Source organism: Strix uralensis, chromosome 20 (assembly GCF_047716275.1).
Source record: "Strix uralensis isolate ZFMK-TIS-50842 chromosome 20, bStrUra1, whole genome shotgun sequence".
Taxonomy (NCBI): domain Eukaryota; kingdom Metazoa; phylum Chordata; class Aves; order Strigiformes; family Strigidae; genus Strix; species Strix uralensis.
In genome coordinates, this window is record NC_133991.1 from 7,409,739 (window position 1) to 7,511,427 (window position 101,689).

The following is a 101,689-nucleotide window of genomic DNA, read 5'->3' on the forward strand; positions in this document are numbered from 1 at the left end:
GATTCAGCCTTTACATATCACTATGTTAATGTTAACAAGTCGAGATCAACCTATTTTCCTGTTTTTTAGGGATAAAAGCTGTCTTTCTGCATAGAGCACTGAGAAGGAGGGGGTTAGGATGGCCTAAGGCCAGTCTTTGTTAGACGTGAGTTAATGTATAGATGTGAGTCTCCTCATACAGCTACACTTCCAGGGGCAAAGTGCTGGTGCAAATCACCCTCGCTCCTTGCCTGGCTGCTTCACCCAGCTGTGGGTCAGAGGAGTTGTGAGATGTGCTGGCAGCCGGCTCGGGCTCGAGCCTATGCTCCAGCCTGGTGCTATTCCAGATGTTTGCACAGCTGCACACCTGGTGAGCACATGGCTTGTGCTTCCCTGCTGCCGCAAAACAGGTGTGGGACACCCGAGGACACCTGAGCTCTGAGCCAGGCGGTGCTCGCTGCTGTCCTGTGCTGTCAGTGCCTCACGTCTATTAAAATGTTTAACTGTAGCTTTTATCAATTTATCTGACAGTTGCAGCGCTTAGAACCTGGACTGTCTGTTTTGGATGGTTTCAACTGCAAGACCGACCTCGGAAACCGAAGCCAGTGGGTGACATTCGGTCAAGAGTTTTCTTGTTGAAACGCTCAGTTCCAGCCTTTACCTTTCTTTTTTCGCCATGCTGGTGTGGTTTGGTGGAGTGAGGTGTGACAAAATCCAGCTGTTCCCAGCTACCAACATCTGTCTGGCACAGCTGTCCAGCCGTTGGTGCACATGGGCTCCTCCAGATGCTCACGTGGCGCCCGCCCGCCCCAGCTGTGCGCTCCAGATGTTTCCCGCCGCGCCAGCAGGGGTTAACGCCCCCCGGACCCGCCCCCTCGGTTGTCAATCTTCAGCGCCGGCCCAACCGCGTCCCGCGACACATCGAGGCCCGCGACCAATCAGGGCGTGGTTGTGATTTCCATGGCAGCCGCAGCCGCGCGGCTGAGGGGAGGCGGCGGTGGCGGTGGCGCAGCCGGTCCCGGTCCCGGTCCCGGTCCCGGTCCCGGTCCCGACGCACTGCGATGGTGCCTGAGGGCAGCCGCGGCGGAGGAGGGGCAGCGGTGCTGCTGCTGCGCGGCTCTCGCCCGGCCCTGGCAGCGGCCGCCGCGGCGCGGGGGCGGCGGCAGCGCAGGTGAGGAGCCGCTGCCCGCCGCGCACCTGAGGCGGGAGGCTGCGGCGGGGCGGAGCGGGCCCCGGGCGCGGCCGTTCCCCCCCGCTCCCGCCTCACCGTTCGCGCAGCCCCGGCGGCAGCCGCTGCGCTCCGCCCTGCCCCGCCCGGCGCCGGGGCGGCTCCGGTGCTGCCAGAGCCGTCGCCTTTGTCGGCCGGGCTGGGGGGCGGCCGCGGCCTGAGGCGGCGGCGGTTGGGAGCAGCTCACGCGCCCCTCAGGCGGCCCCCGCGCCCCTCAGGCGCCGCTGCCGGCCGGGGGGGCCGGGCCGGGCCGGGCCGTGCCGGTCGGGGCACTCGGCTGTGCGGGCATCGCCGCCGGTCCCGTCGCTGCAGCCGGGAGCGCCCGAGGATGCGCGGCGGGGCCCACTCGCTGCTTCCCGCCGGTGCCGTGGCGGGGTGTGCGGCGGATCCGAGCCGGGTAAATCGGAAAGTTTCCGTACGGGCGGGCTGACTTGCTTAAAGAGCTCCCAGCGCTTCTGATGTCTTTGTTCAGCAGCCGAGATGTGTCGGGGGAGGCTGGCCGCGGGTGCTGCGCCGCGACCGGGGAGGCACCCAGAAACAGATTTACAGCGCTGCGTTTACATCTGCAAACACAACGTTTTTCGTAGTATGTGTAAGCATTCTAGCGATAGTTGTATAGCAGTGGACCTAACACGTCTCGTAGCTGGAAGTAGTTTTGCTGGTGGTATTGCTGCAAGAAGTCATTTGCATGTGTTATTGTGAACGTGTTGTGCAAATTTTTGTAGGTCTATATCTTTTTAGTGTTATTAAGCAGTTTTTAAAGTACCTTATGGTATAATGGAGTGCAGAAATCCCTCTTGGGAGGCACAGTACGCATAAAAGTGCATAGAACAGTAGCTCGTTTGCTGTTAGTGTGCCACTGACTTTTTCCTTCTCTTTTTTTAAGTAGAAATGTTGAGCTTAAACCTATGCGCGTTGCCAGTAAAATTCCTTTTGCTGTACTGTTCTCCAGCAGTAACTGTAGTACTTAACAAATGCTGTGTAGTCTTGCGTAACTGGGAGCATGTTGGTAACTGTTTTTTGATCATTCAATATGCAAATCCAAATAACTTGCTCTATGTATTATATAGGTAGGTAGAGCAGAATATATACAGTCCTTTGATTTCATTCGAAGTAGAACATTTTAATTAAATGTACTTTAAACTTATCTTAGAGGTCTTAAATGTTGAAAAACCTAAAAATACTGAATTCTGAGTGCTTTGGTAACCTTATTAGCTGGTTTGGATCTGGTATGTTTTTTCTCTTGCTTGTTAAGAAAGCTTGTAAGTGTTAGATCTAGAGAAGGGACAAATGCTTCTGAATTTCTCTTTATACACACACACATATATATTTGTGTGTGTATATATCTGTTTAGTAGAGGATTATGAAGAAAGTGGGGTTTTGGGAGGGGTTAACTGGTAAAAGGAAAGGGTACAGCTTGCTTCATCTTTTACCTATTGATTATATGAGGGAAGTGCATAAATACGAGCACATCTTTTTTTAATCCTTGTAATGTGATTGTACTAGCAATTGTGGAATTATTACATAATTGTATGCAGTCTTCCCCAATATGGAAACTTTGGATTCAGAAGTGGACTATGGCTGTGAAAGTTAATTGGGCATTTACAATTTTTCAGAGCTTTAGATTAAAAGAAAAAAAAAAAAACAAAAAAAAACCACAACCCAAAAAAACCTAAAAAAAAAAAGTCTAGGTTCAAAGGAATGCAGATGTGTGAACAACATTCCCTCATAGTTCACACTGTAGGAACTGTAAGGGAATGTTGTTCACACATCTGCATTTCCTTATACTAATTTTATCCAACTTTGTCCTATCATTCTACTTGTCAAACCACTCTGCGTGAAGACTGGCTTCGCTAGGTCTAGTTGGCTGTCTTTCATCCCACATGCGTTCTGCCAGGTGACTTACTGCTTATTTCTTTGTAGAGATGAATAAAAATTGCTCATTTTATTCTTATCTTTTTTTGCTGTATAACTAATGGGGGGAGAAAGCTAGAGAAAACAACTGCAGGGCTTGAGAGCCACGAAGACTTAAAAAGCTAAAGATGGACTTGGTACTGAAGGCTTCTTGATTTTTTTATTTCTAGTTTTGCTGAGTATTTTGCTTGGAGTTTGATTGCTTGTGCTGTACTTTGCCATTCCTCTCACATTCTGTTATGTGACTGGTAGTAATACATGATACCTTGTCTTTGGGGAAATCATTAAGGTGATTGTGCAGACGTTGCTTTGAAGGCATAAAAATGCTTCCTGAATACTTAAATGATTTTTGAAACATTCTTTTAAATGATCTTACGGTGGTTTGGGTAGCTTCTTGAAGTGGTATACTCTGAATATTTCAGTCTTGTTCCTTGGTGTTGTGCTATACCATTATCATGTATCTGTCAGCTTTCCTATGCAATCTTCTTTGTGGTGAACAGAGACGAACAACCAGAAACAAACCAGTTCACTGAAGGAAAGGGTTTATGGAATTCCTTTCTTTCAGCATTCCTAAATGAAAGTTAAAGACTAACATTGTATGCAAGGTCTTCTTACTTGGACTGTTTGATGAACTTAATATAGAACTTCCTCTAAGAAATATATTGTCACCAGTTTTCTGTATGTATATTGTTTTGAAGATGATTCTTGAGAATTTTCAGTATCTGCTGCCTTTCTGGTATTTATTTTTACAGAAGAAAAGTGAAGGTGCAAGAAGAGACAAGGAAGATACTGACGTGGTTGACACTTGCTTCTTTAAGTCCTAGCAACATTTTCCTTTCTCCTTCTGCAGTCAAGAGCAGAGAGTGGCAATGGATAACAATAGTGTAGGCTTTTTTTCCCTTCAATTTAGCTACTTTGCCACTGTAAAATGAATTTCCTCTTCAGATTTATACCACAAGCTTCGTGTGTAGTAGTCAGACTGCAGTTGTGCACCTGAACACATCTCTGAACTGTGAGAATCTTTTATTTCTGGCATCTGTATTTTGGAGTCTACTGCAGAAAGCCTAAGGGGGGTGTGTGTGTGTCATGGCCCCACAGACTAAAGGATTGAGTAGACCTCCTAAGTAGGAGAAGAAAATCATAGGAACATGGTAGGAGGTCATGAGGGTAAACTAAAAATGTGAGGGGAAAGACAACTTTCCAGCAGTATGAACTCTAGCATTCTTCCCCTCACCTCTGTCCTGAGTGTGATCTTTCCTCCCAGCAAAGTTCTCCAGAGGCGCTGAGGTCGAACACTGTGATGAACACTTGGACGGATGCAGGAACAAGATGTACTCACAAAAATCTTAAGTAGTGCTACTATACTTGCTCTTCCTAGAAAGAGATTTGGTAATCAGAATCTGAGCCACCAGTTCAGGAGATGGAAGCAGAGGACAAGCTAATCACTGAAAAATGCTTTATATATATGTGGGTTGGGTTTTTTTGAGATGAATAATGCCAGTGTTGCTCTCCTGTCAGCTTAGCCTTGGTAAAAGCTGCCTGGTTGAACATGAGAAGGGAGGTGGTCATCACTCGTTCCAGGCTCCAAAGTGAAAGTCTGAGCTCTGGAGCTTATGAGGATTTCTTATTATTGGGTGGTAATGGATCATCTTTTTTCCCCTGGCAGGGAGTGCTTTAAACAACAACAAAACCCAAACTGTTCTAACATAAAATACAAATGAATGACTTGCTTCTTGACTAAGCTAAAAATCTTCAACATTTTTTGGATGAACTTGAGGAAAAAGGCCTTGACCCGCTGCATGTAGTGGGAGGGGAGGAGGGAGAGAATTAGTGTGTGCAGAAGGAAGAAACAAAGCAGTCATTTTTGCTTTGCTAACATCATCTTGTGGCTGACTCACAGGCCTGACTTTTCTGGGAATAAAATTCAGTTACATATACTTTTGCTTAGCTGCACATTCTCGTACTGAAACTTGTAGATCCTGACTCTGTCTTTTTTTTTTGAGTTACACTTAAATCTTTCTAGGAATTAGTTTTAGTCTGTCATTTGAAACTGTTGCTGCTAAACGCCTTCTCTACGGTTCTAGTCATCTTCAACTTCCTCAACTTATGACTGTGTTGTGTGTGTGAGGGGGTTGTGTTTGTTTTAGGTGGGGTTTTTTATTTAGTGTTTTGTTTTGAAACATTTTTGTTAGGAGTTGTCTGTGCTTTTAGGTGGAGTGGCACTCTGCACTTCTCGGGTCATAGTGGGTAAAAATGCCACAGTTTTTCAAAGCTCTAATTAAAAGATGACAAGGGATTGCTGATTACCTTGTTGTGATTTTTTAAATGCTGTCAATTCAGTTACTGTTAACAGCAGAACATTAATGACTTGTAATGATCCTTCAGGTTGACAGATGTGATCCAGAGTGCTTATTCATGTAGAGGAGGGAGAAGGTGGGGTTTATTTGCAAGCTGCTAGAAGGGCAGTGACTTACATATGTCATGCTTGTCCCAGAGAGCTTTATATGTAACTTTAGGCACAGAAGGGGGGTTGCTGGCTTGTAGAATAGATTAGTTTACTGAGAAGTGCTGTCTCTAACTGCTCCTTGGCTGGTTTCCTGACGTACAAAGTCCAGGTCTTGCCACAGTTTATGGCAGTTGTGTGCTCCAGGTAAAAAAAAAAAAAAACAAAACCAAAATGGTAGCACAGAAGGTTGCAGGAGAGCTTAATACTAGCTCTTTACGGTCTTGCAGCCTTTGGCATCTTTCAATTAGCAAAATTACTGTATCAAATAAAAGCATCTGTCATTCCTTGGTGTGGGATTTTTAGTCACATGGATGAGTTTTTGGTTTTGTAGGTGAGTGGTCAATACTTGCAGCAGTTTAGGAAACCTACTCACAGACTGCAACCCTTATTTGCATTCACAGCTGAAACTGCGCAGAGAGGGCGTCGTCATTCTGCTTTACCCAACCTGTGAATTGAGGATTTCAGCCTTCAGTCAACGGGCTTTCCTCCCATACTGCTGGTATCTGGGTTTGTTTTGGTTTGATTTTCTTAAATTGTATTCTCTTTTAATTATATTCTAATATAAACAATCAGTGCAAAACAGTTAATGCACTTGGTCTTGAGATGTTTTTCTCTAGTGATCAGCTACCTAACTTCTGCATTTGGGGGATGTTAGTGTCTTCAAAGAGTAGTTTTTAGTTTGGAAGATTAAGATTTTTGGGGAGGGCTTTTTTTTTTTTTTTTTCCGGAAATGAGTTTTGTGGAATTTGCTCAAACTGAATAATGTTAGGGATTGTATGAAGTGTAAATATTTGCAGGTCTTATGTGCTCTGTGGCAAAATACTGTTTCTGTTGCGTTAACTCTTCTCTTGAACGAGTGCTGATTTTTAACTAAATCTTTACTGTATCTAAAGCATTTAAAGAGATTCTATGTACTACTTGCTAGTTTTAAGCTGAACAGTGACCTCTTTCCTAATTAAAAGTTAGGTCTGCATGCTGAATCTGTTCAGGAGAGAGACTTTCTTTGGTGCTATGGAAGTATAGACTGTGTGATTTTTTTTTTTTTTCTTTCTTTTTGAGCACTGTTCAGACCACCTCCACTTAAATTTCTGCAACTTTGTTTCTTTTAATGGCCAGTTATTTAAAGTGCAGTTAAAGCCAGCTCTTCAGCAGGGAGGGATATGTAAGTAGAATGAAACTTGTTACAGAGAATGGATTGGTTATGATAGTGGTGATCTGGCAAGAGAGTGTGGGAGAGCTCTTTGCCCATTTCATGTAAAAAAAAGTGAATTAATCATTAAGTTATGATTCCAGTTTAATTTTGGTAACAAAGACTAAAAGCTGAACTTTGAATGTAGTATTGTGACAACTGTTGATTGGAATAAGCTTTGTTAGTGTGAAGGGGCAAGACCTGCTCACAGCTCAGCAACTGGCTCTATTGGATGCACGGCAAGAGAAAAATACTGCCATGACAGATGCCTGCATGAGGAATTCCCTTCCTCCGTTTTCTGTCCCTGCAGTGCCAGGGAGCTAAGTGGGAATTCTGCCCTCTGCCTGTCTGCTGCTGTCTGGTTGCACAGCTTCATAAAACAGGGACTGTGAAGCGCAGGGCTCTTGGCTGCTGAGAGTTGCAGCAGAATCAGCAGGGCAGCCTGACTCCTATGGCCAACCAGTTTGGGAAGGCCAGTGTCCGGTGAGGGACAGGTTCTGGAGAGTCTCGCTCAGATGGTGACTTGAAAACTTCTGAGTCAATGACTACATTTGTGTGAAGGAAAAGGTTAAGTGGATAATGTTTTGGAGAGAGGGTAGAGAGTAGGCATAAGCATGTTCTTCATTCAGGGATGTGTTGTGCTTTGCTGACAAAGATGGAACAGCTTTGAAGAAGCCGGTCATTTAAAATGTTGGTGGTACCTCAGTACTTGGAGCTCCTCACAATTAGAAGCATCTGTGATTCATACTGTTCAGGGAGTTATTTCAGCCCTGAAAAGCAAGCTCTTATTTAAAATTTCAATTAGAGTACTAATTTCATTTGAATTTTGAGAGACAGAGTCAGTTTTCAGCCTACCTCATATGAAAATCCAAAGCTGTTGAACTAACTACAGAATACAGGTAGAACAACTGTCTATTCCATTTGTAACAGTTAATGTAAAAGTAAAGATACAGTGTGCAGGTTGGTGTGAACAGATCAAGTCATCCAGGCAGCAGAGCTGAAGATTTATCTAAGCCAGTGTTGGGTACAGCCCACTGGTATTCACCGTAAGACATGGCATATTATTAGTCCCCCTTGTAAGTGTCTACATTGGAATTCAACAGACAGATTTTTAAACCTTTTGTTTTTATCTGAAGGTTTTGTTCAGACTCATATGCATGTCCAGAAATCATCAATACAGTCTTTGTTTTTCTTCTCATCTGTAAAAATGAAAATAGCTTTGAAATAATGTAATTTGCAGAATCCTAAATGAAAAAAAAATAATGAAAAACCTTGGTTTTATTTTGTGTATCTTGGTTTCAGACTTAATCTCCTTTCATTACAGCTTGGAGAAATAACTTTTAGAATTAAAAAAAAGGGTTATAGAAAATAATTGGTAATAGGCGTGTTAGCTGTGCGAACCCTTAATTCTAATACATTTCTAATTTGTTTTTAAATACTGAGTTATTGTAGAAAATAGTATCATACTTATTTGGGAAAAACTTACAGGAGAAAAGCGTTGGCTTTTGATGTGGTAAAATTCACTTTATTCAAATATTAGTCATACAGAAAAATTGTTCTGTCGCATAGTAATCACGACTGCTTAAATTGTAGATTAGAAAGCAGAATGAAAGCCATGTTATTGATACCTCACAAAATCGATGAGTGGTCTGATTTGCCTCATTTTCTTTTTTGTAATAGTTGTAAGGGTTCAAAATTAAATGATTAATTTAAATGTGATATGGTACAACCAGGAAGAAGATTATACTATGACATAAGTGAAACTTTTTTATGGTATATTTTTCTATTCTATGCTATAAATATAACCATAAACTTCATTAATATGGGCTCCCATAATGCTTTATAAAGCATAGTTGTCTTACTGTTATTGTTACTTTAGATTTGCTACATGGGTTCTTGCCATAAACCTTTTGGTGTAGTAATCATATTTTCAATTTCTTAACTCTGAAGTGTTACCTTTTATCTTGGAGGGAGAAGACTCTTGCTGTCAGACCAGCACAAATAGTTATCTAGATGAAGTAGAAGAGACTATAAGAAAGAGCAAGCTTACTAGCACTACTTAAAAGGAATCCAAACCTTATTTGAAGGTAGAATGCAGTATATACTTTATTCTGACAGTGCTTTATACATGACTTAAAATTTTGCAGTGCTTTAACTCTTGTTTTTTTTCCCTGGGGTGCTGATTGAGAACAGGGTCTATTTTTCTTTCTTCCTAATTTATTCAGTTTTTCAGTATTTCAGCTAACATTTCGCTGGAGTTCAAAACACTGCGTAAAATGTGGGGGGGAGGGTTGGTGGGTTTTTGTGGGTTTTTTTTAATCAATGGAATAATTAATGATTATGGTTATGTTGGGTTTGGGGTTTTTTGAGAGAAATATCTCTAATGGCCAAATTTTAGGTAAAGAAATAAAGAAAAGTTAGGGTAAAATAATTAGTTTTCTTTTGTGTATTGTGCTTTCTATTATCTGGATACTGGGATGGATGACAATTTTTAAGTCAGCATGGCTTGATTCTTTTGTTGTTGTTGCTCTTATTTAAATCAAGACTGATCTTAGTTTTGATCTTAGTCAACTTTAATCCTGGATTGTGTTTGTACTTTTTAATGACTATACACTTCTTTAATCAAAGCTTCCCTTGAAGTAAAAATTGAAGTTTCCCTTACTTGCAAACTATTTTTCTTCATTGCTTAAAGGCCTTGATCAAAAATTGGACACCGTCAGTGTTGATATGTAACTGTGAAACATCTTTTACTATGATCTTGTATCCTGTGAAGCAAAGAAAGCATTTCAAGCCAAGCAGGAAATAATGTAGTTATGTGAAAATGTGACAATGAGCAGGATACTGCTACCATCTATTCAGCAAGCCAGAGTCATTCTAATACTGAAATTCTTCCGTGATTTCTAACATGGTTTGTGTGGGGTGTCTTGTTCATTTGTTTTATCTGGGTGACTGGCTCAGAGAGGTCATTTTTTTTGATCTCTTTTTTTTCTGTAAAACCTCAAGTAAAGAAGAGTGGTTTTGTAATTACTTTTTTAATGTGTAGTCCCCCATATAAATGATGTCTTTGCTTGACCATAAAGTTTAACAGCAGCTATCCAGAATTCTTTCAGAGTTGTTCAAATTGAATTCTTTCAAATATGTTGTTAAAATGTACTAGCAAACTTCTATGTAAGTAGTAATTGTAGTTATGAATCTTGTTCTGTTTTGTGTTGCTTCTGTGGGTAAACAAAGAGGCTTTTTATTATGGGATGATCATGTTTAGACTTTGCATTTACTGGTCTTAATGCAACACCAGGAGATAATTGTCCTACTGAACGCTGTCAGGTATTTCTCTTGATTTATCGTAGTAGTTCTTCACAAAGTTCTAATTTTTTTTTTTTTTCCCCCTGCCTCGCCAGACCTTAATTTATTTTGGATTAGGCTTCCCATGGCATGTGAATTAGAAGATAATTTGAAGTAGAAGGCCTCTTTATTTTGAAGTGACAGTCTTTATCAAAATGGTTGGAAAACTCAAACAGAACTTGCTATTAGCATGTCTGGTGATCAGTTCAGTGACAGTGTTTTATTTGGGCCAACACGCTATGGAGTGTCACCATCGAATAGAAGAACGCAGCCAGCCTGTGAGGATGGAAAGTGTGAGAAGCACAGTAAGAACTGCTTCCAATGTAAATGCGAACAGAACCTTTGCTTACAACAAGGACATGCCTTTAATATTTATTGGAGGAGTACCTCGAAGTGGCACTACCTTAATGCGTGCCATGCTTGATGCCCATCCGGATATTCGATGTGGAGAAGAGACAAGGGTAATCCCACGAATTCTAGCAGTTAAGCAGATGTGGGCTAGATCAAGCAAAGAGAAGATCCGCCTGGATGAAGCTGGAGTCACAGATGAGGTTCTGGACTCAGCCATGCAAGCGTTTTTATTGGAAATCATTGTGAAACATGGGGAGCCTGCTCCATATTTGTGTAACAAAGATCCTTTTGCTTTAAAATCCTTAACTTATCTTGCTAGAATTTTCCCCAATGCCAGATTTCTTCTAATGGTACGGGATGGTCGTGCATCTGTGCATTCCATGATATCTAGAAAAGTCACAATAGCTGGATTTGACCTGAACAGCTACAGAGACTGCTTGACCAAGTGGAATCGTGCTATAGAAACTATGTATAACCAGTGTATGGAGGTTGGTTTTGAAAGGTGTATGCTGGTACATTACGAACAACTTGTATTGCATCCTGAAAGATGGATGAGAACTCTCTTAAAGTTTCTTCGCATCCCATGGAACCAAGCAGTGCTGCACCATGAAGAAATGATTGGAAAAGCAGGGGGTGTTTCTCTTTCAAAGTGAGTATGAGCCTTCCTCCTTTACCTTGTATTGTTCTAAGAGGTAAAATGGTACATTTTTGCATATAAAAGACTACTCATAACTTGGTTTCAGTTTCTAAGTAGCTAATGATGTCTCGGGAAGCTGATTTACGATGCATATTATCTGGAAAATAAGAATAATCTTAACGATTTTCAATCTCGGATTGCTCCCACTAAGCAGCTGTCCCGCTAACATATGTGTATGGAGCATATGAATGAATTTTTAATGGTCAATCAAGCTTGAGTTTTGTTGTCTAGTATCAGCCTTACTTACAGTATAGCTTTGCTTTTCTTTGTGCCCCAAAATAAAGCTGGTCTGTTTTATCTAGACTGGTGTTATTCATCCTAGCAAGATCACCCATTTGATTCAGGCACTTAAGTATTGTTGTCAATGCAAGAATGGCCTTCGAGTTATATTTGCCAAGAACATCCTCTTCCAGGAAACTTGAGAAGCTGTTCCAACAAAATAGAAAGCAGAATTGGCATGCTTTTCTGTTGGCATGTGCTCCTAAAAGGACAAGCATTTCGAATAAAATTAACCTTGTTGTAAGCAAATCTCTCACTATCCTGTTGTGCCATCTGTGCACCTGATTTAGCTACGTTCAGAAACCAAAATCTGCTCTGCTTAGAAAGGCTAGATAGGTATTGTGAAAAGAATAAGTTAATTCTCCAGTTAAACTACTCTGGTTTCTTTGCCACTATTTGCAGCTGAAATACAGAAGCTGTCTAGTCTTTACTTGAGGGGAAAAAGTGTGAATGTTTGAACCTCTTTCCATTTTTGCTATGGCAGATAACATCCAGCAGATTGTCTTGTTTAAGTTTCTAAAATACTGATTAAAAAGCCCTATTCCAGCAACAAGGTATGCCCAGTTAAATTTCTTGGCTTCTGTTTTTTGAATATTTGTCACTGGTCAAGGGCTTCTGAGTAACACAGGAATCTTGCACAGCAAGCTCTGTGGGCTGGGTAGAGACGTGTCAAACTGTTAAATATAGAGTGATTCCATTTTTTTAAAACTACAGTTTTAAGAAATTGTGAGATTTTGTTTATTTAATGCCTAGGGAAGTGACTGGATTTTCTAGTATAGTGAAGGGGAATATGAATTAAAGCAAATCATAGAATTGTTAGTCAGTGGGTACAAAGAGAACTTAAAACTCAGATAATGGTTATATGTTTACCATCTGGAGGTTTTGCATCACCATTCCCCCTGAAGAAACACAGCTGCTACCACTGTGTTCACAGAGCCATCAAGAAGGCATCTCAACCCTTTTTTTTTTTCAGTATTATTCGTTTGCAGATTGAAGCCTTCTGATAACATTAACCTGAAGCAGTGTACTGTTTTATGTCTCTGCAAGCTGTACCTGCATGTGGACTTGTCTTTACTTACCTGTATCATGTTACTGCTTCTCAGGGGCAGCTGAGGGGGGGGGAGTAAACTCACTTTTACTGATCTAAATAGGTGGTTGCCAAGTTCTGTTAAGCATCCTGTAAAAATAACAATGCATAATGCCATTTCCAATAAAATACTACTACTTACAGCTTCCAGATTAGCATTTTTAAAAATTAATGGACGTCTATATTCTAAAAGTCAGTAGCCTTACTGAATTCATACAGTTTCAAGTAATATTTCTTGCTAAATCTGGTGGAATGGGATGTGAGGAGTTGAGAATACTTGTTCATGTTTCTAAAAATTAGGAAAATGGATTGTTGAAAGTAAAATGTGGCTTCATGTTTATTTTTGATTCAGAGTTTCAAATTTAAGACAAACGAGTATGAAAGTGTTCTTGTGACCTTCAATCTGTTCACAGAATTCTTTATGCTTTTATTATCTCTCATGAGATGATACATGAAACTAATTATTTCAGAAGGCTCTGGCAATAGTGGAAAAAGAATGGGTTATTAGTGTTATGTCTGTGGTGGTTTTTATCTAATCAAATGCCCTTGAAATAGGTGGTGAGATTTGTTTTTCAGTGGCAAGAGACCTTTATAAATTTATAATGATTTCGGTGACTCAGTCTTTCAAGCGCTGCAGAAAAAACAGTGAATATGAAATTCTCTTAGATGTCCATTTTGTGTATTTATATGATACTAATTGAAATTGTGCAGGGGGAGCTTGAGATTTCCCAATTTGATTTCCTTGTACCAGTTAAAACCTCCCGCTTTTGGCATCCCCAGCTCCTCACTGCCCTCTCGTGTGCAAGCATGCCGTGGACGAGGACAGCTGCCTGTCTAGGGGGTCCTTGTCCAGAGCAGGGGGTAACTGCCCAGAAAAATTACTCTTTGAAAAGGTGCTTGTGCCCAGTGGCTTGCAGAATTCTTCAGGCAGTGAGCTGATTCCATTTTTCTTTTTATTCCAGACTCAGAAACTCTTATGCAATAGTCTGTTAATAGCAATGTTAGATACTAGACCGTCTGTATTTAAGATCCTGACTTTGTCTGTTCTCCTGGCCGCTTGATTTGAAGAAACTGTTGGCTGCCTTACTCTCTTCTGCATTTGCTTAGTAATCCCTGCTTTTTCTGTTGTTCATGGAGCCCTGGCCTTACTGTTGTTCTGTTTTACTTGGTGTTTTTGCCTCTTATTTTGGTTTTTATCCAGCTGCAAGGAGGAACACTGCAAGGGTTTTAAGGATGTGCACCACAGCATTTGTAGTAGCGGGAAACCTTCTGTGGTTTGAAGTAATTGCCAACGTGGCTGTTCAAGGAATGTATTATGGCTGGACTACATGCTATAACTAGTATTGTTAATATATCTCTGGCATTTGCCTCCTAACTAGAAACAGCTGCAGTGACCACTGATGCAAAGAAATGTCAACCCTTTTATAGCAATTTTTATTAGGCTTATTATGAAAATAGCTGTCTAGGCAGAATTGCTTCAGAATATGCTATTTTTAATACATACGTTTCATTTGATTCTAGTACAGATGTAGAAGTATTTGGGGTTAGTCCTGTGTTCCATGCTACCAGCTGCTTTCAAAGCTGAAACTGTTCCTGTGGTTTTGTAGTGGAGCCTGGAAGCACTGACCAGGCAGCATTTGCCATGTGCATACATAACCAAATTTGCCAAGACTTGGTACATTTTCATGTTTTGCTCTGGTTTTTTGGTTGTTTCTTTCCTCCCGTCCCCAGTCTGCCTTCCCCCATATTCCTCAGATGTTCTTTGATCTGAAGAATCTTTCCCGCAAACTGTATTTTACTTCCCCCCTTAACTGAAAGGACAGAAAAAGATTTAAACAGAAGACCAAATGTGGTATAGCATATTTTTGAACTGGTGCCCAGGAGCAGCTAAATGTAGTTCCCTGCTTACCTCTTGCCAACTATTAATCACCAGGAAATGTTTCATGCTGAGCTTATTGTTACCAAAGACTAAAATGACAGTGGAGCAAAACATACACATTTTAAATGTGCTTTTACTTCAGGATGAGATATCCGTATGCGTACGAATTTAGGTCCTAATTGGTGTATAGCACCCGTTGTTTTGGGGTTCCAGTAAGTAATTAGCTAAGCCTATTACCTAGTTCTCACAGTATCACCCTTATTTTAAATGGTCAAATTAATCTGCAGTTTTGGTGAAGGGATTTTGGGCTTGACTGGCTCTGAGAGGGAGAGAACTGTAAATCTTACACTTCTGAAACACCTAGTGATAAATTTTTCTTGAGGGTCCCAGGCAGCGTGGTTCCGAGGATTCCTCCTGACTGTTCTAGTGCTTTGTCCTCTGCCTTGCCACTTTGAACTTCTGAAAGTCAACTCTTTAACAGTTATTTTCTTGTTAATTTGATGTGAAGTCAGATGCTTATCTTCTAATTAGAAGGATCAAAAAGGCAATGCCCAGACTTTTTAGTTTGCTGTACAGACTTAGGATCTCAGGCCAATAGCCTTCAGGAAGGCTGAAATTTGGTTGCAACTCCCTAGTCTCAAAATCCCACTCTGAGTTCCTGCCTTCAGTTTGAGCTACTGAAAATGGTTGAAGAGAGTAAGGATGAAAGACCTGGGGGTTGTTTTACAGTTTTTTGTTTGTTAGGTGCTTACTCATCAGCTTCCGTTAATCATCTTTTGCAGCAATCTGTGAAGGCCCCGCTTGCCAAGACAATTTCCCCATGGGTGACTCTTTCTCTTTCTGGTTTGTTCTTTGTTGATTGTGTTTAAAGTACTTAAATTACTGACCTTCCAGCGTTGTATGACTAACTTCCTTCCTCTGTCCTGGAAGAATCTGAGCTATGATGAGTAAAGAAGAGTAACAAGGTAAAGCCTGGTGTTAAGATCAAATTGAGTTAATGACTGGCAGACATGTATAGTTTGTAATTTAAGGCTTTCATTGCACAGTACAGCGTGCATCTGAGTGGGGTGCCTCTTGCTGTTGATTTAATGTTTGTCTGCTGTGCAACAATTCTTCAGCCTCTTCTTGAACTCATGAAGTTAATTAGGTAATTGTAATCAAACATGTTCCTCTTGTAAGTTGACTGGTGTCAGTCTTGAGAGCAATTTGACTTCAGGCTTCTGGACTCAGAAAGGGAGTACTTCTGGAAACTTCTATTTATTTTCCTCAAGATGTTTTCTCATATTCTGCCTGCTGTATTACTGAAGAATTAGCCGCTTGAGAATTAACTTGTATCTCAGTGTTCTCATTCTTTACCTTGTGTAGATGAGGTATTGGTGTTATACTTTGTACCGTTACTTTCAAGTATAACGATTTCATTTTCAGGGTGGTAGAGCTTTTTGAGATCAAAATTCTTCATGATGTAACGAAGGTCTGGGAAGGATGATAGCTGCAAGTGGATGTGGCAGTTGTGTGCTTAGCATCAGACTTGAGGCAGGTATAGTCAGCCAGCAGGAACCACTGATATAGTGACATACCTTACAGTATTACTTGCAATGCAGATGCAAATACTTCTTTAGGCAACTTGTATATACAGACCTAATTTTCATCTCTTTTAAAAGAAAGATAAACCTTGACATCCAAAATGCATGTGCATTCTTTCTGAGTTCAGAAAAAAAGTTTTAAATTACTCAGAGTAAAAATTCTTGAGTTATAAATTACTGAGCCTGATCTGAGCCCTGCTGGCCTGTTTCAGAAATAAACGCAGTAAAGAAGTTGTATGCCTTCTAATCCAGAAAGAAACAAGGAATGTGGGAAAACAAAGTGATGCCAAATTTCTTCCCTTTGAAAAAAAACCTCAACAAAAACACACAACAAAGCTGGGTGCAAGAATGAGAATTACTTTAGGACTGTTGATTAAATGAGCAACAAACCAACTATTTTGTAAACACAGTACATACCACACTGCTACGATTATGCACTTGCCCTTAAGAACTGTGTAATGACCAAACAATCAGTAAAAGGAATGGTTATGAAAAATATTATTGCAGTCTATAGCTTTCTGTCATTTCCATAGGTATCTATTATTAAAAAAAAAGTTTAGTCACAGTATGGAGGGGAATAAATGGCACATGAATTTTAACTTAGAGTACAACTTTCAAGAGCATTTAAGACAATGAAACAGCAAATGTGGGAATAGGCCTGTGGGAAAACAGCTTTATATGTAGGTGTGTGCATACTTTTCACTTAACAGCTCTTTGGCTTTCACTGCTGTCTTTACATAAAGAACTTGCTTCAATACATTCTGTGTGAAAGCCTAAACCAGAAAGCATGCATGAATGTTTTGCTAGTTATTTTCATTTTAGCCTTGTGTAGTAAAACTTCACTTCCCATTGGGTCTGTAGAAACATGAAATTTTGAGAAGGAAGAGGAAGGGGAAAAAACCCCAAACGAGCTAAAGGTCTTCATGCTAGTGAAAAAGCAAGTGTTGATTGGAATGCAAAATAAAACCTTTCTTTCTCCCTCCACAGGGTTGAAAGATCTACTGACCAAGTAATCAAGCCAGTCAATGTGGAAGCACTGTCAAAGTGGGTTGGGAAGATACCTGCTGATGTTCTGCAGGATATGCCTGTGATTGCACCCATGCTAGCAAAACTGGGCTATGATCCGTATGCCAATCCACCAAATTATGGAAAGCCAGATCAAAAAGTTGTGGAAAACACAAGGAGGGTAAGGCATTTTTGTGTGTTTAATTATTGATCAAATGGATGTGAGCTATAGAGCAGAAGTCTATGTTTTGTTTGGATTTTTTAAAGTCTGTTTCTAATACCTGTTGATACTTAGCAATAAGTTTTCCTTGCCATGGGGGGAAGAAGGAAGAATTCTGTAGGACCTTGAGCACTGAAAGTCTGGCTCCTGCTGTTTGTCTTCAATTTGGTTCATCTTCCTTTATCCCAACCCCAGACTTGAACTGTGTTCTTTAGTGTGTGTAGCTGAACCTCTAGAGAATTGCCCAGATAGTTGGGGAACTAGTTAGTGGTAGAAAAAAGCTAGCTTTCTTCCCTGGGCATCAAACTGGATTGATGAGCTCAGCTTTTTATACATGAGAGTTGGCAGAAGCTCTGTCACAAAATTATACCCCAGATACTTGGTAGAATTTGAAAAGTGACCCATGGAAAGCGGCCCAAGATGATCAATATATCAGATTTTTCCAATTCTTTGCTGTCCTTTGTAGAACAAACAAGAGATGGAAGAAGGTCTGGTGCTGATTAACCTAAATTTAGGATTTTAATCTGAATTTAATGTTTTGGAATTTGAGTAGTTAGGCTATACAGCTGTTTATCCCTGGAGGTATCCATTGAAAAGCTCATTACCATTGTTTGAAATAAGAATAATAAACCCTTTACTTCCGTTCTTTTGATAATGTATACTTTATTAAAAGAAGCTGACTTTTGCTGCTGCAACAAAGTAATCATTGGAAAAATTGAATTAATCAATTTAAAAGAACTGTCTTTCGCTAGCCTTCCGATATTAAAAAAAAAACAAAAAACAAACAAAAAAAAACCACAAAAAAAACCCAAACAAAAAAACTCAACAAACTGGTTGGTATGTTGATGGGCTAGATACTAACAAAAAAATCTTTTTGTGAAGTCTAAACATTTTTGCATTGTTTCTTTTTAGAAGCCCTTCCTTGGAAACTGTCATTAAACAATCAATGTATTAAAGGATGGCAAATTGACTATTTTAATAGTTGTTAGCTTGGCATGGAAAAGGTAACCCACCTTTTGTGGTAGGGGTAGTGGTTAGCATTTTATAGGTTTCCTGGTAATTACTGTTTTAAAAGGTTCACAAACAAACTTCTCTGCACTCAGTTCAACCCCTTTAAAAAAAAGGTGTTTGATGCCACTTCACAGAGCCTTGAAAACAAAATCCTCATGCACCTACCCATATATACTATAAAACAGTGACTTGGATCCAAATTTGTATTGTAGAGCAATAATTTAAGGTTGGTTATCTCTTACTCATACTGTAAAAATTTATTTAAATTGTATGGTGACCTTTCTGAGGCCTCTACCAGTGTATGGCAAGCTCAGTCCCAGTTGTAAAAATTGTATGGATTTCAGTTGCTTACTATTGTGTGGCTTCTTGAAATGTATTTCATTTCAAAATGCGAGAGAGATTCAGGTAGTAAACAAAGCCACAAGCATACCTTTAAAACAATTAAAGCCTAATTTTGAAGGCTTACGTGTATTGAGGCTTTTCCACAAGATTCCTTTGAAGCATAATTAGTTTGTTTACCAACGTTAAAAACAGCCGTGAAAAACTGGAGGTTACTGTTATAATACCCAATCCAAATATTGCAAGCATATGGAATGCTTGTTAATATTTTGACTGCTTTTTTAATTTAAGTTTTACTTACAGCCCAAGATATCATTTTAATTTTGTTATTTATTATAGTACCCAGTATATATTTTCCTAGTCACTTATTCTTTAACAAAATTACTTCTACATACATGGTTTGTATAGATAAAATGAGGGAGGTGTCCTGAGAGACTAAAAGCCAAAAAAAGCAAAAGAAATAAAGATGGCTAATCTTCAAAACTTACAATATTCCTTTTGAAAATGGAGAAACTTGAGGCTTTCAAAATGTCGCATACCCCAAGGAGCCATTTAGAACGATGGCTCACATCAGTGTTGGAGTTTGCATTTGGACACTTGAATTCCTCCCCAGTCACTTTGCTTTGTTTCCTCCCAGCTGGTTCCCAGCAAATCCCCGCTCAGACCACTGGGTCCTCTGTCCTCTGTGACTATGGAAACATTGATGTCCTGACTTCCTCGGATTTCACTATTTAAGGATTCCCAACTCCCAGACCAGTTTGCTGCTTAGGTGACCTAATTCTCAGGACAGCAGGCTTGTCACCTTCTCTAGAAGTGCCAGGTGTCCTGGCCACTGTGCATCTTGCATATAGATTGCCAAAATGCTGGCCACTGAGCTTGGCCTTAAACCAAGTAAGCTTTGAAATCACTAATATTCTCGTTGGTGATCAGCAGGAGCTGACTCACTTCTGAAGAACGTTTTGTTTTCCCCACAGCTTTATTTTGTTTTTGTTTGGGGATGGGGACAAATATTTCAAAATACTTTAAGGTGTTTGGGGAAAGGGAGGGGAGGACACGCAGCAAGGGGTGAGAGGGGGGGAACTGTGATGTGTTGGTTTTGCCCATCAGGGATAGCATATGCTGTCCTGTGGGTTTCCCCTTCTCTTCCATAAACCTATGCTAATTTTTTTGCTGCTGCAGCTTGGAGAAGAGGGCATTTATACTAAAAAAAAAAAAAAATAAAATTTTTTTCTAGCCTTTAGGAGCTGGCACTTGGCAAGTTAAGTGTGTTATTGCATACCCTTAGCTGGTGAATTGTAAATTATTGTAGCACTACTTGCTCTCTTTTTAAATTTTTTCACCTGGGATAGTCTTTCACAGAGTTTTGTACTGGGTATATTGTTGGAGATGAAGCTGTCCAAATAAAATCTTTCCAAAGTGACTCTTCGGTACATAATAAGTATATAAATCTTGCATGTAACAGTTTATTGTGTCACTTTGTGCTTGAAAACTGTTCTATTATATTTGTGTTCTCTTGAGAACTTTAAACTGAATACAGAACTTGAATTTTATTCATTGAAAACAGATAAAGTTTAGACTTTTAAAGACGAACTGTCTTGTGTTAGCGTAGTAACCCCTTAGAGTGACTAACTTGAAATAATGATGAATTATCTGACACTTGCTACTCCTATACTGTCATAGTTTCTTAGTCCATTTAAAATGGTGTGAGCTGGCACTTCAGGTGAAGGAAGTTGCCCTTGTCTGGCAAACAGAAAGCAATGGTAAGTGGGGAGAACTGATTTTTTTTTTTTGTGGGATGGGGGTTGGTTTTGAGGGGGGGAGTTTTTCAGTTTTGTGGGGGTTATATAATGCTGGCTTAAATTGACTGTGGAAGTTGCAATAACAGGGTGGAAGCCCAACACCACTGAAATTGCTGGTAGGGGAGATTCTGGCTCCACCTAAAGATGGAACAACACTGTGCCATCTAGTTCATTGCTATCAGATATGTTAAAAAACAAACAAATCGATTCTTGTTACGGAGAGTTCTTGTTTTATATGGTTAAAAACATTTTTATATTGTACATAAGGAATCATAAAGATAAGTGGAGTGAAACATTAAAATTGGTCAGGATGCAAAACACACTCAGAGCTAGAAAGCCTCTTTTGAATGCAGACAGGTCAGTATTTTAACACTAAAGTCTGTGTTGCCCCTTTGTAGAAGATAACTTTAAAAGATTCCAAACTTTAAACTGCACGATGTCTGTGTTCTAAAACATGCTTAAATGCTGCTTGTAGAACTGCTTTTATACTACACTGCACTAACTGCACTGAGCAAATTCTATCACTTCTTGGAAAAGGCTCCAAATTAGACTTAACAGTGAAAATACTGTTCAGCAATTTCAGAGCTGCTGCTGTTAGTCCCGAAGGTAAGAACCAACAGTGTAAGGGTGCCTTAAAACAAGGGCTTATACTGGAGAAAAATGGAAAGGAATGGCTAATGCGGTGCAAAATATTCGCTTCCCCTAAGCTTTCTAAGTAGTTAAGTCCTGTTCTTGGTTTTGGTTTGGTTTTTTTTTTTTTTTTCCCCCTCTTTTCTCCTTTTCTGTCCCCCTGCCGGTGACTTGCATATGTACAGGTTAAATATTTTTCTTCTTCAGTCTGGAAACAAAATGATGATTCTCACCAGCTAAAGTACAGTGCTTGAATTAGAATTTCTGTGTGCTTGTAGGTCATGCAAGGAAAACAGTGTTCTCTGCTAAATTTGGATTTTTCACTTTAATGTTACCTGCCTAGGACACTGAAATGGTTGGGTTGGTTTTCCATGCTCCTGTAGCACAGCACAAAAATGATAAGATGCAACCAGTACTTTGTTACCTTAGTTCTGGTTTTGTTTTAAGAAGTAACAAGGTGAAGCTAACTTCACCTCTTACGTTGGTCTTCAAGTGCTATTGGCGTTACGAAGAGAGACATCTCTGACAGTATCTGCACTAGTAGAGTACCAGTCTTACACAACAAGTATAACAGACTTTTCTGATGTTTTCAATAACAAAGCCATTAACTTTTTGCTTATCTGTTTTATGTTAGGCCTGATAATATTATCTTTATTTTGTCGGTTAAGGAACACAGAGCAGAGAGAACAAGGTCTGAGTAGGGTTGCGTTATTCAGCAGGTCTCTGCATGTGACCTCCTCAAGAGGCAACCTTTAGTTATTCAGTGACTGCAGAATTGTGCTATCTTGTGTTTTTCTTGTAAGTCTGTTGCTGGTCTGTTAATTTTATTATAATGGTTGCAGTGGTCCCTTCCTTACAGATACATAACTATTTTGCCCTGCCAAGAGTTTTAACAAATTCTAGATCCTAAACATAAAGGAAAATAACATCCTGTAACCGAAAGGAGTTTTAGTCTGCAAATGATGCAGAAAATGTAAATAATTAAGCTGTCTGAACTGGTAGTCCAGTCACTCTATGATGAATTACAGAAGTAGAATCACTCCTTGTTACAGGAGTATCTGATATGGACATACCAATACTGCGAGTTTGCCTGAAACTCCGTCAGCAGTTTAACAGACTATACCGCGAGTGGAGGACAGCTCTAAGTGCAGGACTCTGACTTATGCCCAGTAGAAACTGGCTTATTGTTATGTTATGATTGGCTAAGTGGGTTCCTCTCACATCTGTAACATATTACATCAGATTTTCTTTGGCACGTACTTCCCGCTAAATGAATTTGTATGCTTGGAATACATATTCCAGTCATTTCTTTTAACTTCTTCATGAAGTTCTATTCCTTGCCCTGGAGAGATCAAGAGATGGAAGTGTACAGAACTCTATAGAAAAAGCTATGGTTTTCATCATGACTGTTTAAATACGTGTGGCTTCTTCTAATCACATCTGAAAGCTGTTATCTGTCTCTGTTTTATGTTCTGTTGATGGTATTTTTTGCAGTAACATCTAGAGGAAAAAACAGTTCTATTAACTCCTGTTCCACGCCTGTTTTAAATTGTGAGGAAATGTCTCCTGCTGTTAAGAGTCAAGACATCCATGACAATCATGATTTCAAGACTTTTAAAACCTCAAATACAAAGGCAGAAACAATCTATGATAAAGGGTGCAAAGTATATTTATATACTAATGCATGAGAATAATTATTTGACCTGTCAAAGATGTGTAATTGTGGAGGTATAGTGTAATGACAGGCAGCTCAAGGCTGTACGTCTCTATTTACGCTGGCTAACTTAAGCATAAAGGCATCTGGCTTTGTGGCCATTTTTCAGATATTTAAAACAAAAATAGGAGTTTTTATTTCATCTGTATTGTGATCACCAACAGCACAGACTTTCTCAGTGTCCTTTAAATGTTTAATTGCCCTCTTTAGTGGGTGTTTCTTTCAGTATGTGGATTCCCAACTGCATCTGTTTCTCCAGAGGTGCTGATACCCTCTTTTCTTTTTTTTCAAACCAATTATGCATATATATGATTAGTAAGGTGTACAGAGCTATTAACAAACAAAATACAAAATTAGGCATGGTTGCAAGCTGCCTTTTGGCAGACATTCATATGCCTGTCTAAAATCTTGCTCTCTGTGTTGTTCCTACTGGGTAAATATTTACATCTCAGATGTCCCCTTTCTTGACAGTTCCAACAAAGAGGTGAAGAATTGTGTAAGCCTTGTAAGCTGCCTTAAAAGTTAAGGGAAGTCTAAAAGGGCAAGATGAGGGTGCCTCCATGTACTGTGCACTAAAGGATTGTTTCTAGAAAGGGGCTCTGTTCTGGTTTTGCCAGTGTTACTTTTTTTTTTTGACAATTAAACATCGAAAGCCTTGTACTCTGCAACTTTGATGTTTTGAAAATCTACCAAGCCCAAGTACACTTAGTCGCAGGCTAACTTTTAGGCAAAAAGACCCATTATATCTGTGTACTGGAACTGACCAAATATAATGTGACTCTTCCTAAACCAGACTTGAAAATGGGTGAAAGGAGTGCTTTAATCTTCTATAAAGATGAATTATAGGTTACACTTCTGTTCTTAAGTTTCTCTTGTGTATTTATAAGGGTTTTCTCAGACAACTGGATGCGAAACTTGTTTTCTGATCTCTTTTTGAGAATAATACGCATTTAGGCTGGCTATAAAAATGTGTTGGTTTTTTTTTTTTAATAGAACAGCTTGAATACTGCCAACACTGAACAGAAAACTGACATAGACTCCAGATTTCTCTTCCTCCCTCCTTTGGAAATCCAGTTGGACTTGCAAAATAATTCCCTTAGAAATTATAAACACCATTTCTGCTCAATTTTACTGAATTCTTGCTTAGACTGGAAATCATTCCAATGTCCTGCTTCTGCGCCTCTGCTGCCACTCTGAATAATGTGTTTTAGACTTAGAAATTGGTCAGAAATGGATTTTGAATCTGAAACTTCTTAATTTCTTTGGCTGCAGATGGAGTAATTGTTTTTAGGGTTTCTGGATTGCCATTGATCCCTGGGTTTTGACTCAAAAGGGACCACTTACTGGTTCTGGAACTACTTTAAACCAGTTTCTGTGCAGTCTCACTCTTGACAAAACCAGCATTCTAGATAATGTCAGTTCTGAACCAAAATTAGGCATGCTTGTCTGTTAAACCTACTCTTCTTGGGCCTGTCATTGGTTAGATTTGCCTGTGTAAATTGTAGTGTGTAAATCATGATATTTCATGTGAATATAATATCAAATGCCCCTGAAACATTTTCTTATCTTTCCAGGCTATGACATTAGTGTCATTATTTTTCTTAATATTGCTGATGGATGAGTAGCCTTGACTATCCACTGTTGGATGCTTATTAGGAGTAAATGCTGTTCCTATAAAGGGCATTACAATGATAAAGTTTTTAGAGCAGACATATATATGTAGATACAAAATATAAAAATTAGACCAAGTCATAATTTCAGGAGAAGGAAAGAAGGAGGCTTCCAGAGACAGACATGGTTTTGATCACTGTGGTGATCAGTCACAATATACCATTGTCATCATCAGTATTAACTGGTTTTAAGAATTCCCAGATAATGACTGTAGTGGTTTGCCAGAAAAGGTGAAGAAGTTTGTTTCTTCCAACATCAGCACTAGTCTAGTAAAAGATACTGTTTTTTCTTGTTCCTGTGTTGTTCTGTAGCATTTTTTGATGTGATAATATTGTTGATTTGTAACTTCCATTTCTGCTCTCTAGAACACAGCCTGCATTTTAATGGCTTGGTTACAAGCTGAAAAAATGAAATATTCTCCTTCATTTATAAATATTTATAGTATATCTAGGCTCCAGTAAGCCACACGCTGAATTTTTGACCAGTGTGGCTTTCATTAAGGTTTCCATGGGAATGACAGTACCCCCTGGCTGAATATAAATGAGAGCTGTGCCTGTCATTTTGAATCGGCCTTTCTATTTTATCTAAACCATGGAATATCGGAAGGAACAGAGTTCCGCAATGTATGTGTATAGTAATTCCTACTCTCATGTTGGGACTTAGTGAAGCCTTGTTCTTTGGATATGTTTAGCCTAGCAATAAAGAGTGATAAGAACTGCCAGCTCCTAAGTCCGTTCCATATGAGTCATATGGTGTAATGCTGCAGGCCTGTTGTGGGCTGAGGCGTCTTACGGACAGGAAATTCTGAGCTGACTCAGCTGCAGTCCAGGCCACTGCAGCATATTGACAAAATGAGTATGTCTTTATAACTCTGGTCATCTATTCATAGGAAAGCAGAGAAAATGGATATTGTTAATAAGCATCCCTTGACTTCCTGAATCTTCTTCCTCTGATGCAATTTGCAAACCAGGGAATACAACTCTTGAGTGAGGCTTTAGACTAGCCCCATTTCCATTTTATGGCTTTATAGAATTCTTCTAAATAGGTTTGTGGCTTTTGATTTTTGTATGATTACAGCTACACAAGACTACAAAGAACTCATGACATCAGGGTGTTTGGTCTTTTTGGTTCAGTATAAAGGATGGTAAAACTCTTCCAGTATACTTCTGAAAAAAAAAACCCCAACAAACTAATACAGAATACCTTTTTCCCCCTTTGGAATGTATTCCAGCTTAATCTCAGAAGCAAACAGCTTTTAAGAAGTATCCTCTAGAGAGAAGACAATACGTTGCCAATTTATTTCCTAACTAGTCAGATAGTGGAAACACTTGTTTGGTGTGGCTCTTGGTATGTTTGAGGATATTTATTGCTTGCTCTTTCTCCAAACAGCGTTGTTTCAGAATTAATATTATGCTCTAAAAGATTGGAAATTGTGGTAAGGACAAACTCTCATGAAGTCAAGCTGGTAATGAGGCTACAGTTGTAGAAATTCATAATCGTAAGAGCTACTGACTGTGACAGCCCTACTAGTAAGTGGAGATCTTCTGTACTTGTATATGAAGCTATTAAATCTATATGTCTATTAGTATAGAATAGACTATTCCAGTTGGAAGGGACCTATAATGATAATCTACTCTGAATAGGAAAGGATTATCCCACTGATTTTTAGTTTTTTTTCATTTCTGTAGATGAAAAGCAAATTAATGACTAAATGTTATGAAAATAATAAAGGCAAACTTAAGCTTTATCCAAGTCTGTGTTCGCCCTCCAGGAACTGGGGATTTTAGACATGTGGTTACGGCCTGTGGGGGAAGGAGTTAGGTGTCTGATCTCACACAGTATGTTTGCTGAGGTCTGACACAGAGTACTTGGGGAAAATTGCTAGTAATATATCTGTATCTGTGTATCTTTAAGGATTAAAGCAAATGTATAAACTTTCTGTTACCTGAAAATTACACCAGGTAGATATGTAGAATAAGGGGACAGATATGTGTAAAATAGCGTAGAAGGACATGCTGACACTCCTTGAGTGTTGGCCATTTTAATAGCATTGAAACTTAAGTTGTTGGCATTTTCAGACTTCGGCTGTAGTCGCATTGTCTCCATGTATTCTATCAAAACTAACAGAACTTTCCTTTGACAGCATAGTAAGATGGGATTGGGTGTCCAAGTGTGATACTTACGTTTGTGTGAATGATACATATTTTGCACATAATGAATGCTGTGACACATCAGAAAATGGTGTGTTACATGACATTTGTTGAGCTTCTTAACTGTAAAATATAAATGTTTGAGAACTGAATGTTGTTTGTTGCCTGGCTGGTATATCTGTTCTGACACAGTCCATGAGATCGTGACAGGTAGCTCTTTCGAACAGAGAATCTTTCAATTGTGAATTGTATTTAAGCTCAAAGGGAACTTAAGTTGTTGAAGGTACTAAAATGTGAAGCAACAGATCTGATATATGTAAACTTTAAAAAAGTATGTATTGTAGCAACTCACTCCTAGTGTAATCATCCTGTTAAAAAATAGTTTTCTAAAAGTGTAATGAATGGATTACACAGGATTTAATAATTTGAGCAAACTTGAAATATGAATCACGTAGTTTTGCCATTTTCATGCAAACAAGGTCAGTGTTGAGTACAGAGCAAGCCTGGGACTGAGCGTACAGCTGTAGAACTGCTTTGGACGACCAAGCTTCATGAATAAAACTTGCTTTTACAAATAGATTGTGTTCAGTTTAGGTAGATCTGTTTTAGCATTATTGGATGCTAGTAACCCAGAAGAATCCCTCTTTCCCCCCCCCCCCCCCCCCTTAACAAGCTCTTTAGCATTTCACACAGTAGTGAATGCTAGCTTTGAGTAGTATATTGTTTTTTGTTTTTCCAGGTCTATAAAGGTGAATTTCAGCTTCCTGACTTTCTTAAAGAAGTGCCACAGGTACAGTATTGGATTAATTTCCTTTTTGCTGTTGTAGCAGCAAGTTAGTATGCAACAAGTCTTTAAAAACCACTTCACAAATTTGATTTTCTGTTTGATCATAAGAGAACAGGTGACTAGAGATTATAAGAGAATAGCTTGTCCATGAAATTTAATCTCCAGTGCTCTTGCACTCAGCAGTCCCAAGCCTCTTCTGAGTGTGTGTGTAACTCCAGTGTTAATAGTATGGTGCTTGTAAACCTGAGCTGACTGAATGTTGCTTTGAAACTCAAGGAAAGTTTGACGCTCTTTTGTGTAGACCAAACTGCAAAGTTTGTTATTTGTAGAGAAGCTTAATCTTTTGTTGCCTTGCATGGAAAGGTTTAAAGCAACTATAGTATGGAGAGCAGAGATAAGTAATGAGAGATTTTGAAAAAGAAATACTACTGTATCAGACAAACAAAACCACTTCAGCCATGGGTAGTGATGATGTGTTGATTTAATAATCAAGTGAGCTATTGAACTTCATATTTTACTGAGAATTCATAATCTGGTACCCTTCAAGTGCCTTTAATTGTCCTCAGCTACCTAAGGGACCTAACCTTTGCAATAGTGGTTGAAAAAGCAAAATCCTTATCATGGAGCTCTCTTAAACTGCAGGAGCTGTTGATGCCTTCCCCCCCAGCTATGTGAATGTGCAGGAGACATGCTACCCACCTCATGGCCTTTCCTCACGTAGATGTGATGGAAAGGTTTGGGGCTGTAACCACCAGCCCGTTTATGGACATAGGAGTTCAGTTTGGAAGATGGCATCCTTGCTGCTGGGCAGCTCTTCTGTGTCTCCTGAAGGTAACAGAGCAGACAAGATGGACATGTTCCATGGAGCTGCCTGCTGGAGTGCTCCTTTTCAATAGCTTGAAGGGATTCTCTGTGTGCATGTTTTTTCACTTTTTTTTTTTCCTCTCCAATGTGTAGTGAAATGAATTCTCCCTCCCATAACCTTGCAGATTTAAACTCTGCTAATCTAGCCATGAAAAATCAGAGCAGACAATCTAGACAAGGAGCAAATAATTTAATTCACCTTTATCACAGAAATAACAAAAATACTCTTATTGCTTAAATGAAATATTTTATATGAAACAAGTAGAACATGTAGCCATTGGTTTTGTTTTCTTGGGTAAGAGCTGCTAAACTAGGCTTATAAAAAAATCCATTTTTGTAGGCTGTATAATTGATAGTAAATGTCTAAATGCCATCTGAAGTGCTCTCTACACTGTGCTTTGATAGAAAAAACAGGAAGTGTCTCATCACTGTTACTGTCTCAGGGTGTGTTCAAGTAAAGCCTAAGTAGAAAAATACTTGGTGGGGTTTTTTTTTCCAATTCCTCCTGCATGTACAGGAGTATAGTGTTGCAGAATTGGGAGAGAAAGCATTTTTAGGGGCACTTTGCCTCCAGAATTGTGTATGTCTGCTTGCATTACTTTATATTTCTACTTGATTTCCCATCCTTAATGATACACACAGTACAGAAATTTATTTAGAATGTAAGTAGCCTATAAAAAGTAAAATAATTTGCAGTGTCATTAGTTTTAAAGGAAAAAAAAAAAAAAAAAACAAACAACCAAACATAATGGCACAAGTTTTTTTTGACTTTGGATCCCCAGTATTAGGAAAAGACACTTTGATTATAACTTCTGTTAGATGTAGAGATTGAAGAATACACAGGAGAATGTACCACCTGCAAACAAAGCATTTTGACTTACTCCGTTCATTCAAACGAAAACTAATTGATTAAAAAAGAAAATTGGTTTCTTTTGTTCCAGCCAAAGAAGACAGTAGAAAGGAAGTCTCGTGGCAAGATAAAATGAACATGGATCAGTAAAGTCGAATAGCTGTAGTGTCTGTTTCATGTTTTCAGAATATAACTTTTTGTTGTGGACACCAAATCTTTCTGATAAATCTTTGTGTGATCTCTAATGTGGGCTTTGCTCTTTTACTGGATGTTTGCCTGCTCTCACCCTTTGAACAGTTAGTGCTCATGCTTTGCAAGTTGTGCTCAGCTAATAGAAAACCATTAAGAACTTGGCACCACGCAGCTAAATGTGCTGTTGCTCACAGCGTTGTTCACTCTCAACTGCTGGCCAAAATGTCTATGCAGCTTAACGGCAAGACAACTATTTAAATGTGTGCTGCTTAAAAGTTATTGTCAGCAAATTGTGGTGAGAAGGTGTGCTGTAGTTATTTCTAATGCTTTCAAATGCAATTATTGTGGTTATTTCAAGATTATCTACAACCCTACAGATAAAGTTGCAGCATACATGGCTGCAAGCATAGGCTCTGTCAGAACAGGAGAGAAAATATTGATGATAAGGATTTCTGGAAAATGCAGGGAGATGAGCTATCTTTAAAACATAGCACACCGTGTATAGAAAGTGTGCTAGCAAAGTAAATGATCCTTGATCTGCCTGCAGTATCTGTTAGTTAAATTGGGCTGTTTGTATTTTCCAAATAGCTTGTGATACATCAAACGAACTTGGTCCACTGTTGGTAGTAAATGTCCTCTTTCAATCCATATGATAGGGAGATTTCAAAATGGGACTCTGCTAAATTTCAGGAGGTGGATTTATACAGTTGGCTTGGTGTGATTACAGTATTTACCAAACTCTGAGCAGATTTATCCAAAGTAAAGAAAGATAATCTAAAAAGCAGAAATAAGCTTTGTGAAATAGTAAGAGAATATGCTTAAAACATAAAAACTGACTCTGGAGTTGAAATTGATGGTGTTCTCCTTTAGTATTATACTAAAGATAAAATGAATGTAACTAGACATTGAGGTTTTGGGTACGGAGACTGGTGCTGATAATGATGTTTGTTCCTCTAATGTAAAATAGCTAATTTCATTTTAATTATTTACTTGACAGACTGAACCTATGGAATAGAAGATACAATGGATATTTCTTGCACAGAAGGTAATAAAAGAGCATGCAGTCCTGCTCACTTGCTCTTCTTTATTTAGTTAAGGTGATTTTTTTTTTTTTTAAACTTACATAATTCCATGTAAGATTCTGGGTAAGAAAAATATGAAGATATGGATCTTGATTCAGAATCTGTAAAAATCACATTGAGGTAAGTCCTAGTGGTGAGAGCTACAAAAGCATAGTTCAGGTGCTTTAAGAGTCACAGTGCAGTTCTAGATGGCTCATCACAATTTGCAGTATTTGCTATGCTATTGGATTGTCAGCACTATTTTAGAGCCTGAAATTGAAAGGAGTACATAAAACTACACCACTGCTTGTCCAGGCATTCTTTAGCAGAGATTTTTATTCATTTTAGAGTCTGTGTCTTTCGGTACTCTGGCACACTTGCACAACAGAGGTCTCCATTTTAATGAAATAGGGAAGCTTTAAAGATGGTTCTTAATTGTCTTTCATTTTGAAATCAGTTGCCCTTTCTAGATAGAGGAAACTGCTAAAGATGAGCTGATTTGTGTAATTTGCTTTTAATATGTCCCATAGCCAGTATTTTCAATAAACTGCATTTAAGTTGTTGAATTAACAATGGTAAGACTGTGCAGGGAGCTCAGTAAATTCCAGACTAGTTAATGAATGAATGGTGCAAGATTTACTATATTAATCCAGGATTTCTACTTGTCAGCTGTGTTATCAAATGTTCTAGCTTGACAACAAAAGGAGGCAAAATGCATCCAGTTTAAATATAGCCAAAAGCAACATGCCACACAAATATACCCAGCATAGGCATTTATTATGTGGCTATAGGTGCTATAGAGGCTACCTACGTAGCCCTAAATATAGCCAAAAGCATCATACCAATTAGAGATAACGGATATAAAAAATTTTCCAAAGATTAATTGCAGACCTTAATTCTGAAATTGATAGAGAGACAATAGTCTTTTCATGTAGTCATTGTTAAAATGGCTAAAACATCTACTTCATTTTGCCACTTACCTCTTGGAAATATTGTATCTTTAAATACATTTTTCAGTGTAAAGCCTGATGTTGAGTTTGAGAAACCAAATTGTTGACTTCCCAGCAGTAACTACCACTGGTACATTGTAACAAAAGAGACACTTTCAGCATGTAAATGCAGCCCACTTCCACAAGTATTTTGAATGTAGGTGTAAATTCAGATATATATATATATGTATATATATTTTTTTTTTTTCACATGTAAATGTGCTCCAAGAAGTAACTCTAATGATAAAGGATGGAAAAGGCAGCCACGTTCCTTACAGGAAAGTTTTTAGTGGCTGTGGTTAGTCTTGACAGTGACTTTTCACCTACTGAGATAAACAGAGATTACTTTTAATTATGCATTATTTGTAACTAGGAAGTGTTGTCAAGGATGAGGACAGAATATTGCATTGAAGACTCAAACATAACTTTATTTTTCTTTTTCTTTAGAAAAAAAAGACTGCTGCCTTTTCAGTGGAAGTGATCTTACAAGGAGTGTCCCACTGAGATCAGTGAGGTGTACTGCTCATGGCCTGCTTTTTTCAGAATTTTCTTCCCCATTTCTTTCATACTGTTTTTGTTCAAAATTTTGCTGTTGTGAGAGCATGTAAACCTGTTTAAAAAAAAAACACTGTTAATGTAGAACTGTATTACATTCGCACAACTATTTTTTTTAAGGTTTTAAAAAAAGCAAAGCAGTGCTTGTCTCCAAAATTGCTATTCTGTCGTAATTACAAAACTCCATGTTCAAAGATTATTTTTTTTTTTTTCCCCTGTAGCAGTTTGGTTTTAAATGTATGATGCTTTCAAAAGAGTGGTCTGTGCTTGTCCTAAAAGATTTTTGGTGGAACAGTTGTTTTATTCACATGTGGAAATCGTTAAATATCTTATTTAAAAAAAGTTGGTAAATTACATGTACAATTAAAATTCAATGATCTTTTGTATTTTATTTTTCAAAATAAATGCTTTAAATGTGATTATTTTTTTAATGTGTTTGCCTGCGTTAAGATTTAAATAATTCAAGATATTGATGTATTACTCGGATGGAAAATATGATCTAATGTCCTGGGTTTGGATTTCTTTTTAAGGTTTGCGATTTCAATGCATTTTGTTTTCTTTTAATAGCTGGGTGATGAGGAAGAAAGAGTACCCTACTGAGAGGTGAAAAAGAGTAATGTGAGAGTTGTTCACCTCAGGAAAAAGTATGTAATTTTTAGCCTATTGAATTTGTTCATCAAAAGCAATTGTGTTCAGACAGGTGAAACGGCTTCTGAAAACCCTGCTGTGAAATTTGTATCCTAAAGCTTTGAGCATCTGTCAGTGTGGAATGTGATTATTCAAGTAAGGTTTTCTTGGGCTGGTTTTTGTGTCTCATTTTCCGCTCTAGGTATACTGAAGGTGGCCTCAGCCTCCTCCACCCCTTTTAAGCAAAGAGTTCTTTCCGAAATGCTTGTTTCCACAAACTCTGCCTCTCAGGATTTGAAACGGTTTTGGTTTCCCTCTGTTTTGTTGCGACAACTCCATTTTGAGAGCGTTAACGTATTTGTAAAGCCACCAGTGAACGAACGACGAAAAGTGCCTTCAGGAAATGTTAATTTTACAGTTGGGTACAGATTTACCAAATCCTTACCACATTTTTTTTTTTTTTTTTTTCCAAAAGTAAGCCGGGAGCCCCCCCTAGTGCCAAGACAGGGCCCTGCTGCCCCTCGTTTCTCCCTGGAAAACGCTGGCAGCTCCGCCGGTGCCACCCGCGGTTTGTCACAGCGGAGCCGCGGCTGCCCGGGGCGGCGGGGACCGGTCGCGACCCCGGCGCTGCCTTTCCCGGTGGCGGGGAGCCAGGTGCCGGCACAAGCGTTTCACTCACGGAAGGATAATTAATTGATGAGTTAGGGGATGTTTTCCCTCATCGATGAGCAGAAATGAGGAGAAAAAAAAAAACAAAACACGACGCAGCCGTGGCTGTGTGAGCGGTGCGGGGGGGGGGGGGAGTGGTGGTGTCTCCCGCCGCCCCCCGTGCGGGGACAGCCCCGGTCCCCGTCCCCGCCTCGGCGGCCCCGCCCGCGCGGGACCCGGATGGGCCCTACGTGACGCGGGGGCGCGGCGGCCGCTCTCGCTCCCCCCTCCGGAGCCGCCGCGGGCGGGCAGCGGGGGAGGGCGGGCGGCGCCGCTCCTCGGCGGGGCGGTGGGTGCCGGGACGGGCGCGGGAGAGGCGGCGTTGCCCACCCCCACCCCCACCTTTCCGTGACGGCCCGTCTCCCTCCTGCGGAAGACGCGGCGGCAGGTGGTGCCCCGGCGGCCCGGCAGGGGGCGTGAGCGCGGCGGTGGCGGCCCCGTTAACCGGCCACCGGCACGGCGGGAGCCGCCCGTCAGGTGAGGGGCGGGAAAACACCCCGCGGCGCCGGGCTGAGGCGCTGCCCGGGCCCGGCCGCGGGACGGGAGGGTGCGGCCGAGCGCTGCGAGAACGGCGGTTCCCAGTGACCGCCGAGGGAGCGGGGCGCTGCCGCCCCGCCGGGGGCCGCCGCCAGACCGCCGGGGGCCGCGGCTGGACCCGGGCCTGGGCCGGTCACACCACGGACAGTCACCTCCCGCATCTGCAGGCGCTGTCTGGTGAACTCCGTTAACGTTTAGGCTGTTTAGAAAGACCTAGCAAGGCGGTAAGCGACAGTTAATATTTAAGTGCCGAATTAATACTTAATTCGCTGGAGCCCTGGCTTACCCACACGGTTGCTGAGCTCGCTTGGGACTGTGCTGCCCCGTCCGCGAGTGGGATGGTGCCTCCGCACCTCACGGCGGTGAAACTGGGAAGCTGCTTCAAGCTCATAAAAGCTTCTCCGTGCTGTGAAATTCTGCGTAAGGCGGTAGTTGGTGCAACCAGTGAGTACAGCCTGAGTAGCCTTTATCCACTGGTCGTTTGGCCTCCCCGCTGTCCTGTTCCTACCCAGGAAGGTCACTGGTGATGAAGTGTCCCGTCGTATCCTCCAATACCGTGTGTCTTTGCTCTCTAATGCAGAAGTTAAGTTACAGCATCCCTTCATCATACCCTGTGTTGTCTTTTGCTAAGGACTAGAGATGCTGAGAACGTCCAGGATTTTACAGTCAAATGTATAATACAGTTTACTGCAGCTCAGGGATCCCTGTCCTTTTTCAGGATGTTTCTTTGCTATTCTGACGCAGATTCATTAGAATTAACTAGATGTCGCATCTTTTACCACTTTGTTCACACAAACCTTTGATCATCAGAGTCTCTTGAAGTATGCTGTGGAGACTGCTAAGTCACGTCTCATTCTGCGTCCTCACAGGGACCCAGTTTCTATTGAAAAAGGGAGAACCTTCCTAACAATCTGATTGGTATCTCCTCAAAACAAGCACATTCCAACGAGTTAGCTTTGAATAGCAGTTTGTGTAGGTCTCCTATGATGGATTCATACATCAGTACATTGATGAAAAAGACTTTGACCCTGTAATCATTATGTCACTTTTTTGTAAGTATGTAACTTTGCCAACACCGCTGTAACCTCAAAAGGTATTTAAGAGAAAGTTGTTTTGAAATGATACGGAAAAGTTGGAACAGCAGACCCTTGAAAAGCTTCTTTGAATCTTAGCATCAAGTAAAACTCGATGCAGCTTTAGGGTTGCTATCATTCCCTAGGGAATGAAGTAAAACTTGCAAGTCCAGTTCATTTAGTAAAGCTTGCTTTGGTGTGAGTATGTGAGACAGCAGCTGAGCTGTGGATAACAAACCTCCAGGAAGTCATCTCTGCCGTTTAAATGACAGGTAGCTTGTAAACTGGAAGGAGGTACTTCTGGTAGAGTTGGATGGTGCTGATGTATGGTTCAGTTAAACATTTGATTTAGTGATAGTTTTGTTTATTGATGATGTTTTCTCATTAATTATCTGTTGATCTGGACCTGGACGTATTGGAAAGTGAAAAGGATGCATTTTACTTAGTTTAAATAAGCAAAACAAACTCTGTAACTTTAATGAGAGATTTAAAAAAGAAATGGTTTTGTGCATAGTTAATAATAATTAGTGCGTATGCTTTGAGTGGCAAGAAGAGAATATGCAGATGGATGCATATTCCTCGTGAAATGAAGAGAACCGAAATGCAGAAGATTATATGTCAGAAGACTGGCCAGTGATTAGCTTATGTTTTTCTTTTAGGAAGCTTTCTGTTCCAGTCAGCAAACTGCTGTCTCACTGCTCCGTGTCTGTGGATGAACAGGAAGTGAAGCAAACCTAGAGAGGAACTTCATTTACCCTTTAATGAACATCAAAAAACAGGTTAAACTTGTCAATGATCAATCTCTTCATTTTACTACCACTAATCTTATTCTTGAAATCCTGGACTAATTATGGGCTGAGATCTTGTATGCTAAACCTCACTATGTAGGAGAGTGTTTTGTGTAAATGTTCCAAGGGCAAAGAAGGTTATTACTCATGAGCGTAACATAATTAACATATGCTCTCTCATGGCTTTTTCCTAAACCTTAGTGTCGTGTCGAAGGAGGATTATGAAAGAGGAAGAAGAATTCCTTTTTCTCAAACCTCTACCTCTCTTGGGCAAGAGGACCTTTTTGGTGTAGTGCCAAATGGATGAACTTACCCAAAACACATTATGTGGTCCATGATTCCAATACACTTAATGGAACTGAATTTTGTACGCTCCACTTATGTGAAATCTATGGGATGTTCTTGAAAAGTGTAGACAAAGATCAAATTTTTGGTCACTCTTGAGTTCTTTTAAATAGCCTTAAGAGAACTGGAAATACAGGAGCCAAAGCACTGGTGTCAAGTAACAGCATTATAAATAATACATTCACAGTAAATAGAGGCTCACACTCAATTTTGACTTTGCATCTTATAAATTAAGCTTCTGCAAGCTGCTTCTTGTTGATAATTTGCTTACCTCCTTAAAGGAGCCCCCACCAAAATAATCATTCATTTATGTTGTATATGTTCTTTATCTTTGAGGCATAGTTTACTTGTTTTGATAACTGATGATGTCAGAATAAATGTTGTTTCCAGACAAATATTAAAATTGTTAATAGGGTGTGGACATTGACAAGGCCTTCCATCCTTGTTTATCTGCCTGTGCATTGTACTGTAGTGGAAAAATGATTATGAAGTCAAAGTCTGTTTTTTGAACTGTAGAGAAGAGAAATTAAATACCCATCTTGAGTTGAGACAAACCTCTTAACAGGCTGCAGTTTAAAAAGAAATTTTTAAAACTTCACAGTACCTACTTATCTAGGTTTATTAGGTTGTTAAACAGGATCTAGAATTCACCTCCAAATTTTGGTGAAAGAAGGCCACGGATACTCCCACAGAACGTGGACGTTTTGATCTGATCAGCTCTCTAAAGAGTATCTGTTTTGACCAGGAGCATCCCGGTTCTGTCTGGGCTCATTTTGAACTTGCAGCGTTTCCTTTAAGAGCTAAGATCTACAGACAGCCTGGCGATGTGCATAATGACTGTACTAGCAGAATTAGTAAGGCAGAATAATTAATCATGGCTGTTAAAATTTTATGTCATTTCTGCTTGTTGATTTTGAGTGGAAGCAACCTTTATGAAACATTTATTTAGTCAATAAGTAAATGTACCAGATGTGGTTGTGCAAATATTCCTTCTCTTTTTATATGTTATGGTGATTTGAGAGAAGGAGCTTAGAGGATTAGAGAGCTAGATAAAGCCTCCAGTAGTATAATGGCTTTGTTAGGCTGTTGTGATGCCACTGGAGACACCACAGCAATCCTGTAAACAGAGGTACTTTTTACATAATGCAGCGTAAAGAGAACAGCAGGGTTTCCAGTCTTTCCTACTCTGCTCTTTCAATTACTGTTTTTATAATGCAGCTTATTGTTAGTCCGTCCCGTCCTCTGGTTGAAGATGCACTGTGAAAGCATTGTAGTTGGTGTTGCTGTGCATTTTTTTTCTGCATAGGAAATTGTTAGTTAGCAGTAAGTGCACAGTATAACACGCGGAGTTAAATACACGCGGATCAGACGCGTGCGTTTGCGTACAGTACGATGTGATGCAGCGGGCAGGAAAACATCCGTTTTCTCTGGTTAGAAAACTCAATTTTCTCATTTCACAGGAAATGCTAGACCTGAACCGAGAGCCTTTGCAGTGCCTGTCGTTGTGCAGCGCGGGGTCTGATCCGCTTTCGCGGCTGAAGGTGACGGCCGGGGAGCTGGGTGGGAGCAGGAGCCCGTTGCCCGGCGCACATGGCCAATGGCAGCGTGCATCTCGAGCCGTGCCGCTGCGGATGGCCTATTGCGATGGATGCGTGGAACGGCGGCCACCCAAATTCACCCAGCAAATGACATTTTGCTGCAAAAGCGTGACGGAGCCAATCACACCCAGCACCGCACAGCCAATGGACGCCGGTCTCTTACCCAGGCACTGGCAGGGGCTCTGTGACTGTAGGACCTTGGTACAGCTCTGCAAACTGCATTCCTGCAGAGACAGCCCTCTCCGAGTTTGTTTCCCAGCACAATAGTTGTCCTTGCTGTGATTCATTTCCCAGTAATAGCAATGCCATTGTAAATGATCGCTGTAAAGCCGCGGAGCGACGTGCCTTGCCTGCCACGTGATCTGCAGCTGGTGGGGACAGTGCCTGAGTAATTTGGGTCTTGTTTCCCATTTAGCATTGCCACGGCTGCCTACCCAGCAGACCTGCTTACGAGAGCCAGAGGGATGGTGGTAGTTACGGGGCAGAACAAAGTGAGTGGAAACCCGGATGATGCCATGTCGAGCTCAGATGCAGAGGATGATTTCCAAGAGCCAGCCACTCCTACTGCAACCCAGGCAGGACAAGCACTACCTCTGCTGCCTCAGCAGGTAAGAGCTCTCTGGGACTGTTCCTGATAAGGTCCAGTTATTGCAGCACATACTGCTCAGGTGCCAGAGAATTCAGGATTTCTTTGTTGGAGTATTTAGGGATATCCAGTTCAGTTTCCATTAGTAGTTAAATAAAACTAATTAAATAAATAAAGAATAAAAACTAGAATAAAAACAGAATGGAATAGAAAGAATAAAAAGAATAAAAACTTGGAATAAAAAACTAAGTCTTTTGAATTTCACTTCATTAGCTTGACAGCATTGCTCAGAATTCCCATCAATGTTTGGGCTTGACAAACACAAGTATGTGTTTATTCTAGTACCGAGGCATCTGAAGGTGTGATATTAAGATTTTATGCCTGCTGTAAACCTAACATAAATACAGAATCACTGTTTTTTTCCAGTGTATGGTATACCATAGAATAGTAGTGTAAAGTAACCAGTAGAGTAGCAACTGAGTACAAGTCCCAAGGTTGGCCTGAGATTTCCTACCTTTGCAGGGGGGCATGGGTGTGTGTGTAAGGGTGGGGAGGGTTTTTTGTTTTGTTTTTTCTTTTCCCCAAAAGAGCCAACAGGAGTCATTCATGCTTTTAATGAATATCTGGTATTAAGGCTGAGTGATTACTGCTGTTTCACATTTCCAACTAAAATTAAAACATTCTGATTACACCCAGAAGCCAGCCAAAGTATTCAAATTGTTAACCCCTGAACCTCACTGTTTTGTGGCGACAGGCCAGGAAGGAAACATTTGTTGAACCAAATTGTGTCACAGTGGCAAAGACTGTATGCTATGTCTTCTCGCAGTGGTAACCCTTTTGGCCTGAACATGTCTGCGAAGGACTGGAGGCTCATTTCTGATGATGTGATTGCTTTTGCAGTTTCCAGAAGTTGTTCCACTAAACGTAGGAGGCATGTATTTTACAACAAGACTGTCAACACTGAGACGTTATGAGGACACAATGTTGGCAGCTATGTTCAGTGGAAGACACTATATTCCAACAGATGCTGAAGGCAGATATTTTATTGACAGAGATGGAACCTACTTTGGGTATGTACAGTGTCCTCAGCAGTATACTTTAAAAGTTGTTACTGAAGAAAATTCTTTTTAAACAAAAAGAAGTTTTAATATTTTTTTTCCCTCCTAGTTTATTTGTGGGGTAGGTAACTGTGACTTGCTGGCATCCACACCTTCAAACCATCTCAAGGGAAGAGTATATTGCAGTTAAAAAACTACTTGTTTTAGTCCTAAGAGCTTAAGTTTTAATTTGGGGAAAGAAAAACAAGCAATGTTTTGAATTTATGCATTGTCTTGTCTAGAGTATCTCCTTTCAAGGTATCAGGTTGTTTTGATGTTTTAAAAAAGTATGTATTTGGCATTGCTTTTCATAGGAAGCTTTTTTGTACAACACTGGTTTTTAACTGATATTACAGTATTTATGATAAAGAGGGAATGGAAGGAATTCATCTAGATTTCTTAAACAGTTGCAAGTATGATGTTTTCAGTGATTAACAGGATATAACTGGTTAAAAAAGCACAAGCCTCAAAGAATTTTTTAAAAAAATTATAGTGCCATATTCCTTCGCTTTCAAGATTCCTTCTTATGTGTTTAGCTCTCATTTTACTTTTAATTAAACTAACCATAACCTTACTAATACTCTGAATTGGTGTGAGATTGCTAGAAAAGGTAAGCAGTGTTCGTGGGTTAATGTTCATGGGTTAAGGTCTTTGCCCAAAGCACAATTCGCAATTTAACTTGTATTTCTTGTTTCTCCTTCGTAGACATTTCCTTAATCTCTTCAACTGAGAAGGGTTGAATTATTTTCAAAGCACATTTGGATTGTACTATAATCTGGGACAGAAATAAGTTAAGACACTATATTTATTGGGAAATAATTGTTTCTTTACATTTGGCACTTTGGAAGTGCCTGCCACCTTGTTGGGAAATCAATTTATTTGTGATGTTATCAATCTGAATTCAAAGTATAGCTGGAACAGAGAGCCAAGTTAGCACTTGCTGTATTTGTTGACATTCTAATGAAGATTGTAGTAATGCTTGTTTTATTCGATATGGGCAATAATAGTTTTGTGGTTAATGCTTTTAAAGTGATTTCTTACCCTGTTAAAGATCTTGTAGCTTAACAGTGTTTCAGAACTACGAGGAAATGTTCTCTCTCGCTCTCCCTTATTATTATTATTACATATACTACAAGTGTATATGGCTCTGATCCCACGAAGAGAACACCTCCTATGCAAATGCACCATTCATTCAGTTAGAATACTGGTTCTGTGTGGGATAAAATGTCCATGCATATGATTCTCCAGGAAAATGGAAAAGATTATTATGTCACAGACCTAAATTTGAAATACAGTGACTACTATCTCTTTCTCATGAAATACTGTGTCCTCTTTTACTTGAAGTGGTTACTCCACCTTGAACTTTTTGTTTAAAATATGATGGTATTTTTTTGAGTGAGTTTTGACATTAACAGAGGCAAAATGGGAAATGATGACTTGGAAACTTGAATGCAACACATCGTTTTAAAAACATATGTTGGAAATACAACTCAATATTTCAGTTACTGTCTAAGTGTAAGGATTTCTGTCTCAATAGAATAAACAATGAATACGCAGTGTTTCCTCTCCTTTCCCACCTGCAACAGTTTTGGCAGAAACGTGTTACTTAATAATATTTTTGCCCTTTTTCTAGAGACATACTTAACTTTCTACGATCTGGTGACCTGCCACCCAGAGAACGAGTGAGGTCAGTTTACAAGGAAGCTCAGTATTATTCTATAGGACCATTGCTAGACAATCTAGAGGATATCCAGCCTCTTAAAGGAGAAAAAGTTAGACAAGCTTTCCTGGGCCTGATGCCATATTACAAAGGTAAATAAACAAAGTAGTATTGACTGTTTCTTCTAGTGTGATTCAAGTAGTATACACAGTGCTTTCAGGTCTGCTTTCAGCTTTCAAACTAATTGCATTGTTTTTGAGAAGTTTATTATGTACTTTTCATGCTCTTTAGATCTTTAAGGTCTCCACGTCAGGCTTGTTCCTGCTGCATCCCAGGATGTGGATTTTTATGCTGTCTTAAAAGGGAGCAAGATCTAGGCCATAACATGCAAGGCTTATTAAATGAGAAGGTTTCCCTGCCTCTGCATTTGTTCTGTTATTACCTGCAACTGAATAAACTTGGGCAAATAGTAAGGACACCAAGTTCACAAGATAACTGAGATTGATTTAATTACTATATATCTAGCTACATGCAGCTTCCTGTTGCTGCTAATGATAAGAATAACTTGTTAAACACTGCAGTAATATATTTCACAGGAAATAATTGCATTTGTTTTCTTTTACTAGGTGCTTCATTGTTATTTTCAACATTTTTTTTTTTTTTTAGATCATTTGGAACGGATAATCGAAATTGCAAAGCTTAGAGCTATGCAAAGAAAAGCAAGATTTGCAAAATTGAAGGTCTGTGTCTTCAAAGAAGAGATGCCCATCACTCCCTATGAATGCCCACATTTCAATTCGTTACGTTTTGAAAGGAGTGAAAGTGAGACAAAGCTATTCGAACATCATTGCGAAGTAGATGTATCTTTTGGCCCCTGGGAGGCTGTGGCTGATGTATATGATCTCCTGCACTGTATTGTGACAGACCTGTCTGATAGAGGGATAACTGTGGATCATCAGTGTATTGGCGTGTGTGATAAACACCTGATAAATCACTATTACTGCAAGCGTCCTATCTATGAATTCAAGATTACTTGGTGGTGAGTTATTTTGTCCAGAACGGTGCACGGGATAAAAGGACTTCTAGACGACAATTGCTTTTAATATTTTTGCAACGTGTCTCTGGAAATGCATTGCTGCTAACATATGTTGGAATCAGTCTGCTGAAATGTTGGCTAATGCTTAGCTGCTCAGCAAAAGGGAACCTGTTACAGAGGCTGAAAAACCTCTGAAATCTTGAAAAACCAGCCTGAAACAAGACTGTTGGCTCAGGTACCTTAACGAGGCACAAAACAGAATCACCTCATGGAAATTATGGAGAGGAGCGTCTAACATCTTTTAAAAGAAGGTGCCACCTACCATGTGGCTTTAGTATCATAGTCTGCAAAATGGATATTGCAGACATCACCTGCATTATTATAAAGCCGGGGTGCTAATAATGCTGACATAAACGTGGTTGAATTTTACCCACTTAGAAATGTTTTAGTCACTTACTGCTTTATAAATTACTTACCACTTTATAAATTTGAGTAACACCCAGCACAGATATTCTGGAAATGTAATGTTGATATAATAGATCATTTTAAAAAAAAAAAAAGGAGTATTCCCTACACATTATTAACTGTTGTCACAATTAAGCTATATATTTTTTTTTAATTAAGAATCTGTGTTGTGAATTCTTATATTTCAATTATTTCCAGTGTTATAAAAAGGAATAGCAGATTTGGAATATATTCCTTAATGCTTTTAGGAATAATAACTGTTCATGGAAGACTTGTGCCTGTTTTTAGCCTTAGAAATTCTAAATGTTTACAGTATCTACAAAAAAAGAAGCTCTATAGAATCAGGTCATTTACAAAGGCTTTTGGTAAATGAGAAAAACCTATTATGTATGTTCCTATTAGCAGAAGCAAGAGGAATATTTAATGTGTATTATTTTATTACTGACTCTTTTTACATTCTGTGATATTAAACTTTGTTCTAGAGTTAGAGTCAAATGATGATATTAGACCAATGCTTCCTTCACCTCACCTTCTTCAGACAATTAAGTCTCAGTTTTAACATTCTTGTTGACCCTTTCTGGTGTAATATCAGGAAAAAAAATTTCAACCTTCATATTCAAATCTCTCTCCAATTATAAACCAGTATATCTGGGTAGTAAATTTCTTTCCACACTGAAAGAGGCAGCCATTGCAGAATGATATTCTTTTAAAAAGGTAACCGTTGCACTTCTAACATTAGTAACCACAGCCTGAAGTTGAATTACTTTATGTCCAAAACTGAAAGGTAGAGCTAAACATTTGAAGATATTACTGGTTTGTGAGGTACAGACAACTCAAGTGTTTTTCTAAAAGACCCCACTTGAAGTGACCTCAAAATAAAGAGAGAGGGAAAGTAAATGTTTGCAGTTTGCATTCCGTTGGATTAGTTAATCCAAGAATATTGCTTGATTAAACTTTTGACCAAAACACTTAAGAAATGTGTTAATTACAATGATAAAAATTCTCAGTTACCTGAGGTAATTTTTAGGATAATTCTAAGACTTTATGATCAAATTGTCTTGCAAAAAAAGAGGCAAATTGTTTGAATTGTCACACTTTTATGTATTTGACTTAGGAAATTTTAGTAAATTGTCTCTCTGAGGTGGGGGCATACAGCTCTAATGATCTCTTTTCAAATGTTTACTTACAGAGGATCATTGTCAAGTGCTGAGTTTCAAGTCCAGAGTTTAAATTTTGAAATGGAGGGAAAGAGGAAATTACATGTATTTGAATCTCATTTTAAGTTTGTTTAAATTGTTTTCTTAAATATTGGCCTTTGTGTTACAAGTTGTTGTAATTGTGTTTGACAACCCAAAATTAAAAGTCAAACTGAGACTAGTAAAGTTTCCCTAAAATGAGAGGAAGCTTGCATGGTTTCTTCACTACTGTGCTGTCTTCTTTTGGGTTGTTTTTTCTTTTTTCCAGGGAATCTTAAACTGCAAACCACAATTTCTAATAAAATAATACAAGATCTTAAAGCTGAGCCTTACAGAGTTTTGGCTGCTTGTACACTTCAGACATTTAAGTTCAGGATTTTTAGCATCAGTTTATTTAGAGACTACAATGAGGATTGTAGTTTTACTGGGTTATTCGGTGGTTTTTGCCACTTCCCATATATGTATTTACATGGGACATAACTCTGGTTTGAATTTCAGCACTACTTGCAGAAGTGGAACACAGTCTGATTTAACAGTATGTTTTTTGGTTTGGCTTTAAGAATTTTTCCACTGTTATTCTAGAGAAGCTATGATGGCAAAACTCCTGTTTCAATCATGTTTGCTATTTCTTCATATGCACACACTGCTATTTTATAACATCTTCCTGTTTATTGCTTAAATAAGTAAGGAACCCTACCTAACCAAAATGATAAAATTAAAATCTTGATCTGTATCAGTTGCATCTTAATTGAAGCTTTCATCCTTCCAGATCCTCCAGAAGGCAGCAAACATTAAGTGCAATATTGAAAAAGAAAACATGGATTTGAGCCAACGTGCTTTCATACATCCATTCTGTATTGTGATTTGTGCAAGTTAACAATATTGTTATTGACTACACTTGTTCTAAGCAGTCGTTGTTTACAATGATTTAGATGATATTGCCTAATATGTATTCATTTTTTGACAGAAACAGAAGAGTTGTGCAGGTGGATGTCAGGGGAGTATAATCTAATAACTGGTTTATATAACATTATTGACTTATCTTTTCTTGGCGTATAGCGTAATTTTTGAAATTCTGCGTTTGCAACAAAAATGTGAGTAGCTGATTTACTAAATCCATGTTTAAGATGATTGATGTTTTTGTATATCATGAATGCTTTATAATTGTCTAATTAAACTAAATGCCTATGTAATACTGCCTTTTTTTCTTTAGGACTTTTCTTTAGATCTGGCTAGGCCAGAGGTTTGCTAGAACATATTTACCTATTTCTCTGTGCTTCTCCTACTTAGCTTCTTTGCCACTTCATCATCTACACTGCTACTTTTGCACCCCCACACTCACGAATACCCTGTGTTTGCAAGCTGACACCACAGACAAATTGGCCATGCAGTACAGGGTCTCATGTCATCATACAACGTTGCTATGAATATCATGTTTGCAGATCATTAGAAGGACAGTGCATGTCAGGCCATTTAGCTCATTCAATTTGAAGGAAAGACATTTTTTTGCTTCATGTTCTGAGACAGGAATCATGCCATTTTTGGTTCCAAATTGATATATGGGAACATATGTGTTAGTCAACTCTTCTCTTTTTTTGCCCCCCTGCCTAAATAAGAAGTCTCAAATATTTTCAAAGCACAGACTACATATCTGGATTGCAGGGATTACACTGGTTTTATGAATACTGGGGGTAATGGTGGGACAGTTGAGGGATAGTTATTTAAAAAGTAGAATTGTTAGCTATTAGGTTGCTGTGTGCCTGAACAAAAACTTAATGAGTAATCTTTTTAACATCCCCTCTATATATGCATTGTCTAGTGGTTTTTAACAGGGAGCAAAGGGAGATCTTACTGTCAGGTCTCATATGAAGTGACTTGGCCAATTTCACAGCCCGTTAAATGCTTCTGCATCTGTTTTACACTTGTAAAATAGGAAGGATATCTACTTGTCTTTATAAAGCACTCAAAAATGACATGAAAAGGTATTTACGTTTATGTGCAGCATCCACTTAATGACTGTTGATTTCAAGAGTTTAAAAAAAAAATTTAAAATATCATAACTTTTCAACTTGCTGTGAGCTTCTTAACTTGAATACCACAATACTCTATGTAGTAATCTGAAATACTCATTTGTTGAACTTCCATCCTCCTTGGAGGAAAGTGAAGGTGCTAGCATCTTTCATCTGGGAAGCCTTTGAGCCATTAGCAGATTCTCTTTTGTTCTCGTGGTGCATGTTTTCTCCTGAGACTGCTGGATTTTATTTTTTTTTTTAAAGCTGATTTTAACCAAAACCTATAATGAGGGATCAGCTTCTGCACTGATGAGGGTTCTTTGGTTTGTTTTGGGGGGTTTCAAGTCTTGGTTATCTGAATAGCAAAGGCAGTAAGTTATTGCAGCAGAAAGTTCTGCATACCACCCTTTTGATGGATTTTTTTTTAAGTTTTAGGAAATCTGCCTCATGATGCAATACGTGCAAATACCTGAATTTGTTAATGGGAATATTTTTGAGATTTTGTTGTTGTAGTTCAGTTGTGTAATACTCTTCCCTGAAACTAGCATGAGAGTTAAGGGTTGAGTTAAACACTGGTTTTCTGATAAGCCTGCTTATGCCTCAGATGTCTCCTGCCTCCATTTTGTAAAATCACTCATCCCAGAGGTGTTCAATGTATGAAAAAGTAAAGGCTATTATAGTTACAGGAAAATCAAGAATCTTCCTTGATTCTCAACAATGAGTCCATTAAGAGAATTGGTACTTGTCAGTCCAATTGCAGTCTCCATTCTCCTGCTCCGCTTAGATGCCTGTGGCTTCAGCAGTGAAACAAAGTAGTCACAGGGTTGGGTCTGGCTAGCACAAGTCCTTGAAGGCAAAAGTCAAAGACTTCTGTTACAGAGAAGTGTACTGATCTGCATTAGCACATAATCTGGCCTTTAGTGGAGCGATTGTTAAAATTCCAGCAAGCCCTGAAGGATGTTGATATTTTAAGCTGTTGTAAATGATAGCTTTGTTAAACCCTAATCTGTTTTGAGCCAGATTGTTCCAATGTATGTATTGTGAAAGACATAAAGGCTGGTCAGTCCTTTTATTTATGGTTCTCGGTATATCTGTTTACCTAGTGAAATCTGAAGCCAGTGAGGTTGCTGATCACTGCCCCTCAGAACTGAATACAGCCTGTTTCAAAAGGATCCTGTGCATTGAGTGTGTGCTGTTTTTTGCAAATATGAAAGTGGGAGGGAATTAGTTCTGCAGTGTGTTTCCCCAGGGACAATCCTCACTAGCTCTGAAGGAGGGCTTTGGTGAGATCCTGATCCACGCTCCCCCACATCTCCATTTGTTAGATGATGTGTAAGAGGCATAAGGAGATGAGGTGTCTAGCCTGAAGATTCACAGTGAGATAATGACTCTGACTGGATTCCCCCTTGGTTCTCACCCCTTTCTCTAACCTTTAAGATGTACAACTCTGTGCAGGAAATGTGTTACTTCTGTCTGCTGCACCCTCAAATTTCATAGCAAGGTGAATACTTAGACTGTTTTAAACTAAAGGGATTTTAATATTACGATATGGTGACTGATAGCTACTAAAGAATCAGTAAAAATCTTATTACTGACGAAAATAGCTGAATAAATTAATTTAAAAACCTTATTTATAGCATAATCACTTTAATTTCACTCTTCTGCTCTAATTTTTTCTAAAGACTGTTAAGAAATGTAAACTCTTCTTTTAAGGGCTTACATCTGTTTTATAGTAATACATATTCAGGGTAAGTACCTGTATTTTGGGCTTTGAGGACTTTGTGTTTTGCTTGCTATGAGCTGAAGGATAAGTGCATGATCGCTCATCTACTTGCTTTTTTTCTTAAAAAAATAATTGCTGATCTAATTAAATCATGATTTTCTAGCTTCATTTGGCATTTGCAGCCCCTGGGAACCTTCCTTCCCAACTTTATTCTCACTGCTCATTCTTGTTTATAGATGACCTGGGACAGGTGACATGATGAGGAAGATGATGGAAGTACCAACAGGGAAGGTCTCATGTCAGAGCTGATTGTTTGCATTGCAGAGTATTCTTTCCATTTTATTTCAACTCTTGTGCTGTGTGAGGCAGAGGAACATTCATCACCACTTACGTGAGGTCAGGCAGAGGATCCAGGCTGGAAGCCCAGCTAACCTCTCCACTATTCATCCATTTTCTGTGTAAGTTCATTGTATTGTGATGTATCGAGTTAAGTGGGTGGGAAAATCCAGTGGCTGTGGATTGCACTGGGAAATACAGCAGTGACGGGTGAAGCGGCTGCGGGGTCACACTACTTGAATTTCAGCATCGTTGTTCAGGGATCTGAGGACCTTTATGCCACAGCTTATGCACTGGATCTTTCTTTTTGGCATGGCAAAGCAGAGTAATCAAGTTTGGGATGCAACTGTCTGACAGGTAAGAGAAGACTTCAGAGCAAAGACTGTAGTAAGATGATCTCTTAACTCATCATGAATCTCTGGGACATGATATTTCTTTCACTTTCTTCATTTAATAACTGCTTTACTCTGGACAATTTATAGACCCCCAATGGCTTTAAGTTATGTCTGGTATTACTGAACCCTGGAGTTGTACTGATATCTGGTTATTTATAGGTAAACAGTTGTAAATGTTTTCAGGTTGTTCACGCACAGCAGAGAGGACCCAGGGTAGTTCTGAGTTTTGGGCTATAGAAACATAATTTCATTTAACAAACAGAAAAAAACCCCTTCAGTCTTTTATTATCTTTCTGCAAATAAGCTAGGTTTCAGGGGGTAATTAGGTTCTGTTGTTGTCTTCTGTATATAGTCCTCTAACTGGAAATTTCTTTCAAGAACAGCAGTTCTTAGGCATTTTACATACACAAGCTTAGTGTAAGTTTACCTCCACTTTCACTGTGACTTTTATAAATGGATTTTGTTTTGCTGAATTATAAATTGTATGTGTCTATGCATTGTAACCCGTAATGCCTTTGAAAATCCAGCCTGGATGCTAACGATCAGGGTTTGGAATTATCTCCAAATGTGTTTTGTTTTTTTAAGTAAGTTGATGTGTGATGTTTGATACTGTGGATACTGTAGTGTATTATTTCTTACTATGTTAGACATTTCAGTTCAGGTAATATATAGCCTATGTTTTTTATTTACAGTACATGGAAGAAAATGTGGATATAAAGTTTGTGTTGTGCAATAAAAGTGTGTTACTCTGAAAATTGTTGGAATCTGGCTAATTTGGTCTGCAGCCACTGCAGTCCCCCTCCTCACATTCCCTATGATTTGAGTTTGCTTTGCACGACTGCAAACAAAAAGACACCAGTCTCCGTCCCAGGCTTAGTCTAGACACCAGCCACTAACTGGTCCATCAGCACTTCCTTAACAGATGGCACTTACGCAATGTCTGCAGGCTCCTCGGGGACACCGGCTGGTATCAGATCCTTTTAGTTCTACTTCCTTCCCTCTGTACCCACCCGTTCATGTGAAACAGCCCAGAGGAGGTCTGTACTGTCCCTGCTTGGGCAATGCTCAAAAAGAAAGTTCTGGATTTGCTTAGCTGGCTCTGTTTAGAAGTATTTCCCCCTTGTTTCTGAACTAAAATACCATTTTCCTTGCTGTCCATTTGCGTTGCTAAAACGATCCCAGCTTTCACATCTGGATGTTTGTGCTGAGCTGTGGGAGGGGAAAAAAAAAAAAAGAAACCAGCGCGTGACAGCACTGTGTAAATGAGAAAGGGAAGGTTTAAATAGCAGTAGCTATTTCTGCTGCCGTCAGCATAAACACACTCCCAAGCGCTCATGTGGGCTGCCTGATCTGGACAGTGCCTGGGTTTGAGGTAAAAACAAAGCAGCTGGTGGGAGTTGGTGGGGTGTGTCTGAAGGGAGAGGGGGGATGCTGCTGTGTGGTGGGCTGGAAGGGGCAGAAAATGAGAATCTGGAGAGAAAGACACCCCAACAGACCGGATCTGTCCCTGTCACACACAGGGAGTGTGAAACAGCCCTGACGAGGCCGTGCCCAGCCGGACGGGTGGCAGCTCCTCAGCCGCCCGGGCAGTCACCCCTGCTCTGCCCGCGCTCGCTGTCCCCAGCCCCCGCCGTTGTGGCAGCGCGAACAGCCGCCGCAGGCCCCGAGCACCGCCGGCTCCAATCCCCGCCCCGCTTCCTTCCGGGAAAGGCCCCGCCCCGGAAGTGACGACACGCGCTTCCGCCGCCGCCGCGGAGGGGAGGCAGCGCCGGGCCGCCGTGAGGGGAGCGCCGCCGCGGGAGGAGCGCAGCGCAGCGCGGAGCAGCGCGGAGCGGAGCGGAGCGGCGGGTTCCCCCCCCCGCCCGCCGCCGCCCGGGGCAACCGGTGAGGCGCAGCTCTGACCCGCTTCGCTTCTGGCTGAGGGGCCGCGGGCCTGGCGGGCCCCTGTCGGCGGCACTCTCGGGGGCTGCCCGGTGCCTGCGCTCTGGGCCCGGCTGCGGGACGGGCTTCCCCCGCTGAGGGAGCCCCCGCGCCTGGCAGCTGCGCGGTGACAGTTGGTGGCAGTTGGGTGGCTGCCAGCGTCCCCCCCCCCGCGCCCCGTCGTCTCCGCCGCCGGTCGTTATAATTCGATCTGAGTCTCGGTGATACCCGCGCCGGGGCGGGCCCCGCTGAGGGGGGGGAGGGGGGGTCACAGCCGGCCCCTCGCCTCGGGGTTGCGGCTGTGCGAAGGGTTCACCGGGCTCCAGGAGGTGAACTGTAACGGGCTAAGCACACCGGGATACAGAGAAACTTAGTGAAGCAGTTTCTGCCATGTGCAGTTCTTAAAACGAAGTTGGTTTTATAATACATATTTTTGTTATTATTATTTAATTCCAGGCGTATGTATCAATAGTTGATCAGGGTGAAGGTGTCACGTAACTTTGCAAATCTGCCCCCTCAGCCAGTTTTCCTGCTAAGTTCCTTGTGGTTTGAGGGGTTTTTGACTCTTTGCTTGTAAGTGTTACTGCTGCACAGCTTCTTAGTGTAAGACTGGGAATCAAAGTCCTTCAAACTCGAGCCAAGTGAAGTTTGGAGTGTATTTGAGATGCTGAGCAGTGCATTTTGGATGCTTTTGTGGGTGTTTGTGGCTGTATGAGCACCTTGGGTAGCGTTCAGGTCGTTCCTCTGAAGTAGGGAGTGGCTGTATTTTCAGAGAGGGTGTGAGGTACTGAAAGATGAATGATGCACTCCAAGTAACAAAAAAAACTCTCCGAGGGAGTGGTTCGACACTGGTTTAAATCCTGCTGGGCTGCTCTGATCTTTGGCAGGGGGACAGGCTTGTGTGGTGGCTGGGGTGCTGGATTAATTGAGGGGGTTGTTACAGGCAAAATTCAAATGAGGTTTTCGGTTGTGAGTGGGGCCCTAATCTGGACCAGTGCTGGGAATTAGTGGCACTGCACAGTTTTGGAGAAAGGGTGGCATTATGGAGGTTATGATTTAAACCCATTATTGACACAACTTGCCATACTTTCCTTGTTTGGTCTCATAGTCCCACAACTATTTTGGAAGCAGCGCTTTGTATTGGCAGTTCCTCATGCCAGTACTCTGGCATGTGTACTGAGCAGCTCTTGGTTTTCCAGTTACCTGAGACTCTTTTGAGACTAATGACCTATCAGCATAGAAGGATGTAGTGTTTTCCAGGAACAGTACTTTACTCAGGAATTGGATGTGTTGGCCTTCTCGACGTGGTTATGTGAGTGTTTTGCAGGGGAGAGGATTAGGAAAAGAATTGTAACGCAATGGAATGCTTGGCTGACAAAAAAACCCAAACCAACACGTAGTAGAAGGGAAGAATAGGATAGAAAGCCAATTATTCATAAGATCGCTTTATGCAACAAACTATGATTATAAGCTTGAAGATAGTCCACGATTCTGGTATTTAAGTTTGTTTTGCAGTCTAGAACAGTCCTTCTCAGCTCCCTCCTTCCCCTCCTGATGTTTGCTATATAATTCCCAATTATGGTGGTTTTGGGGTTTTTTCATTACTGATGATGGACTACTTGTGACCTAAAATTCATGCTTGTGAAGACCTTTTAAAATGCTGTCAGTGACAAGTCGGGTACAAAGTGCATAAGATGTTTTGAAGTTTTTCTCTGAGGCTGTAGCAAATTCAGTTTTAATGTGTATCCAGGTGAGTGTGGTTGACAGCTTGGCAAAAAACAGAGCGTGTAGGAGCCGACTGCTGCTGTTTCTGAGGAGATTTTAGAAGTTTTAGCTAATCCTCTTCATATTGTTACTTCAATTCCCATTCAAACAGGACAAAGCACTTTTTAGATGTTTCTTGTGATTTCATTTAAAAGTGCAATTATGAGTCACATGTAGATGGTGAGACATAGTCTGTTAATTCATGCAAGTGTGCTGCTTGTAGCTGAGTGGTCAGTGCTACGGGCGGTAGTTATGCGGACAAACAACTGTAGCATAAGGTCTGTCCCCCTGTTGGAGGGGGAAGATGCATTTTCAAGTTGAAATAAATTGTGAGCTCTGTGGGTAGAGTGATGAAGCCTTATGGCCATGAGGTTTCAGAGGTTTTAAGTAGTGGCTGCAATTTCCCCTGCCAAATTACAGTACCAAACAGTGAGGTTATTTTCAGGTGGCTGATCACACTGCGTGTCTGTCATCACACTTAACGACTGTTTCTTTTCTCAAGATCATCAGTGAGCTACCTGTACTGTTTATACTAGGAAACAACTTCTATAGCTGAAATTTCTTAGTTGCAAGAAAAATGCACGTTAAAACTGTGAAGACTCATACGGACTATTCTGCAAAGGTAGCTACCATGATTCTTTCCTAATTCGTAAGTTGTCTAATGGCTTTCATATTTTCTCTTTGTGAGTCTCTTAGATCATGTTGCTCCACCCTTTCCTTTAGAGGAAATTAACTCATGTTTAATTACCTTCCTGCTAATTACATGCCTGAGTGTTTAGGGTTACAAATGAATCATGATTGTTTCAACACTTACATGGCTCTTAAGAATTTTGTGGCATTTGGGTCAGTGGTTGCTCTTTGCAATACGTACATGTTGTTTTAAGGATGTTTTTCCATAGGCAAAATTCATAGTTGTTAGAGACTTTCACCTGATCCTATCTGTCCACTCCCTCAGTTTTGAAGCACTTTATAATCTACCTTGTAAATTTATTTTCAGTAACTGAAGTTGTACGCATTCAGATGTCAGGAGACTTTTTTTTTTTTGTTGTTGTTTGGTCAGAAGTGTAGAAGGCTGAAATAGGATTCCCAGAAGTCAAAGGCAGTTTCATACCGTTGTGTCAATCTGCTTGTTTTGTCTGTTATGTGAAGTCTTTTCCTGTTTTTATATGTGTTTAATGAACTTTGGTACCAAGATCGAAACTTGTCTACAGAACAGTCTTACAAAGCCACTGCTTTCATTTCCAGAGTTAGCATGCAGATTTATTTAGAAACTGGTTTTCACAGCTTGTAATAATTATAAATTGGCTTGCAATTACCTTTTACTAAAGACATCTACAGATTGATTGAGACCCCTTTCTACTCAGCTTTGATATGTGAGCTGTTTCAACCAGCTCTTCCATCCTGAACAATCCAGAACTAATAAATAGTTTATGAAAAAGTCAATATCTTGTCGTTGTGGCAGTGATGCAATCTGCACTGACAATAAAGGTATCTGCCTACTCAGTCCCTGGGAAGTAAGGTAGGTACGTGTTAGAAAGGAACAAGAAAAACAAGCTGGTGGTGTCTGAATAATTGATAAATCTATACTACTTCTAAACCTTATTTCACACACAGTGCTTTTCCTGAAGCCAAAGCTGTGTCTGCAGTCTTTGGAAACCCCAGCATGTTATGAAAATTATCTTGGGCTTATCGCTGAAAAGAACAACTTATGTAAGTGTAGTTTCTTTCATGTGTGCATTAAATCAGCCCTTAGTGACAGATCTGGTTTTGATGAAAGGAGAGCTTTTTTCATATCACATAAAAGGAAGAATGCATTTGCTCTTTGTTGTGACTATGATACCTGCTTTAATAAGTTTAGTATGATTTTTTTCCAGCTATTTCGTAATCTGGCCTGTGTGAAAATTAGAATATAGTCTTTTGCTGTTGTTGAGAGCTTTGAGTCTGATACCAGAGGTATGATGTCCTGGAGCAATAATTGCTGCTACTTCAGTCCCCATTATGGGATACTGACAAAAATGGCCCAAAGATTTGTGTCCTAGTAACTGGAGGAGGGAGTGCCTTTTGGAAACGTAGAGCTAGTTTTCTGCTTTATGTAACTGGCCTGCATATCAAGATACCACATGTGATCATCAGGTGTTGGCAAAATTTTGAGCTCTCTTCATATCCCATCATTTTTAATTGTGAAATAGCACTGATGATGAAGGTTTTATCTTTACTCCCATGGGAATGTAATGAAAGATCATCAGAGAAGAAAAGTAGTAACATAGTATCTGGTTGCCTAATTCTGTGTCAGTGCAACCTGGTTAGTTCTGCGCTCATGTTGGTGAACTTCACCAACATCATTTACATGAGCAGTCCGGATGCCAGAGGTTGGACATCCAGCCTGATGTACTCGGGGCTAGACCCATACCAGAATGTAGGCATCTGAGGTGGGATGTAAGCAAGGTCTAGCTGCCTGAGCTTTCGTGACTGTCGTAGGTTGTGTTCTGGTGTCTGTAGCTGTTTTCCAGCAGTGTGTTGGGAATTAAGATTGTAGATTGCAGTCTGCAAATGCTGTCTGAAGACTAAATGCTTTGATGGAATCCCTTTATAGATTTAGATGTATCCTTATTGCTTCCCCTGAGAAACTTGGTCTCCTGAGACCTGAAACTGAAAATTCTTGAAAACTAGAATGTAGGTTTTATTAAGCATCTGCATTCAATGAATACTGTTGCACTTCAGGTCCATGGAAAACATTTCTTAAAAAAACCCCTTTCCTCTTTCCTCCACTCTCTCCCAACCCTCCCCTGGCTGACCTTGGCTGACCTTAATGCGTTGGTTCTTTTTCTTTGATAATACTTGTACCAAAATGCATGTTTCCTGTGCCTTAACCCTTTCTGTGTTTTCTTTAGTAAATCTTCAAAGACGGATTGAAGTATGTGACTCGGGGAAAGTGATGTGGCTGTTGGCCAGCAGTATTTTGCAGAAAAGTTGCTTTTTCTGGTTTTGGCTGAGATGTCTGCTTCCATGACTGTGGTAACAGAAACCCTGTACTGTATGCACATATGTTTTCAGTTGCAGCTTTGACAGAGTCACAGAGGAGCTGTTGGGCAGACAGCTGGTTTATTCTTTCTAAAAAAAAATTTATGTGAATTTCAATTTTCTGAAGTAAGAGCTATGGTTTATTGGGTATTCTTCTTGGATGACAAATGACGGGAAAAATCTAGGGGTGTGAGCAAGGGATGAGAAACCTCTGAGTTGGTATTGCACTTTTAAAAAAGTAAAACGGATGCTCAAAATACTACTGAATAAAAAGAAAAATTTTAAATGAGTCAAGGTACAACAAGAAAAATATGTTGATAGGAAGATGTATTGAGAGCTTCAGAATAAATTGCGTGAAAGCAAGTAAAAAGCTAATTTTGAATTAAATCACAGTGGGGTTTTTTTGACATGCTAGACATTGTAACAAAACTAAATTTTGTAAGATTCTTATGAAAAAGGTACAGAAGGAGATCTGATCTGTCACTAGAGACCTTTGATGTGCACCCCTTCAAATATATCTAACATATGTATTGTATGCCTCATCTACCAATGGTGCACAAGTTTTCATCTGCTCTTGATATCGCTACAGTTTGGAAAAATAAAGCTCAACACCTAGAACAGCGCGGAAAGACGTATCCATGGGCAGCTGATGCTGTGGCTCGGAGTTAGGATGCTGTCAGGCCGGGTGGGGACTGGCCTGGGAACGTGTGTGGCAGTGAGACAAGGAGCTCTTTGGTGTCCATACAGTCTAGTGCTCTGGTAGCTGTGGTACAGATACACTGGCTGCCAGCAATGGGACAGCTTTCCATGTTGTAATTGTTCAGAATAAATCCACTCTTGCAGCCCTGATGTAACACTACATGTTAGCAGTGATCCTCTAAGGAACCACATACAGGGTGTGTTAGGTGGAGTTCAAAGATCGTGGCCATAGAAAGGGGCTGGGTGTTTTCCATTTCAGAGGAAAATGGGAGGGAAGAAGCTTTTACTTGCAAATAAGTGACAAGGGGAAAGAGATTTTTATAAAACAATAACTAAGTCTAAGAGCCTGTTCTTTTTCTAAACTTTTCTAAGGGTTGTGTCTAACTAACATAGATACTAACCTTTGAGGTCTAGAACTGGTACAGAAATGCTTAAAAGAAGATTCTGTATCATGGTATTTGTGAGGAAATGTGTAAGGAAGTGTCATTTCTGCTTTCCCTGACAATATTCACAGCAGAACTATTTGAAGCAGTTATTGAGCAAAGCAATGTATGAGTATACTTCATATTACAGGTGTTTGCTCCTGTGAGGGAGACGTGGTGCTTCTTGAAGTTGTTGAGAAGTGTTTTAATTGGAGTACAGGAGATATAAAAAGGGTGTTTGGTGCAGTGCACCTCTCCAAATGGTACTAGTTAATTTTATTTATGATCTTCTGTTACTTTATTATCCTTCCTGATTCGATTTTTTTTTTTTTTTTTTAAATGTGAAAGTCTGTTACCTTCCATACTGTTGTTTTCCTGACTTCTCAGTGGTCAGGCAGTATGAAAGCTGTTCAGAGTTGCCCACCTCTCTGACTCCAGGAAAACATCAAATTTGTTCTTTGTTTTGGATTATGTGACTCGGAAGTGAGCTTTGAACAGGTCATGCATTCAGGGCGTGAATGGAAATAAGAGGTCTGACCATGCAAAATAAATGGTGTGACTGTTCAAATACACTGAGGAGTTGATCTTTGAATAAAGAATGATACACCTTTAACTGTAGTGGAAGGGAAAGAAGGAAATAAAGAAAAACAAAAGCAATTTGGACACTCAAAAGTTCCAACAAAACATTTTTAGGAATGGAAGATCAAAAAGTACACAGTGATTTAGTTGCAGAAAATTGACTTGGGATGGATTTTTCATATTCAGTTTATTAAAACTTGTTGCATTGTTCTGTTCATTAAAATGTAAATGCTGACCTGCAAAAATTGGCTGTGTAACTTTTTTGTAATGGCCGTATGTGTTTAAAGGAAGCAGAAAGCCTCTGCTTTAAGTGCAGCGTGTGATTTCTTCATATTGATTCAAGGTGACCTCTTTTGTCCCTGGATCTGAAACTGATGTAACTGCAATCAAAAATACTTGAAGGGGAGGAAACAGAACAACTTGCTTTCTAGTGGCTTGGCTTTGCAGCTGTTTGCAAACCTCTCCTGAAAGAGTGCAAAAAAAATAAAAATCTTTCTACAGAGACCTGCTTTGCTTACTTCAGGGAAAGCTGCTGAACTTTGACACTAAACAGAACGTTATTTTTAGTTCTGTTGCACACAAAGGGCTAGCAGGATGCCAAAGGTAACTGTGGCACTAGTATGTGGTTAAAGCTCTGTGGGTACAGAAAGCTCATTTTTGTGCATCCGTATGGAGATAGTGAAAGTGCACAATTGGCACAGAAGCAGAGTGTGCTGTTAAAGCTTTCAGACAGCAAGATGGTGGTGGAAATAGAAGCAAAGTCGTGTATTTCATTCTACTCCTTTAGTTTTCAAAAAGTCTGAGTGTCTGAAGCACGGTGCTTTTGAATAAGAACAACAGACACCTGAATTCATGAAATTGGCCTACAGACTGCAATTGCAAAACTGCTGTAACTTACTCCATTGTAGTGGGTGATAGATCAGGGATGGTATTTCCTTGGGTGATAGAGATCAGTGTAAAATTTCTCTGAAGATTTTGTTATGAAAATGTTTTTATCTGTTGTGTCTTTGTAGCTCCCTGTAGTTTACAATGAAAACATTCAAACTGATCAGCTTTACTGTTAATGGCAATATTATTGAAAATTTTATGCATGATGGTTTTTCTAGTACAGGCACCTGCAATAGAAGTCTCTAATCAAAATGCTGCTGCAGTTTCTGTTTTTAGGAAGTGGTCTTTAAACTGGATCAGGAGCAACTGAAGAGTTTCAAGCTTTCACTTCCCCGTTCTTTTCAGAATTGGGGATAAAGGGCACATAAGATGCTCTGAGAATGGGCCATGTTTCCAAATACTGCCAACGTGCAATTTCCATCCTATGCTGTGCAGTTGACAAACATTTGATGTTTAATTTCTGATCTGCGAGATAGATTGTTAGTCAGCAGATCTGTGTACCATTATAGTCGACATAAAGACCTTACTTGAGGAATCAGAAAATGAACATAGTACAGAAACCAAAAGATTTTTGTGAAGGCAATGTACTTATTGTCCTCTCTTAATTTGCCCATATGGGAATGAAGTAAAGCTCTCTTAAATATTTAAAAATCTAGTTGTTTTTTTCATTTTGCTTTGCAGAACCATATTAATGTCTGTCAGACATTTCTATGGGAAAGAAAAGAGTATTCAGCTGCTCTCTGTCTATATAAATGAGAAAATGTGTCTTTATAAATGATGCCATTAAGAAACCAATTCCTTAACATACAGGTCTCTACAGTGAAACTATTTTTAGATTATATTTAGAAACTCATTACTTCTTTGAAAGATAGAAAAGATGTTAGTGGAAGGAGCCTTAATACTCACATAAGTAAGATGGAATATTTAATTTGTTCCCCCCTCAGAGAAAATCATATGTGTTTCCCATTACTTTACTTAAAATAGCTGGTTTGGATTAATGGGAAATCACCAGTCTTTTAAAGTAGTTGATCTTATATAATTCAGCTTGGAAGAAAATAGCTGTTACTTCCTATAGTAGAAAACTATCTTTGATCATGACAGTTGTGCATATCACATCTATGATGACCCAGATAACCCAGAGAAGAGTTTGAGGCTTTTTCTGAGACTGTTGAGTGCAAGAGCTTCCAGGGGTGAGTAACTGTTGCTTGGGCAGACACATGAACCACCAGAGATCCAGATTCCTCAAACATATGAATTTAATGGTCATTATGAATCTCGGGAAAAATAAGATTACTCTGACAGTTACTGACATTCTTCAATTTATGAAAATTGCTTTTCATACATTGTGTTTCTATGTGTGTTCTGTTTTCCTTGTGTGATCTTAAGTAATGTGCTGGAGGGAAGGGCAGGGTCTTCAGACTGTGAGGCAGCGTTGGTTTAAAAATCTTCTGGTTTTCCTGTTAGAGGAAGGAAGTCCTAGGGGGCACCTTTGGTTATGAATGTGAGAGCAGGGAACCAAATTGCTAAGATGCTTGCTCAGCTTACGCGAAGCACTCTGCAGAGGATCGTAGGAATAAAAAGGGGCTGGATTTGGTGACCATGATCTGCTTTCCAGTGCCTTGCTGTGGTATTTCTGGTGTCTGTGTATGTCGATATTGCGATCCAAATGTCAATATGCAGACCTTAAACTTGCTAATGCAGGTGATCCAGTGCTGCTTGTCTCCTAAAATGAATGCAACATTTAGAATTAGAACGAAGTAGTTGAAATGCCCTTGGGAGCAAGCTGGCATGTGGGATGGTTTCTGTCAAGTGAGAAAAGAAAGGGGAGGGCTGGATTGTTGGAAGACAGGCTTTGCACAGTGGCGGTGTAGGCATGAGAATAAATCTTTTTGTTGCAGTCACTATATATAAAGTCTAGAGAGCTGAGCTGTATACAGATGCCCAACTTAACTCTGAAGTAACTCGAGTACTTAAGCAAATGGAGATACACCTCATCCATCTTAATGTACCCTGCTGGGTTAGCTGTGATACTTCACTGTGCTGTGAAGGCATTCTTGGAGGCCAAAGATATGTTACCTAAAGTCTCACCAATGTCATTCTTTGCAGACACAGTCTCAGCCTGAATACGCATGTATTTACATTTTATCTCTTACTTTGCTTCCTTCATTGGTGATTATAACTTTTCTATATTTCTTTTTTCTTCTGTTGCTCTGTGCCTGCTAGAACAATGTGCTGGTGAGATCAGAGACTCGTTCCTTTTTCCACGTGTGTACGTAGCTGTGTGACTGGTACCACTGGCTGGCTTTCCAGGCCAGCTGTCTAGTACTGTTTGCAGGTCAAAGCTATGCAAACACATGCTAATGCTGCAGTTGGCTTTCGGGGCTGTATGGTTATATAACTGTGCCCTTCTGTGGCCTTTATTTTGTTGCTATGGAACTATTAAATAATTAAAACAGGTGACTTCTTTCTAAAAGGCAAGCCTGCAGAAGGAGTTATTTCTAGCAGGTTGTTATCATGTTTCTGTCTTTAACCCTTTTCTCTTTAACCAGGAAGAAAATGAACCTGAAATCTGAACGCAGAGGAATTCATGTTGATCAGTCAGAGCTACTGTGCAAGAAGGGATGTGGTTACTATGGCAATCCTGCTTGGCAGGGATTTTGCTCCAAGTGCTGGAGAGAGGAGTACCATAAGGCCAGGCAGAAACAGATTCAAGAGGATTGGGAGCTGGCAGAGCGGTAAAGAGCCCTCTTTATTCCTTCATCTTTTACAGTAGGGTGGCTTCACTAAATACTATTCCTGTCCCCTATTTTCTAGTCCTATTTGCTCTAGCTCAGTTTCATCATAAGTTCTCAAATTTGACCTTTTCAGCAGGAATTAAAATCTTCCTTTTGATGCAAAGATGAATATTTATGACATTCTAATTTAAGAGGCTTCAAAAGAAAGTCTGAAGTAACAAATGTAAACACCCCCCAACCTCTCAACAAATACTTTGACCTAATTTGCATACTGAAATCTGTAATTCTAACTAGCAGTTGAAAGGGTGAAAGTGACAATTTTGATTAAAATACCTCTGCCTCTGGAGACTGCAGTTATTGTCTTTAATATAGCCAGCACAATGGTTTTACATTTCAGCTACTCATTAAAAAATTGGTTTTAGTCTTGTCTGTGGTCATTCTTTTAAACTGCAGCGTTAAGCCCGAAAGCATCAAAGCTCTAGATTTAATAATTTAGGTAATTTTTTAAAGCACATATTTTCTGCAAAATAGTCTAGTTTTCCTAGTGTGATAAATGCTTGACCCTGAAAATTGGTAAAAATCTATGCTTGAGTGAGAAAATAAGAGCAGCTGCAACTGCTTTTTGTTGGGTTTGGGTAGAAAGCAAAAGCATTATCCACTGCCTGAGGAACTGCAAAGCATCTTCTTTTGTACTGCAGCTGTCCTTTGTGTCACTTCCAGGTGTGAGTTACATGACATCCACTCAGAATTAACTGTTTCAGGGTTATCCTCAAGATGGAGGAGCATCTAACTATGTATTAAGAGTGCATTGACAGTTGACTTGAGCTGTCCAAGATGTTTGTTCATATTGACACAGATTCTCTACATACGCTTACCTTGATGTATTAGTGATATATGCCAGAACTATAGGAAGAAGTACAAATGCCCAAAAGACATGTCTACACTTGAGTTTAGAACCCTTCAGTGAACTTGAGTTACCCAGTGATACATTAACCAAGGTCACTGGAGGGGAGGGGGGGGAAGGAAGAAAAAAAAAAAAAGGCATTAAGTGCACTGTTCAAGTCAGCCTGCCTGAAGAAGGTGACATCTGTGGAAGCTCTCTGAACTTGAGTTGGGCCCAAATTGATGGTTATATTTTGGAAGCCCTAAGTTTTCTGGTATCTAACTACACTAGACCCTTATACCTTAGGCCTTGAAGTAGTTTGTTTTTAAAGTTCTCTTTACTGTCTGGCACTGTAACAGATTAATCAGAGAATCATAGAATACCAGGTGGGAAGGTACCTCAAGGATCATCTGATCCAACCCTTCTTGGCAAAAGTACAATCTTGACAAGATGGCCCAGCACCTTGTCCAGTGGAATCATAGTATCGAGTGTCGGGGAATCCACTGCTTCCCTGGGGAGATTATTCCAGTGGCTGATTATTGTCATTGTGAAAAACTTTTGTGTCCAATCAGAATCTCCCCAGGAGTAACTTGTACGTGTTACCCCTCACCTTTTCCATGTGACTCGTTGTAAAAAAGGAGTCTCCATCTTCTTTGTAGCCACCCTTTAAATACTGCCACATGATAAGTTCTCCCCTGACCCTTCTCTTCTCAAGGCTGAACAGACCCATTTCTCTCAGCCTTTCCTCATATGGCAGGTTTTCCAGTCCCTTGATCATCTTTGTGGCCCTTCTCTGGACCCTCTCCAGCCTGTCCACATCTTTTTTATATAGTGGGGACCAAAACCAAACACAGTATTCCAGGTGTGGGCAGACAAGAGCTGAGTAGAGTGCGATAATGACTTCTGTATCTCTGCTGGTGATGCCCTTGTTGATGCAGCCCAGTATCCTGTTGGCTTTCTTTGCCACTGCAGCTCACTGTTCACTCCTATTGAGCTTGTTGCCCCCCAGGCCCCTTTCCACAGAGCTGCTCCCCAGCCATGTAGATCCCAGGTGTGCTGCACTCCTGGATTGTTTTCTCAGGTGTAAGACCTTACACTTGTCCTTGGTGAACTTCATGAGGTTCTTGTTAGCCCACTCTTCCAGCCTCTTCCTGCAGCGTGGCTCTCCCTTCCAAAGTGTCCGCTTCCCCACTCAGTTTGGTATCGTCAGCAAACTTCATCAGGGTACACTTGATTCCATCGTCCAGATCACTTATGAAGATATTAAACAGCAAGATATTAAATGTACTAACTGCAAAGAAAGGTAGAAAGAAGTGCTTGAAACTTTTTCTATCCTCATCAGAAGGTGCCAGGTAAGCTATTGAGTACAGTACAGAGGACATGCCACTTTTTTCCTCTGCCATAAATTTGGCTTAAACAATTTATAAAAACTTAAGTGTTATTAGAGCAGGTAGTTATGCTGTCAGTCTTACAACATCTATGTACAATAAAGTGGGGCATTTAAGGAATTCTTTAATAACTGTTCAGTAGGGAGATGCTAAAGAAACAGATAAGCTGTGATTGTTGTAGTGAACAGACAGGCTTGTCAGCACAGATAAGACACCATTCCTGCCTCAAGACATTAGAAATGCAAGACCATTTGTGGTCCATCCTGAGCTGGATGGATGTTTAAAGAAAATTGCTCAACCTTTTAGCATCTTGAAGGGCAATATAATTTAACCTATTTTAATCTTTCTGCATAGCAAGAAAAGTAACAGTTGAAGGATTAGCATGTTTGCCCTCCCCTACTTTTTACATATAGATGAAAAGATGGGCTTGGTCTTTGCAAAGCACCCATCAGTGTTGCAGTGAAGTGGTTCACCTCATTCATTCAAGCAGGCGTGTGCATTACCAAGATTTGAAAACGAATTATGACAGCAATGATCTGTTTCCCAGAATATTTCTGAGATTGTGACAGGGTATTTCACTTGCTCAGCTGCGAGCCAGTTTTTATCTTTAGTAAGATGGTAAAGGATTGCCTGTGGTAATAGGTTGTGAAACTCACAACGTGATGCAACTGAATTGATTATTGGAAGTCCTCCCACAGTCTTTCCCTTCACCTCTACCTTTGTAGAATTCAGGGCTGTGACCTGAGGGGACAGTGACCATGATTATGCTCCTGTCTCCTTCCTTTTGACCTTACTATTTAATCCTCCCTGGCCCTCTTAGGCTTTCCCTCACTTTCACCGTTGCAACATGGAAAGAGTGGATTTAATGTAGTGAAGGAAGATGTGGTAGGAAGCAAGAAATGAAGATGGGCATAGAGGACAATTAGCATGTCAAATACATGATTAATTTATTGCACAGGAATTTAGTTTATATGTGCTCGTTTTAAGCACTTAAATTAGACCTACATTTTTATAATTCCAGGCTTCAGCGTGAGGAGGAAGAAGCATATGCCAGTAGTCAGAGTACCCAAGGGGCACAGTCACTGACCTTTTCAAAATTTGAAGAAAAGAAAACCAATGAGAAAACACGAAAGGTCACTACTGTGAAGAAGTTCTTCACTGCTTCTTCCAGAACAGGAGCTAAGAAGGGTAACTTTCTCCTTTGCTTTTAATGGTTCTGTACAACATGTTAAGTTGAAAAGTAATTGTGATAGATGTATTGTACTAAAAGGCAGAGTAGTGCTCTGTGACTTGAATTGTAAATTTGGAATAATGATGCTTCTGGAGAATGATTGCTATATGTGAAACCTTACTGAAAACAGAGAAAAACATGAGCTTTTGGGTGATGCCAAACAATCTTTTAAATAGAACAAGTGCACTTCTAAACCTGTGGCCATGATTGTGTTAGTTATACAGGAGCTCTTCCACTAAAGTGTAGTATAAATGTATTCCTGGTGGTGGTCTACCACTGCGCTGCTGAGTGGAAGTATCTTGTTTGTATGACAAACGCTCTTGCTAGATTTATGAGTCAACCACAGTGTGATACTGTGGTTTAGGACTTGAAGGGGAACTCTTCCTGAAGAAAGCAGGAGAAAAGGTACTGGCTGTCAGTCACTGCTAACAAACTGGTACGTCTAAGTGTGATAGAAATGCTGATACAGAATATCAGATGATGCTGTCATAATGGATCACTTCAACAGAAAAACCAGCATGTGTAAACAGGGTGCCTTTAAATGAAAATAAATGTGAAAGGAAACTTGTAGTGTTTATGTGTATGTGGGTTGTGAATATCAAGTTTGTGGTTGGCTGAATGTTTATTCTACAGCATGTGTTACAAGTAAGAATGATTAATGGCAGGGATGTCTTTGCATAGCAATAGCTTACATGGGCAAAAACCAGAAAATGCTAGACTCTGGAGGAGGCATTCCAGAAGAAAAAGCAACATTAGTGTATCTTAGCCTTATAGACAATGTATTGCCTTAATAAGAAGTTCTGTGTCTGGATTTCATCTTAGAATTTGTCTTGGTGCATGGGCAGCAGCTGGCTAAATGAAGCATTCAGCTATGTATTAAGAACTTTTTTTATGTGCATTCTTCTCACTTTCCATTTTTTCTTTTTATATCCCATTCACCGTTTCTCCTGACATGCTCCTGCTCTCGGTGTCTTGCTTGCTTTTGCATTTATTTCAGTGGCTCAAGAGAAAATCGTTAAGCAAGGACAGCTTGGGAGGGAGCGAAATGCTGATAACATTCTCAGGGATTTGAAGGAGATTTTTACTCCCTCCTGGGAACTGGCTTCCCCTACTGAAGGTAATGCAGTACAGCTTGAGCAAGCTGTCTGCTTGATTTTAGTAAGCTTATTTCTTAGCTGGGCTTTGCAAAATACAAACTAGGGTTGTGCCAGTTATAACTTGTGCTGTTGAATATGAAGATGGCAAAAAAAGCAAGTCTAGCATCTTGAAGTGAACTTGAATTTCTAAACCAATTCTTTGCTTTTTGGTAGGGAGACTATAGGAATAAAGCTGAAGCTTCTTTGAGCTCTACCTTAGTCTGACATTTGAAGGATTATGCAGTTTCAAAAAACTAAGAATTTTGTAAGAAGTAGCTAGATCTTGTGCTGCTTCATATTTTTATAAAAAAATAATTCCAGGTTGCCATTATAAATCTGATTAGAAGTTGAAACCACTTCAGTTTAATAGTTCACACTCCAAGAACTTTTGCATTCCCAAAACATCTCCAGATGTTTGTTATATTTATCAAGAAGACAGTTTCATATCAAGAGAAGATATACTGGTTTCATTTAAACCAAAAGGACGCCAAAACCCTTGATGCAAACAGCTTTAGGATCTTGTCCTATGTTATTTGTTTGCAATTCTGATGTGTTCTGCTGACTGAAGAAATTTGAAGATGTACCATGCTTTATTTTGCAAATTATATGAAGATGACAAATGGGTGTGTGCAGTAGAGCTAATGACAACACTATTTTTATATTCTTTACTTGGATTCAGATCCATGACCATGGCACAACCATAGTGAATCACTGGAGTGCTAATGTTCTGCTGTGACAACTAGCATTTTTTGTAGAATGCCTTGAGAAAGATTTTAACATTAATAGTGTTTATTCTTTGTAAAGGTGATCCTTTCTTAATTCTTCCCATATTCTTTTAATTTTGGCATATCTCCTCTACTAGGTTCTCTTTAACTTGTTCAAATGGAATTTCTTCCCTGTAATCAGCTTCTTTTTAGTTAGACTAAATTCTTCTAGAGTACATGACAAAGCTGTAAATATTTTGTTGCTGAAAGTACATTTCTTCCTGCAGTCCTTAGTAATCAGTGCATATTGTACAGGTTCATTTTCCTTAAATCAGGATTTCAACACAGAGATTAATGAAGGTGCAACATTTCTGAGTGACTACATGTAGTTCTTGGTGTGACTCATTAAAAAGATGGTTCATTCTAACATTCAGATTTTTTTTAATGCCTACATTAACAGTAATCTGACTCAATTGTCTACATCTCTCTAATAACTAAAAAAATTACCTATTTTGAATCTATGACTTAAAAAATCATATTCATTTTCCTTAAGGTCAAATAGTGGAATAAGGTTCATGATTTTTCTCATACAGTGAGCTCAGTGTTGAAATAAGTAAATAAATCTTTGGCAGTTCTTTGAAATGAAGTCAGTAATTAACTGTGGAAAAATATCTTTTAATTTTACCCTTTCGAAAGTGGACCTGCTTTCTTTGTTTATTATTGCAAAGCTATGCTCTCTACTTAGTGATCATGTAATACGAACTGTGACAAATGTAGATCAACATATAGTGATGGTTGCTGTTCAGCTTGAATACTGTACAGGCATTCTACTTTGAATCTTAGGTATAAAGAAGATTGGAAGAAATCCCCTCTGGAAAAAGTGTTCTTGTTTAACTAGAAAGGAGATTGATTTGCACTTTCTATCTTAATTGCTGCAGCTGGAATTTAAATATTTGCAAAACCTTTTCCATTCTTATCGCTTAAATACCATAAATATCCTAATGGTATCAGACCAAATTATTATCCTGAGAAGGTTATGCTGAAGTGTAGTCTTGTGCTTGGGTCAGATGATCAGTGGTGTTAGTCACTGGATCATACAGCTTTGAATTCACTATAGTGCTCTATCTCTTTAAAAGCAAATAAGAAACCAAAAAACCCCCTGATAAGCTACCTCAAGTCTAAAACATGCCAACTTAAATATACTGATCCCATTTATTTTCTTTATTTTGGAGTTCTGCATGTATGCTTGTTGAAACAAGGATTTTTTGTTGTGCATGTTAGTATTTTCTGATTGAAAGATATGTTTGTATCATGTTGACCATGAATGTTTTCATGTTTTCTGTCTCTTTGCTGCTTGCTTTTCATCATGTTCATTTACATCATCTCTATTCAATCCTTCATTTTGAACAGTGTTGGCTGGCAAGTTGAAAGGTGGGTGAACTAAACTTGGGTAGTGGAGGTATTGGATCACTACAATTAACTTACAACCTTGGAAAATCAGATGTGTTTATGTGGAAAACCCTGTGGTTGCAGCTATGTAAACCTGCATTCAGTGCTGTGTGCCGTCTGTGTTCCTACATCCTTCTTGAGTGCCAAGCAAATTCCTCCTTGAACAGGCGTGGTGCTTGGGCTCTTGCTGAAACACAAACGGCCAGGTTCTCATTTACACTGCGGGTGCGATTCTGTGGCATCTGCTGCCTGGCCAAAGAAGGGCATTTGCACCAACTTCATGCTTCCAGTCCTTGTCTTGTGCTGCTGCTACTGCTGCTCCTGTGACCTGGTGGGAAGCCAGCTTGGGGAGTTGATCGATTTGAAAAATAACCCCATAAGAAACGCTGATTTTTGACTAGGACTGCCCCGAACTACAGCTCCCTGAGCTAGTTCATGAGCCAGTTGACTGAATGCTTGTGTTGGTGCAAGCAAAGGAGCAGGAAAGTGAAGGTAAGGAAGAACGGAAAAGGGGACCACTCCATTGCAGAATCCCATCTGGAAGCCTCAGTCTTACGTGGAGATATCTTACCTAGGAAAGCATATGTAAGAAACCCAAAAGCGAACCCATGTTACAGTAACTTGCTAATATGAAAAGGCCATTAGTGTAAATGGGTATGTGGCTATAAATGTTTCACTTCAGTGGAATACTCAGTTTCCTAGACTTTTGTTTAATAATATCCAGCATTTCACTCATAAAGCTTGAGAAATAAATGCTCATTCATCTGCACAGTTGAAAAGAACAACCTGAAATTTTAAGATGCATTAAACACTTACTGAGTTCATCCATCAGTGTAAAAAAGCTAATCTGATGTGCCCAAATTTTCCCAGCAGAGATCCAAGAAGCCAAGGCTCCCAGCCCTTCTATAAACAGGCAGGCTAGCATTGAGACAGATCGAGTATCCAAGGAATTCATAGAATTTCTCAAGACATATCATAAGCCTGGACAAGACATCTATAAGCAATGTAAACTATTTTTGGACACAATGAATCATAAAAGGGTAAGTTTTGCATGCCTTCTACATAAATAAAATGGGGATATGAGGGAGAGGTGGAGAAGTTGCTGCACTTTTTCCAGCCATTTGGGTTTTACATATTGTATACAGGAGTCTTCAGCTGATACGCTTAGTCAAATGAAGATCTAGTGGCAGCCTTAAATTCTGCATGCCTTGCTTTTTGGTGTGGCTTGTGACCAAAGAAACCCTCCAACCCCAGTATCTCCGGTATCTTGAGAGAACTTTCCTTTGCATCCCAAATAAGTTAGTTACAAATAAATCCCACATAAATTAGTCTGTTGAACAAACAATTTTCTAGGTAAATATGACTTGTGGAAATTACAGTATTTTACATAATGAGCTTTTAGATATCTTAAGTCTAAAAAGTTATATAGATAATATAGTATTAACCCACATGTCTCCTTTTCTTTCTGGAAGGAGAACTTGACTGTGCTTTTTTTTAATATGGAAAAAGGCTTACATCTTCATTCTCCATAAAAAAAATAATTTAACGTTCTTGAAATATTAATGTGTCTGTAGTGCCACCTACGGTTGAAATGAGTCAGTATTCAGCACACCTTTTTTTAATTATTTTTTTCTTCCCTTTTTCTATTTAGTATTTAGTTACTCAAATTATATCCTCATATTGGACTGGAAATTAAAGGGAGTTCTGATGGAATCTTACCTGCCCTCCACTTTGAAAACGTCTTGATTTTTTTTCTTTTACAACCGATTCATTCTGAGCATAGAGTTTGTGAAAATAGTGTTGTTATTGTTTATAAACACTGAAGCTGCTCTCATTTCCTAGTTCTTTGATAATTGTGCTAGTCAGAAGGAAGTCTTTCTCAAAGCATACAGTTTGCTATTACACGTAAACCAGGTCTAACATGCGGTACTGCAGTCAGAACTGAGACTTTGTCTTCAGGGTTTGTCTGTTTTTGGCCTTAGAGAATTCAGAAACTAAACTCTTAATTTTTTTAAAATGTATGGTTTTATGCTGCCATTTAATGGTGAAAAGTGACTTGATCAGTGAAGTTAATTTTAACCCTTCAAACCTCTGTTATGTTCTTCAGTAGCTCAGTTAGTTAATGTCCAGAAGACAATGTGGTTTCACAAATAACGTTGTGAACATATTTCATAGTAACTTTATCATTAGAATTGCTTACTGTATAGATAGTCTTTCAAATGATGATTTATGTTCTTGTTTTTTGATATACTGTATATCATCTTTTAAAAGTTAGAGACAAAATTGGGAGCAAACCTTCTGCTTAATAGTCTATATTATTTTGTCACCATTACTCAGGGATGTGTCTGGGGAAAATGGCATTGCACCTGTCCAATTCGGTTGCTAATACACATCTGTTCAGCACATAAATGTGAGTCTTTCACATGTTAAAGGACCAGTATGTCTTGGTTTCTCATATTTTTAAATATAATTTAGCCAACATAAACACCTCTGACGATACATTTGCATTCTTAGACTGTTATGCAGCTGGACGCTTTCCTTAAACAAATACAAAATATCAGAGGCATTGCTGCCATTTCTTCCACACATGCACACTTAATCAGTTTTCTGTTACAGGACTTAAGTATTGAGGAGCAATCTGAATGTGCCCAGGATTTCTATCAAAATGTAGCAGAGAAATTACAGACACGTTGGAAAGGTATCGTGTTCCTCTTCCTCGTATCTTACTGCTGAAAAAGTAATGATTTGAGGATAAAGCCTCTTGTATTTTCAAGTAAAAATGAAGCATTCCCAACCAGCTTTCAGAAATGCTGTTAACAAATTCTAGTCCCATAGTTAGAACTATTCCCAGCAGCACCAGTTCTATAAACTTTTGCAGTCTAAATTATTTGTTTTTACAGGTTTTTCTTAAACTCTCAATTAAATGTGGTTCTATTGTTTTCATTTCTTGTTTTAAATTCAATACTACTTGTTTAAAACTGAAGTTGACTGTGTAGCCTCCACCCAATTAATAGGCTGTGAGCCTTACGTTACGCTGTAACGCACAAGAAGCCGGTGAGAGGGGAGCGTTTCTCTTGCAGGCTGCTTTTATGTGCCTGGTGTATAAGTGGCACAGCTTAAACATACCCAGGGATTTTTTTAGACATAAACAGGAACAGAGGACTTGGAAGACCTCACTGGATTTATTCTCAAAGACTATTTTCGAGAAATATTCTTGTAAGCTGCAAGCAGCTGAACCTAATTTGTGTGTTGAATGTGCTAAATGAATGTGCTTCATTGTGAACCTATGCATGTACTTACTTTGGCATGTCACTATGGTGTTCTCACCATTATATTTTTACTTCTGCTGTAGAGTGTGAAAATACTCCAAGTATATCCATTCTTTATTAACTGAGGTTGGCTCAAGTCAGTAGTACTGATCTGGTAATAAGAGGACCAAACTGTATTAAATCTTCAAAAGAACCATGGAATACTCTATTTACTGTATTGGGGGTGGGATTTGTACCTTTCAGTGCCCCCTGAAAAAGTTGAGAAAGCAATGGATCAGATTGAAAAGTACATTATGACTCGACAGTATAAATATGTCTTTTGCCCTGAAACAACTGATGATGAGAAGAAAGATCTTGCTGTCCAAAAGAGAATCAGGTAAGTCTTTAAAAGAAAAATAGTTGAATAATTCACAGTCCTGTAAATGAGCTCTGAATCAAGCACGTTAAAAATCTGCTGTGCACACAAAAATGGCAAACTTTTTAACCAGAAAGGGTTAAAAACACCTTATTTAAGAATTAGAAGGAATGAATAGAATGAATAATGAAAGCTACTGCACTAGGAAAACTAACTGGTTTCCTTTTGTTAAATTATAGCAAAAAAAGACAATATTTTCTCTAGAAATAAATTACTTCAGTGGAATAAACTAGCTTATGAGTGGACTAGTGCCTCGTTTACACAAAGCACTCCTTGTGCCTTGAGTTCAAGAAGCAGCTGGTTTCAAACACCTGAATGTTACTGGCACAGAACAGTTTAACATTTTTTTTTTTCTTGTCACAGGGCTTTGCACTGGGTAACGCCACAAATGCTGTGTGTTCCTGTCAATGAAGAAATTCCAGAAGTCTCTGATATGGTTGTAAAAGCAATTACAGGTTTGTGAATGATGAAGTTTACATTTACAGCTTTAAATTTCGTATCTCTTGCTCATAGAGATTATTTTCTGCTGTCATCAGAGGGGCGTCCAGGCTTTTAGATTTGCAGTAGTCTTTGTGGTATTGACTAGTGTATTGTCTGTGAAGCAAGAATAATTTTTCTATCACAGAAGTGTTTAGGCTTACCTGATCTATCTGAAATACTTATATGGAACCAAGAAAAGGTTGAATAAACGGATACTTTTATGGAACAGCAAGCACAACAAATAAAAATTATGCAATATTAGTATTGTCTAGTAAGCGTCCTACTCATTCAGGTGTCTGATTAATATGGTTTTAATGATTTTGAGAACTTTTTTATCTTACAGATATTATCGAAATGGATTCAAAGCGTGTCCCTCGTGATAAATTAGCATGCATCACCAAGTGCAGCAAGCATATATTTAATGCTATTAAAATCACAAAAAATGAACCAGCTTCTGCTGATGACTTTCTTCCAACACTTATATACATTGTTTTGAAGGGAAACCCACCCCGTCTGCAGTCTAACATCCAGTATATAACACGCTTCTGTAATCCAAGCAGGTTAATGACAGGAGAAGACGGCTACTATTTTACCAATCTGGTAAGTGCAGGAACAGTGTTGATGTTTTAGACAACAGCATTGTCTTTTACTTGGATGTAGGAATTTCTAGGAAAGGCAAAGACAGTATAACATAGAAGGAAAATTAAAACTAATGTTCAAATACTGGTTGAGGTTATTTAGAGTACAGCAACCTCTTCTGCTTTATCTCTTCTCTCTTCCTTCTCTGCCTTCCAAACCAGACAGTGCTATGCATTCTTTATAATATCAAGCCCTTTATTTGACCAGTCTGATGCTAAGACTTGGGTACATTTTTATTCTGTAAGGAGAGAAGTACTTTCTGTTCCTAAAATCCTGAGTTTGGGCTGTGCAGGTGCTACGGATACAAAGTTCCCCATTTAAGCCCATGAGAGTTTCTTGAAGAGACTGCAGAACTAGGCCATTAATGTGTGGAGGTAAACAGGCTTTTTAAAGCTTCTGCAGGAGGCATTTATTGGTGTGCTTGTTTATGTTAGAAGAAATTATGATTAAGAACTTGGCTTCTCTGCATTTCATCGTAGAGCAATTCTCAAGGTAAAATATGTAGTTGAATGAAATACTTGGAATGTTAAAAATTCCTTTGAATAGGAGGAGAGCATCCACAAGGTAAGATGGGCGTTTGACATTCCTTCCTTCAGAAAACGAATAGAGAGCATAGCAGATCTCTGATGATCAGATTATTAAATATTAATTAAGTGCTTTTGTTTAGTTATCGTGTTCTTTCTGTTCTCTCACCTTCAAAATGCAGTGACCCTGAGGTTTGTAATTATCTAGTGAGTCAGTACTATTCAGCTGAAGTGCTTGTCTTCCTGTATATGTTCTCCAGTTTTTTGTCTTCAAACTTTGGGGAAAGAGGCATATGAACTATCTGATATAGTTAGCTTCTGGAAAAGCTCTTCAGGAGCCATCTGTTGAGGCATTAACTAATCGATTACTGGTCTAACAGCAGGATAAAGAATAGAACACATACATTCCAATCTGCAGCTTGCAGTGATACTTGCTCTCTGTTTTGTTTGTAGTGCTGTGCTGTGGCCTTCATTGAAAAACTGGATGCTCAGTCTTTAAATCTAAGCCAAGAAGATTTTGATCGTTTTATGACTGGTCAGACATCCCCGAAGAAGCAAGAATCTGACAGTTTTTCACCTGATGTGTGCCTGGGTGTTAAGCAAATGTATAAAAACTTAGACCTCCTATCTCAGTTGAATGAGAGACAGGAAAGAATTGTCAATGAAGCCAAGAAGCTTGAGGAAGACCTAATAGATTGGACTGATGGAATTACAAAGGAAGTCCAAGATATTGTTGAGAAATATCCGTTAGACATAAAACCAAAAAATCAAGCCTTAGCAGCTATTGACTCTGAAAACGTGGAGAATGACAAGCTGCCCCCACCACTGCAGCCTCAGGTTTATGCAGGATAATTATCAGTGTTAACTTTGAAAAGCATCATTATCCTCACCTACTACTATCTGCTACTTGGGAAGGGAAGTAAATTTAAGGCTAAAAATGAGATAAGCTTAAATCAGTACATTTTTAAAGGTACTTTTTTTTTTTGTTAAGTGTAATGAATTGTATTTATTTTAGTCAAGTAGATTTCTATTAGGCTTTTGTGGGTTTTTGAACTGAATTTAAATTTTTCTACACAAACCGGTGTAATTTTTAAGCAACACTAGTCCATTGACATCTTTCCTGAAAGCTTCCTTCTAGGCATGCACTTACTTGTTTTTAATAATTAGTTTAACTTAAAGAATTCAAGTTCCAGCAGAAACTCGAAAGGTACCAATGTTAGTCTGAATTTATTCTGTAGCTGTAAAGATGAAATATATATTGTAAAATATGTAAAATTGTAAATAGATTTAAAATCTAATGTCTCAACTGTGCATGACATTTTGTGTATGAGTGAAAATGATATAAAAGTGTTCATTTTGGCACCTTTCAGTTAAATCACATTGCAGTATAAAGGCAAGTACACTTAATGTTTCAGTAAGCTAGATGGTATAACTGATGAATGGCAGTCAGAGAGGATATTGTTGTAATGATTTTAAAACTTGACATTCATCTCATAATCTGCTCTGTAAAAAAAAAAGTACTATTTAAAATATGACACTTCTTCATGTAAACGTTCTCTCTGCTTTGTCAGTACACCTGGTAGCCTTCAGTGGTGCATGTGAGTGCTGATATTACTACTTCTGAAAAGAATGTTGAGCCAGGCTTCAGAAATAGGAAGAAATATTTGTGTTAAAAATTGCATAATGTGGAACAAAAAGGGGGAGGGGAGGACATAGTGCAAGAATTGCACCAAAAGTGGCTTTCTTTTCTGGCATTGCCTAGTAATTTCCATCAGTGGGCTAGGTCCTGATTGCTTTTTTGACAATCCTGGTAGATAAGTAAGTTCATATAATTAGAGGCTGCTTTTTAGAAGAAGCACGAGTCATTGCTCAGAGCAGAAGAGTGCACTTTATTTTCACAAAACGTCAGTCTTCTGGTCTTTATTTGACCCCCCCCTTTAGCAAAGGGACTTACCTTGCTAAAGCATTGAACATCAAGGTCTGTTAATACAGCTTTATGTCACTAGAAGTTCAGATTGGTATACTTCAAGTTAAAAATAATAGCTCAGTCTGCAAAAAGTAACCTCTTGCAATATAACTTTTCTATACCAGTGAAACATTTTGTATATAATTTTAAATATCTTTCAGTTAATCCAGTCTGCCATGACTTGTTTGTGTACCTGAGATATCTAACATAAAGCTACTTAGCTTGAACTACTTCTAAGCAATGTTAAATTCTTACCATCAAGGAGGAAAAGTACCTACCTCTTTATTATGTTCCACTGCTTTAAAAACACTGGTGTTTTAAATTTGCACTGCAATAATTTCAGACCACAACTGTGATTTCGTCCCGTTTTGTCAAATGTATTTAGCCTTATGAACTATGCGTTCCTAGTGTTTCAGAGGTAACCAGTTACCCAAAACTCCACTGCTGAGGTGAAGCAATGAACTAATTGGATGATCACATTTATTTATTACATTATTTAATGTATCATGTGTCACTGCGGCCAAATTGCTTAGGATCTGACCAGTGCTTGTAGTAAACAATACTGTAAAGTCTTTATTTTCTTTATAAACACTAGGTGCTAATTCTGATATCCAGGTACACAGGTTTTCCGGGGGCAGGGTGGGGGGGGGGGAGGAGGAAGCAAACTTTTAGCTATTGTGTAAATTACCATGTTTAAATAAAAGTGTGTACATTATGGCCTTGTTAATGAGTTCCTAAAGATCTCGTCACTGGGTTTAGTTATGCTGTTAATGATTAATGTGAATATAATTGTGACGGCTTCTGCATTCTCTTGTGTTTCAGGAGACACAGTTCTTAGCCATTCAAGTGCAAATGTAGGTTACAATGTCTTTTTTCTTTGTAGAAAGGTCATTGTAGTGATTAAGTACTTAAGAACGACTTGCTGGTGCATTTGTACTAAAGTATCTCTTATTCATATGCCATCTTGTTATCAAACCACTAAAGTGGGAGTGTTTTCAGGAAACAAAGCCTCCTTAAAGGCAGGTAAAATGGATTTCCATACCCCATCTAAAAGCAAGCAGGAGTGGTTTGCTCCTTGGGTGGTAGCAACGCTGGGAGCAGCTCTCACAGGAACTTGCGTTCTAATGTTTGAGTAACTAGACTGCTTTAAGACCTTGTCAGTATTTCATTAGGCAGATGACCTGTCTGTAGGTGAAAGAGAAATAGTTTTGTCTTGCTGAAAAGTAAGGTCGCTCAGTTGCCCTAGTAATAACTGCAGAGTATCTTTCTTTAAAAATTCAGACTGGGCAAGCTGTCACGCACAGAGCGCTGTGAGGTGCTGCTCACCAAGCCGGGGAGATACTGTGTCAGTTCTGGACACACTGAGATACTGTCTTAAAGTGAACTGGAATACAGGCTGCTGTGCTTTGGTGACAGGCACAGTATCAGAAATTATTTGTTTTTTCAACAGCCCACTACTAGTTCAGTATTACTGAAAATGAAGGCTACAGCTCGTTACTAGGAATTGGAACTTACATTGTAAACTACTTCTTTGCATGTGAACTCCCTATTTATTTTGCTGCAGTAAAGAAGGTATTTTACAGAAAGTACTAGTTAATTAAACTGTATGTCTGGTTTTATATAACTGAATTCTGAAATTAAATTGATTCTTCTGCCCAGTTATCAATACTCACACATTCTCTGGTGTATATTCTCATGTGGCTGGGTATCTCATCCTTAAGGTAGGGAGGCACAGATAGGTGCTGATATGTACAGCCAGTGCTATTTAACTGCAATTTGGAAAAAAAAAGGTTAAAAACGGTTGGGGGGAGAAGCAGCGGTGTTCCATCTGATGAAGGAACTGAACCTTGGAGGCTCATATGCTATAGTGGCTGCAACACAAGACAAAAGAGTTTGATACTTCATCTGGGTATCCAGTAGGAGATTAATGTGTCCTTTTCCTTTATCTACAGCCACCCTCCTTTTGTCAGAGATGTGTGCAGAACTAGTGTATTATTCTGTTTTGAGAGGCTTGCCAAGTGTGCATTGGCAATACTACCTCCTGCCTTCCACAAGCCTCAGTCAAAAGTCATTAACCAAGGCAAGTAATCAGTACTGTCCTTCGACATCTCTGAAGACAGGGTCATTTCTCACCTTTCTAATCTTAAGGAAAATAGGGTAGTGTTTTTTCTTTCTGAAGTACCATAACTATTGCAAATACTTAGAGATGTTTTCCTTCCAGCTTGTCAGACTGCTGCTGCTGGAGTCAGGGGTAGGTTAGGAAGGTGGAGGCCCTGGCTGTAAATTCCAGGACGTTGGAGCTGGCCTTGCTCTGAACAGCAAAGTTACGATGGAATAATGGGCTACGCCAGCTCGGTAATGCTGGAGGCTGGGGAGTGCTGATATCTGCCACTGGGTCGTGGTCCTTCACCGGGTGCCACAGCGAAGAGCCTGGCTCTGTCCTCCTCACCCACCCTCCACCCTCTCCATGGCGCTTCGCTGCACTCGTTCCCGTGTGTTACACCTCCCAGGTGCAAGACCTTACATTCTCCTCTTATGAACATCATCACAATTAAAATGTTAATTCTTCTGCTTTGTTCAGGATTTAATCTTGAACACTTTAAAGTAGGGGACACCTTTTTTAAAAAAAAAAAAAAAAGTTGTTTTGTATCATTTTTAATGGAGAAGGGGGTGGAAGGAAGAGGGGCGAGGGGGTGGCAGGAATTGGGGCTCGGACGCGTCGGCACCGCCCGTGCAAGAGAAGCGGGAGGAGGTGCCGGAGCTGCGCTGCGGCCTGAGGAGACAACGGGGAGGAGGCGGGCGGGCGGTACGAGCTGAGCCCTCAGCGCTTCGCAGACCCCGAGCTGCCGCCTACGAGCCGTTCCCCGGGGCGGCAGCGGGCGGCACCGCCCGGCGCTGCCCGCTCGGCCGGGGATGGGCCCGGGGCCCGCTGGGGCCCCGCCCGCCTCCTGGCTCCGCCCGCGCGTTGCCGGCGCCGCAGCAATCTTGTCCCCCCCGCGCCACCGTCCGCGCGGCCGGCCGGGGTGAGAGGTCACGGCTGCGTCCCCGGAAGCAGCGGGAAGGCGGCGGCGGAGGAGGCGGGTGTCCGGGCAGCGGCGGCGGTGGCAGCGGCCTCCGCCCGGCCCCCTCCCCGTAGCCCCCGTCAGGGCAGGAGAGGATGGTGCAGAGCCCGCCCGTACAGCAGCTCCGCCGCCTCTGAGCCCCGCCGCTGCCTCCGGGCCCCGACCCGCCCGGCCCGGGGGCCTCTTCCCCCCCTTGGGCGCCGGTAAGATGGGGACGGGGGTGGCTCCGGCTGGTGGGGCCCGCGGGCCTCCCGTGCCGTGCGGGGCGCGGGGATCCCGGCCATCGCCAACCTGGCGGGCCCGGTGGATGTGGGGCCGCCTTCGTCCTGCTCCGCCCGGGGGGTGGGGTGGGGGGGTCCTGCCGGTGTGTGGCGGGGGCTCCTCCGGGCCTCGACGCCGAGATCCCGCTGGCGGGCCGGTGGCAGGAGCGGGGCGTTCGGTTGCTCCGGTGAGGGTTGTGTGACGGCGGGAGCGGCCGCCGGCCCCTCGGCCCCGTGTCCGGGGACAGAGCGGGTGGGCTGGGCACATCCCTCCCCTCCGCCGCCCCCCCGAGCCAGGTAGTTTGTGTTCAGAGCTGCACGGCGGTGGGATACACGGCGGTGCTTTGGCCTGGCTGATACGCTATAGCGTTAGTTTCACTTTATTATCTACTTTAAAAAATCTTTTTTAAAGCGTGTTAGCTTGAACTCTGCATGTGTGGCGTCGTACCAGGAAAAAACAGTGAGAAAGTGTAATTCCGGTAGCAGTAAAAATATTTCCGTTTCAAAATAGCTTTTGAATAGTGATTCTTTCATTGTTTTTTTGCTGTTCACTACGTATCCACATTTCGTTTACTTTTTGGATTTAACTTGTCTAAAGGTGTCGTGATGTTTTTAATAATAAAATTTCTGGTGCATCATGCCTAGAACATGGCTGCTAGATACCTAACGTTAAATTCGAACCGTGTATCATAATCACAGGTATGGACACCCTGGGAAACGTTTCTGCCTGACAAGGGAAAGAACAGATTACAGCACAGCTTTTTTTTTATTTTCCCTTTCCCTTTGTTTGCTTTTTAAGGGCTTGTCTTCTCTGGGGAAATTTATTTGCCTGATTAGCTCTAGCGGCATAATTATACGGGTAAATTTGCTCTGTTAGACAAACCTTGAGCCTAGATAAGAATTCATTAAGGATTACTCTCACATCCTCTTGGAACTTCTGGGAAGTTTTGCAATGAGCAGCGTGTCGTGGAGTGAAAGCCTGTTGTGGCTGGGCCTATCTTTTGTGGTAAATAATCATCGCGGTTTTATAAACGGTTGAGTGACAGCAAATGGATACTCATCCTTTTGCTTCTAGGTTGACATACGAAATGGTTCTAGGTTCACCTAGTGAGCTGCTGCTGCTTCATCTACCTGCTTTTCCTCTGGTCTGTGGGAATAAGCCGATGGCTGCAATCCAGTTTCTGGTCAGCAGGTGTCTGCAGGACAGGGGATAACTTTTGTAGGTAGGCTGAGCAGAGATAATACTGAATTGTGCCTGCGAGACAGAATGCTCTTTGACCCTAGATTCAGTCACATCAAAGAGGATTAAGACCTTGGTCGCTTTGTTACTTCCCGTGATTTGAGGAGTGGCTCAGGGCCGGTGGAATGCGATTCTTCTTTCCTACTTGAAGGACGAGAACTTGAGATGTCACCTGGTAATACAAAATAGACACTGTGCTCTGTCAGTGGAGAGGAGCATCTGAGGGCACGAACCAACAGACCTCCGTGTCCTCTGTGGGAGCTGCATGGATCCAGCAAGAGACAGGAGGCTGGTGTGTCCATCGCCCCTGGACAGGTGGAGAGCCACAGGAGTGGAAATTAGGAAAAAATTTTTCACAGCAAGAGTGGTCAGACAGTGGAATAGGCTGCCCAGGGAGGGGGTGGAGTCGCCATCCCTGGGTGTGTTTAAGGGTCGTTTGGATGAGCTGTTGGGGGACCTGGTGTAGGGGAGAACTTTGTAGAGTGGGGCTGAGGGTTGGACTCGATGGTCCCAAGGGGCTTTTCCCACCTGAATGATTCTGTGATTCTGTGAGTGTGGCTCCCTCCTTAAACACTGCCGATCTGTTAGCTGTGATCGTCTTAATTTTTCTTTTAATTAAATAGCACAACATTTTTTGTAGAAATTAAGCTCTTTTATCAAGTAAGCCCTAAACTAAGAATTTAATGAAACTCGTTGGTGTCAGAATTTTGTTGCTTTTCCCAAATCTCCCCTTGCCAAAAGCATGTCTGTCTTGGGAGTTTCATTTTTTTGAGCAGATGGTTCTGACCTGTGAATAAAGCTGGTTCCCAGGACCCAGAACTCCTGGGTTTTGTTTTGCAAGAAAACTTGCGTATGTCCTGGCATGTCGAGTTTTCTCAATTATCTATTTGTAAAATGGAGACTGTACTTACCTCTGAGTTTGGGGTAAGCAAATTAAAGTCCTGTTTCTTTTGACCAGTGGAGACAAAGTGTTCAGACATGGTAATATTACTGCCATATTCTTGATATTTCAGCTATTGCCTAAGTCCCTTATTTCAGTCGTTTTTTGCTGCTGTTTGTAGTTTCTCCTTCACTAGTGGCTGCTGGCTGTTTTCCTGCTTCTCTTACGCAGCTGGTGTTAGCTTCTTTCCACATCCAGAACTCTTACTTTGCCATTCCCACTAAAGCTGCCATTTCCTCAACTTGTCAGTCATTTTCTGCTTGTGATTCAAGCTGTGTATCTGTCTGCATCTCTGTCTCCTTACTCTCCTGACTTAGGATAAGCACTACTTAGCAACAACTAAAACATCAGTGTGTTATCAACATTATTCTCAAAACACAGCACTGTACCACCTTCTAGGAAGAAAATTAACTCAATCCCAGCCGAAACCAGGACAAGTTCTCATCACAAGCAGCAGTTCTTGTTACAAACAGTCTGAAGAGCCTTTTCCTGGCATTTTTCTGTACTTACACTGCTGAGTTCTGTACTGCGTTCCGGAATGGGTAGCCTTAATGAAGTCAATGATTAACCTCTGAAGTTGGTCACTAAACCAGTTTCTGATAATTAAACTGTTACTGAGACTTTTCATACTTTTTGGGTAAAGCCCTTCTGTGAACTGCATTTGCTTGGCTGTTGACAGTATGGTATATGCAGAATTTGATTTCTCATGGAACTTTGACAGATCCTATAGAACTGAAATACTACACCTTTGCCTTCCTCTCCCAGGTTCTCATGCTAAGCAGCAGTAACCGGAATAGCATTTTTTTTTAATACAACTTCAAAGTCCTTGAGTCTAATATGGTTTGTTTTATTGCAGTCCGTATGATTTAGATTATGATAGGTCACGCTGTAAGTCATGACATTGACTTGTAGAAGAAGTTGGAAGGTTTCAAAAATGCCCAAGCCAGAACTCTTGTGTATGAAAGTGTACTCTTTCCCATGGCACAGGCTCACTTGACAAATGGAGCTGCCTTTTTAAAGTTTGGCAGCAAAATGTCTATTTTCAACCAGAGCTTAGGTTTACTTTTATTTACAGCTGGGTATATTTTAAATTGTTTTTTCACTTTTAACAAAAGTCAGAATTTGGGGCTCATTGAACCAGTGATAAAAGGCTTTCCTCGCATCATTTATATTTCCTGGCTTAAAACTTTTCTACCTTTTTCTGGTTCTTCATTTTTTTAAAAACTCAGCATTTGAAAAAGGTATTTGGAACTTGTTTGCATATGTCTGTTTCTGCATAAATTTTTCTTTAAGTGGTAAATTAAAATCAACTTTGCTGTCTCAGGAACATCAGCTGACACACTGTTCAGGGACTCCTGTTAAATCCACCACAGACATTTTTGAACTACAACACGTATTTGTTGGAAAGGGCTGTTAAGTCTCTGGAAACGTTGGGTACACAGATTGAGTAATGTCTGATCCACGTATTTTCCTTTTTGTTTTTTTTTTTTTTAACTCATCTACTTTTTATTCTAAGTTTTCTGTCTTTAACAAGACTTATAGTCAGGAGCTTGGGTGTTTGAAACTCACTGTCAATTTGATCCTTACATTTTACTATAATTCTGACCAAATTACTTCCCTTCCTTGGCATTGTTTTATGGGTTGAACTGAAATGTTTGCTGTTTATGTAGCTCTTGGGGATGTTGAAATGCTTAATTATGCCTTGAAAAGTGTTTTGAGAGGTGAAAAGAAACATTTCATGCAAGCATGAAGCCTTTTGCTTTGTTCTGTTCTTGCAAGTCCGGGGGCTCTCAGGCTTTCATTAATAATCTGCTTCCTGACTGACTCGTTACCAGAATAACACGGGGGAAGAATCTCCGTTTCTCCTTTTCAACATCTTGCTCTTGTTCTGTGCTGTACAGTGTCTTCTGTCTGTGCTTTTTGCATGTGCAGAGGGTCAGGCCATCTTCCTGCCATGCTTTCTGCTTCCAGGCTCTAGGAACAAGTTTTTTTTATCAGTAAACATATTTATAGAATAAAATAGCTCAGAAAACTGTGATGAGCCACCGACTGGTTTGAGCCGATTCACTGATCTCCCACTTGGGTGCTTTCTCCTGGAGCAGTCTTGGGGGGAGTGGATGTGTGTTTGCACATCTGACTGCTGATCTTGTTATATTTGGTTGCAGTGGATTGAAGGTGATGTTTTCATCAGCTTTCTTCCTCCACAAGCCTTGATTACTTCTCTTCCTCTACTTCATGAAGAAAACTGATGGCATTTACTATGAGTCTGTTTACTTCGTTTTATTTTTTTAACACTGAAGGACAGGGGAAGAGGATCAGCCAGATACAAGAAGTGCTGTGCTCTGGAGGATTCCCCTCAGAGTCAGCCCTGCCTGCCCTTCTGCTGCTGACAGAGGTTTCAGGCTGTACAACTTCATCCTGCAGGGTTTTGGTATGCTTCCTAAAAAAATGAACTGAAGCAGCTGCAGATACTGTCACCTCTTTGTTTTTCCATAGATACCAGTATGGTAAAGTAAGTCTTTCTGTAAAATAAGTAGGAAACTCCACTTTTTCTCCCAACCGCATGTTTTATGATAAAAATATTATGTTGTGAAATTCTAATGAAGATTTAAGGAAAAAAACAAACTTTATTATCCTTCCCCAATTCCTGAAAGAAACTGACTATAAAAGTTCTTGATAGTTTACCTAGTAGAAATTAATAGTTCATTTCAGGACATAAAAAGGCAGCCTTCTGGTGCATTTCAAAGCTTCTGTTTAATTTTAATCCTGTTTTCTATCCCTTAAAAAATGGAGAGGAGGATAATTGCTGCTGCTCTGAGAACCAACAGAGGCTTTATTTTCAGTTATAAAATCAGCTGAGGTTACTTTTGCTAGTTCTGTTCAACAGGCTGGTGATATTAGATTAGAGATACGGACATTCTTGTTAATTAGGCTTTATAAAGCTTTGACAGATCATTTTGAATATTTTGAACTTTAATAGGCAGCTTCACAGTTAACACAAGTGTAATCTATTTTGCTTTACTGTTTTAGTGGTTTAGGTGTTAGACCTCAAGTTTGGTTTGAAGAAAACCAAATTAAAGATGTTTTTGGCACCTGCTACTGTTTACTGTTCTTAAATGAGAGGCATTTTAGTTTGAGATCAGCACCATTTCTTTGTTTGCATATTATTTATGGATCATTTGCTAGGAAAATCACAGTTCGGTTGATTTGTGTTTATGAGTGTTTTTCTGGCATGCAACATTATTTTCATTCAAAGGGGTTAACCCTGATGTGACCCATTTCCTAACCCTCATTGTACTACTAGTAATGGGGCATCTTTGAAAACATAATTGATTTATAAATAAACTGAGCAGCACAGTTAAGATTAAACGCTATTATGTGCAATAAGATGTTCAGGCTTAGAAAACATGCGAGGTCTTAATGGAGTGCTGTTGGGATGGGTTAGTGCTGGCCTGCTGCCCTTCTCTTCCACTTACAGTTTTCTTCCTTAAGGTATTTCAGTGGTGGTTTATTATTTAAACCCCTCCAAATGTTTTTCTGCTCTCAAATGACTTATATGCACAATGAGAAGGGGAAATATTTGTAAGGAAATTACATGATTTTAAGCTTTCTGGTGGAAAGATGGTGGTTGACATTATGGCAAGATATATGTAAGAGTTGTCAGACGTTTACTCTGATCTCTTTAAAATTCATGTTTTGTTTTTTTTCCTTTTGACATTTGCGATTTTGCTTTTAATACCTGCTTTAGTACAGCATGCATTTTTTTTTTATCGTCGTTAGGAATTCAGTTCCTTTGGGAATTTAATACTTCTGCTATGACTCATTTCATTGACTTTTTGGTCTTTGCAATAAACTTGAAGATTTTCCTTATTTGTAATTTTTTTCTTGAAAAACTCATAGGTCTATTTCAGAAATTACCTTTTATGTTCTTTTTCATATGAAAATAAGGAGGAATTTAAAATGTTCGTCTTTGGTCTTGAGCTGTACTGGAGAAGGACTCCTAAACTGTAGAATAAGTGACTATTTCCTCGTTTTTTAGATGGCTACCCAATTCTGTGTTTGTCTGGGACTCTGACATATTAACTGCTGTGTATTTCCATCCTTTACCATTTTTATCTTTTTAACTGTATAACAGAATTTCCGGGGTTTGTAGGGCCTGATTTAAGAGCACAGTATCTCTCCAGTGCGTGTCAGGTGTTTCCTGATGAGTACAGTCAGCTGTAACTCTGCCTGAATGTGGCATTTGGTCTTGATGTATACACCTCAATACCGAGCAATTACTTCGGAGTTGGTGGCCAATGTTCCAGGCTGGCAGTTTTCATTCTTCCCGTCGCGCTTGAGTTACTTGTTAGGCTGACTGTGGAGATTTTTATTGCACAAGTATTAAAAGGCTTAGCCGGAGTGGAGAGAGGCAGGCAGCAGTTATTAGAGCCACTTTCTAAATTATTTATTTAGCTAAAAACTGAAATCTGATCTTGCTTTCCTGACCTGCCAGGAGGTAATAGCGTTCGGTTTCTTCTTTTAACTGTGTGAAAAAGAAATAAAAGTCTAAAGTATTTTCTTTCGGTTACTCATTTACACAGAGGAAGTTGTTAGTTGCAAACTAGAGCTAGTAGAAGAATAGCCATTTGTGTTGTGTTTCTAACAGGTCCGAACAGAAAGGAGGAATTTAAGTGTGTGAACCATTAACCGAACCCCTAGAATCTAGTGGGAATATACATCTTGATTTATGTGCACTGATCTGTTTCACAAGTTCTTCCATAATTAGTGTTACTTAAGCACTTTATGTCATAAAAAAAATTGGTAGTTCTTCAGGCAGCAGTATGGAAACATTATTCTTGGTTCTGGTTTGCACTAACAGTGTCCAATTGCTATTTTCATGTCAGCTCTAGTATTGAAATCCACAGTTGTTCCCTTTTCTCTCACAAATGCTCCAAAGGCATATTACGCTTCAGATATTGCAGCTTATAGCTTTTTCTAATTGCTTTCAAAGCCGTTGAGTTATGGGAGCATATTAAGCAACCGGCACTTAAAAGCTGGTGATCCCTTACATAAAAATATTATCCCAAATATTTTTATATGTATGCTTTTCAGCACATCCAATTTTATGGCTGATTTTAGACCCTGTGGTAAACAAGCATGCTAATGGAGCTGTTGGAAGCCCCTTTAAAAAGGGATCACAGTACTCTATATGCTGTGGGTGACATTCAGCTTTGATTAAATGCTGTAATAAAGCCTACATCTGTGTTGTTGTTTTCAAAAGGAAATTCAGAAGGGAACACTGAATACAACTCTGCTTTTAGTTTATCTTTTGGTCTTTTTCCATCTCAACATGTGTCTCCAATGCTTCTAGATGGAGCGTTTGGGATTTTTTAACTAGGGTTCGTTTAAGAAATTTGCTGCCAGTGACAAAATAGGAGGCAGAACGTAGTACAGAAGTGCAGATCGTACCCAGCATGATCCTTGCCAACACCAGCTCTGCCTTTCCCCCTCACTCCTGCCTTCTGCCACCTCCACTGGCCTGTTTGGCCATAGCACAGCTGGTCTTGGACAAAGATAGAAGTTCTGGTAAGGTGCACATTTAGTGTTGCCTTTTCTTTCCTCTCTTCTCTCTCCATCCTTTCTCTGCACTGTGCTTTCCACTCTCAGACATTCCCCTTATTTTTGTGAAGGGATATTTGCAGCACCTAGTCATTCTTGTCGATAAAAAGTTGCTAGCTTTTCTGGTCTTTGCAGAGTGGATGAAAATGGGTTGAGGGTGCAAAATAGTAAACCCAGGACATGATCTTGTGCTCTGGAATGAGCACTGTTTCAGCAGATTTCACCGGGGAGAGCAAGAAGGTGTGCGGGGAGGAGACTGGCAAAGTACGCATGCACAACTCAGTGTTGTGTTATTGCCACAGGATCTCGGGTCTATTCTCAGTGAGTTGAATTTTCCCCTCTCTGGGGCAATTTTTCAGGTTTTGTCAATATTCCTCTGTTAAGAGTAACAGAAACATTTCCAGCAGTAAAATCTCGAGTATACACAAGAAATTTGGGGTTATTGTGGGATCTGAAAAAGACTTTGAAAGCTTGTCCTTTTTCCTTCACTTGCTTTCTTTTAAATCAATAGATAGATCAAAGATCACCCTCTCCCTTGCCCTCTTTCTCAAAACTCATCCTCAGACTTGCCACTCTTCAGCCATGCTACATCTGGGTTGTAAATGAGGTGTGCTTCTAGTCAATAAGAATCACCCAGACCTGCAGGGAGCAGAGTCCCTGACTTAATTAAATGTTATCAGATCTGTATGAATGCTCAAACATTAACCACTGCAGTGCTGAATTCTTCAGATGCTAGTCCTGAAATCTGCCTTTTCCGATGAGTTTTGGGGATAAGCAACACATTGCTAGGAACAGTTACTGCCTTTCTAGTTTAGTTGCGGTTAAAAGCCTTTTCAGCCAGGATTTTAGATAGGACAAAGATAAGAAATTTGCTTGAAGTTCATTCCTTGCAGAGCTTCTGAAGTAGGTGCTGCAAGGGCCGCTCTTTAACATAGGACTGCTTGCTTTTTGTTGTGAGTGGAGGTGGGAAAACCGATACAGTGAAATTAGTTTGGATCTTTCTTCTCTGCAAATGAAAATTCAGAAGGGGAATTGGACAAAATACTGTATTTTGGACAAAAATGAATGGTTTAGTATGTTTTCTCAGCATGTATAAGGTCCTCTCGTTGTTTACAGATTAGCAAAAGTTCTCTAGATCCTGCAAGAATCAAATAAAGGAAGGAGTCTTCCAGCCTCCACCCTCATGCGGTTGTCAGGTGTTTCTGACCACAGGATTCTTGAGGCAGAAGCCTAAAGTGACGTAGGCAGCTTCTTAGATCCCATTTTGAAGGTAGAGGCATTTGGGACTAGGGATGGGGTAAAAGGGGATCTTCAAGGCTTCAGCCTCAGTTTTGAAAATATATGCAAGGATGTACAAAGTTTGATCTGTGGGCTGCACTACAACTCCATCCGCACTGTAATTTGATGAATTCAGATATTACTGGAATTAAAATGTAGCAGTGTATATTCTGCCCAAGTATGTGGGGAAAGAAAATAACTGGGTTTATGGCTTATCAATGATATTCGGCTGTGCTAGAAGTTGTCCTCATTTCTTAAAATCTGTTCCCAGCTGGCAGTTTCAGGTGCTGAGAAGGTGATGTTGAGCATGTTTTTGATTTGTGTTTTATTTAAAGCATACTGAGTCTGTGTTCAGTGAACAGTACAGTCATAGAATTTAATCTCATTTTAGTTGTTATTCCATTTTTTTATTCTCAAACTTTTGTCTTATGTGATCTACCAACCTGTACCCTGCCCAGTCACTCTGTTGTAATCTTTGTTTTCAGGTGAACAATCAGAATAATGTTCAACATAAACCTGTTGGAGAACCTGAAGGTTTACATCAGCAGTCGACCTCCGCTTGTGGTCTTTATGATCAGTGTAAGCGCTATGGCAATAGCTTTTCTGACACTGGGTTATTTCTTCAAAATCAAGGAGATCAAGTCGCCAGAAATGACAGAGGTAGGTACAAGTTCCTGAGCTGAACAGTGGGAATGCTAATTTGAAAAACATGCCCAAAGCTAAGGAGTTACATTTTTTTCCCCCCTCAAGAACCCTGTCATGGGAGTGCGTAGTTTTACAGGAGATTGTCTTCACTTATACTTACCTCTAATTTCATAAAGAAAGGGGCTATTGGTATGAATGTTTGAATAGTCTTGTTTTATTTTGGGGATGAGGCTGAATCATGTGACGTGGATCTTCCCTACTATGACTAGAAGATGTTCTTTTTCTTACTCTGTTGTGTCAGCTAGCTGCTTTGTGAAACTTCTTACCTAGTGGTACTATTCTGTAATGAGGGAACCCTTGCTAGAAACTGCTCATACCCTGAGTGTGGTGAGAACAGACCAAGTTAGTATATTCCTTTTGTAGCTTAAAGGAGGATATTCTGCTGCCGCACTGAGCAGCAGTCAGACGGTGGCTGGGATTGAACATGTCTAACTTCTGTAAACAACTTGTCCTGTTGTTGAGATAGCCATGGTGGTACTTGTGCTTGCTTTGTGAGCCATGTAATTTTTGTTAAATGGCTTGGAACCGCAGGCGTGATGGTACGTATCAAGGTCTGCACTGCTCTTTGAAGTGGCAGCCAACAGTTAATTTGCTAATCTGATTGAAATCTTCACATTTGTTTTAAGGACTGGAATACTTTCCTCCTGAGGTTTAATGATTTGGACTTCTGTATATCTGAGAATGAAACCTTAAAGCATCTCATCAATGATACCACAACTCCAGAAAGTACCGTGACCAGTGGACAGGCGAGATCTTCTACACAGTCTCCACAGACTCTTGAGGACTCAGGTCCAATAAACATCTCTGTTACAATTACATTGACGCTGGACCCACTCAGACCATTTGGTGGATATTCTCGCAATGTCACACATCTAAGTTCCACAATTTTTGGACACCAGATTGGACTCTCAGGTATGCAAGACTCTATAAATTTGAATGATAAACTACATAATCAAATAAAAATTCACCAGCTGCTTATTGGTGAGATGAGTCTTTTGCTTGGAACATACATGTGTTTCCAGATCTGCTGTGATCGTATTCCTATATAGACCCACTCGCTTGTTTGCTAGAAAAACCTTTCCCTGCATTCAGAATGGAAAAGAACCTGCAGGTTTTCCAAGATGAGGCTTTGCAGTTTTAAATGATTAACCTAATGCCAATGGAAGGTAATTTTTAAGCCAACAAAATTCCGAGCAGCAAAAGCTTCTACAGTGACTATCTTCAGTTCTATCTTGATACATCTGCAAGTCCTAAACTCACGTTTTAAAGGCATTAATGTATATACATTAGAGATATCAAGTAGCATGTTGCCTAAAAAAAAAAAAGTTATCTAAAATGCATGCATGAATAAGCTTTAATATTGCAAACATTAACAAATAAGACGGTAGCAATTTCTGTGGTGTGAAGAGACTGATCTGCTATGTGGCTGCCCTGCCAGTAAGTTTTGACAGGAGACTGTAGAAATTGATAGTAGGATCTCATGGAATTTTAGCTTTTAGCCTGGGTTGCATTTTATAATAATGCCTGAAGGTGTTTCGCACCTCAGAGAGCTGTGAAGAGACATTTACCATAGCTGTAAATCTGTATTACTGTATTTTATGTTATTATTTTGTTACTGCTTTAAGAGCTATCAGATGCAAAGTTCCATTTGCAGTAGCCTGGATTTAGTTTCAGTATGAATATATCCATGTGGAGTTAATGTACACTACTTAATCTGCAGTTCAATATCTGCTGGCACCTTTTTGTCTACACAAATATCTCCAATTTGAAAAGTAAGCACCAGAAAAAGCAAATGTGGAACAAAGTCTTTGGGAGGAGAAAGGCTAAAGATCAGTGATTTTTTTTCTTTCTAATAAAGTTCTCTGAACATGCATGAATTCACTTATAGTGAGTTTTTCACTTCTGAATAGAGCCTAATGACTCCGTTTCTTCTGGGGGCAGGAGAGATTAGAAAGACCAGAAGCTGGGGGTTTTGTAGTTTGGTTTGATTTGTTTTTTAACTTTCTTTTTGCTCTCTTTGTTGATAGTAAAGATCCTGGATGACTTCAAAGGTACAGATTCAGGGTGATGGTTGCTGCCTTAGTTATTTGCATGTTGTCCTTATCCTAGTGATTGTTGCTCCGATACTTTTGTGAACGCAAACCAGCTTTTCTTCTCTCTTTCTCAAAGGCAGAGAATCCCATGAGGAGATAAATATTACATTCACCCTGCCTGCTGCCTGGAACTCAGATGACTGTGTTCTTCATGGCCACTGCGAGCAGGTTGTGTTCACAACTTGCATGACTGTGACAGCAGCCAGCAATGTATTTCCTGTCACAGTGTAAGTGTATTTTAAACACTCCTTCATAGACTGGTTACTGGGTGACTAATTCCTCCGCTGGTCCTCTGAGGTTGTTACTTTCTGATGAACGTTATTGTTGACTGTAGAAATTATGTACTCGCCTGCCTTCCCCCACAGTAAAAACCCTGCCTTGAGACTTTTGCAGTCTTTTAGCAGCCCTATATTTTTTCTGTAGATGTTTTGAACTATAGCCCCTACCTGCCTTTCAACGTGCTACCTGCGATTTAAACTTCACCAGGAACAAAGGAATCTGTGAATTTTTAAGAAAGATACTCTGTAATTTAATTCCACTACCTTGCATGAGAGCTAAGGCTTGACACTAAGGTTCTTACCCTCTTCCCTGCTGAGAGATCAGTGTAAGCTGAATGCTGTTTTGCTACCATACCCCAGCAGGTACACACTTTCATCAAAATAGCTTCCCTTTGTCTTCTGCAGACTCTGACACTATTCAGTATACCCTGGAGAACCACCAGATAGATTCACATGTCTGTGAAGCCTTATGAAAACCAGTGTTCTTCTAATTAAGCTGTGGGGTGTTGACTTACTGGAACAACATGCAGTTAAATTCTAATCTTAGTATAGGAATGATATGGGGTTTTTTATACACCCTTTCAGTTAAGCTTTGTTTTTTGATGTTGTTTTGGAAGGTCCAAAATAAAACTGTGGTTTATGCTGTTGTTGAGGAGACTGGCCTTGACTCAGTTCTAAAAGCCTTAACAAAAATGAAGAATGGCAATTGCAGTGCTAATTATTTCTGTTTTTCTGCAGTCAGCCACCACATTGTGTTCCTGAAACCTACAGCAATGCTACACTTTGGTACAAGATCTTCACCACAGCAAGGGACTCTAATACAAAATATGCACAAGATTATAACCCTTTCTGGTGTTACAAAGGAGCAATCGGAAAAGTGTATCATGCTTTAAATCCCAAACTAACTGTTATAGTTCCAGATGTAAGTGCCATGGTGATTTTATACGTTATGTTGAATAAATGTTTAGCTCTGGTTTAATGGAATATGGTTCTGTTCATGTCCTAAAATCACCGTATTCAGTGCTGGTTTATTGTGTAGTGCAAGGGTTGAGACAGAGTTGGGTATGCTTTACCCATGCTGGGCTTAATGGTCTTTATGTAATCTCCATGTGCCTCACAGCTTTTAATGTCTAACATGAATATTTTGAAATCATTTGACAAAAGACACTGCCAGTATATGGGAAGAGATCTCTAGTACAGATTTTTAACATGAGGACCATTTTGGCTCTTTGTGCCACAGTTAGGAATCACTTTCATTACTATGCCAGCTGGGTAAAGGGGAGAAAGTTGATTCATTAAGTAATTTCTGTGCTGATCTGATAATTATTGCTTTAATATAAAATGCCAGCTATTGGTGCATTGTCAGTAAATGGTTTTAATTCTCTGTGCAGGATGATCGTTCTCTAATAAACCTGCATCTCATGCATACCAGTTACTTTCTTTTTGTGATGGTGATTACAATGTTCTGCTATGCAGTTATTAAAGGCAGACCAAGCAAACTGAGGCAAAGCAATACAGAATTCTGCTCTGAAAAGGTGAGTCTGTGTAATAACAAAATATTGACTCTGATAAGAAAACATAGAAAACCTCCTTTTTTACATAGTACAGACTGGTTTTTCTTATCTCTGGAGATGTAGATTTAATCCCCTTTCAAAGAGACATGGGTGTTTCATTGTGGACAGTACAGATGGGTGCTACAAAATAAATACATGTGCTTTGTAGATCCTCAGAGTTAGATTTCTCTCAGATTTCTCTCCTACAGAAGTGGATTCTTGCAGCTCAGTAGGTGCTGTAATGCAACTGTTCTGCCATAATTCTGACGTTGCACCGTTTTGTATGAAGTATTGAATAGATGGCATTGAGTAGTTTTATTTATCTTTTATCACAACAGACTGAAAAATTTGAATAAAACATGATACATAATTCTAATGGTTGTTAATCAGAATTAAATTAAAACCATGAGAAAGCTATTGAAACAGTCATTATTCAGTGCTGCATTGGAGACCTGCACTTTGCTTGAAGGATTAAATGTTAATATATTTAATTGTGAAGTAGGAAGCTAATGTTGGCACCTTTAGATCATAATGATGTTTTGTAGTGTAAGCTGGTTTGGGTTTTTTGGTTTTTTGTTGTGTTTTGTTTTGGTTTTTTTTTAAATTGATAATGCTAAGTACAAAACACCTTCAGACTTTGATTTTCTTTCCAAGTTAGATTTTTTCAAGGTTCTTTGAAAAGGCAAGGACAGATAGGCCAGCTGCATGGAGATAAGTAATATCACTGTTACAGGATTAAGAATTTGGCTTTAATTAAATGTTTTCTTTTTCTTTTGTTTAGGTTGCTTTGTCAGAAGCATAATCCATCCTCTACTTTTACTGAGAATGACTGAGAACCGTAATCATTGCCTGCTGAACCCAGAATGGGTCTTAACACTCTGTGAATACATTATCTTGCAATGTTGGTTTATTCCAACCAAAGACATTTCAAGTGCCTGTAATTGATTTGTACATATTTATAAAAGTATATTCAGAATAGGTCAGATGATGCACTTGTTCCGCATTGTAGTGCGGCCGGAAACTTTCAGTCTTTACCTGTGGACATAGCCGAATGTTTGTGTAGATATGTTTAGTGATATGGCTACATATAGTCAGAGCAAGATATTTTTGTCTAGCTGCATCTGGGCAGGTTAAGATGCCTTTGCAAGTGTCTCAAACAAACCAACAGATCTTTGTTTTTTTGCCCAATGATATGTACAGTGTGTTTGAAACAGTATGCACCTTTGATATAATACTGCATTTCCAAAGCCACCAATCTACTACATGAATTAAATGTGTATTTGTGTGGCCTAATACTTTCTTCCATTTGCTCCTTGCTTGCAAGAAAAGGTATCAACATTTTAGGGTTTTTTTGAAAAAAGAAATACATATTCACATTTTCATAGTGCTGTATTTAGGGCAAAGTTGTGCTTTTATTCATAGTAAAAAAATGAAGAAGTGAAGTCCCATTTTAAAATGTTTCTTACTGAAAAGTGCTAAGTTTGATTTATTTTTTTTTCCTCCTTTATTTTTTCATTTGGCTTGCTGAATGCTGAGAACCAGTCAGCATAGAGACTATCTGGAAAGCTTTCCACTTGGCCTCCCATCTGCAGCCCTCAAACCAGGATTGTGCATCTCTGCTGCAGAGCAGCTTTCTGTGCTTTTTTTTTTCCTAGAGAGTGAAACTTAATAAAAAGATGTATTGTATGAACAGTCCGGGGCTCTGCACAGCCTTGGGCAAGTGCAAACAATGAAAGGAAAAGAAATCCCATAGTCTGGTATAAAGCTTCACTTTGGGACTCTCCATCCGTCTCTGAAGGGCAGCTGAAAATAACACTTTTATTAGCTTTGTCCCATTTCCATTTAATGCTGTCCACTCAGGGGAAAATGACAAGGAGAGCACTAGGGCTGTTGTGATTCAGGTCAAAGAAACCACACAGTAGAACACATACTGTTCTCTCTGTCCATTCTTAAATCAGAGGTTTTATTCTGTGTATTTCTCCCTTTCCCATTCTGGCTTTTGCTGTTTCTTTCTAGCTTCTTATTGAGCAGCCTCCTTAATTTTCATGAGTCAGGGTTTTCCTGCAGACATTTCCACCACTGCTTTTAAAATCTCACTGGTTGCCTTAATTGACCTTTCATCTTGTCTTTCAGCTTTCTTGTTAGATAGTATAACTGTAGGTCTGCATACATAAACATGTACTTTTTTCCCTTCTACTTTTGCTCTAAACTACACAAAAGAAGAAACTCAAGTCAAAATCTCACAGTCTCAATTATGCTGGCATAAGATTCTTAGTTTATTACCTATAGACTTAGTTTATTACCTGTGAGTAATACCTATAGGTATTAGCTAATACCATACTATTGAATGGGACCCTGCTGGTCTGTATGTGTGGGACTTCAGTAAGTTCATGAGTCTTCAGAGTGTTTGAAGTGAAATAGTCACACTTTTTTTCAGAACGTGTTTTCTTTATAGAATTTCAGTTACTTAAGTGGTATTAACTAACGTGTGTTTTTCTCCAGGGATGTTAAGGTAAAGCTTTAGAGATGGCCTAGTTTGAAGTCTAGGGATAAAATGAAGCTTCCAGTTTTCTCCTGATGCTGCTATGGGCTAATACTACTTCACTGAAATGAATCGGTGAAGTCAAAACAGGTAGACAGCTTCTCATGAAAACTGTCTGAGCTGTTCCTAATTCATGCATACCCAGCCTTCTGCATTAATACTGACTTCTAGAGTTGCCTACGAGGGTGGCTTGATCTGGGGACCAAAGGCAGGAATAGGAAACAGATTGGGGTGGTGTAGCAAATTCTGGAAATACCTAGAAAACACCCAATATAACACGACTCCTTAAAAAAAGCAAAGCCAAGTCCTTTCTGTTTCAGCAAATTAAAAATCATACTCCAAATATCCAAACTGGAATTTGGGCTGGTTTTTTTAATCTGGTTTTGCTGTTTGGTAATTAGAGGAGCCTGCTTTGCAGTTTATTACCCACTGTATTGAAGTACCCAGAAATATTAAGATTGTGACCCACAAACACAAAAGGGAAAATGTTAGAGTTGTATTTTTTGGCCTTAGTTTATCCCTTTGCACCCCTGTATTGCAGCAGAGAGGTAAGGGTGTCCGTTGAGTTGAAATGCTGTAATACTGAGGAATATTGGATTGTTCTAGGCGCAATGTACAAAAGTTAATGCAGCCAAACAGAAGAGTAAAAACTTTAATATTAAAGTTCAGATCATATTGATCTTTCCTTTTTTGTTTTCTTTTTCTTTTTAACTATGACTTGAATCAGTTTTGATTCTATTTGTACGTGTTTTCTTGTTCTTAGAAAGCTGCCATTTTCTTTTGCATTTTTCTTTGGCATTACATAGAAAATCTGAGCCTTGGTTTTCAACCCTCTGCAGGTGATTGTAGGGTTAAGATGGCTTTTTTGTTTTGTTCTTACATTTCACTTGTCTTGTTGCATGATGGTCAATAGCCAATTTGGAAATGACATTTCTCTCCTAGATTAATTTTGTGTTTGTAAGATGTGCATATTGCTTTGCAGAATAAAAACGATGAAGTTTATTCTGTTGTCTTTATTTCTACTACCCAGTTGCTGTGGAGGTTTCATAAATCACCTATGTTATAGGGACCATCAGAGGAAATTAGTAGTGAAAGTCCTCAATAGATTGGAATTTCAGACCCTTTGTGTACCCGTGGTGCAGTGAGCACCTTAGGTAGACTTTTTTTTTCTTTACATATTATGGTGTAGGGAATGTAGCTGGTGCCCAGCATGAGAAATGCAGAATTTGTGACCTAGACCTTGATGATGATCGTGCCTTCCACTGCCTCCTCCCTACAAATGCTGTGTAACTTACTCAGCTGAACCAAGACTAGATGCTGAGTGTTTCAAAGTGCCTGCAGGTGGCTGTTGAAATGAAGATAATGTAACTTGTTAAATTCTAGCTCCAGTTACTGTGCAGCTGGAACAAGTTGCACCTGCATGTTTTCAGTGCTTGAGAGAGTAGGGAAAACATACTTTGTTTTGCTCTTGGACGCTTGTTAAAAGCTAAACACACTATTTGACAAGTGCAAGAAGGCCAGCCTGTCTTGCTTCTCTGAAGTACAGAGTTCAAAGCATCCAAATGGTGCCTATTCAAATCTGGTGGCAAATGGGAGCATTGTTTCATAATTTTTACTGGGGAGAGGGACTCCGCGAATTAGTAGAAAAAAGTTATTGGAGTTTTTTTACATGCCCTTGGTATGGCTCTAGGAAACCTGCCTAGTTCTGAAATGTCTGCCCTGAATGAGCATTATTGCCCTGTGTTAGCATGGTCTCAACTTTGAGTGAGTCTGTCACTACTTTAGTTAGCAAAGCAGTCATCTTTGGTCTCCACTGAATTCTGTCTCTCAGCCAGCAAAGAGGAAGAGAAAGGCAGTCGGACACGTATTCACTTGTTTTCTGTTAAACAAACTCTCTTTCATAACTCAAGCAGCCACTATTTGGCGAGTGCACAGCTTTGTTCAATGAGGTTTATAGAAGTGCAACTTCCTTGAAGAAAACCCTGTTTTCTTACTGCATAGAGTTACACTTGAGTAAACTTAAAGGAGGATCTGCCATGAGTTCCCACTGGGGTAAAAGTACTTGGCAAATCAATGTGTGATTAGAACAAAATTCAAAGTAAAGGTGAGCAACCTGCAGCCTGGAATATTTCCCAAGCCTCTTGCATAGGGAAAGTCTTGCTGTAATTTAGTGCCATAGCCTTAAGTCAGGTTCTTTCAAGGCTCCCTCCTGGCTCTTGATAGTATGAGCAGCTTAAAACTAGGTGTTACAAGCAGGTAGTACAAGCGTGGGTGGGGGGGGAGGGCTGTTTTTGCTGATATTTCCAGGTGCTGGAAGGTTGGAAGGGTGGGGTGAGCAGAAGGGATTCATTTGATAACACTGTAATCAGGTTGTTTGCTCATAATGATGATGTTTGTTAACAAACTAAAATAAGAGCAATGAAAAATTATGTAAAGCTTGCTCATCTGGAAAAAATGCATGCACTGTGTTTGCAATCAGATTACATCTAACGTTAGCAGGCTGCTACAGATTGGGATGAGAAGTACCATCTGCCATCAGCAATGGCATTTCTTTAATCGGGTGCTTCGTGCCAAATATTTTGGTATTACATGAAATTATTGCTGAAAATTAGGAACAGCATCTGTCTTCTTGCAGCAGTGCCTTCTTTTTGCAACCAAATTGCTTTAGCCTTCTTTTTAAAATAGAGAGTTCCAAAGAAACGTTCTCAAAAGTTCATATGAATGAGTATGCTGGCAGCTGCTGAAATTTGGATTGTAAATTCTCCTTTTCTTGTCCTTCCAGCCCTAATCAAAACTTTGCTAGTGATGAATTGTCTGGCAGAGTGAGAGAATAAATCTAGCTAAAGGTAGAAATCCGTGTTTCTGTTAACCTCTTGTGACTTGTTTGTCTTCTGTTAACAGGCTAACTCAGTGACTTTCAAACCTTTGATTTCTGACCCCCACAGACTGGCTCCTGGAAGATCCCTGAGAAGCTGCACACAAAGGTTCCTTTGTGGCATCCATCCTTTCTGTTAAGCTTTTGCCAACTTTTCAGATGTAGCCTGGAGACTGACCTTGAGGTGTTTGTTGAAAACAACTCAGCTAAATAAATAGCAGCAGTGCTGAGAAGCAAGGTGCTGGATTTGGATCTTCCTTCCTTCAGCAGTGATGCTAAGCAGTGTCCCTGGCTCTCAGGAGATCTGGGTTCCTTGCTGAGTGACTGAGGCAGCTTGCTTTGTGTTTGTAGGTCTCTGCTGCTCCTTTATAAAAGGCTTTTACAGCTCTGCTAAGTGCTGTGACCTTTACTGATAGAAGTAAACTTATCCTTGGCTAGAAAATGCATCTGACTGACCATGCTGCTACAGGGAGGGGGAGGCTATGTCCTAACCTGCAAGGCTTCCTAGCAGAACCGATATTCCCTATTTACCTTCTGAAGGTGTTTCTTTACAGGATGTTGAAGAAACAGTTGGGACCTAAGCATAGATTTCCTTGTGCTATCTCTATTGTTAGCTCCTTGCAACATGATTCTTGCACCTTGATGAAATAAATAACAACACAAGATTTAATCTGTAGCTACAAAATAAAAAGGGACAATCCATAGACCAGCTTTTTCGTAGACCTTATTAATGTCTGTGAATAAGACTTTTCAGAAATGATCTGTTCTGGTAATGACCTCTATCTTCTAGCAAGAGGGTGCTCTCCAGCAGGGAGGATGGTACTGTCTTCTCTATGGACTTGGTATAAATCACACCATGGAGTTGTTGTGTCTGTGGGGAATGGGTGAGAGCCCAGGAGCAACTTGGGTAAGGTAAGTAACTGAAAAGCGTGGGTAAACCCATTATATCCTTGCACCCGTTTCACCCCAGAGTCCTGTATGAACAAAACTCTCATCTTGTAGCAGGCACAAATGGGTAAGAAATGTGATTTTGTGGCCCATAGTGGAGGCTGTGCTGCATGCATCTCCTCCCAACAGCACTCACCACAGCTCAACACCTCAGGCAGGATTTTCACCCTGGAGTTTAATTGTTTCCTCTGGACTCTTACCCTCTCCTTTCTTTGGCAGCAGTGTTTGCTGAGGAGCTGGGACCAGGTTACTGCCTGCTCTGTTGTGGAGGGTCTCAGATGGGTGTAATCACCATTTTGCAGAGCTACAAGGAAGAACCATCTTATGCATACCACCAAGGGAGAGCTGGTCTGGCATTTATCTAGAACCAGGCAGGCTGGGAGCCCTGGCCCAACACAGCTGGAGAAGGTTGTGAGATGGAGCCTGGTCTACCCACAGGAGTTGCCAATTACCCCTGATTGCCCCTCAGCTGGGCAGTGGCTGTGGTTGAGTTGGGGCAGTCACCACCTAGCACTCTCTGTTGTTCCCTGGCCAGCGAGGTGACTTGTCTCCACAGGGAACCCTGGAGGTATTTCAGCCAGTAAATTGCTGGTTTGGGTGCAATGGCTTAGCACAATACCGATAACTGCTTGGAAGTGAACTGGCTGCACTGGAGTTACTGGATTCCTCCGGCTCTGTGAGTCCCTGCCCGCGGGGAGGGTTGTGGTGTGGGGGGCTGTAGGGGTGTCTCCACGGGTGCCTTTGCTGTTGTAGGGCAAAACTGGGCTTCAGAGTGAGCAAAAAAGGGTTTAGGAGACTGTGGCCACTGGGCTAAGGGCTTGCTACAGGGCTTAGAGCAAAGTGGGTGGCTGAACGCGCTCCTCATCTTTGAGCGTTGCTCTCCTGAAAACCCGCTGTGTTCGCTAAGGCTCGGGGAGGGAGCAAACTGCTTGAAAATGAAGATTCCCAAGGAAATCCTTGGTGAGATCAGAGCTAACGTAGGTGACCTAGAGCCTGGAAACAAGGAGAAACCAAGAGCTGACCTGGGTCAGGAAAAGAAGTTGGAAACTCCTGCGAGCAAATAATTTGTAGCACTGAGACAAACTGAAAACTGTCCCTTGGGCGAGGAGGGGGGGCTGCAACCTGCGGGGGCTTTGCAGGGTGAGCTGGAGGCCGAGAGCAAGGCGGTGGCACTCGGGCAGGGCTGAGGGGCGGCTGCCGCTGGGTGGCAGCTCTCCCCGGGCACCACCACTAGATGGTGGCAAGAGCTCGGCCTTAAACTTTTTAAGGCTTTGCTGGGCAGGGAACGGGTCTGCAGCCTTTGGGGAGCAGCCTTACCCCAAAGCTGGGCAGAGCAGGCACCTGAGCGGGGCTGGGAGTGGGTGTTTGTCCTGCGAGGGTGGGGGGTGTCGGATACACGAACCCCTTTCTGCCTCAGATCCTGCGGGGAAAGGGCAGGAAGGGGAAAATCAGCTCTGGCAAAGCTACACAAGAAATCAGCAGCAGAGAGGAGGGTGTAAGGTGTCCTGAGTCCTGCTTAGGCTGGTAGGAGCTGTGTGTCTGTCTGTCCGTGGTGCCGCCCTACCCACTAGGAGCAGACTAAGCCAGAGCCCTTCGGGGACTCGGGTCAGCAGCTGGTGCTCCTGGCACTGCCTGGTGCTCCAAGGGCCCTTTCCTTGGTGAAATGCTCCATCCCGGGGACCCCACAGCCTCCTGGGGTGTCTGTGACCCCAAAGGGAGGTGGGAACATCCCTTGTTGGGGCTGCTGGGGAGTCGGGGTCTGCATCTGTTGGGTGTCGTGGCTGCATCTCCTGAACGAGCGTAAGGAGCAGTAGCGCAAAGGTAGGCTGCTTGTCTCCTTCCTGAGAAATATTTCCTTGTCAGATGTTGTGGACTCCCTAAAATAGGGCGGGTTTTATTTAGGAAGGGATGAAAAGTTGTTTGAACAGCAGCAGTTTTCCAGCCTTTTCCCCTGATGTTCCCAGGTGTTCATTTGGACTTGGTCAGTGCCCAGGTTTTGTGCAGCGAGCTCAGGTGTAGGGGCGAAGATGGGGATTTTTCAGAGCGCTTGACTTCATCTGTAGCTTCTAGCTGAGGCTGAGCCCCTTGGTATCTCCTCTTGCACTGGACCCAGCTGAGGTGCCGATGGGGAAAGGGAGAGCTGAGATCTCCCCATGGGAGAGGTGTTCCCAGCCAGCGCACAGAGACCTGCTGGGTTTAGGGGGGCTCTGGGTGCCAGCCAGGGGCGTGCCCGTGCTGGTCCCCTCCTGCAGTCCTGCTCTCCACCACATCCCCCGGCAGCACAGCAGGAGACCATAGCGTGCTGAAACACCATCTTCCTGACAAAATGCCTTGTCTCTTTGCGTCCATCTGTATTTTCAATGAACAATGCATCCAGCCTTAGCATTCACTTAGTAGGCACATAGTATCCCCCGAGTAGCTTCTCAAGCCACAGATGCACTCTTAATTGGAAAAAAATCTTTCATGCGACAGAGGCCCTGTAGCATTCCCAGGACTGCTTTGTAGGGCTTCTAGACTGACTCAAAGCTGGTCCTACAAACTCCAGGTGAGTGTCAGAGAGAAGCAGCTCCTTGATACGTTCAGTGCAGCAGAGACAGCCCGATACTTCCGCTTGGTTCTGTTCCCACAGGTCCTTCCACATCTGCAGTTGCGTGGGAGAAGTCTGGGGAATTAGTTAATTTTTCCTGGGTCTTGCTCCCACGCAGGGAAAGGGAACAGCAGAAAATTTAATGTAGGGAATAAATTTGGCTTGCAGATCTCCTCTGTTGAAGCCTAGTCTGGTCAGCAGAAGGCTTACAGAGCAAAGGGCAAAGCAATTAGACAAGCCTGTTCCTGCTATTGATTAAAGGAGGGGTTGTGGAGGATTTGCCTTTCTCCATTGTGCCAGTCGTAAACCTCAGCCCACCAGGTCTGACATTGGTGCTGGCTAACAGGCACAGGGTTTGTTTTAATTCAGAACTGATATGAACAGCAATTTCAGGAGGAGAGAGGTGGTGTTTTCAGGAAATTGGCTCAAACCCTGCCTTCAGTAAGACATTAGTATCTCTTGACCAGGTCCCAGGTCCTGTGCCTGACTTTGCTCTGAAGGCAATGGGAATTAGCCACCTAATTGTTTTTTGGAGGATTTGAGCTTTCCCCCATCTCCTATTTTAAATAAAGCCACAGTTCCTGTGTTTTCCAGCCGTGGTGGATGAGGGAACTCTTTTCCTTTCTCCCCTTGCTTTGGATCTTGCTTGAATGAAGATGCGTGCATGGTTCCTGCTGGCTGTTAGCAAGTGAGGAAAACTCCCAGCAACCTGCACTGCACACAGTGCTACAGGAGCACAGCTCGCTTATAATTATTTATGACACTCCATCGTGCATGAATAAAATGGTTTATAGGAATAGAGGAAGCCTTCATTACAGGAGATCTCCCAGCAGCACCTGCCCTGGCCACGCCACTTGCACGAGGATGCTCTGCCGTCACTGGAGCACCGCGATCTGCCTGGTGTCAACGCAGCCCTTCTGCAGGGGTTACTGTCTCCCCAGCATTTTGTGTGCAGAAGGGACGGAGACTGACACAAAGCAGTTTTTCAGTAGAAAAGCTCTCTCCTCCAAGCTGTTGCCCGGGCATGACTGTACATGCACGCAAAACAAAGAAGTGACTGTAGCGCAGGGGGAAGCCCACAGCCTGGCACACAAGGCGGCCGTCATCTTCTCAAAGCCTGGGCACAGCTGGAGGCTGGCATGGACCCTAGTGTCAATTAGAGCAGCTTGAAAGCTGCTGTATTTGAGCTGACTGGCTGGAGGAAGGAGTCCCCCAGGGTCCAGGGCTTATTGGAGCCCAGCACTGCTGGGACTTTCCTGCTATTGCTTGGCTGGGGTGGCTGAATGTGCTGGGGCAGATAATGGAGCCCTGGAAAGGTCGCCCTGACAAAGTCAGAATACTTAGAGAAACATTTCCCTGTCATTGAGAATTGGGATCTAAGCAGATCCGCTGAAAACTGGAGAGCTAAGTGTGAGCATGCACTGAATAATACAACCTCGGGTTGATGTGCCAGCATCAAGAGCTCCCCTTGAGTCATTCATGGCATCACAGCAGCAGATAGAGCTAAAATTCATAGCTGCCCAATAATGAAGTCCTGGCTACCGTTCCTGGATGGGATGGGG

The 101,689-nt window shown here is 40.4% G+C and overlaps 4 protein-coding genes across 20 annotated transcripts; all 4 read left to right on the top strand.

Moving 5' to 3' along the window:
* Window positions 1–1,012: 1,012 nt before the first annotated feature.
* Window positions 1,013–32,290, top strand: TPST1 (tyrosylprotein sulfotransferase 1). 11 transcript variants are annotated; one of them, XM_074890445.1, is made up of 9 exons: window positions 1,013–1,150; window positions 6,029–6,126; window positions 8,787–8,903; window positions 10,215–11,158; window positions 17,022–17,220; window positions 27,313–27,363; window positions 29,166–29,241; window positions 30,264–30,311; window positions 31,764–32,290. In XM_074890445.1, exons 4-7 carry the CDS (start codon window positions 10,314–10,316, stop codon window positions 29,208–29,210), a joined length of 1,140 nt encoding a protein of 379 aa, XP_074746546.1. In that variant the 5' UTR covers window positions 1,013–1,150; window positions 6,029–6,126; window positions 8,787–8,903; window positions 10,215–10,313; the 3' UTR covers window positions 29,211–29,241; window positions 30,264–30,311; window positions 31,764–32,290. The 11 variants fall into 11 exon arrangements, with proteins under 11 accessions (XP_074746546.1, XP_074746553.1, XP_074746554.1 ...); XM_074890452.1 differs by having other exon boundaries at window positions 29,166–29,236; XM_074890453.1 differs by having other exon boundaries at window positions 29,166–29,233.
* A 560-nt stretch (window positions 32,291–32,850) lies between these two features.
* Window positions 32,851–48,808, top strand: KCTD7 (potassium channel tetramerization domain containing 7). Its single transcript, XM_074890463.1, has 6 exons — window positions 32,851–33,683; window positions 35,476–35,595; window positions 37,963–38,155; window positions 39,034–39,203; window positions 40,864–41,042; window positions 41,557–48,808. Exons 3-6 carry the CDS (start codon window positions 38,012–38,014, stop codon window positions 41,931–41,933), a joined length of 870 nt encoding a protein of 289 aa, XP_074746564.1. The 5' UTR covers window positions 32,851–33,683; window positions 35,476–35,595; window positions 37,963–38,011; the 3' UTR covers window positions 41,934–48,808.
* Window positions 48,809–49,806: 998 nt separating this feature from the next.
* RABGEF1 (RAB guanine nucleotide exchange factor 1) lies at window positions 49,807–75,833 on the top strand. Of its 7 annotated transcripts, none has more exons than XM_074890456.1 (11): window positions 49,807–49,937; window positions 59,896–60,081; window positions 63,374–63,540; window positions 64,581–64,700; window positions 66,834–66,854; window positions 67,743–67,912; window positions 69,489–69,570; window positions 70,385–70,517; window positions 70,920–71,011; window positions 71,380–71,636; window positions 72,653–75,833. In XM_074890456.1, exons 2-11 carry the CDS (start codon window positions 59,903–59,905, stop codon window positions 73,049–73,051), a joined length of 1,620 nt encoding a protein of 539 aa, XP_074746557.1. In that variant the 5' UTR covers window positions 49,807–49,937; window positions 59,896–59,902; the 3' UTR covers window positions 73,052–75,833. The 7 variants fall into 7 exon arrangements, with proteins under 7 accessions (XP_074746557.1, XP_074746558.1, XP_074746559.1 ...); XM_074890457.1 differs by having other exon boundaries at window positions 67,746–67,912; XM_074890458.1 differs by lacking the exon at window positions 66,834–66,854.
* A 1,342-nt stretch (window positions 75,834–77,175) lies between these two features.
* Window positions 77,176–94,719, top strand: TMEM248 (transmembrane protein 248). The gene is made up of 7 exons (XM_074890134.1): window positions 77,176–77,430; window positions 87,032–87,206; window positions 87,878–88,163; window positions 89,421–89,571; window positions 90,361–90,544; window positions 91,014–91,157; window positions 91,957–94,719. Exons 2-7 carry the CDS (start codon window positions 87,048–87,050, stop codon window positions 91,975–91,977), a joined length of 945 nt encoding a protein of 314 aa, XP_074746235.1. The 5' UTR covers window positions 77,176–77,430; window positions 87,032–87,047; the 3' UTR covers window positions 91,978–94,719.
* Window positions 94,720–101,689: the final 6,970 nt, after the last annotated feature.

Bases quoted from the DNA above. Each gene is read 5' to 3' on its own strand.
- KCTD7 (XM_074890463.1), top strand. From the start codon at position 38,012: ATGGTGGTAGTTACGGGGCAGAACAAAGTGAGTGGAAACCCGGATGAT. The intron at 38,156-39,033 runs GTAAGAGCTCTC...TTGCTTTTGCAG, and splicing joins TACCTCTGCTGCCTCAGCAG to TTTCCAGAAGTTGTTCCACT. The intron at 41,043-41,556 runs GTAAATAAACAA...TTTTTTTTTTAG, and splicing joins CCTGATGCCATATTACAAAG to ATCATTTGGAACGGATAATC.
- RABGEF1 (XM_074890456.1), top strand. From the start codon at position 59,903: ATGAACCTGAAATCTGAACGCAGAGGAATTCATGTTGATCAGTCAGAG. The intron at 60,082-63,373 runs GTAAAGAGCCCT...TTATAATTCCAG, and splicing joins GATTGGGAGCTGGCAGAGCG to GCTTCAGCGTGAGGAGGAAG. The intron at 69,571-70,384 runs GTATCGTGTTCC...TGTACCTTTCAG, and splicing joins ATTACAGACACGTTGGAAAG to TGCCCCCTGAAAAAGTTGAG.
- TMEM248 (XM_074890134.1), top strand. From the start codon at position 87,048: ATGTTCAACATAAACCTGTTGGAGAACCTGAAGGTTTACATCAGCAGT. The intron at 88,164-89,420 runs GTATGCAAGACT...TCTTTCTCAAAG, and splicing joins ACACCAGATTGGACTCTCAG to GCAGAGAATCCCATGAGGAG. The intron at 91,158-91,956 runs GTGAGTCTGTGT...TCTTTTGTTTAG, and splicing joins CAGAATTCTGCTCTGAAAAG to GTTGCTTTGTCAGAAGCATA.
- TPST1 (XM_074890447.1), top strand. From the start codon at position 10,314: ATGGTTGGAAAACTCAAACAGAACTTGCTATTAGCATGTCTGGTGATC. The intron at 11,159-17,021 runs GTGAGTATGAGC...CTCCCTCCACAG, and splicing joins GGGGGTGTTTCTCTTTCAAA to GGTTGAAAGATCTACTGACC. The intron at 17,221-27,312 runs GTAAGGCATTTT...TTGTTTTTCCAG, and splicing joins TTGTGGAAAACACAAGGAGG to GTCTATAAAGGTGAATTTCA.